Source organism: Callorhinchus milii, unplaced genomic scaffold, assembly GCF_018977255.1.
Source record: "Callorhinchus milii isolate IMCB2004 unplaced genomic scaffold, IMCB_Cmil_1.0 Scaffold4, whole genome shotgun sequence".
Taxonomy (NCBI): domain Eukaryota; kingdom Metazoa; phylum Chordata; class Chondrichthyes; order Chimaeriformes; family Callorhinchidae; genus Callorhinchus; species Callorhinchus milii.
In genome coordinates this window covers 39,598,710-39,742,888 of record NW_024704745.1, presented here as the reverse complement: position 1 = coordinate 39,742,888, position 144,179 = coordinate 39,598,710, and the positions used below count along the sequence as shown (strand labels likewise).

General features: G+C 38.3%; 2 protein-coding genes across 5 annotated transcripts; one reads left to right on the top strand and one right to left on the bottom strand.

Moving 5' to 3' along the window:
• Window positions 1-33,642: 33,642 nt before the first annotated feature.
• On the bottom strand, window positions 33,643-80,521 carry rbm26 (RNA binding motif protein 26). Of its 2 annotated transcripts, none has more exons than XM_007902568.2 (22): window positions 80,324-80,521; window positions 76,145-76,263; window positions 75,511-75,647; window positions 75,301-75,392; window positions 69,833-70,020; window positions 67,227-67,487; window positions 65,582-65,821; window positions 64,723-64,866; window positions 62,504-62,644; window positions 61,225-61,357; window positions 60,075-60,234; window positions 57,982-58,146; window positions 56,742-56,876; window positions 56,128-56,208; window positions 55,367-55,489; window positions 54,032-54,106; window positions 53,125-53,295; window positions 51,754-51,858; window positions 47,901-48,095; window positions 46,814-46,900; window positions 42,671-42,784; window positions 33,643-35,614 (listed from the first exon to the last, which is right to left on the bottom strand). In XM_007902568.2, exons 1-22 carry the CDS (start codon window positions 80,380-80,382, stop codon window positions 35,525-35,527), a joined length of 3,015 nt encoding a protein of 1,004 aa, XP_007900759.1. In that variant the 5' UTR covers window positions 80,383-80,521; the 3' UTR covers window positions 33,643-35,524. The 2 variants fall into 2 exon arrangements, with proteins under 2 accessions (XP_007900759.1, XP_007900760.1); XM_007902569.2 differs by having other exon boundaries at window positions 64,723-64,863; window positions 80,324-80,448.
• Window positions 80,522-83,115: 2,594 nt separating this feature from the next.
• ndfip2 (Nedd4 family interacting protein 2) lies at window positions 83,116-121,504 on the top strand. Of its 3 annotated transcripts, none has more exons than XM_007902565.2 (9): window positions 83,472-83,535; window positions 85,153-85,280; window positions 88,368-88,512; window positions 89,341-89,474; window positions 96,485-96,572; window positions 101,693-101,817; window positions 111,254-111,320; window positions 117,587-117,692; window positions 120,396-121,504. In XM_007902565.2, the coding sequence occupies exons 2-8, from the start codon at window positions 85,221-85,223 to the stop codon at window positions 117,688-117,690; spliced, it is 723 nt and encodes a 240-aa protein (XP_007900756.1). In that variant the 5' UTR covers window positions 83,472-83,535; window positions 85,153-85,220; the 3' UTR covers window positions 117,691-117,692; window positions 120,396-121,504. The 3 variants fall into 3 exon arrangements, with proteins under 3 accessions (XP_007900758.1, XP_007900756.1, XP_007900757.1); XM_007902566.2 differs by lacking the exon at window positions 120,396-121,504 and adding an exon at window positions 118,604-119,549; XM_007902567.2 differs by lacking the exon at window positions 85,153-85,280 and having other exon boundaries at window positions 83,116-83,535.
• The last annotated feature ends 22,675 nt before the right edge of the window (window positions 121,505-144,179 follow it).

Here is a 144,179-nt window from a genome sequence, read left to right as displayed (position 1 = left end):
GCCTTCATGTAGCAAGTACACAATATATTAATAGTATACTACGTAATGAAGGCACACATTTGAAATATTAACTTGTGTTTCTCTTTCAGATGCTGATCATCTTGCTGTAGATTTCCAAGAACTTTATGATTTTGTGTTAGATTTTCAACATTCGCAGTTATTCTACCTCAACAAAAGGAAGATCTTATCATAAACACAGAACACAATGTTTGTGTAATGTATTTGTTCCAATATCTAAATCAATTTTGAGGAGGTTCCTGCTATTTATCCATCGAGTGAGGACTCAAGCCTCAAAGAACCAACTAGTTACCATCCTGGGGATGGGGCTCAGCAGATTCTAACATGATATGCTTGGCACTAGGATGTCATTACTGAGTTAATTCTCTGTGGCGTCTTGGTAGTACAGTTCCTGATCCAGGGTATTGCTGATGACAAATCAGTCAGTCTGACTAGTCAGTAGAACTTGGAGGTGCAGATGAGTCTGAGGGCAGGCATTCTTCCCACTTGACTCTGATTAACCTACAAATGAAAGCTCTAATGGGTTGGGTGTTTCTAAATGATCAAGCAACATAAACCTCAACGGATAATGCTAAAATGTACGGTTTTAGATAGTTAAACTCTAGCAATATTCATGTGCACAATCTGGGAACCTGAGCCGAGCTCTTGCTAACTTCCACTTAAGACTTTTTTAGAATTAGGTAAGCAGCCAGCGAGGGGTATTCTATTCCAAACAGGGGTAAATTTCCATGTATAAATGGCATACATATTTGGAATATTCAGTCTGGTTTGGATACTGTTAAAGCATAACTTTGGGTTTCTGTATGTGTCTGGCCCCCAATTGATCAAAAAAAGGTGGATAGTGAATTCAGCGCTTTGCAAAGTGTGAATAACATCCACAAGGAAGACATGAACAACATTGCAATGAATCATGGGAGGATATATAATACAGAAAGTGAGATGGTAAAGAAGGACAAAAATGAAGAATGTCAGGTGGTGATATATTAAACTTGAAAAATACAAACACTCTGGGGCTGTAATTTTCCAATATTGAAAGAAGGATTTAAGTTTTTAAGATTGTTTTATTACAATATGGGGTGACAGTAAAGGCATCTTGCTGTTTGATGAACATGGTATTTGTTAGAGTACGCTGTACATTTATTATTACAGAATATTCCCAAGCAAAATTAAATTGCTGTGTATTTTATAGTTGGATGTGGCAGTCAATTTGCACACAGCAATGTCCAACAGAGCCATGCAATCACGTCAAATGACTGTCCTCTATTTAAATAGCAGTGTCCAAAAAACTATAGTGAACACTTCATATGCTATATTCTTATATTGGGCACTTTCTATCAGTTGTATGGCTTCACTCTTGTTAAAGAGTGAAATCTATATGTAGCTCACTCTCCCTCAACATGCAGAAGGAAGGAAAGTGAGACAGAGGCTGGGGATATTCGGGAAGTGGAGTCAAGTGGAAATCTAAGGCACAATAAAGAAAGAGTATGAGGGACAAACAGCTCCATTAAAAAAAATTAATCTGACTTTGGAAATTTGGGATTTTCTGCAACGATGCCAAACAAGTGGGATGCTAATCAATGCAACTGGGATACCTGAGAGATATATTGGAGACAAAGAGCAAATTAAACTATAAGGTGCTAGCTGAACGCTCTCAGTAACTGGACGGTTCCCTTTCCTGCATAAAATCTGAATTGTGTACTTCAGCCATTAATATGTGGCAATGAATGAAACATGTTCCCATTTATTTTAATAATAATTCCTTCCTTCACCTTTTTTCAAGACCTACTCCTTTGACCATTGATCACTCTTTCGGTTATCTTTCCCTCCCTAATCATTCCCCACCCACCCCACCTCCCAGCTCCCATCCACAGCTCAGGTGCTAAGCCATGATCGGTAAATTCCGATGTGAGAGGTGGTACATAAATGTAAATTGTATTGTAATTTTTTTACTTGGTTTTCTGTTGACAGTCAAGATTTCTGGGTGTGATTCTTGTAATGTGATAGTAATTTATTTTATCTATTTACCTTTTAAAAGGAAACCAGATTTTTATTTTTCATACATTTATATTTTAATTCTTTTCATTCTATTTTATAATTACATTAAGGCAATTGCAAGTTAAAAAAAGCACAATAAAGCGTCTCAAGATATGATACGAAATTCATGATGTTTCATAATTCAATATGATAATATTGAAATTTCACCCCATATTTCTTAAATAAAGTGAAATATTTACTACACTGTAAGTCTATTATATTTTTACTCAGAAAAATCTTGCTGCCTGAAGTATTTAATATAACCTGTAGATTCATTGCACTATGCTCTGAAAATTATGATTTAATTTCTTCTCCAGAATCAGGTTTTAGCACTTTCGTCACAATGTACTTCAGACAGTACAGAGCAAACGTCATGCTATGCATAGGTGTAATGGACTGCCTTCATAGAAAGGAAAAGAAATCTTAGCAGATCCATTTCCTGCTTGGGAAAAGATAGGATCGACCTGGAATAGACATGTATCATCTTCACCTCAAATAAGTTACATACAAGTCACAGGGTCGCACATCTTAATTCAATCTACATTACACGCTGAGGGTTGAAAAATGTGTTTGATGTGATAATTAGCAATGGTGATAATCATATCACATCATATATCCCATTTTCACCCTTTTGGGGCAAAACAGATACAAGAGGTAAAACGATTTCCAAACACATTTTTTAAAGAGAATGTTGCCCGTTAAACAAACACAGAAGAAATATCTGGGATTACACTGGAGCCATTTTCATGAAATATTAAAACATGACAATTTGAAGCCAGAATACTTGATTCATAAATATTTGAATTCTAACAACAACAACAAAATTACATTTGTTTAGCGCCTTTCACGTTGTGGGGGACGTCCCAAGATAGACAGAGTTTCGAACCCGAGCTGGGGGTAGGGATCAGGCAGGGGGAGGGCAGGGGGGGAAGCAGGGAGATCAAAAGCACGGTCAAAGAGAAGGGTCTTGAAATGGGTCTTGAAGGAGGCAAGGAAGGGGGTGAGGTGGAAGGACTGCGGGATGGATTTCCAGAGGGTGGGGGCAGAGTGGCAGAAAGCCCGCCCGCCAATAGTGGGGCGAGTGAGGTGGGGGTTGTGAAGCAGGTCAGAGCCCGCGGTGCGGAGGGAGCAAGCAGGATGGTAGGGGGTTAAGAGGTCACAGAGGTACGGGGGAGCAAGGCCATGGAAGGCTTTGAAGGTGAGGACCAGGATATTGAACTGTATCCTCTGGGTGATGGGAAACCAGTAGAGTCGGGCAAAGATGGGGATGATAGGGTCACAGAGCCTGGTGCGGGAGAGGACATGGGCTGCAGAGTTCTGGATGATCTGCAGCCTATGGAGGGAGGAGTTGGAGAGGTCAAGTTTGTATAGTCAAGCCTTGATGTAATAAATGTGTGTATGAAGGTTTCGGCGGCCTGTGGTGTGAGACAATGGCGGACCCGGGCGATGTTGCGGAGGTGGGGGAAGGCAGAGCGGGTCATGTTATGTTTTGATCACCTTTTGATGACCAGAACACAACAGTACCTTTATACCAGAAAACCGTCATGCTTGCAGATCGATTAGAAAATACCTTAAGAATATGAGATTCTCTGGAATGAGAAAAAAGCATTTGTACATTTATCCATTTATCTGATGGATTTTTCCTGCAAGAAGTTTTCCTATTCCTAGATTCTCTCAAACTACATCCCTTTCTATTATCCCTAAATTTGTTCAGATCCCTTCTGAATGCTGGTAAGTCTCTGTACAAGTGCACTATCCATATTTTTACTGAGGCATTCACAGTTTGCATAAACTTCAGTCATGCATGTTGTAAAAGGTGTGAAGGAAAAATCAGCACAAAAAAACTAAATATAATATTATTTGTAATTATTTTATCCTTCTCTACAATGTGCGTTATGAAATTGTAAAACTATAAAATGTTTTGATCTTGAATGTCTCAGCACTATTGTAAAATCTTTCTATGTTTAAGATGAAATTCAATATTTTTTTATTATACAAAATTGACTTGCTTTTAGAAAAATATAGTAAAATCCTGATATATACATGACTGGTTCAAGTACAATTCTGATCTAAACATAAAATGTCAAGATAAAAAATCATTTCCCATAAGGTAAATCCCTTATAGGTAAATCTGGATCCAACAACGATAATTCAATACATATTCCTGATTGAAACACAAACTACACGTCCCTGTGGTTAATATTTTGATTGCTCAGCACACTGGATATCGTCAGTCCAGCAGGTGTCAGTCATCTCTTGCACATTAATAACATTCTGCAAAATATTAGATTTTTGGATAGCAAATGATTTTAATTTAGATTCTACTGTAGTCCCAATGATTAAATATACTGAGGTGCAAACATTGCAAATTGGTCTTTTGTTTAACACACACATATATTACTTTTATAAGCAGTCTGTAGGAAACCTGATCCAAGCACTAAATTTCTTGGCAAACTAGTTATGGGTTTAACAGGATTCCAGTGTAGTTTTACACAAGGCTTGGAGGAAAACTGTGGGGACAAGCGTATCTTTGGCAGCCAAGTACCCCTGAGGCTACCTTTTGAAACACATAATTGTCTTCCTCTAATTACACAATGCAGTTATTACAAGCCCACTTTTATTGTGACCTCATTTTGCAAATGGGGCTTTAATGTTTGGGTTTGCTTGTGATTGCTACCATCAATAATAATAATAATAACCTAAATAAGGTTATATATACATGTTGTATATATACTGTACATATATAAATAACTAAAAATATTGCAGAATTTGACAGTTGAACATATAATGAGAGGGATGTTGCAACAACGTGTTAAGGCGCTATATCAAATGCAAGGATTCACCCCTGAATACCTTTTTTGCAGTCTCCATAATTCACTTCAGGAATAGAGCTGATAGAATAGTTGGGTTGAGTTGGTTTCCTGAGAGAAAATGGATGAATTTCACTAAAGTGCAAAATAAAACTGATGTTAAATTAATCATATACCTGCTGGAGTATTTCATTCTTCTTAAGACACTCAAGATCATATAAAATATTTAGGGGTGTCTTTGGAGCAGCCATGGGGCTAAGGCATGGAAAGCTTACAAAAGCTGTTTGAGTGAACAAGGTACTCTCACAGCAGCCCCTTGACTGACAGGTAGGAGGATAACATCTAAGAGGTATCAGTTGTGATGCCCTTTTAGAGATGTGTGGTGTATATCGATAGCTCCAGCAGTCACGTACTACTTTGGTCCAAATGAATAAAAAAAGGCAGATGCACATCAAAAAATTTATGCTGACCCTTTTGAGTTGACAATCGAGTTACTTGCAGAACTTCTTCCCACTCACACTTGAGGTTCCATTAGCACAGAGTGACCCTGGTGCTCCAGACTACTAACATTGTGGGCACTGGATTCAAACAATTTGTTCTAATTCTAAAAAACATTAAGCCCGCTTTCAAGATTTTTTTTCATGAGGAGTCTGATCATTGCTATTGTGCAGAAGTTACATTTTGTATAAAGCTTTGAGAAGTAATGAATTTTCCTCTTGCAACTAAGTAGAGCAACTTCGACAAGGAATAAAGCAAGTATGATTTTGTTTTCTTAAAAAATCAAAGTTAAACAACTATTGATGATAATAATAGTAATAATGCTTGCATTTGATATAGTGCTTTCACATCTTCTAGACATCTCAAACTGCTTCACAGAATATACTGTAAAGTGAATTGACTGTTTATTTGTGGGCGAATCTATTGATGAAACTATGATGAAATAGAATAGGAACAAGTGGAAATAAGGCAGAAAAATACAGATGAGATTTAAAGTAACATTTTTACAATATTTTATACTTATAATTGTTTTAAAAGCTTTTTTTATTAATAGTAGAACAATATTGCATTAATGTAGCTTCCTCTGACATCTAAGAAATGTGATTTTTCTAATAGTGGAATATTTTACCATCTATGTGTATGAATTATAATTATACAAGTGGATCGAATTAGATGGTACATAATTCCCTATAGATGTCAGAACTGTAAGAGTTAATTGCAATTAGGCGTTTAGATTATAATCTATTCCATATCAATATTAACTTATATTTATTTATTATAGAAATAATGCTGTTTTGAAAGACGACTGTGAAATTTAGAAAATGCTTGAGATTTTTCAATTTCCATTTCTTATACTTTTACCTAAATTTCCATTCTTATTCTGTTAACAAAAATTATTCACTTATCAGGTGGTCTTCTTCATCCAAACCAGCTTTGTGATCTATTCACACAATTGGAGCTATTGCTGTAATTGGATCATTCAGTGTTCAATTTATTTATCTTTTCCATTGAATCTTGGCAACTAGTAGATTCTATACTTTCTGCTGTCTTGCTGATCAGCTCCATTAAACCATCTCACCATTCTTTCTTGCCTGCCTCTTGATCTATTGCCATCAGTTTTCTAGACAAGAAGAACCCTAACTACTTTCTTTGGGATTGCCAAGTAATGTGCCAACAGCATGTCATTTTTCTCATCATGATCACTCTCATTATTTCTCTCTTTTCTGGTAGTAGTTCAAGGACTCTTTCATTAATCATTCTTCTAGTCCAACTAGTTTTCAATCTATGTCTGCAGCACCAGAACTCAAATGCTTCCAATCTTCTTAAGAATTCAAGGTCTAATTTTTACATCTGTACTATATTGTTGACCACACATAATACTGTACTTGATAATTCTGCTTCCTAAACTGGCTTGATATTATGGCTACACAGAATCTTCCAAATTTTGTTAATCACTATTAGAATTTGATTAATTTATTGCTTAAGCAATGTGATGTTATCAGATGACCAAAACAAAACAATTTTCTCTCTCTTGTCCATTTCTATATTGTTCTCTTGAAGGTCAATATTTAAGTTTTCTTGTAATTACATTGACTTTTGCTCTGGGAATTTATTTTTATCCATATTCCAAACTTGATTTTCTTTTCTTCAGGTCTCAGCAACTATAACTGTAATCATTGATGCGTGTTGGATCTGATTTTCATTGGCTTTGAACATACCTACTAAATTATATGGACTGTTTTTCTATAATAATTGCAGCATATATATTGAAGCGACGTAATACAATCTTGCCTCACTTGTGTTATGATTTTTTCTAATGTGTTTTCTCATTCTGAACTCTTACTATGTCCTTGTGGTTCCCAGTAAGAAAGCACCCTCAGCAAATCTCTTCCACCCCATCTACTAATCTTTCGTACTTCACCCTGCATCCTGGTTTGATGCAGAATGCAAAAATGAACATCTTCTGTCAAATAATTTTGTCAGTAAAAGCTTTTGTTTTGTGAAGGCTGGTAAGAGCAGCAGAAGATGAGTTTGAACAGTGATGAGTGTGAGCAATTTTAAGAATAATAATCACTTGCTTTTAAGGTAGTATAAAATAACATCGCAAAGGATAGAAGAATTCTGAGGAGTTTAGAAAAAACTGAACAACAGCAACTTGCATTTATATAACGCTCTTCACACAGGGTAGTGTCCCAGAGCTCTTGACAGTGGCGGAGTCTGACCCTGAGCCAGGGGAAGAGGGAGGGGGGAGATAACTGAAAGCATGATCAAAAAGGAAGTTCTATAAGGCAGGATTTGAAAATGGGGAGGGAGGGGGCAAGGCAGAGGGATTGAGGGAGAGAGTTCCAGAGTTTTGGGACATAGTGGCTGAAGGCACGGCCACCGATGGTGGAGAGGCTGAGGGAGGAACAGGAGGTCGAAACCAACCGAGCGGAAGCAGCATGTGCTTGAGAGGGCGCGTGGAGGAGGTGGTGGGTAGTGGAGAACAGGATTTTGGGGCTATTTTAGCCCTCAACAATGACGTGTGAGTAAAAAGCAATTTGGGCTTGAGAGAGGGAGTGGTGGTAGGTATGAGGATAATCGAGCCACAGATAGCGGTGAACCATGAGATCGGTTTTGTACCATCTGCGCTCGAGCAACCAGGTTTGGGATTTGAGGGAGCGTAGATGACTGTTGAACCAGGGGGAGCGGGTAGGCTTGGAAACACACCTAGCTTTCAGGGGGACAAGGGAATTGAAGGTTGAGGGAACTGGTTGTTTAGCAGCTTGACGGCTGTGCCTGAATCACTGAGGGTGAAAGGCCAGAGGGAGAGAAAGTCCAAGGATGAGAGGGCATTTGTGAGGGAATCAGGGAGAAGCTTTTTCCATGGGTGGGCAAAGATGATTTTGAAGGAGAGAGAGGAGGGATGGTAGAGGGTGAGGTGCTCAAAGAGGAGAAACAGCCAGAGGAATAAGGGGATAAGACCAAAGGAGGCTTGGGAGGTGGGGGCTACCCCGCTGCCATGTTGGTTGGTGTGGGGCTTATGGTGAGAAGTGTAACCAGGTGGGAAGGCTTTGATGAGAGTGACGGGTCACCAGGGGATAGCCAGGTTTCCATGAGCCCAAGAATGTCTAATTGCTCATCCAGGATATGGTCGTGGATTGTAAGAGCTTTATTTTAGAAGGAGTTTTATTTTAATTGTTCACACTCAATGCAAGTGGAGCACAGGCAGGGAGGGTTTGGGGAAGGTTGTAGGTTGTGCGGGACAACGATTATTGAGTATGAGGGGGGAGAGTTGAGAAGGATGTGGATCAGAGAAGTGGGGTTTACCTGTTGGAGGTGGGTGAAGGGGGTCTTTGCGGAGTCAGTGGGGGTTGTGGCAGTCGGGGTGCCTGCTCCAGGACAGCCATCAATGAGTCCGGTGGTGAGCCTGGCGGAGGATGCCCAGGTTGGAGCAGAGGGAGGCTGTGGGAGAGTCCAGGAGGGAGAGAAGATGGGGAGGGCGGTAGGAGAGAAGGACTGAGTGCTAGTAGTGAAGGGTGGGAAGTAAGAATGGGGGCATTTTGGGAGTGGGTGACATAAGAGTGTTTCAAGGATATTTTAAATCAGGGAGAGACTTACTAAGCGAACCAGAGAATTCAACAGGTCAAAGGTATCGTGATTTAAGCCATGGCTCCAATGGTAAATCATGAAGCACCTGCAGTAAGTGGAGACTACATGCTGAGATTTATGGGTGGCGAGCTAGGATTGTTAAATGCCTTGGGATGTCCTCCTAATGTGAAAGGTGCTATAAATGTAAATTGTACAGCACATAGAATAGAAAACATTACATAGAGATATAACTGAGGCTGTGGAATGAAATCAAGACAAGAACCTGTTCTCAGCCCAGTTTCAGTCAAAGAGATTCTGTGGCACAAAAACTGCACACAAATTGGCAATCTCAATTCAACCCTTATCTGGTTTGAGAGATGGAAAGAAATTCCAAAAGGGAGATCAATTTTCCACTATTTCTTAATGGATTTCTTGATTTGTTTAACTCTTATTTATTCTTACTCAAGCCAACCCCACTATAAAAATATATTGAGTTGGAGAAGACATCGCCTGGAGTGTTGAACATTTCCATATGTCTTAATTAAGACATTTGTTAAGAAATATCAGAAAATCAATTCCATTCTATGTGTCAGCTCAGCTTCATCAGCTCTCACAAGTGAAACATGGAATCGAGCTGAGGAATAGCACAGTGTAGATTCTCTTCTTAGCTTTGGGACAACACCACAGCAATACTAATAATTCTCTTTCAGGGGCTATAAAATTCATATTAAAAATCACCAGCTGTGTTCAAATAGGTCCCAATTTTATGGTAGAAGTGTCTGTAGAAATCCTACAAGCTACATGTAGATGCTGTGAAAAGCCGCAGATTTTGCAGAACTCAGTCAAGTCATTGCAATAAACATTTTTCAATTAGATAAGAAACAATATGTTTCTTAAATCTACATTTTTTAAAAGCAGAAATCAATAATTTTATGTATAACAACAATAACTGATTGCTTTTATACAACTCCTTCATGCCAGGAGGATGTCCCAAGGTGCTGGACAACAAGGGGGTTACACCAGAACTGTGTCAGACACCTAGCTGACCAAATAAAACCTTATTTACACAGATATGCTTTAATATATATATACAATGTTTCAATAAGATATTGGGAAGGATGAGATCAAATGAGCCATGGAGCCCCCTTCATCCAAACCTCTCATGATCTATTGGGTGATCTATGTCAAATAGAAAGTCCATGCTTCCTGTCATATCATTTCCTATCAATGTTTTTTCTAGGACAAAGGCTCTGCTCATGCCTTAGTCAACAATTTAGAGCTCTAAACATTATGAGTAAATGTATGGCCAGCTCTGGCCAGCACTAGTTACAGACCTTCATTGGCATCTAAATTATGGAGTAGTGTAGAAGTTAATGAGTGACAGTAAATATGTGTCAAAAAGTATGTTATTAAAATAAATGTAGCACACCTGAGTCACCCTTAACTGACTGCAAACAAGCAACAATACATCTTGTGGTTAAAGCGGCAATCCACAGTTATTAACTGGCAAAAAATAATTGGTGCTGTTGTTGTTCAGTAGTAAATTTATATATAAAATATATTTATTTAACTTTAAGCAACTTTTTCTTGCCAAATAATTTTGCTCCGACACCTGAATAACCATTGGTGCATTTCACAGACTGATCTGTTTTCAATGCTGGTATGGAAGTATTGCTCTACTTCTGAAGCTATATGTTGTGCCGCTAAGTGATCAGAATACATTCATTCTCTTGTTTACTTGTGTTTTGTTGGTGAATTTGGATGAAGAAGGAATATTGACCAGGGCACTGAGAGAACTCCCTGCTCCACTTCAAAATACCGTTAAACCTGTTTTCAGCAACAACTCGGGAACTGGACCAATGTGTCTTTCATTTAAAGTGCGATTCAACAACTGCAAAATGTCCACCTATATTGGAGTGTAAGCCAAACCACAGCCTTCTAATGCAGATGATAGTGCTACCATTCAGCCAAGTGTCTGACACATGCAAAAAACCATCACTGTGCTTAAAAGTATCCTCTTCCTGCGAGGAAACACTCTGCTTACCTAATTCCCGGAAGTATTAAGTGCAGGTTGGCAAAAGCCAAGACTTAAGCAATCACAGAGTGTGCAATAGGAAGCAGCTGAGTCTAACCAGTTAAAACCACGTAGTCTGGCAAGCTAGGCCCACCCTACCCATTTGCTTGCAGAGTTAACAGGATCTGAGTGTGAAGAATCCCTGCTCCCAGTGACTGGTCTGACCCTCCAAGTGCTGCTCATGAGCTAGGCTGGCTAGTCTGCCCTGGAGTAGAGTGGACCAGCCTGACTCAGAAACTAGATAACTGAGACTATTACAGAGAGTTCACTCAATTCTGACATTCTGTTGCCAAGCATGTCACCTTGGAGCCAACTCAGCTCCAAGGGGATCCTGCTTAATTCCTCCCCTCTCCCCCCCACCATCCCATGGAGGATAGTCGAAGTGCTAGCAACTGAGACAAGCTATTATTAAACATAATAATAATGCTCTCACACACAGATCATCATGAATGGCAGTCATCCGGGTCTGGTATGTGATGCAGGCAATCATAGGTGGGTGAAAATAAACAAATAGAAACAATTCAGCATTTAAGATATTACTTGACCCTGGATAGAGAGACGGTGTGGTACAATTAATTAGGTTTACTTCTTAAAATAATTGCTATCCCCAATAATAAAGACTACAATTCTTTCATGGAAAAGCAAAAATCCAGAAAATAAACCTTTTCGTTTAAGTCTTTATTTCAAGATGTCACAATTATTCCCGACTTTGGTTAGAGAGACTCTTGCAGTTTGTAAGCACTCAAGGGAAAGCTCCAGATCACACTACAAAAGAGGGAAGGTCAACCATGTAACATTATGCAGTAGCAGCCATATTTATTTTTAATTTTCAACAACATTGCCTCTAATACGGCTTCCTGTCATAAAATGGAAAATATGTTAGACAAGTCTAGTGAACGCCATTTAATTAATTTTATTTTATTTGAACGCATATTAAAACAAACACACTCTTAGCCCTAACAATGAAATATAAGGGATGTAAATCTCCCAGTGAAAATGTACTCATTATAACAAGACAGGAGTGATCTATGAGTTAACGACAGAACACTCACTACTGATGCCTACCAGCACTTCATACTTCCAATTTCTGGTAATTAAGTCATGACATCCTTGTTAGGATCTCTAATTGCAGCTCGCTAATTAAACCAACTGACATTTTGTGCTGAAATGAGGGCTGAGGGAAGTCAGAAAAGTAGGGATTTTAAGTACTAATTTTAATTAGGAGTTTCCCTGAACAGTCAGACAGCACCAGTTGAGATTCATGTAAAAAGTTGACAAAAGGTACCATGAAAGTCCTTAATAGAAAGAAGCTTGTGGCAAACAAAATGTCTCTTTTATCAGATCACACTTATTAAGAAAAAGGCACTCAAAGCGCATTGTTAATGACAGTCAGGAACAATTGTACAAAACAACTCTCCCTCTCTAGCTACAGGTTCATGTTAACTGATAAGGATGTAATATACTGAATTATTTTCTTTTATTTAAGGATAATGTTAGCTGGTGAATTATTTGATAGAGCAAACAGTTGATTGTAATGATAATACTGCATCGTCAATCGTACATGCTTTATATTTTAATTTATATTTGAAATTAAAAAGTAATGAGTGGAAAAAGACATGGAAGAGGAGACTGGATAGTATGAATCAATCAGATTTAGATGATCATCGCATCAGACTCTTAAGAAACTACAAGAATTTGGGGAATTTCTTTTTTTACCACTGAGATATGGGGGTAACATTTGTAGGATTTCTTAGTACCAATTAAAGAATACCACAAATGTTATCAAAGTGGTTTACAGCTGCTGGGTATTTTCCGATACCGCATCCGAAAAGTCATTTAGCGCATGTAAATCTCAAAAGTGTGGGTTTGACTGGTGTTTGAAGCATGAAACAAACTGTTTTTAGTATTAACAACATCTACATTCCCAACATCAGTCGAGAAATGGGAAAACAACAAAAGGGCCTAGTTTAAATTACTTTAATAATAATATTTGCATTCCACAGATGTTATTGATATCTGTAAAAAGTGATGTAAATATTTGCACAAGCAAATTAATATTGATCCAAATGCAAAATTACAAATTCAAGTCAAATAGACTAAAACATGTCATAGTACATACTGCTGTACCAACCTGCAAAGATCTGCTTATGTCAGGTATGGAAAAGTATCAATGGAAGGCTCAACCATTTTAATAGTCTGATTTATTCATAGTTAACTCCCATTGTAGATCAACATAGATTAGGACAGGTCAATGTAGAGCTAGAGAGAAAGATCATCCAAATCTGGAGTCATTTGAGAAACTGCTTAATGCTGTAATGGGAAGGTGATAAGATGGGCATTCTGGGCAGATGAGATCAAATGGGCCAAAGGAACTTCTTCACCCAAACGTGCTTTGGAGAAGGAAGTCTCAATGTACATAACCTCTTGTGATTTTTATCAGTAACTGGGGAGTGGGGTATGGAAAATAGACTGGTAGTTGACCCCTTCCTGAATTTGTTACTATATTCTTTATTCATACTAAATCAGCATTGTTGATAATTTCAGTGAATAATGGATAATCACACAATAAAATCATGGTTTCCTTAATTTTTTGCGCAGTATGTACATTTTATGCTTCCTTCTCCAAAGCACATTATCATACATCTCTCCACATTAAATTCCAACTGCTGTTCCTTGGCTCATGTATTTAATTTGTCTAGGTCACTTTGAATGCTTTCAATCTCTCCTGTACTAGTCACCTGGCTATACAGGTATAGAGTAATGCACTTTGATTTTATTCCATCATTTTTCGTATAATAATTTATAATGGCACTCATTTTAATTTCTTTATAAAGAGTTCATTTTCTTTTATTTTTTATAAAATACAACTTAAAAGCCTGTGTGATACCATATTGCCAGAAAATGCATATATTTTTCATGCTATATTTCAAACCTGCTCCAGCATAATGAAGGGATAATAGAAAGCTGCCATGATGTATCAATCTCCAATGAAATATTATAATATAAGCATGCCCTTGTATCAGAAGTCCTGGGTCATATAGTTTGGGATGTTGAGAATACATAATCTTAAAGTTGGAAAAGTAATTTCCAATATTCTTTATAAAGTCAACCTCACAATGAAAAAATTGACCTGAGATATAATTTACAACCTAATGCTTAACAGGTAGGATTTCATGACGAATAAACCTTCCTTCTGTAACTTCATGAAGAAGAAGAAATATTTCCCTTGCCTGCAGGCCTTTGTTTCTTTTTTACTCTTTTGCAAAAGAATTCCTATGAACACAGTGAAAATTGAAAGTCTAACACTTATTCAATGAGCCGGTATAATCTAGGGGTTGTTAGGGCAGTCAGGCAGAGCAAATGGATGAACAATTGTCTCAGCTACAAAGCTCGAGTTCTAGAGCTGTCTGGTATGAAATCTTATTTATTGGTACCCAGGCTTTACAGGTTTGAAAAAGTAGAGAATTTGGATCTAGGTTAGGTACTAAAATGCTCATTGTGTGACAAACTGCTTCACAATATGAAAAGACACTACTGGTGGCTCAATTCAGCTGATCTCAGCCTGAGGAAGTTGCATACAATAGTGAACAAATAGACGTGTAAATTGAGAAAAATAACAAAGCCTGGGTGGGGTCTAGGGGGAGAATGCGATGTGTGATCATACATTAGGATATCTCGACCTTCCCTCCATAGGTGCTAATTAATGGTTTCTCTTCTCCTCCCAAATCTAGCATAGTACAGGACTTGGGACCTGTATAGAAAACAGTGATGAGAATATTAACACGTTCTCTTCTATCAGTTTGCTGAGCAAAGTACAAATGGAAAAGGTTGGTTTTATTCAAAAGTTAAAGTGGCTTGTGAGCTCTCAATTAAGGCAAGGAAGTACTGCAACCAGTAAGTCAATTACATGATTTAGAAGGATTCAGTAATTGAGTTTGACAGCTGCCTAATAAAGTATATAAGCCAGAGATTGTACAATCTCTCAGCAATATATTATGTACCCTCAAGGCACATACAAAGTTATAATGGACATATTTATGCACACTGTCTTGTCAAACTTAAACAATGAAACACAAGCTTGAGTATGGGAATCTTCCAGAGCATCTACACTTCAGCAAGACATTATATGTAAAATCCAGTAATAAGACTAAAGATATTTAAGAACGTTTCAATTTATCAGATGTATTTAGTATTTAACTTCTCACAATGTTGGACTATTATATCGTTCCCTGTCTCTTTCCCTCTCTCTTTGAAGGTAAGAAATCTTACAGTGTAGCTTGCTCAATTGAGGATCAGACTTGAAATCAGAAATGTTCAAACATCTTTTGAAAAGGTCCTTCTTTGTGTCAAAGATTGAAAATATCCACCCCCTCCTTCCGCCATGGCACCTACCACTGCCCCTCCATAAACTCCTTTCCCCCGAGTACTTCCCCCACCCCTTTCAACCACCATCACAGTCAACTAGTCGCTCTCCTCAGGTTCTGTTCCTCTCCCCTTTTAAACCGCTGTCATCACTCCCCTCTTCAAAAACACACCGTTGATCCCTCCAATCTTTATAAATTACCATCCCATTTCCAACCTGCCCTTCTTTGCCAAAGCTCTGGAAGGTGTTGTTACTAACTAGCTTTGTTCTCACCTCTCTCTCCACTCCCTCCTCGAGCGCCTCCAGTCTGGTTTCCACCCATCACACAGCACAGAGATGACGCTTGTCAAGGTCACAAATGATACTGTCTCTCTGTGTGACCAGGGCACCCTCTGCCTCCTTGTCCTCCTGGACCTCTCTGCCATGGTTTAACACAGTCGACCATGCCATCCTCATCCACCACCTCTCCTCCCGTATCCACCTTAGTGGGACTGCATTCGAATCCTCCCTAACAAACCGCCTTCACTTTGTCTCTTCAAACGGCTTCTCCTCTTGTGCCTGCTGGTCACCTGTGTTTACCCCAGGGCTCCATCCTTGCCCCCTTCCTCTTCCTCATCTCCCTCTTGGCAATGTCATCTGCAGACAGGGGTAAACTTTCACATGTATGTGGATGACACACAAATCTATTTCTCTTCCTCCAGCTGCAACTCCAGGTCTGCCGATGTTCTGTTGGCTTGTCTGGCAGACATCAGGGCCAGGATAAATGTAAACTTCTTACAACTAAAAGTTCACAAGACAGAAGCCATACTCCTTGGCTCCCGTTAATGTCTTCTATCCTGCGTCTTTGACCTCCTCAACCTCCCCGGTTTATCCCTCAGACCCACAGCTGTCTTTCCTTCTCCACATCTGATCCCTAACTCCACCCTGTTGCTCGCCTCCGACCATACCTTACCCCAGACTCAGCGAAAACACTTGTCCATGCGTTCATCACCCCCCAACTGAACTTTTCAAATGCCCACTTTGCTTGTCTCCCCAACTCCACCATGCACAGAATCCAGCTGATCCAAAACTCCACCCACATACTCACCCGCACATAACTCTGTATCCCCATCACACCAGTTCTACTCAGGCTCCACTGACTCCCTATTGCCAAATTGATTGATTTCAAGATGCTCACACTCGTATTCAAATCCCTAATGTCTGGCAGCTCCCTACTTTTGCGACCTGCTTACCACCCCAACCCACTACCTACTGCCTTCACACGACTTGTTCCGACATTCTGCATGTCCCTCTTGCCCTCCGTTCCACCATTGATGGTTGCCCTTTCAGCCACTATGCCCCGAAACTCTGGAACACTCTTCCTCTATTCCCTGCCTTGCCCTTTCCTTCCCTATCTTCAGGTCATGTCTGAAAACCTACTTCTTTGACTGTGCCTATGGTCACCTCCCCCAGACTCAGCATCAGGCTCCTGCACTGTTAACTACTCTGGGACACTATAACTTGCATTTATATTGGGGTGCTATATAAATGCAAGTTGTTGTTGTTGAAAATGTGTGAGTAATCTACATCCTATTCCTTTGTGGGAATGAAAGTAGCTTTTCCCTAGCTTGAACTTGGTCTGATGAGATGTGTCTCTCAAAGTCAGGCAGGTTGGCAGTGATTCAAAACAGACTCAGTGATATTGAAATATTGAGCACCTAGATGATGTAGAAATATCAAACCTGCACCTAAAGTGATAAACCTAATTGAACTACACTCAATGGAGAGCTCAATACACAATGTAGCGAATTAGATTTTAGCTATTTACACATCAGTCCTGTAGCTTAGTGGTTAGAGCATTCGCCTCGGAAGCAAGAGGACCTGGGTTTGATTCCCAGGATAGCGAATCGTTGGACAAGTTTCCTTACTTGTCTCTGCTTAATAAGGAGTAACCCGGTTGTTAGTCGATTGGCAGATCGCTTTTCCGTGGGTAATAATTCCTTCGAATAAATAAATAATAATTTGGTCACTCAATCTACGATTGTTTGTGGGACACTGCTGTGCGCAATTGGCTGCTGCGTTTCGTCCACAAAATATGCAGTCAATTCACTTTACAATATATTCTGTGAAGTGCTTTGAAACCTCTCAAAGACGTGATAAGGTGCTATATCAAATGCAAGGATTATTATTATTTGCAATGTGGGCGGAGAATTGGGAGGTTAAGCCAAAAATAAAATATTTCTCATTGTTCCTGTTACCTTACTGCTTCTCCAAAATAGAAGATGACAATTTCAAAATGGTACATAAGGTAAGTTCATTGCTTCAACATTTTTGATGACGGCTCACGCTTTAATTTTCTGTTATGTACAGCCTTAGGCTTCTTCACTCATACAGGCTTCTCAGCAGTATGCCAATTGACAAACTGAGCTCCCCAAAGATTCAGTGTTCCAGAGCAAGCATGTCACATGATATTACAGGCAGTATTAAAGTAACCTCTATATTAAATGCTGAATAAATGTAACATTTTTCAAATATTTTGCACAAATAGAATACACAATAGAAAAATCTTACTGTTAGATTCATAACCTAACTTATCTTAATTGTGTGCAAAAATAGGAGTAATGATAGGAGCAACACAATATCCCAGCAGCAATTATGTTAAAAGCTTCCTTTATTTTAACATAACAAAAAAATCTTGATCGAAGTTTGCAGCTCAGAAGCAGCATTATGCAAGTTCTTAACTTGCCATGAATGACTCGTGCTTACTTTGATGTCATCTATTAATTACGAACAGGAAAATGTGAGCATACTTCATGCCAGCACAGAACCCTTCAATGGGTTAAAGTTGTTTCTGTTACAGCATATAAAAATCATATTAGTTGACGGTGACTCACAGTAACATGACAGTTTTCACAATATTTTGTTTAATAAAATGATTGTCCTTCTTCCACAAGTTTAGTATTATAAAGAAGCTGTGGGNAAAAAACACAAGCAACTTCTCCATCCATCAATATTAATCTCACACATTATAAATGGCTTAACCATTCATCTTGCAGACACAAATTAGCAATTCAAGAGTTTTAACAAATGAGCCTCTAAATGTAAACTTATTAGGTCATATATTTTTACTGCAAACTGCGCTGTACCCTCTACAGACCTACGCTCTTCAGTGCATGTTTTCTCGTTTCATGTTATTGATGGAAGTGAACTAATCACATTTTTAATGTTGTCTTTGGGGGAAAGTGGTTTGAGTCAATGCATGAACTAAAACGTGGAATGAATCCATCCTATTAAATGCCAAAAATGATTCTTTTTGTACAACAAGGAAATATTTATGCATTTAATTTTCGACAAATCTCTTTTACTGAATTCGGTGAAATCAAGCACCGATCTCTTTAAATGTTATGTAACCAATTGTCAACTGCAGACTGTGGTATCCCATTGCATAAGACAAAGGCTCTCATACGAATAGGAATGTTAAAATTTGGACTGGCAGGTCCAAGTATGATTGTGCTGTTCTTTCACACAATCCCAAACACACACAGAAAAAAAATATCTTTGTTGTTAAAAAAAGATTCAAATAGAGTTGTAGAAACTCACACATTTTCTTGATTTAATTAGCATTGCATGTTCAGTAATGAAATTTGAGTTGCATGATACTTAAATACATGCAGAGTTCAGTACTTTTGAATGGCACTTCAAAGTGGTCCAATAATTCCTTTATACCCTCTTGATGAAAGATTGCGGAAATATTTTGTACTGATATTACAATAGGTCAGGACGGTTAAGCAATGCAACGACTGCTTGTTTTTAATTAACGCAAGGGCCAATTTCCATAATCCATGACAAGTTCAATATAGTTAAAAAGTGTTGCTGCTATGATTAAATAATAATAGTTAGAAATTTAATTTATAGTTTATAATGTATTTTGAAAAAAGTGTTTTTATTTGAATGCTAGCAATTTAATCTCATGGTTCAAGTAAAGTACAAAATATATATCAATTATAATTCACGGTTTGTCATTTGCAGATCAATCTAGGATTATCTTTTCTCCTCCAAAACAATCCAGATACAATTTTTTTCTATGATAGGGGTAAAAGTTATGATGTGCGATATGATTGCTAATGATTTTCCATGCTGCTTCAGTTGAGGCTAATTTTAACAAATTTCCCCAAATGCATACTATCCTAAATTTTAAATCAATGGCCTTAAGGCAAGGATATGAGAGATTTAGGATCTCTGGTCTGTCATTCTGATACTTTATATAAAAATTGCAAAATCAATTTCCAATATTTGCTTAAGCAGCAGGGAATAACAAAAGGTAATAAGTATATAAGGTGTGTTAGATCTACTCTTATGATAAAAGAACACACTGCAATTCAAAATATATTATGTATTAAGTGTAAACCATGTGTAATCTTGTGTGCAAGGAATTATAGATTTGTTCAAGTGTTTCATTAGCAACCATAAAACTTTGATATTAATTACATCATTAATAAATCTTTTTCATTATTTAATAACTTGATAAGGATTGTGATTCCTCAGTACACATGGTTTACACATAGTACATAATTGATCTTGACATCCAGTTGGACTATCTACTGATCAGACTTTGTGGTTCTTCAAAAGTAGCTATAAAACTGACTCAATTTATTAAGAGCAAATCTACTCCATTTTTATAATAAACAAAAGGCAAACTACTGCAAATGCTGGAAATCTGGTATAAACACATAAGTCACTGGGAACACGCAGCAGGCCAGGTAGCATCTATGGAGAAAGGAAAATTAGTTAATGTTTCATTTTCTTGTCTCCATAGATGCTGTTTAACCTGCTACATGCTTCTAGCAACTTTTGTGTTTATACTCTATTTTTATGTTTGTTACTTCTAACTTCTAAAGCCAGTATAGAGACCAGGAACTATTTCATTAAGCAGGTTCTATAATGGAATATTTAGCAACCACTTATCAGTACTGTATCATTAATGCAACCTATATTAGCAGATCAGTGACTGTCCGAACAGAGCTCTGTTGGACATGTTCCTCCAATGGTACCAATTCACTTTTCACTGCATCTGGCAGCCAGCCTAAGAACTTCAGTTAATGGATTCCACTTATCTGGCTGTGGAGAAAATGTGGATTGTGGGTGCCACCATGGCTCAGATACCATCAACAGCTGGAATATTATCGGGGATGGGGGTAGAGGCCTGGACACTGGACTCATTTAACAACAGCATCTTGCATTTATTTAGTGCCCCTCGCACAGGGTAGCATGCCAGAGAGCTTAAGTATTCAAGTAACAGGCAGCTTGGTGAGGTAATGCTAAGTTGCTTGCTATTCAGGAGGGATAAGATTAAAACAGTCAAATAGTGGTATCCTTCTGAATTTGATTGGTGAAATTATGCTACGGTGAAACATAAGATTTTCAATCATATTTTAATAATAATAACAATCCTTGCATTTGATATAGCCCGTTATCACGTCTTTGAGATGTCTCAAAGTGCTTCACAGAATATACTGTAAAGTGAATTGATTTTGTTTACTCCTTCACTCTCTGGCACCTCCCTATCTCTCCGACCTTCTCAGTCTCCAATCCACCACCCAGCGCCTCCGCTCAACTGGCACCGGCCTCCTGCTTTCACCTCGCACCCTCCGCTCCACCATCGGAGATCATGCTTTCAGCTACTACACCCCGAAACTCTGGAACACTCTCCCTCAATTCCTCCACCTTGCCCACTCTCTCCCCTTTTTCAAGTTCTGCCTGAAAACCTTCCTCTTCGACCGTGCTTACGGCCACTTCTTCCGCCCTTGCACCCCCCGGGGTCAGGCTCCGTCACTGTTAAGCGCTTTGAGACACTACCCTGCGTGGAGAGTGCTATATAGGTACAAATTTTGTACAATACGACAATAATGGTTTCTGTCAGTGAAATGATTTGAGTGATGCAACAAGCAGCAAATCAGCTTTCTTATAGTTGCAATAGTCTGATAGTTATTAATAGCCTGGGGCTACCAGGAATCTGTCCTTTTCAATATTGGGGCTATCTGCATCCTAACAGCATTGCATTGTTCTTTTTCATACAAAAGTCTTGGGTTGCAGGGACATGACAAACAGTAACATGAGTTGCTTTTAATTATGCATTATAGGTTTGCACTTCCAAATCACAATATTGGAAATATTTCAACCACAGATTGTACAACGCTAGCTGAAATATTAAGTAAGTTAATTGGGGCAACTGATTAACAATTTCTCGACTTTAGACTCAGTGTTGTAACAAATTTCCCTTTTCAGCTGCTAAAAAGATACTGCATCTGTGTATTTTATCTTAACCCTCCTTTGAAGTCTCATTACTCCTTGATAATAAATCTCCAAAACACTGTAGTAATAATTTACAGCTAGAAATGAGTTCAGCTCTTGGTTTGGCTTTCATTTGTTTTAACTTTTTTTGCTCCCCTATTCTGCAATTAACCTCAGATGCAAAATACTGCGACAGGATTGTTTGCAATAAAGCAATTTAGCTGCAAATTGTGACTAAATAAAAGCATGAATAAGAAAACATTGACTCCTGAAACAGTGCTGGTTCATGCCCTGTATAAAAATAATAATTTAAATAGCTACCTTTAACCTGGAAGTTCCAGGAATATCCGACCTTGCAATCATAGCACAGAGGTCCCATTTACCCTGCAAGATGGGGCCCAATTAAAATATTTTTGGCAGTGGAAATGTTTTATGTCATGAGGAGAAGCTATCGCGACATTGAAGTAGCTTACAATCATTCTCATAAAGCTGCACGTCCTTTCGTTTTGATATTTTCATTATTGCTGAAGCTCAGCACTTCATATTTAGTGCAGACTCATATACTGTACAACTTTACTGGAGTAGAGTTAACACGTGCAGTATTTAACTAGGAATAAATCTAGAAACTGTTTAATGGTCACCGAGTCAGGATTGAGCTTTCAGTCTGATTCAGAACATCAAAGTGGCATCTAAAACACTCCTATCCTGCAAACAACTAAGCTACGGATTTACAGCGCATAGTGACAATTAAACTGAGGGCTACAAAGTAATGTGAACACTAATGCTACATCTGAAATATACTCAGATATTTGCACCTGTTAATTTTCTCCATACTCATGGCAGTAATTCAGCTGCATGTACACATATTAGGCTCCCCCATAGTCTTGGAGGAACAAAACAGTCCATAATCGAGTTTACTCTGCCAACTTCTGGAACTCCATCCCCAATCACTCCACCTCGCCCCCTCCTTAGCCTCCTTCAAGTCCCGCCACAAAACCCTCCTCTTCGACCATGCCATTGGTCACCCCCCTTCCCTTCCCTTTCTCTCCCCTGACTCCAGCTCAGGTCTGAAATGCTGTACACTGTCCAGTGCCTTGGGACGTCCTCTGGACGTGAAAGGCACTATACAAATGTAATCTTGTTGTGTTATTACTTCACCACGTGCACTGGAGCAGTGCGTAGCTATATACTAAAGTGTTTGGTCAGCCAGGCCAGTAGGTCTTGTGTTTGTATGTAAGCATAACATGCGAGACCAGATTTATTGGCTGTACAAAATGTGCACTCAATTTCATCCAAGATTCGATGCATCACTGAGCAATTCCAGAAATGTAACAGAGTGCATTTGTTCCTTCAAGTGTGCAGAGGCATTTCAGGTTTTGTGGTAAACTGAAGCTCTAACTGTGTCAAAAAAGAATAAACTGGTGACATAGATGAAGCAATCTCATTTAATGCACATTCCTTTGTACTGTTCAGTTTTTATAACAAGAGATTTATACAAGATTATAAGAAAGCATGGAAGAATTGAATACAGCTATCATGCCTACTCCTTTCACATATCATTCGTAGCATACTCTAGTGTGGAAACTAACACACCCTCTGAAACTTCGCAGCACAGCACAAGACAGTGAATAAAAGCAAATGATATTAATCTTGTCAATGTATTTCAACAGATTTTACAAAATACAAGGCTTTTGTACAGTTCATAATTTTGTTACTTAGATATTTAATTCAAGGGTTATTATTTAGGATTATTAACATTTATAATGAGAATTAATTGGGGGTAAAATTTGCAATGTTTCATTAAACACAAAGAAATTTCATTTTATAGTTTAATATTCACTAATTTTCAACCAGAAATTGAATTTTCAAACAAGTCAAGCTATCAAACAACCTAATCAATAGCTGAAGAGGAAATCAAAATTGGAAAAATGTAAAACTTGAATTTAATCAAAAATATTTGATCTTTAATTACATCAACATATGAATAATTTCTATATGAATTTTGTCAAACAAATCTGAATAATGCACTGCAGTTTTGATAGGTTATGTACATATTGACTGTGATTCGTATGCCTATTTGCACAACATACATTAACACAATACAACACAAAAACAATACTTAACACTTGTCTTAACACACGTCAAGTTATTTCCCAGATCCATTAAAATCTTACAAACAAAATGAAATGTAGAATGTGAGTAACATACACCTTTCACAAACGTAGACATCAAACCAGATTCTTTCTTCAGGTTTCAAAAAGACAGTTTGTCTTAAATAGGCTTATTTATGTTCAACATTCTACCTAATTAGAGGTCCTCTTGTGATTTATAAACAACTGTTTTAAATAAACTCTGATTTCGATGAAGAAGAATTGTGGTTATTAATCCTTAGTTTGACGAATAATTGATCTCATTTAAAGATTCTGAAGAGTCAAAGTATATGAATGTACATGTGCAGGTCTTTGTGAATCTTAATTGTGAATGAATCTGTCCATGGTAGGTTTAATTTAGAACCAGCACCAAGGGCTGGTAGGAAAGTGAAGTAAATAATCCCAAGGGTTGGGATGCGGGTGAAATAACTCTATTCTCTCTAAAAGCTACATGTAGGTGAAGCCAGGCTGAACCAGGCAGTTGAGTGGGGGAGGTTGTCATAATGAAGACTGAAAACAAAGCAAATCAAATTTTTCACAATTAACTTAAAAGCAAAGCTGACAGCGTTGGTGCCAAGCATTTTCACTTCTTTGCTCAAATGTGGTTATCCGTCCTTTTTTATGCAAATGTGATGTGACAGGAGATGCTGGGAGCACTCATCCAAACCTCTCATACACAACAGGGGTTGCAGTCAATGCAGCCAGAGTCACAGATTAAATGTAGGGAATGCTGATGGATAAATGACTCAAACAGTGGTGAAAAGCTTCTAAAAATGCAGCGAAGGAGCATAACAAAGCAATCAACATTATTTCTACTAAATTTGTAAAACATAAAGATATTTTGCCATTTAAGTAATACGATGCAATATGAACACAGACTGATGTATTAGTACTAGAGTTTCAAAATGCAATCACTATTGTATGTAAATTGTCTAATCCAAGTTTGAAAAAGAATAAAGGTAATGTGAGGTGTGTACCATGAAATTACCATTTGGATTCAATGCAAACTTTGTGGCTTTCAATGTTATTAAAAAATAATACTTTCAGAATTAGATGTGGGGACAAAAATTAGTTTGGAAAGCAAGTTCTTCAACTGAATGTACATACATTTGCCATCTTGGCTTGGTTCATTGCCTGAGTTAGTTTGTGGGTTTAAATCCCACTCCAGAATTTGAGCTATTTAATCTGATTGAATGAATGCTGCATGCTCCAGTTAACTCTCCTACCTACAAGATTATGGGGAACATTGGCAGCATGTGATATAACTACCACTTAACTAGCAGTGATAATTATCACTGGACAGAATTGGCGTTGCGTTTTATCTTGTAGTTATTTAGTTTGAAGCTGAACACCCCTCCACTCTATGCTTTCTTCTTCAAGTAATTGAGAACTAAATTGGCGCATTGTTGGATTATAACCTTTGGAGTTTTTTTTATTCTAGCTACTACAAAGACTTTTAGATGTAGGCCACTGTCTGGGAAAGTAGTGCAAAAAATACATGCTCTCATGGCTCCAATTCTAGATCAGCCCAGCTGATTAAATGCAGAGTCCATCTATCTTTCTGCTGTAAGGTTTTTGATGGATGTGCACGATAGGCACTATTCCTCAACGAGCAGGTAATTATCCCTTTGCCCTGGCCGACACATTTTTCTTATGCAAAAAAATAATATTAATCTCATTGATGTTTGTGGATTATTGCTGCTGTTTGCCTACATAATCACTGTACTTTAAACCATCTCATTTGGTGAAGTGCTTTCAGACCTTCAAAGGCAAGCCCAGTTTATTTATGTTAAGAACTCTGTGAATGCATCAAAAGTAAACCACCCACAATAACCAGCCAAATCAAAATGAGTGATCTGGAACTGCAACAATATGAAACCACATTTGGTTTGAATCTTGGAAGAGTTGATTTGACCTGATTCATGCCAAATTAAATAAGTCTGTTCAGATGTCAATGCCTGAAGTTTATTGACCTGTTGGGTCAAAATCAGTTGTTACAGCAAAACAATTGAACTGGATAAAAATCTGTGCTCACAGGAACAGAGAACCTTAAAAGAGAGAACATGAATTTAAAAGGGAACACATGTCTTGTTCAGAGTACTCCCCTCATTGCTTTAACAATTTTTTCCACACTTATCTGTAAATTTTATCACGCACATGGAGGCTCAAGGGTGTCAGTTTCACTGTCAGATGAGCGACTCCAACTGATAAGCTTTCCCAGAGCAGCAATATAAGAACCAACAAATTTCAACTTTCTCAAAAGCTGATACGGAGAAGTGGGAAAATGCACATCAGTTATAATCCTGGAGCAGAATCACAATGAGGATCTGGCAAACATATATCAATACTAAACCTACAACACACTACCAACTCTCATACCACATTAACCCTCCTGGAAAATTAAATAGTGGCATAGGAAATGCACATTATATCCATTTTCAAAAGGGATACAGCACTACTTACAGCTGTTAGATTTAACTCACAAATGAATAAAAATGTCAAAAGTTGATGTGAAAGACAAATTTACTTGATCTTGGGGAAAGATAATATTTCCTGCTACGAGTAATAGTGCTAATGTACTAATATGATATGCATGCTTCAAAGTGAACAGATGGCCTAAACTTAGCAAGGGCTCTGAGCAGACAATACATTTGTGAAAGGCAGGGGGGGAAAAAAAAATCAGGACACTATTAACTATACTAATGCACCTAACTTGAGTCAACAACTTGCATTTACATAGCACCCTTCATGCGGGGCAGCATCCCGGAGCATTTCTCAGCGGCGGAGTCTAACATCGAGCCAGGGGGAGGAGGGGAGGTGACTGTAAGCATGATCAAAATGGAAGGTGGTTAGGTGGTATTTGAAGGTGGGGAGGGAGGGGGCAAGATGGATGGAGGGAGAGTTCCAGAGTTTCGGGGCATAGTGGCTGAAAGACAGCCACTGATAGTGGGATGAAGGGCATGAAGGATAAGCAGGAGGCCGGCGCCAGCCAAGCGGAGGCAGCGGGTAGCAGAGTGGGGAGTAAGGATGTCAGAGAGGTAGAAGAGGTGCGAGCGAATGAAGGGATTTGAAAACGAGTGAGAGGATCTTGAAATCTATCTGTTCGGTGATTGGGAGACAGTGGAGCCTGGCAAAGTCTGGAGTGTTGGGGGTATGGAGTTTTGTGCAGGTGAGTATCCGTGTGGCAGAGTTTTGAATTAATTGGATTTTGTGTAATGTGGAGCTGGGGAGACCAGCAGAGAGAGCATTGGAACAGTCCATCTGGAAAATGATGAAGACGTGGACAAACGAGACTGCTGCAAGCTAAGCGGAAAGGGCACATTCTGGCTCCATCCCTTCAGTCAGGAAATAATGCAAAGAATACTAGAGATTTTTAAAAAATATATTTTTTTATTTTAAAAAAACAAATACACATTTTTTCATATTTGAACCAAAATCCTTGTGAACTTTTACTGACCTAAAACTGAGGATGGTTGCAAAAGAAAGCACTAAGTACTTCAACACTAACAACCCAGGTGCTGAATAAATTGATCAATTTTTTCAAAAGCCTTGAAGTTCAAAGCAGAATTTTACTTTTATTTTCCAAACTAGCTTTAGATAGCATCTCTCTAATATACAGTTGGAGAGCATGCTGTCTATTAACTTTGGTCTGTGGGCAGCTGCTTGGATAGAGAGTTTGGATACAACTTGAAAACGAATGGCGAGAGGAAGGTGAAAAAACAGTACTTTCTTAATGCTGTGCTAACATATTTTAAATCCCATCAATTATACAAAAGAAACGCTTATTATTTCTAGGAGAGTGGCCATGTCTTCTCACCAAAAGTCAAGTATTCAGAACATGGGAATAGGCGTCAGTCCTTCAGTCTGCTGAGCATGTTCACCATTTTGTTTAAATCATGGTAAAACTTTGAACGTCATTCGATAATCCACATCATTTAATAATCTAATTTCCAAGTTATCCACATCACCCTTTAAACAGGAGATATCAAATGCAAGGATTATTATTATAATCAATTATAGGACAACTTGATCCAAGCAGTTTAGTAGAAACTTAAACTTTACCTAGATTCTCCCCTTCTCGATGGGATTTCTTCACTGGTGTTCCCCTAAATCTCTTCCTATGCTGAAACGACAAGATTATCTTAACAATGGATTTCTCTAGCATCCAGCAATGATAGTTTCTAACAATGAGGATACTTCCAACAGGGTTATGCTGATCTTGACCTTTTTGTTTCCCATAAATTGGACAACTAAAACAATGAAGTTCTCAAAGTTCTCCTCCAGTGATATGCATGCAAAATGGTAAAACTCATCAGATTAGTTCAATCAGCAGCTTTGGATTAAAATCATTTACCAATCGTAGTGCAAAATGTGATTTTCAATTTGGTCATTGTCAACATTCTCAAAAGCCGCTAACTAGATTTTCACAACAGTATAATTTCAAAATCCTTTGTGAAAATAGATAATTTAGAATAATCAATTCAACGGGTTTACAATCTGCAAGAAATACAAGCAAGACACAAGTCTGTTGTTCACAAGAGGGTTAAAAATATCATGTAGTACATTTTAAGTATTTTGAAAAGATTGTTAAATAGACAGAAATCTGTTCGATAGAAATTTGGGAGCTTTTAAGTAGACATTTTCAAGGCTTAATTCCAAATTATAAAAAAACACATCAACTGTCCTAATCTAAAACCATACCAATCTAAATTAACAAGGTAACAACAGTGTATAAAGATGTAATACTGTAAACACAAACATTGTATTTGGAACATTGGTCATAACATTGAAATCATTCTTGTATTTGATAACTTGTAATGAGTAAAACTTCTGCAAGAGCCTGGCAAGTGGATTAAATACACTGCCTTTCTTTCAACGTGGGCCTAATTTTTAAATCAATCCCAGATGTGAAGCTTCTCTGAAAAGGTTGCGAGTCAAATGAGCATTTCATAGGTTTTCCCAGTAATTGTGATTAAGAAACAAAACAATTTGGCATTAACAGGCATTGATTTTAATAGTGTCCAAGGATGATTCAGTTGTGGAACATTCGTATTGTTGTAGACAATATCTGAAACATAAATAATTGAATTAATCTAAAACACAAATGTTGTTTTGGGGAGCAACCTATGCAACAAGAAAATACTGCAGAGAACATTAGAAACCCAAACTGCTGATTCAAAAATAGTCAAGACTTCTTACTAGTCAGTAGTTTTTCATCCATAAAATCTGAATAATGCACATCCCAGTCACCATTCATTCATTTTACTAAAAGTATCAATGTTAAGGGCACCTTAAAAAAGTGATATTCAGTTGCTTAAATATTCTTCTCCCTTGGTAAAATACAGTAAAATTTGCATAAGTATCTTTATAAATTGTAAAATCGCTTAAGTCGAACATGCACCTGAGTCCCATTCAGTTTCCTGTCAAAACCACTTAAGATTACTTTGCACTAGTCATATTTTACAAACAAATCATCTCCTAACTCAACGCTCCCCAAAGTTCCATTACTCCCGCACTTGCCAATTCACATTGAATCACGAGAAATGGCATCTTGACGTGTTGCTGTTTGCGCGTAAGAATTTCATTTCCCGCAAATTAATAATTTCAATGCTTGCCGGTAAGTGCACATAAGGAGATGGGTCAAGAACCATTGAATTGCAGGAAACATCATCTTGACCCACCAACACATGCACACTTACCAGTTGCAGTACGAAGTTCTGCTTACGCGCTTATCGGCTGCATTGAATTTTGCATGCAGTGTAGATTATTGATTAAATCGGACTTTCTACGATTTATAGTTTGCCTGTATCTCGGACTGCATGTATGGTCCCAACTGATATGATTTATGTAAATTTTACTGTAGTACTTTGAAAGAAGATGAAAATAAACAATGAATTATTATTCCAAGACTCATGTAAACATTTACTGCACTGCAAAGGTGACCATGATACATTCTATTAAATATAAGAGTGATTAGTATGTCCCTAGACGATTCATACTCACCTTAGTTTAGAAGCAGTATTAAGAGTAGTTGTGGAAGGGAACTGTAAAGTTAAAGCATTTTTAAAAAAACATTTTAAAATCACGGGATCACAAAAGAAGTACAGATGAGAAGGCCTTTCTGCTCATTTTATCTCAAACTAACATAAGAATTTGCTAGGCGAAAGAAGACCGAGGTCCATCTAGTTTGTCTTCCACCATCCTGGCAGTCGCTTGACATGTTGTGTCCCAAACTATACACTGTATCCTGAGATATTACTTTCTAGCAGAAATCTATCTTAATTTATTCTTGAAACAAATGACATTTTCTGCTTCCACTGTCTCCCTAGGGAGCCTATTCCATAAGTTTACTACTCTCTCACTGAAGTAGTGTTTCCGCAGATTTGTTCTGAATTTACCCACCTTCAGTCGTAGGCTGTGACCTCTGGTTCTCTCGTTCAGTACGAGATAAAACAGCTCGTCAGTCTACATTATCCATTCCCTTCAGAATCTTAAAGACCATAATCATTTCGCTCAACCTTCCCTTCTCCAGTGTGAACATGCCCAGTTTATCTAAATACTCCTTATAGTCCAGTCCCTCCATCGCCTCAATTATTTTGGTTGCCCCTCTGTATCCTCTCAATCGCTGCAATATCCTTTTTATATTGCAGTGACCAGAACTGCACACAGTATTCCAAGTGCCATCGTACCAGTGATTTGTAAAGTGGCAGGATTACCTCACTATTCTGGCTCAATATTGCCCTTTCAAGACCATAAAACGTAGGAGCAGGACATTCGGCCCCTCGAGCCTGCCCCGCCATTTAATAAGATCATGGCTGATCCTCAAACCTAATTCCATTTACCCGCCCTATCCCCATATCCCTTAATCCCTCTATCCTTCAGAAATCTATCAACCTCAGTCTTGAATATGTTCAAGGATTGAGCACCACAGCCTTCTGGGGTAGAGAATTCCACAAATTCACTACCCTCTGAGTGAAGAAATGTTTCCTCAAATCAGTTCGAAAAGGCTGACCCTTAATCTTGAGTCTATGATCCCTAGTTTTAAATTCTCCAACCAGGGGAAAGTCTCACGGATCTATCCTGGCAAGACCCTTAAGAATCTTATAGGTTTCTATAATATCACCTCTAATTCTTTTATATTCTAGAGAATATAAGCCTAGTTTACTCAACCTATCCTCATAGGTCAACCCCGTCATCCCAGGAACTAACCTCGTGAATCTATGCTGCACTCCCTCAAAGGAAAGTATGTCCTTTCTTAAATAAGGAGACCAAAACTGCACAATATTCTAGGTGCGGTCTCACCAAGGCCTTATACAACTGTAACAAGACTTCCCTACTCTTGTACTCTAACCCTTTTGCAACGAACACCAACATGGCATTAGCCTTCCTAGTTGCTTGCTGTACCTGCATACTAACTTTTTGTGACTGGTGTACAAGGACACCCAAATCCCTCTGAACACTAGCACTACCTAGTTTCTAGAAAATAATCTGCTTTTCTATTTTTACTACCAAGGTGAATAACTTCACACTTCCCCACATTATACTCCATCTGCCACCTTCTTACCCACTCACCTAATCTGTCTATTTCCCTTTGCATTCTTTGTGTCATCCTCACAGCTTATTCTCCCACCTATCTTCGTAGTGTCCCCGAAGTTATATATATTAAGTTCTATTTCCTCATCTAAATCATTGATATAGACTGTAAATAATTGAGGCCCAAGCACCGATCCTTGTGGCACTCCACTAGTCATTTCCTGCCAATCTGAGCAGGACCTGTTTATCCCTACTCTCTGTTTTCTTCCTGTTAGCTACTCTCCAATCCATGCTAATATATTGCCTTTAATTCTATGGGCTCTAATCTTATGCAACAGTCTTTTATGTGGCACCTTATTGAATACCTTCTGGAAATCCAAATACACCACATCTACTGGTTCCCCCTATCTAACCTGCTAGTTACATCCTCAAAAAACTTTGACTTGTTAAACATGATTTTTCTTTCGTAAAGCCATGTGACTCTGCCTAATCATGTTATGATTTTCTAAGTACCCCACAATGACATCCCTAATTAAGGACTCTAGAATTTTCCCTACCACTGATGTCAGACTAACTGGTTTATAGTAGCCCATTTTTTGTCTCCCACCCTTCTTAAGTATCGGCGTTAGGTTTGCGACCTTCCAATCACTGGGAACCATTCCAGAATCCAGGGAATTTAGGAAGATCAAAAACAAAGCATCCACTATCTCTGCAGCCACCTCTGTTAAAACCCTAGGCTGCAGGCCATCAGGTCCAGGGGATTTATCTGTTTTTAATCCTTTCAATTTCTCTAGTACTATTGCTTTACTGATGTTCATTTCTTTGAGTTCCTCACTAACATTAGCTTCCAGGTTCCCCTCTATTTTCGGTAAGTTTTCAGCGTCCTCTAATGTGAAGACTGAAGCAAAATAATTGTTTAATGACTCTGCCATTTCTTTATTCCCCATTATAATTTCTCCTGTCTCTGCCTGCAATGGACCCACATTCACCTTTGATAGTCTCTTCCTCTTTATGTACTTGTAAAAACTCTTACAATCTGGCTTTATGTTCCTAGCTCGTTTACCATCATATTCCATTTTTTCCCTCTTAATCAGTTTCTTGGTTTTCCTTTGCTGATCTCTAAAGCCCTCTCAGTCCTCTGTTTTACAGCTTTTTGGCAGTATTATAGGCCTCTTCTTTTACTTTTATACTTTCCCTAACTTCTCTAGTTAGCCAAGGTTGAACCACTTTTCCCGTGGTATTTTTATTTTTCAAGGGAATATGTGATCGCTGGGAATTATGTATTATATCTTTAAATGTTTGCCATTGCTGGTCTAACATCATATTTTTTAATCTAATTTCCCAGTCTATTTTAGCCAAATCTTCTCTCATACCTGCAAAGTTGATTTTATTTAGATTTAAGACCCTTGCTTCAGATTCAACTATATCACTTTCTAACTTAATATTAAATTCCATCATGTTATGGTCACTCTGCCCGAGAGGAGCCTTAACTTCCAGATTGCTGATTAGCTCTATTTCATTACACAAAACAAGATCTAGGATTGCCTGTTCCCTGGTTGGTTCCTCAACATATTGTTCCAGAAAACTATCTCTAATGCATTCTATAATCTCATCCTCTAATTTACTTTTGCCAATTTGGTTTTCCCAGTCTATATGAAGATTGAAATCACCCCTTGCTACATGCTCCTCTAATTTCCTGATTAATACCCTGCCCAATACTGTAACTGTTGTTTGGGGGTCTATAAACTACTCCCACTAGTGTTTTCTGTCCCTTGGTGTTTCCTACCTCCACCCATATTGACTCTACGTCCTGATTTTCTGATTTAAAATCCTTTCGCTTCACTGTTTTTATCTAATCTTTTATTAGCAGGGCTATCTCCCCACCTCGTTTCCAACATTGCCTATCTTTCCTATGTCGAATACCCCAGAATGTTTAGCTCCCACCCTTGGTCTTCCTGTAACCACGTCTCAGTAATAGCCACTAGATCGTACCTATTTATGTCTATTTGTGCACTTAATTTGTCTATCTCGTTACAAATTCTTTGTGCATTCAGATATAGTGCCTTTAATTTTGACTTCTATTTCCCCTACTCCTTAATGCTATATTTCCTTTGTTGAGCTTTTTGTCCATACTTAACAGTACTTTTAATGCAGCCCAGAATCTGGTTTGCTTTACTCGCTGCTGCCGGGCACTGTTGCGATAGCTTTATTTTACTATCAATCAGGATCCCCAGGTTCCTTTCATTTTCCATACAGATTATTTTCTTACCATTTAAATAATAATCCCTTGCTGGATTTTTTGTCCCCATGTGAAGTACTTTGCATTTCTTTACATTACATTTCATCTGCCATCGATCTGCCCAATTCTTAAGATTGTTCAAGTCCTCCTGTAATCTATCCTGTTAATCTCTGCAGTTTACCACCTTCATTAACTTTGTGTCATCTACACATTTAGCCATTGTGCTTGTGACTCCTAGCTCCAGGTCGTTTTTGAAGATGTTAAATAAGAGGTCCCAAAACAGACGCCTGTGGAACTCCACTGGTATCATTCTCCCAACCTGATGACATTCCCTGTACCACCACCTTCTGGGTTCTTCAGTCAGCCAATTAAGTATCCATTGCAAGATATGGTGCCCCAATTCCTGCTTTCTCTATTTTCAGTACCAGTGTTTCATGAGGAACTGTATCAAAGCCCTTACTGAAATCCAGATATACAACATCCACTGGCTTACCTTATCACACTCCTTTTCAGTGTCAAAGAAAACCAGTAAATTAGTTTCCCCTTCATAAACCCATATTGGCTATCTTTTGTCATTTTATAACTGCCTTCTAGGATTCCTTCCCTTCCATCACCCATTACAATATCAAGCACTTACCACTTCAGCTGTTAATTACCCTATGCACAAATAAATATTTCCTGATATTTAATCTGCCCTTCATTATCGTCAATAGAACCTTGGTGCTTGTTCAAATACTTTTGAATTTCTAATTCTTAGTCTAATTTCTTAGTACCATTTAGTATCATATTTATTCAAAAGATCCCATCTGAGACTGCTTGACTTTTTCTCAAGGCAAACAGCCCTACCTTATCTAGTCACTCCACAGAGCACACCCCTCTAACATTCGGAAAACAATGAATTTAAACAAAAACATTTCAAGTAGTTTCGATTTTAAAAATAACTTTTGGTATTTTGTGTCAGTTTCACAAAGTGAGGAATAAAAACATTATCATCAAACGGTTTGCTGCGAGCCTGAAGGGACTAAAGACAAATTATCAGGATTATATCTAAAAACAATCAATACAAATTCCTGTATTAAGAGGTAGAATGATACTTACTTGTACCTTTGTGCTGCAAAATAAACTTGTTTTCTTACAAGAAATATAGGGCTGGTTATAGCTCTTTCATGAGTTTTGTTGGTGTGTTGGGAATGGTCTTTTTTTTTGTTTTTACATGTAACCAATTTTTTCCTTTATATTACATAAGGTTTTCTTTTGTTTTTTATATATTAGACCATTCCATTTCTTTATTTTTTTTAACATGTCTTGAAAGTCAAAAAGAACTTTCAAGGAGCTGTTTTACAATGAATGTTTAAAATCAACTCTTACGTAAAATACGTACACAAATCGAACAGAAGAAAAATCAAGGCTAATACATAGTAAAGCCTAAAGCAAACTATGCAAAATAAGGTAGGACATAACTTTTAACAAACAAGAGCACTTTTCAGTACTTCCCAAGTTCTCTGCTTTATCACAAAGCTTAAGATGTCTCCAGGAAGTTTTGAAACATCCAATAAGTAATTCAATGTCAACCTTCATCCCATAATAACATGGAACCATTTGTAACAGTTACATTGAATTGTTCCTAGTTTGGTCACATCACAAGGACCAAATCTGTGAATTACATAGAAAGCCTTAGCATCTTTCCTTTAGGCCAAAGTTCAATAAACATTAGTATCAAGTTTCACAAAATTAATAAAAATGAATTACATACATGCCTCCTGTTGCAACTAAAGCCGTAATTTCATTTCAGTCCTTCTCTACAGGTACAGGGACATTCTGAGGCCTATCTCCATTGCTGACACACTAACCTGCACTAATACAGGTGATTAACTACAGTTTTTAGTACATCAGTTTAAAAAAATCACATTATAGATTCAGAATGCCAACAGCATAACTTTCTGTAAGTAAATGGTTGCCTCTTGATCATCTCCGCCATGAGCGCGATTCATTATCATCTTCCTCCTCATCGTCATCTTGGAGCAATAAATCATCGATCAAAGACTCCTCCTGAAACTAAAAATAGTTTTCTATCAAAATCAAGCAATGTGCATACAAATTGTTTAAGTACTCAGCATCAACTTAGATTAACATGGCCCATTTTAAAAAAAACATTGATAAAGGTAGCAACATTACAGTGCTTCAACCATGCTGGCTGGCATCTGACTTGTAAAGAGATGGTCGCTTGCACAATAGGAATACATTGTGTTGAATTTGAAAATTCAACACTTCAGCAGAACAAATTTAACTGGACAAAACCTTTGTTTAATACTCAGAACAATATAGGATTGGAATAAACTATATAGCAAGGTAATGTACAAAGCATGACTATTCCAAATATAATTCAGTGCCATGTTGGGTGACTTAATGTAGTGAAGGAACAAGCTTCGCTGGTCAAAATAAACATTTTCTCACCCCAAATTTATAGTTCTTAAAGATTGAAGTTACAGCTTAAAACGTTACCGGTGAAAATCCCAAAGTTTAAGCTTCTACCGTATCAGTGCTTTTCTCCAATCTTAAGGCAGAAGTGTTGTTTTATACTTTGAAGTATAAATCCAAAAACAATAAATTGCATTTATATAGCGCCTTAAAAAAGTATATGGCTTAAGTTTTAAATGTTATCCAATGCTATTATAATACTGCTGTCCTGAAAGATCATGCCTTTTTTTTAAATCATAGGCCATAGGTCCAACCTCCTAACGGATAGCTGACATTCCAAATGGATCCCTGTTAAGGTGACAAGCTTTTTCCAGATCCAAATTACATTGAGGTTATGGTTAGATTGATCTCAGAAGTGATGCCTTTCTGTAAAGATCATGACATGCGAAAAGTTGCCTACTGTTTGTACCGACGATACTGTGATAATTTTTTGTAAAAACTTTATTATACTCCTTTTGAAATGAAAAGCTTCTTCATACACAGTTAGGGCTACAATCATGTTTATGGAATTATCCAATTCTTTTCATCTATATATGTTTTCACTATGATTTACAAACACACAATTATGTTTGTGACCTCTTACAGATTTTACTAACTAAATGCAAGCTGGTGCAGTCTGTCTAAAGTGAAGTATGTCAAGTTGATGTCTGAAAGACAGAGTTAAAGTTATTAAGATAGAATCCCTCTCAACAGGCACATTGTACATTTGCAAATTATCAAATTACCAAATGAAGACTTAAACATAAGATCCTCCACAACTGATTCAACAAAATTTGACCACAATAGCTGATTTAGTGATAAGTGAGTTTGTATATGTACGGTGTATGTTGAAAAAGAAAAGCAATGATTCAATCAAAAAGGTATTGGAAAACAGGCCTTCTCCTAAGCCCTGTTTTACTGGCTAAATGTCATCCAGATACTCTCCCAAGAGCTACAAAAGTTTTCTGAAAATAACATTTGTAATAATCCTTGCATTTGATATAGCGCCTTATCGCGTATTCAAGGCATTTCAAAGCACATCACAGAATATACTGTAAAGTGAATTGACTGTATATTTTTGGGGCAAAATGCGGCAGCCAATTGCACACAGCTGTGTCCCACAAACAGTCGTGGATTGAGTGACCAAATTATTATTTAAAGTATTATTTTTTTAAGGGACTTTTACCCCCGGAAAAGCAATCCGCCAATCGACTAACAACTGGGTTCCTACTTACTGCTAGGTAAACAGAAGCGTGTAGAGTAAGGAAACTCGCCTAAAGTTTTGCCCTGCCTGGGAATCAAATCCAGGGCCTCATGCTTGTGAGGCGAGTGCTCTAACCACTGAGCTACAGGACTCCGCATCTCCGCATTTGCTAAGTCATTGATTTTCGATAATTTTTTTCATTTATTCCATTGTTAGTCGATTTTTGGATCGCTTTTCCGGGGGTAATAATTCTTTTTAAAAAAATTATTTCGTCACTCATTCCGGGACATTCATGTGCGCAATTGGCTGCCACAACCCGCCAACAAAATATACAGTCAATCCATTTTACAACATATTCTGTAAAGCGCTTTGAGACATCTCAACAACGTGATAAGGTGCTATATCAAATGCAAGGATTATTATTATGTTGCTTAAAAAGCTGCATAATTGTCCAATTGTTCTGAAAAAAAATGAACGGATAGGATTCCAAACAAAATACCCCTGAATGTTGCTCCACTGAATGCATACTACTATTATTAACAATCCTTCCATTTGATAAAACGCCTTTCACATCAGGACCAAGTCTCAAAGTGATTCACAAGATATGCTGTAAAGTGGCTGTATTTTATTGGCAAACACTGCAGCCAATTTACACATAGAAATGTCCCACAAACAGCTAAGATTTTATTTGGGGACGATTGTTTTGAACAGCACTATGGGATCTTTAATGTCCAACTGAACAGGCTGAATGAACCTCTTTAACGTCTTACTCGAAGGATGTTACCTCCGACAAAGCAGCACAACCTCAGCACTGCACAGGAATGTCAGCCTAGATCTTGAGTTCAAAGTCCCGGCGTCCAAGGCTGACAAACAAGTGCATCAACTGGTATACTTGGAAAGCTGGTATACCAAAGATCACAAATTTGATTGGCATATACTTCTGATCTTAGCTGGGTATAATGGGCCACTCTTGGTCGGGAATCGGAGTGGGGGGGCAGGGGAGAAGAGAACATCAGATCACGGTGCTCTTCATATTTGTCGGTCAGTTTGGCTAAGTAGCTACTCTCCATTCTGGGTCAGAAGATCATGCGTGCAAATCCCACATCCGGTCTTTGACCTGGCAGTGAATCGCTGCAAGTACAAGACTGAACATTGTCATAGATGCTATCCTTTAAACAACACTTGTGGAGTCCTGCAGCTCAGTGGTTAGAGCACTCGCCTTGTAAGTGAGACACCTGGGTTCAATTCCAGACAGAGCGAAAACTTGAACAAGTTTCCTTACTCCACACGCCTAATAATAATCCCTCCAAAAATCAAAACAATAATAAATTGTTCATTTTCAATCCACAACTGTTTGTGGGACATTGCTGTGTGCAATTGGCTGCCGCGTTTCGCCCACAAATATACAGTCAATTCACTTTACAGCATATTCTGTAACCCTAACCGCTTTGAGACGTTGAGAAGACGTGAAAGGCACTATATCAAATGCAAGGATTATTATTATTATTACCTAATACCAGTCTTGACCAGTTGTTCAGATCGATATGAAAGATCTTATGGCATAATTTTAAGAGGCATTTTGATGCATTGACATTAGATTATATATCAAAGGTAAGTATTATTGTCAACAAATAGCTTGCCAACATTCACCATCTAGGTCCAAACATGAAGAATGGTCATTTAGGCAAGATACTGGAGGGATGCCAATACTCGTGGAATTCAGGAACTGCTAGCATGTTTAAGAGGGGAGAAAATAAACAAACAGGAAGCCCAGATGTGATAATTGGAAAATAGCTTGGAGAAGTAATTGGGGCTGAGGTTCATAGCTCAACTGTGTTATAAGCAAATTCATGCATAGTGAAGCACGTTATAACAGTGTTTTGACGTGAATAGTATTGCTGTAAGATGGTGCAGTGCATCTCTAACACAAATTTTCTTATCAGTTCTCAACTTTTGATGGAACTGTCATGGGCTACATTGGATTAAATAAGGCAAATTCTAATGTATGAATTTGTAAGCCATTTTTTAAAAAAGGAAACTAACTTTTGTGCCAGAGACTAATCTAAAACAGCTATTTAAATTCTGCATTTCCTGTAACTATGAAGATAAATGCCTTATTCTAAAGGCATGTAATGTTATTAAAAAATTGACATATTCAAAATCACCCCGATTGCGGTGTCACATTTTCTTCAACTTTTGCTTGATTACTGAAGCTCAGTTCACAACCATTACCCATTTTCAAATACAATAGATAACAATGAGCAGTGCCTTGACCTTTGCAGGTTAGAGTTATATGAGCCCAGGTCAGCACCTGGACCTTTGTAAATTATACAGTTGTATGAACCCAGGTCAGTGCCTAGAGCAGTTGGCATTGCACAGCCCCACTAAAAGGCCTCAGCAATCAAGTTCAAGTATGGGACAAACTGGGGCAGTGATCAAATTGCCAGTGCTCGAGGGGAGGTCATGGCCAACAGATGATCCACTGGACCAGTACTGCTAACCAAACATCTGCTTTAAACATAGAAACAATGGTCTAGGATTAGCAGTTCACATCTAATTATTCAGTGCTCTATCGTGAACATACTGGATTTTGGCTACAATATATACAGTCAATTCTGTGAAGCGCTTTGAGACGTCTCGAAGATGTGATAATGCACTATATCAAATGCAAGGATTATTACTATCATATCATTTGATTCCTACAAACTTTTAATGTTCAACAAAACTCACTGACTGCACAATTTGCAAGCATCTCATAACATCAAACGTTGAGAGGTATCTGATAAATAATATCCACTCACTTAAGAGTTCAACATACAAATCTGTTTGTACAGATAGCATTAGAAGTACTTGATTAAAAGCTTATTGTGTGTGCGAGGCAGGTCAACTAAACTCGAGAAAAAATGGGGTATCAGATTTTGTACCTGTACTGGGCTCACCTGCACCTAGATAGAAATAAATCGATTAACTATGGTTCGAGTTATTACTGACAATTAGTTTGAAAAGGAACTATAGTAAACTCCTGATAACTCATCACTCCAAGGGAAAGAGCCTCAGTGACGAGTTTTCCTGAGTGGTGAGTTAGGCATATATGTCAATTCATATAGATGGGGACGGAATAGTGATAGCACGATGACTTAAGTGGTAGTGACAAGTTAAGATAAGGTCGAGTTATCAGGGGTTTGCTCTGCTTTAAAACTACATCAATCTAATTCAATGATATCTTCCCTCTCCGTCTAAGCAAATACTGTATGCAATTCACTGGATATATCCCACAGGCAATAATACAATAAAATTCACATAGAATCACCCATCGTATCTGTGCTGGTTCTTTGAAACTAGCTATCCAATTCAATCCCATTCCCCTGCTCCCTCCCCATAACTCTGCAAACTTGTCCTCCCCAAATAATTATCTACTTCTCTCTTAAAATTTGTTATCGAATTGGCTTCCGCCACCCTTTCAGGCAATGCATTACAGATCCAAACAACTTGCTGTGTGAAAACATTTCTCCTCACCTCCCGTTTCTTTTAACAACTATTTTAAATCAGTGTCCTTGGGTTACCGACCCATCTGCCAATGGGAATAGTTTCTCCTTATTCACCCTATCGGATCCCTTCATAATTTTGAAAACTTCTATTAAATCTCCTCTTCACCTTTGCTCCAAGGAGAATAATCCAAGGTTCTCTAGCTCTCCTGATAACTGAAGGCCCTCATTCCTGGTACCATCCTGGTAAATCTCCTTTGCACCCTCTCCAATGCCTTGACAGCCTTCCTAAACTGTGGTGCCCAGAACTGAACACATAAGTCGTATCAGTCGGGACCATAACATTTACTATGACTTACGTGAAGTCCCAGTTGCGAGCAAATTGTATAAATGGTAGAAAATCCAATTCAATCAATAATCTACAGAGCACATTTGTAATGCAATGCAACCGGTTAGTGCATATGCAGTAGTTTGTCAGTGCAGTCGGTAAGTTGGAGAAGCAATGGAAGAGAGGGGAGCGCATTACAAGTTAGGTGATTAATATGAGTAGCTTGAAGAAATCTAAGTGGTTTTGATAGGAAATTGAATGGGACTTGGGTGAATGTGCGACTTAGGCGATTATACAATTCATAAAGATAAGACTTATGCGAGTTTTACTGAATTAGCTGATTGGAGAACAATTCTTATTCACTGTCAATAGGCGATAGTATTGAATTCTGTCATGTGAATTGGTTCAGGTGCCAATCTGTGGGTTTTACTGTGAAAACAGTTATTTTGAGGAACCCTCGTCCCGACACCAGTGACCTAGCCTCTACAGAGAAAATATTAAGATTGTAAGCATTAATGCATGGTACAGGAATAGATTAGATTTAAAATCATATTCTACCATGCTGGAGATTTCAACATAATTTACATAATGTTTAAAATTTACTTTTCATTAAAATGGTACAAATGTAATTATTTCCTTTTTAGTTAAACATCTGTGTGGTGAATCAATCAAATTTAATAAGAGCAATAAACTATGTTACATTTAAGAGATACGGAAAATTAAAGAATTTTTGTATTTAAATAATCAACAATCCTTACATTTGATATGCTACTCTTTTATGTCAGAACAGCTCAAAGAGTTTCATAAGATTTACTGTAAAGTGCAGTGATTTTGTAGGCAAACATGACAATCATGGCAGCAACGCCCCATGAATGGCCATGAAGCAAATGACCAATTTTGACTAAGGATTGGTGAGGACACCTGGCAAAGCTCCCTTTTCTTTTTGAATAATTCATTGGGATTTTTCATTCCCATCTAAACCAGCAGGTGCAACCTTAATGTTTTACCAAAGCAATATGGCCAGCACCGTACTGGAGAATGAGCCTATGTATCAGAAATGAACCCACAATCTTCTGACTCAGAGGTGACAGTACTACCAACTCAGCTGGACTGACACCAAAAATATCCTATTTCCATGCACATTCCAAATGGAAAGATTCAGAGAATTGTCATCCTGGGCCTACGTGTCCTGAAAGAAGGGCTTATTTCTGCATGCACAATATTCAGTACGTTGTAAATGAGCAACATAACTTACTTATGCCCTGCTTCATGTCCCCCTGCTTCTCTACCCCACAATGTGAGGTCAGGTTCAACCTTCTGCTCCCAGTCTCTGGAATTCCATTACAGAGTCCCTTCACCTTGCCCCTTCGCTTGCCTCCTTCAAGGTCTGCTTCCCCTTGGCCCCCACCACTCCCAAATCCAAACCCCAGCTGAGGTGCAAACCCTCAAATGTCTAGTGGCTTAGGACCTCTTCCCAATGTAAAAGGCATTATATAGATGCAATTTTTTTTGTTTGTATACTTAGAATGTGTTTTCTCCTGAAAGAGAAATATGAAATTTGCAGCACAAACATCTTCAGTAAATTGTAAATTCATACATTATGAGTATAACCAGAAAGCAGGTTATAAAACATTTACCTCTTCCTCATCCAACTCAGTATCCTCGGTTTCAGCAGCTGTGGTGGTGGCTCCAGGTTTATACCATGCAAGCTGAAGATTCTGCCCCTTGAAACGATTTCCATGTAATGCAGCCTGGAAGGCATATTTAACAGCTAAGAATTACACCTACTGAAGCAACTTAAAGAAACACAAATAACTTTATTTACCATATGCATAAAATGCACAAATCAGACAACAGTAACATATAACAAATTGAAAATACTTCATTTTGCCCAAGTGTTAGAACAGTGACAGACCTGAAAAGATCACATCATTGGACAACATGAAACGGTAATTGATATACATTACCAGAACGTAAATTTATGTATACGTTTTTATATTCTTGGAATACATATAAACTGGCTGGAGAACAGTTTTCACTACTGCCAACTGATTAATATTAACAGCTAATACCTCACTGCACATCAGCATTATCAGAAGCCACATAAACAGGCACATTTTAAAAGGCCTAGTTTAAAAAAAAACGTAAATTGAAAACAAATAAACACTACTCACAAGACATGAACAGTGGTAAATGAATGCCCTTACGCTTCAGAAGTGGCAGAGCAGGATGCAATGCCCAAGGTCTAATTATTCTTCCCATATAAGAGAACATAAATTACAGAATGAAGAAAAATGGCCCTAAAGAGCAGAAAACTATCTTTTTATTTTATCATACACATCAAGGATAACTCTCCCAAAATATTCTCTCAAGAATGAAAGAGGACAACCTTAGTTATAATCAAGAACAGTACAGCTCTCCTGAACTGTGCATTCTTTGTCATTCAGACAAACATTAAAAAAAAATACAGGGCAAGTTCCTTCATATAAAAGCTTTCTCCCCTCTTCCAAAAATAGGCTTTTTTAAAAAATTCAGAAAGGATTTCTACCTGAAGGGAGATACATAAATATTTCTCTTCCTTCTTCAAGGCTCAATACGTTACATCCACATGATAGAACTCTAAAATTTGAAGCCTGGCCATCTGCCTGCATATTTCTAATCAGAAGTGATTTAATGCTTTGCTGGGGTTTGTAGTGGCCTCAAAAGATTTTCAACAAGCCAGATAGTGTATAAAATGAGCTAACATACTTGGCTGATTGCAATACAAACATGTAAATTACACATATATTTGACCCTAAGGAATCCAACATTTTAGATTCCCTATTAGGAGGAGCTGGAATCTGGATCGCCTGCTGGGTAGATTGACCAATTCTAGTTGAAGCCTGATAAGTTATTATGAAGTTACTTTTAAGATCGTTGCATTTTTTTAAAAAAAGAAATGAAATTAGTCCCTGGGAGCTAAATACAATTAATCCACCCTAAATATGTGACAATAATATTTAAGCCAAGGGAAAGAAACAGCATAAAATGCCAAGAATGTACATTGAGGTATTGACACATTTTAAAATGATGCGACCGACCTACTACTTGGGAGCATGGGGGTAAGAAAGGGAGAACAAGTTAATTATGCCCCTCCCTGGACTTATGGAACCTGTTATTGTTGTTTATACTATCAATGCAAGCACGTCCGTAGGAGTTAAGGTTCTTCTCCTTTTTGCGAGCATTTACTTTGAGGAAATAAATGGACAAGGACCTATCAGTTTTACTTAAACACCTCATCTTTCCAATGGGAGTGGGTGAAATATAATTTGTGGGTCTTCACCTCTTGAGCTCAGAATCATCAACGTAAGCCACCATGGGCAAGGATTTATTCCAACCTTAGCAGTCTGTTTTCTGCAACACTCTCAAAACAGCAACAAATTGCACAGTAATGCTCAGGTGGAAGGAGCTGATGGTATCAGAGATTGCCAATGACAGGAATCTACATGTTGCAGTGGATACAAATCTTGAAACCAGTATAAGGTATAACATTAACAGAAAATGTGAGTCAAGACTGAAAATAACAAATTTGGAACCACAAAGCCAACCATAGATTTAAACCGCTAAACAGTGTAACTGACTGGTCAAAATAGTGAAACAAAATTATGGAAGGTAGCTAGGTTTAAGGGGTGTTGTTGTTGTTGTTGAGGCATCCTTTACTGAAGATTGTGAGCTTCCTGACTGAAATGGTGTTTAAGAGAAGGGTATTTCTTTGAAATCCCAGTGTCCCATTTACGTACTAACATGGTAGATAGAAAATAACAAAAGGAAGTAGAATATAAAAAAAGATTTTCTTGGGTTCAAATTTGCCCAATTCTTCTCAGTGTCCTGATCTGGTACATCTGAGTTCATCACCCAAATGCTAGATTCTAAATTCCAGGAATTAAGACTGCTTTACTTTAGGAAGGAGTAGCTGGGTAAAAATTGTGAGTATATACATCATCTGTTCCCATGAATAATAGTTTGACAATACATATAAGCATTCATGTATGCCATCAAGAAGATTTTTTTAAAAAAAAGAAAGTTTGAAGGACAAAATACAAACTCAATTCTCGTATAGATGGATTGCAGTTTATGTAGAACTTTTTTTAAAAAAATAACAAACGAAATGCCAACAAGACACCTAAAATGCATGACTATCTTCCCAGAGCAGATAGCACTGGGGGTGAGGGGAAGCTTTGAAAGGAAAGTAGCAAATTCTCCAGGGAGCAAATCCATAACATTTAGTGACAATTTTTATTACATTCTGGAATATTTCACTTGTGACATTTTGGCAGAGGCAGAAATTCCTGCTTGTCCTATTCCTAGCAATAAGAGGTGGTTACCCACATCACTGAAAATCAACCTAAGTAATGAAATAATGGTGAGAATTTTTCTTGTACAACTACAAGACAAAGCAACAAGGTAAACACAATTAAAATTGGGTAATACCACAACAGACCACACTGAAAACAGAAAAGGTTAAATTAAAGGAACATGAACTAGAACAAATCAGTGTTAGCACATTAGCAATGTACCAGAATAACCAGCACAGTCAGAAAAGATTTATAGAACAATTTGGAACTACAGCATAATGTGAAATGTAGAAACAATTACACATTCCATGACATTTTTACATGAATTGTGTGATATTACAGTCCCCAGGTATAAATTTTGCATTTCCATATAAATTTATGATAAATTTACTGGTTTCAGCTGCATTTAAATGCAGCCATGCGTTTCTCAGGTTGTGTCTCCATCACAATTCAACTGAACTATGTTTTCCCAGAGAAAAAAAAGACTTTCATTTCTGAAACCAGCCTATTACACACTAAATATAATACAACTGAATGAAATATCAAGGAGCAACGCACTTGTTTGACAAATACATTTATCTAGCTGTTTTTTAAAAAAATCCAATTACAATCATATTCTGAAAAGACACAGGAACTCTCCACCCTCAAATATTTCACAAGCAAGAAGACCTAGAATTTATTAAATATATTTAGTCCACAAAGACACTAATAAAGCAATACAGAAGTTGAAAAAGCTCAGCGAGTACCGTAGCAATGGTGTAAGGTTCATAATAAAATCCTACAAGCTTTTGTATTTAAAATAGAAGAGCAAGTAATTCAAGGTCCACCCAGACCACAAAGGCTGTGACTGGAGCGTGGGCTTCACAGACGTTGGGCACGCATGCTCAGATGCATCGCAGAAACCTCTAGACTATTGGATAGCAGCACTGTGGTCTCCTACTCTATCCTGTCACAGGATAGGGTGCGAGGTGGGACAGGCGTCCTGTAATAGACCAGAGGCCTTTGCGATGCATCTGAGCATGTGTGCCCAACTCTGTCGAGACCCTGCACCAGTCATAAATAGGGTAGGAGGCCTCTGAGATGCAAGACCCCACCTTACAGGACTAGTTATCCAATAAATTTTACATTCTAAATATTTACAAGAATTTCTAAGAAGTGACGAGTTACATGTTAAGCGGAGTGACAAGTAACGCGCAGTCCCTCATTAATATTTTGCTTGGGAAGCATGGCTACTTAAGTGGTAGCAACAAGTTAAGCCAGGGTCTTGTTATCAGGAGTTCATTACAATTCTGTCGTGTTTTAGATTTCTCTCTGAAATTACAACACTAGTGACCTGCATTCTCTGGGAGCACATTTACAAAGGAATAATTATTTAAGATGCAGATTGATGGAGCTTTGATGAACCAACATTGACAGAGTACTCGTAGTTAGCTACTATTTACTTACAGTCTCTGCTTCTGCCCGCCTCTTGAAGGTGATGACTGCATGAAGTGTGCCATCGGGAATCTGGCAATCTTCAATTTCACCAAATTGCTTAAAAAATACAGAATAGTATCATATGTACTATGATTTAACAAAATAGTCAAGCTCACTATTAACTGAAGACTACTACTACTAACACATGAAATGCATTTGTTTATCAGATCAAATTGCTATGCACAATCTCTAATAAAACCTACACGTAGTAAACTAGTGGAGACCTTCTACAGCACTGTAGTTGGGGCCCAAATTTCCCTACCAGCATTATAGTGGGGCATGATCTCATCAGCACTTCTGCATTCAGTGCGCTTGTGTGCAGAACGGTGGTTGGCCAGTGTGTGCCGTACAGCATTATGAAGTGCCAAAACAGTTGGCTACATTTCTGTGCGAATGTACAGTGAATGCGGAAGCACTGGTAATAATCCTAGCATTTGATATAGCACCTTAGCAAGGCTTTGAGACGCCTCAACGCGCATCACAGAATATACTGTAAAGTGAATTGACTGTATATTTTAGGGTAAGTCGCCCACAAAATATGCTATCTAGCAATTCCCATACTTGTGTGGCTTCCTTTCATTATGGTGGACAATCAATGTTGGTCTGTGAACACAATACCTGAACACAGATATTCCTCAATCTTAAATTGATTTCTCTTCATGATCCCCTGAAATGAGGCAATCTCTTGTGAAAAACGATGCTCCCCTTACATGAAGCTTCTAAATCTTGTGCCCACACAATACTTCACACGTGATCTGCTTGAATATTGAGACAAAACACTTTTAAGAGAATAAATGAAATGGAAGATGGGTATGCTGCAGTTATTTCTGATCTGAGAACTAATCAACAGCTGTTCAACTCAGAGATCGCTCAATACCTATCTACCGGCTGAGTATAACTTCTCACTTGCTAGTACCATAGTATATATAGCAAAAGTCACAAATGCACTTCATTTTTTGCTATCTCTAGGTTTGTTTATATGGTGGAAGCATCTATTCCGAGAAGCTGACTTGAACAAATTACTTTCTCCAATTAAATAAAATTTACTAAAACTTACTGCAAAATGTGGCAGAATTTCATCTTGGTCACTTTCTGAAAAACCAGATATATTCAATGATTTTGGACGATGATCTACCACAGAGTGAAGAGAAACACTTCGGCCTCGTCCTCTTCCTCGCCCTCGCTGCCCACCTCGACCCCTGCAATGGACCCCTCTTCCACGTCCAGCCGAGAGGATTCCCCGCTTGGCAGCCTGAAACATTCAAACATAAGATATCAGCTGCTTTGACTAGTTTTAAACATATTTATAACACTAGCATGTGTGGTAAAATCTTGCATGGCTAACACGTAGTAGTAATAATAATCATTTGATACAGCACCTTTCACGTTAGAATTTCTCTTTTAAATAGGAAGGATAAATAAGTTACCATAACAATATATCTACCATTTAAATTTTATGCTGTACGAAATTGAATCAAGAGGCAAAGTAGAAAACTAAAAACTTGAAAAGTATAAAAATTGTCAACAATGGCACTCACCAGATTACAACAACAACAAAATTACATTTATATAGCGCCTTTCATGTCGGGAGGAAGTGTCAAAGCACTGGACAGACAGAGTTTCAAACCTGAGCTGAGGGTCGGGGTGTGGGGGGGGGGGCAAGCAGGGAGACCGAAAGCACGGTCTAAGAGGGTCTTGAGGTGGGTCTTGAAAGCGAGGGAGAGACGGAGGGACTGCAGGATGGAGTTCCAGAGGGTGGGTGCAGAATGGCGGAAGGCCTGCCCACTGATGGTGGGGCGAGCAAGGCGGGGGACGTGAAGCAGGCCAGAGCCTGCTGAGCAGAGGGAGCAAACAGCATGGTAGGGGGTTAGGAGGTCGGAGAGGTAGGGGAGAGCAAGACCATGGAGGACTTTGAAGGTGAGGACCAGGATCTTGAACTTTATTCTCTGTATGATGGGAAGCCAATGGAGTTGAGCGAAGATGGGGGTGATAGGGGCACGGAGCCTAGTGCGGGATAGGACACGGGCTACAGCGTTCTGGATGATCTGCAGCCTGTGGAGGGAGGAGTTGGGGAGGCTGACAAGCAGTGAGTTTGCATAGTCGAGCCTCGATATGATGAAAGCGTGTATGAGGGTTTCGGCGACCTGTGCTGTGAGACAATGTCGGAGCCGGGCGACGTTGCGGAGGTGGAGGAAGGCAGAGCGGGTCATGGCGCGAATGTGGGGTAGAAATGATAGTTGAGGGTCCAACAAGACTCCAAGGTTCCGGACTGGCTTAGCAAGGTGGAGTGTGCAACCATGGATGGTGATACTGTCAGCGCCTGAGGTGAGGAGGTGCTGACAGGAGCTAATCAGGAGAGCCTCGATCTTGTTGACGTACAACTGAAGAAAGTTAGCTCTCATCCAGGATTTGATGTTAGACAGACATTCTGTCAAAACAGCAGTGGTCCAAGAGTCAAGGGTGGAGGCAGAGGTAGAGTTGGGTGTCATCCGCATACATGTGGAAGTTGACCCCCTGTCTGTAGATGATGTCACCAAGGGGGAGCATATAGATGTTGAAGAGGAGGGGACCAAGGACAGAGCCCTGAGGAACGCCGCATGAGATGGTGTGGGGGCTAGAGGAGAAGCCATTTGAGGAGATGAAGTGCAGGCGGTGTGAGAGGTACAATCTGAACCAATCAAGGACAGCGCCGTGGAGATTGAGGTGAGAGGAGAGGTGGTGGATGAGGATAGAGTGGTTGACGGTCTCAAAAGCAGCAGAGAGGTCAAGGAGTTATGGGTTATTTTAAACAAAAAATAAAGTCACATGCTATGTAGTTGTGCTATGCACAACTTATGGAGCAGGAAAGCATTTCGTGAAACTCTCTTTTAAAAAGTATTGTTCTCCACCACTGGGTGGCTTAAACCAAGGCTTGCAATCACTAGAATGCTACATTACAGCTGCAAGTACACAATGAGCAAAAGCAAAAATGTTATTCCTTCGATTACAGAAGGTAGCCTATCATTTTGAAATAAATTCCCTTCTTTAGTTTCACTAATCACATTGATCAGAGTTGAGGAGCTATGACCATAAACGATGAATTTTGGTAATAATACCCTTTAATTGCAACGTCTAGAGATGGACCAAAGAGCTCACCAAGAACCTTTATGTACATTTATGTACATTTGTATGTACTTTATGTACATTTGTATGTACATACAAATGTACATCACTGTGTGGATCAGGAAAAATGTATGCAGGTGTGACTAGGCTGAACCACTCTTCAAGTTATATTAAAAAAAAGTTACTGAAAGGCATGGTTAGCAAGATGTATACTCAGCAGATTACTCACTGATTTCTGAATCCCAATTGAGATTTAGCATAAGCCAACCTGAAGATTATTCATCTATGTCCTATATCTCCCCACTAACTTATGAGTCAGTCTACCATTGGGACTGACTTGCTTGGAGTGACAGGGCACAGAAAGCCGTATCATATCTAGACTTGCGGGACTACAACAGTAAGCTCGCTCTTTCTCTTGCAAGCTGGTTTAAATGGCAGACAATGCTGCCATCTACTATTAAATACTGGTATTACAGAGAGACTGCTTTCCAGTTTCCCACTGCTTATACAATATATCCAGTTTCAATTTATGATACTACTTATGGTCTGAATGCAACATTTAATTTCATTGCATAAACAGTGAGCACAAAAGGTTTGGGACTTTAGTTATCTTAGAGAGAAAAATTGTTGGGGGCTCAGCAAAAAGATAAGCAAAATAAGTATTTTGAATGTTACTATTAAATATGACTACATATCATTTCTTAGAATTGTTGAACCCTGTTTTCCGAACTAATTGGAACCAGTGCCGTTGTAGATATGGGAACTATGAAGGTGAAAGGTCATCATGCTAAATGGCAACAGTGCTAACCAAACATTTCTTCAATCAAAAATTATACTTTCACGATGTAGGATCATACTGGCCGGCCCATTTTCTCTCTCTCTTTGAGAAGTCCTTTTCTCTGACTCTCACTTTAATCTCGTTTCTGACTCTCTTTAGCTCTGTCTCTCCCTCCCCACACTAAAGTACTCTACGCAGCATCACCCCCATTTAACCCTTTTTGGACCTGGAAAAATTATCTTGCGCTGTCATTTCAGTCATGTTGCTTGGGAAAAAATCTCACACATGGAAACCTCAAGCTCAAGTGTACAACAGCAAAATTACATTAGCATAGCGTCTTTCATGCCAGGAGGATGTCCCAAAATGCTGGACAGACAGAGTTTCGGACCTGAGCTGGGGATCGGGGTTGGGGAGGGTGGAGGGGTGGGTGAAGCAGGGAGATCGAAAGCACGGTCAAAGAGGAGGGTCTTGAGATGAGTCTTGAAGGGGGTGAGGCGGAGGGACTGCAAGATGGAGTTCCAGAGGGTGGAGGCAGAGTGGCAGAAGGTCCGCCTGCCAATAGGGGGGGAGCGAGGTAGGGGACGTGAGCGGAGGGAGGGAGCAGGTTAGGAGGGCGCAGAGGTAGTGTTGAGCAAGACCATGGAGGGCTTTCAAGGTGAGGGCCAGGATCTTGAACTGTATCCTGTGTGATGGGAAGCCAGTGGAGTTGGGCAAGGATGGGGGTGATGGGGTCGCGGAGCCTCAGGTGGGAGAGGACACGTGCTGCATTGTTCTGGATGATCTGCAGTCTGTGGAGGGAGGAGTTGGGGAGGCCGACAAGCAATGAGTTTGCATAGTCAAGCCTCGATGTAGTGAAAGCGTGTATGAGGGTTTCGGCGGCTTGTGGTCTGAGAAAGTGGCGGAGCCGGGCGATGTTGCGGCGGTGGGGGAAGGCAGAGTGGGTCATGGCACAGATGTGAAACTAAAAAAAAGTGGATATGTGCACATGCATGCTATTACAGCAGTCCTCTGTATTATAATCACATCCTACCTCTAGCTGAAGCTCATTGTATTTTTTCCTCAGTTCAGCGACATCTTCTCCAGCCTGCGTTTTCTTATGCAAGTCCAGCTCTGTATCTAGCAGTTCTTTTTGCATCTGCGAATTAAATGTAGGGATTCATTTCATCATAATAAAACCAGAATAATGATAGCCAACCTGAGGATCAAATGAAAGCAAAAAAGACAAATGGAAGATTAGTTTATACACCTCTGGTCACCAGAATACATTTTGGTGATATCTGGTTGAATTAATTTCATTTACCGTATTCAGAAGATTTATAAAAGAAGAAAGATAAGGACAGGTGTGTGAAAACAGTTTGGCCATTTTTATGCTGGTCAGTATAACAGCATTGAAGCACTCCCAAGATGCTACTCTGTGTGAAGGGCGCAACATAAATGCAAGTTGTTGTTGGAACAGCATTTACTTGTGAGAAAGGTTATTTACTAGCACGGTCTTTATGCATTGATGCAATATTGTATTGTATAGAAAATTGCTTTGTAATAACATCCTTCAAAAAATAGATTGAAGGTGTGAGGATTCAAAAGGAATATTTTGAATACTTTAAAGTCTGTGTCACCATGACATATCTATGTGACACATATACACAAGAATAGATTCTTGTGTATATAAAGTGCACAATTCCTATTCTTCTCAGTTTGTTTTGTCCAACTGTAGATCATAATTCCATCAGAAGAAAGGCCTCAATGTATAGATAATCATATTTATTTACTATATGTTAAGACCCTCACTACCCTCCTCACTATAAATTTCTGAGGTTTATCTTCAATGAACATTAATAAATAAAATAATAATCCTTGCATTTGATATAGCTCCTTATCATGTCTTCGAGATGACTCAAAGCCCTTCACATACTGTAAAATAATAATAATCCTTGCATTTGATGTAGCGCTTTTCACGTCGGGAGGACGTCCCAAAGCGCTTCACAGAACACACTGTAAAGTGAATTGACTGTATTTGTGGGCGAACGCGGCAGCCAATTGCGCACAGCAATGTCCCACAAACAGTCGTAGATTGAAAATGACCAATTTATTATTGTTTTTGGTTTTGGAGGGATTATTATTAGGCGTGTGGAGTAAGGAAACTTGCCCAAGGTTTCGCCCTGCCTGGAATTGAACTCAGGTCTCTCGCTTGCAAAGCGAGTGCTCTAACCACTGAGCTACGGGACTCCAAATCAAACCAAATGAATTGATTGCGTTTTGTCGGCAAAAAATATTGGAAACCTGGAGAAAAAAATGAAAAGGAATTAACCTTTTCTTGCTCATGTAACGTTTAAATGCAGAATCTATACAATGGTTTCTTTCCTTTTAAATTAACTGGAAAGCAACTAATTAAGTGCAATACCTGAGCTTTGGTTTTAACAGTTTTCGGAAGAGGCGATGAGCCTGTTCGGTTTGCTTTCAGCTCATCCTGAAGTTTGGTTATGCTCTTTGTCAAGGCCTGCAGTGTCTTCATGATTTCTGCTTTATCTTCAGGCTTTATGGTTTTGTTCTTCTCCAGTTTTGATATTAAGATCTGAAGGTGGATACAGAAAGTGAAGATAGGTTATATTTTTTTCAGACAAGGTGTTTGGATAATCATACATACACTTGCACTATACAGAGATCATTGAAGACTGAGACTACACTCTTTATGCAATTCATTCCTTGTTGGATCAAGTATTTCTGTACATTCTAAGCTTTAATTGCCATTCCAGAGCATTAAGTATTTTAAGGCAAATCCAATCGTTGCAGTTTTAAACTTGCACAATACCCAGAAGAAGTCAATATGATGGGTAAGTGGGATTTTATTAGTTGAAGTTTATTTTTGCATTTTTATATAGTTTAACTTTGCTTTACTGATATTCTAAGATTCTGCCAGTTTACACATTTAATCTTTTTCTTGCAATATTTATTTTTTGGCATTGTATAAAAGCTTCTATGTGTTTCATCGAAAGAAAAATAAGCTCTACAACTTCTAAATGTACAATATTATCAAAGTATTTGTTTTCAAATTTCTGCATAATGGTTATTTATAAATGACCGAGTATCAGGAATGGAAATAGAAGGAAGAAAAATAAACTAAATACAAAAGCAGCAAAGATAATGGAAGATTATTTTTTTGTGCTCTTAACAATGAAGGATCAAAACAAAATTGAATAAAACAATACAATTCATGAGAGATTTAAAAAGGATGATCAGGAGCAGTCAGAAGCCAATGCAATAATCTAAAACAGCAATCAAGGTGGGTGGGAAGGCTATAGACTACATACCTTTTGGGTTTCTATATGTTTCTCTAAAATCTCTTGCTTCTTTTTTCTCACATCTTGTTGAAGTCTGAATGCATCCTGTAAAATCATTAAAAATAGATCAGTGGCCAACAGGAATATCCAAGTAGAAAAAACAATACTCACTTTAAGGTTTCACATATAGTATAACTGGGCAAAATGAAAGACAAAGTGAAAAAATCTGCAGCGTATTCTCAAATAATCTGTCCCTTAGCTGTTTGGTGCCAAAAAAACTTTTTGCAAGGGAAAAAATTGCAGCTGCCCAAGTAATTGGTGCAGGTCTAAGACACAAGTAGGAAACAGTATTTCAATTAATGATTTTTGTAAAAAAACACAAACCAATGTCTTGTTTAAAAAAGACAACATTGTAGGAAGGACTACAAGAAGAATGGTCTTTTCCAGTAAACTGTTAAAAACAAATTTTACAAGTCACCGAATTACATATGTTTTTTTAAAAAAATTGATTGAAGTCAAATGCTTTCCTGACCCCCCACTTCCTAAGAAAACTCACAACACAAAAAGTCCAAGCAGTCCATTGGTCCAGTGGCATTTCTGGTAGGTGGGGCTTCTATTTGGGATTATTATGTAATTCTGCCACATAATAACCAGAAGAATCATGGCACCAAATCAAATAAGGAAGAAGTTTTATATCTAGCAAATGCAACTCAATGCAGTGATAATTAAAATAAATAATGTTAGAAGTTTTATATTTGTTCAATACAGACCCCCATCACATGCCTGCTTTTGCACCAGACCATTCCAGTCAGTGTACTACAGTGAACGGCCCAGGTTGCTCGCTGCAACGTATTGAGTTTGGAAGGTGCACACACTTCAGACTGTCTTTGGGCTCTGATCAAAAGCCATCTATCCAGGTACAGTAATATAACTCATATAAACAATACCTAGATCATAAAAATGTTCCTGAACAGATAGCTGCAACCTGCAGACTGTGGTTGTTCCGATCAACACACTTCACTTGAGCACCCAAAACATGAGTACAAGTCATAGGATAAACATTCTTTGTTATATAGAAAAGGTGCACTATAACTACTCTGCAAATTAAGTAAAGTACTTTGAATAACATAATTCCTTGAGACTTCATTTATGCTTTGTCAAACACCATGTTTTAACACTAAGATTTACTTCTAATTATTTTCTTTTTTTAAAATCAGCTGCTAAATCTTGTCTATCTTAATTTTCTCATGCAAACTACACCTTGACACCCATTTCCAAAAACAATGAACAGGGTTGAAACCAAACACTGAACACTGCAAATGAGATTACTTATTATATAATGTCAAGGCTGTGGGGCTAACTCACCTGTTTCTTTTTTTGTGCCTCATTGGGATCTGAAGAAACACTAGTAGCTAATGACTTTTGTGCTGCTTTTAGGGCATCAGGGTTGTAGACCGTTTTTGTAAGCCCTGTGGTCGTTGACAAAACCTGAAAGTAGGGGAATGGGAAGAAATTTGTTAGTGAAAAAGGAAATTCATATCATAAAAAAAATCACTTCTTATTGACATAATCACAAAAATAGCACCTTTTTCACTTATTGAAGCATCCCAAAGTGCTTCACAGGATATACTGTAAAGCGGTGGGACTTTGATTGATCAAATTTATTTCAGGTATTGTTGGAAAGGAAACCAAGAAAACTCCCTTTTCTTTTCGAATAGTGTCACAGGATTTTTAACATCCACCTGGACAGGCATAACATAATGGGACCTCAGTTTAACTTCTCATCCAAAGAATGGCACCTGATAATACAGCACACTCCCAGGACTGAATTGGACTTTCAACAGAGATTATATGAGTTCCAAGTCCTGATGTGGGGTTTGCCCCCCCAACCTTTTGACTCAAAGGCAAGAGTGCTACCACTGAGCCAGGTTGACTATTAGATGTTAAGTAAAACATGCTGTAATAAGAAAAAATCATTGTAGCTGAGATTATGTTGAATGTGATTTATCTACACATCAAGGCAAATTTGAATGTTAAATCAGATTGAATACTTCAAGTTATATATGCAACCATATATAAAAATATATTGTACTGGGTGAACAACAAAACCAGTTGAGCAGTTTTACCTTTTCAGTTGTAACTGGAGCAAGTTCTGTGCGTTTAGTGGGAAAGCCCAGTCGATCTTTAATCGATAGTTTATTTACATTCTGAGAGGAAAGAACAACAAGGTGCATTACCTACTGCATCGCATTCCCTTATTTAACCACCCTAAGACTTTGCCATCAATCACTAAGAGAAATCATCTGGGGTCAGTTTCCTTGGAAGCCATGAGGCTTTTCCCTTCTAATAAATAGTTTGGAGATTTATCTTATTTTCATCTCTGCACAAAACCCAATATACAACAAGCACACATATACATCAAATCAGTATGAAAGAAAAAATCAGAAAGGTGATGCTGATGAGTGGAAAAAGTTGAAGGAAAATCTTAGTGAGGGAATGGTAACCCAAACTTAAAAAGGGAGAACTTTTTAAAAGTGTAACCAGATTGGCAACACTTCCTACGGAAGTTCAAGAAACAAATTTAAAAGATTTTTTAAAAATGTTAAAAAACAGGGAAGCATCAATAGTATGTTTTATATTTTCCAACTATAAGCATTAAGATATTAAAAATATCACATTTTGCTTATTATAAATAATGATATTCAAAATATGCCTCAGAAAGGTGAATTACTGCACATACCTGAACAGTGGCTGTAACTTGAGATGGCATAGATTCCATATTGCCTGGCGGTAAAGGTCCTAGCCTGTCCTTCACAGACTGTTTGACAACTGTGAATGCAGACTGCGTAGCTGACTGCTGTGGTCCAGATAGCACCTTTAAAAGATTGACAAGTAAAAGAAAAATGTACCAAATTGTTCATACTTTTAGACTGCAAGTTAAATTTAGAACTTATGACAATGTATAACTTATTACTTAGAACAATTTTGATCTCCTCATCATCAACAATAGGAGAACACCTTCTTATTTTAGCCACCCAGCACAGGTTTGGGCATCCACAGAGAACACAGCACTTCCAATCACAATGCACAAGAGCCATCTACTTAACTCCAACAACATGCCTTACTCCCAATCTTGTAAGACAACCTTATAGTGCACCATTAGGAATTTTTTTGCAAAATAACTTTTGCACAGACATATATGGTTATGTTTCAGCTGTGCTAAAAACAGACGAAATACTGAATTAAAAGTATTCAGATACCTTAAACTTTTAAATGGAATAACTAAATTCTAGATATTTGTAAGAAACGTGATTTGTTGCATGTTTTTCTCCTCTTTGTTTCTTGTTGAATCAGGTTAAAATGTCCTCTGACAAGTAAGGGGGGGGGGGACAGGGGACAACGAAGGGACCCTGTGCCTTAGTCAGTGCCATTCTGAAGTTGCAACAGCCCAAAACAAGGAGGACCAAGATTCCATTAATGTCCGCCTCATACCAGCTGAATCCACTTCAACTCAAGAGTGGAGAAAACACCCTCCACTCAATTGGTTTATCTGAAGTGATTTTTATCAATTTCACTGATGAAGAAATATTTCTTAGGTATTAAAACTCTTTTTATACTAAACAGTCTAGCCAAGTCAAATACAGAAGAACGTTGGAGACATTTCAATGCCATAAGGTTTTATATTAATTGAAATATTTATTATTATTATTAAAGTTTCCATTACAAGTATAGATTTTTTTAAAAATATGCAGTGAATGTGGCAGCACCCTAAGAAGTCTTAGGTCACATTACACACACAGCCAATTAATTCTGAAAAAGAAATATTTCATCTGTAAAATTGTTAGAATCGCAAAATTTGTGCACAATTGATCCAGAGATAATTTGTATAGTTCATTGTCCCCATATGAAAATCAACTGTCAATATGCTGAAATTATGTGGACAGAAAGCAACATCACTTTGAATACAGTTACAGTATTACCTTTTGATTTTGGATTGTTTTCTGCTGAGAATTGCTTTCCCGATGCCAATATACCTTAATGAATCGGTTATTAAGCACAGCTTCTGTGCTTGAGATTGCCCTCTTTGCTTCATCGTGTGTGGCAAACTGAATAAGGGCACCTTCTGGATCACCTTGATAAGCAACCTTGAAAAAGAACAGATTTTGCTCTAAGCGTGTTGTTTTCATTATAAGTCCATCAGCTGCCCAAGAGACACATGTAAATGCAGGCGCTTTTCCTTTTATGAAACTCAATTCTTTTGCTTCTCAATCGATTTTTTTCATAACCATCCCCTTCGATCCACTTCCTCCAATGATTAAATAAGGGATACAAATGAGAGCTACGACAAGCTCTGTATCTTTCTTTCCCTAAACTCAGCGGTTAGAGCACTCGCCTCGCAAGCGAGAGACCTGGGTTTGATTCCCGGCAGGGAGAAATGTTGGGCAAATTTCCTTACTCCACATGCCTCTGTTTACCTAGCAGTAAGCAGGAACATGGCTGTTAGTCGATTGGCGGATTGCTTTTCAGGGGATAATAATTCCTTAAAAAAAATTGGTTACTTCAATCCACGACTGTTTGTGGGACACTGCTCTGTGGAATTGGTTGCTGTGTTTTGCCTGCAAAATATAGTCAGTTTACTTTATACAGTATATTCTGCGAAGCGCTTTGAGACATCTCGAAGACATGATAAAGACATGATAAAGTGCTATATCAAATGCAAGGATTATTGTTATTAAACAACAAGAAAGCCAGCAAAGAAGTCATTTAGAGTTAGTTCAAAGTTCCGATGTAGAACTTGTAAATTGCAAAAGCAGATTTTGGGGCCCTCACAACAAGTTAATCAGTGACTGTATTCCATCCTGCATTTTAAAATATTTACGACTTTTAAAATAGAGTTTCTCATTAATCAAACTATAAGCACCATTCGAACACAGACGGTAACACATGTACATTGCAGGAGCTACCTTCCATGAAAATTATACCATCAGTATACTGACACCTGGTGGCAGCAAGATAGATACCAGTTTACTTTCGGTAAACAGTGGCACAATTCATATCAATACTTTCAAAAATATCTCAGTGAGGAATTGGTACTGCAATGGCAAGATCTCTGCACACATTCTTAAACAATTTATGATTTGTCCAAAGGTTACATTTTATACAATATGTATGCAAACCAACCATTAGCCTTAATACAATCCTGAGTAAGAAATTGAGTTAAGTTTCATTCCTACAAAATATGCTTTTTGTTAGGAAAATATTTCACCTTGAATTCATGAAAAAGAAAAAACATCCATTGTGTGTTTTGAATGCACAATATTGATAACAATTTCATTTATTAAAGCATCTATAACATTGGTAGCTCTCAAAAACAATTCACGTAATTGCTGTCAAATGATACGATAATAATCCTAGCATTTGATATAGCCCCTTTCACGTTGGAAGGACGTCTCAAAGCACTTCATAGGATTTGCTATAAACAACGACTTGCACTTATATAGCGCTGTCCACATAGGGCAGCGTCTCAGAGTGCAAGTGCAGTGACTACATATTTGTATGCAAATATGGCAGCCAATTTGCACACAATTGTACCACAAACAACTATAAAGTGAATGGCCAATACGTTATTTTTTGATAAAAGATTCAGAAGGAGATTGGCACTGTAGATGTTTGTTTATGTTCTCTTTATTAGCAGACAAAGAGTGAATGCCCAATTTTATGTGGGGATTGTTTACCAGGATACTGGGAGAAATTCCCTTCTTTGAGTTGTGCCACCGGATCTTTAAAGTCCAGCTCAAGAGGCTTTGATACGACAAGGCACTGTATGAAATGCAATGATTGTTATTGAAACACATAAAACATTATCTAAAAATGCAAGGATGATAAAATACATGTCAGAATGTCGTTTTTCATTGTTTCCACATTGCAAATTGTGCACCACGGGAAGAAGTTTGTGCTTTACAATTTTTTATGTAATTATTTTAAAGCAATGCAGATAAAGGAAAAATATTAAGACATTTTTAAAGCAACAATGTTTTCTTGATAACCATTATTTTTAAGTTTTTATTCCCACCTGTAGATTAACAATTGTTCCAAATTTGCTAAAATGTTCGTTGAGTTTGCTGATGTTGTTCAGCTCTTGTGGAACCTTCCGAAGCTCAAGTTTGGCATTTTCATTTCCATACAGTGCTTTCTTTTGAAATCCTTGGTTATTTAGTTTGTTGAAATTTGTCCTGTTGAAATATAGGTCAGATCTGTTTATCTTGAATGCGTATACCAAAAATAATACTGTGGTGTACATTTTTATGCAAATTGAGGTGAAGGCACAGATATTCATACGGTGACTTAAAGAATCATTGCTTTCAATATTGATGAAGCAGTTTATCTATTCCTAGAAAATCCATCTCAACAAATCTATTAACCAATGTTTTTTAAAAAAATCAAATTTGGGACATCCCTTTGATGAGAAAGGCACTAAACAAATGTAATTTTGTGCTAAATTTCAGAATTTGGTTCTCCAACAGCTAAGCTATGATGGAAAATACTTTAGTGCAGCACCTCTGTAGCCTGCATAATGGTTTACAGTATACAGGACGGAAATTCTGGAGAACAGGGGGTGGGGAGCGGGAAGAAGATACCTCAACTCCTAATTTTTTTAAAAAAAGGCGAAAGGTGAACAACGTAAATATATTGTAGGATATGTACGGGACATCCCTCATGCCTTCCCAGGCTCACTGGGGGTGATCTCCCCACCTAGCAAGGACTGCACAAGTTAGTCAATACAAGGTAGGTGTGGGGAGGAGAAGCGAGTCATGAACTCTTTTGATGAACTCTCGAGTTGGAACGCTAGTTGACACTAGGTGACTTACACATAAATGGAATATCCAAGACAGCTACCGTATAAGAAGATTCAAATGGAATGGCTGCAGATAGCCATGCATGCAACACCATAAAAATATTATTCATTCGTTTCATGAATTATAGGGAGTACTACACGTGAATTAAGAAGACCAAGTATAATTGGACCCTGCAAGACCAGATGGAGAATCAATTTGTTTTCAGACTTGAAAGAGCCTGAAGTTGGCTTGATATTTTAAATCAATCCAATTAATTTGAAATTCTGAAATGTTGAAGATTACAATGTGATATGCTAAATCATCTAAAGTAACATCATTCAAAATTACAATGCGATAAAGCAAAAATAAAAACAACGGAAACCTTACTTGTCAAACCATTGTTTCTTTAGAGGGATCCCTTCAGGACAACCACCTATTGTACGTTTCCTGGATTCAGAATCCACTACTATTCTCATGTTGTTGTTTGCAATTTTTTCAGTTTTGACAGTAATATTTGCAGCTACAATGCAGAAAGAGTGAAATGCATAATGTAAGCATTTTTAAAAGCACCACATAATCTGATAAACAACAATTTGTATTTATATAATGCCCTTCGCGAGGATAGCATCTTGGAGCACTGTAAAACACATCATTAATAATCCCTCCAAAAAACAAAACAAAAACAATAATAAATTGGTCATTTTCAATCTACGACTGTTTGTGGGACATTGCTGTGCGCAATTGGCTGCCGCGTTCGCCCACAAATATACAGTCAATTCACTTTACAGTCTATTCTGTGAAGCGCTTTGGGACGTCCTCCCGACGTGAAAAGTGCTATATCAAATGCAAGGATTATTATTATTGTTTGATTTTTTGCGTTAGGATATTTTTAATACATTAAAAATTATTGAAAATAACCAATTTATAGCAGAGTTCATTTGACAAGCATGTTTGAATAGCATATTTTAAATCCAAATTGTGCAAATAACAATGAAAGCAATCCTGAAATGGCAATGGAAGTCTAACGCGATATCATTAATAAGAGACTAACGTTGCACATTTCATCTGATAATACAAAACAGTCTCCACTCCTTTGTACCAGTGGAGGATAAGACTTAAGACTAAGATTCAAATCTGACATGCGTCAGTGGATAGTGCACATTCAGAACATTTAGTAAATTAAACTGACACTCACTGTGTTGGTATCTAAAGAACAAAAAGTTCTGCACCCTAAATGTCCTAATAGCCTTAGAGAATGAAGGTATCACTAAACCATATGGACTAAGTTTCAGGTTTGAATCCTGGTCCGTGCTCAGTTAGCTGGTCAACAACTGGCCTCGACTCCTTCACATTAGGAAGGAGAAGAAAATATATCTACCAGGACCCTTGTTCACAATTGCAATCCAGTTGACAATGAAAGCTGTGCGTGTGCATGCATGTGCGGATGTCTGGATGTCATGCGAGGACAGGATCGGACTGCGAGTTTCACAGTTAAATAGCTTGCCAAAACTCACCATCTTTCTCGCATGAATAAAGGCCATTTCTGGCACCCAAAGATTAAAACTCAGCAAAGTAAAATGCCTTCAGGACAAGAGGAAAGAGAACACATTTGGTAGAGTTTTTCTCTTCCCCACACTATTTTGCAGTTCTTTATATTTTAATGTACCTCGTGGTGGTAGATCCATGTCACCAGATGTTAATCCAATCAAGTTAGGTCTTTGGCTGTGAACCCTGTGTCTGTAAACAGGTCTAGAAGTGCTGGTTATACTTGGTGCTTCAGGATTATATCCATCCGGTTCATAGCTTTCTACAAATTTAAAAAAGTACATTTCACCACACAAACTACATCGAAGTTCATCCTGTTGGATTAGTGTTTGAAACCAATAGTGGATCAAACAACAGCATAATAAATGATACAATGCTTAAAATGGGTCAATTACCTGTTGGAGGGAAAAATGGTGCTTATGAGAATACTGATAATAATAATCCTTGCATTTGATTTCCTTCTGAAGACCTTTCTTTTCGACCGCGCCTTTGGTCACCTTCCTCCCCCTCCCCCTGGCTCGGCCCCAGGATTCCTTACTGTGAAGCGCTCTGAGACGCCGTCCGGTGTGGAGGGCGCTATATAAATCCACGATGTTGTTGTTCTTGATATAGCACCTTATCGTGCCTTTGCGATGTCTCAGAGCGCTTCACAGAATATCCTGTAAAGTGAATTGGCTGAATATTTTGTGGGCAAAACGCGGCAGCCAATTGCGTACAGCATTATCCCACAAACGGTTGTGGATTGAGTAACAACTTTTTTTTAAAAAGAATTATTACCCCTGGAAAAACGATCCGTAATCGACTACAACCGTGTTCTTACTTACTCCACACACCTCTGTTTAACTAGCAGTAAGGAAATGTGCCCAACATTTTGCCCTGCCAAGAATCAAACTCAGGTCTCTCACTTGCAAGGCCAGTGGTCTAACCACTGAGCTACAGGACTCCATGTTAAAAGTAATTTCCCTTACATATGGTAACGCAAGATTAAGTCTCAACCATTGGAAAAATTTCACTCGTCATGTCTTCACGCAACCTAAAGGTAAGTTCAGATGAAATCCCCTGTGCTTCCTTCAGCTAATTTAAACATGGACACAGCTAATATAAACAAGGTTAGAGGTGTATGTAGCAACAAGAAAGATTAGAAGTTTCAAAAAAATTTGGCTACTTCAGAATGGAAAATTAAATTGAAATTACGGAGTACAGGACGTTCCGGAAAGATAGAAAAAGGCACGAGAGGTCCTTGACTTTACATATAAAATACAAGAAGAAGCACTCTGTCTAGACATTTAAAAAAGTTTCTACAACGGTCCACACAGAATACAAACTAAAAGCTTCTGGAATCCCAAAGACAAGGTTATCAAATCTACTAAAAACAAATGTTGCAGACTACACAGACAATGGAGCAATAGAGACAAACGATGCGCAAGGATTTAGAAAAAAATGCAAGGCTTAAATGCACAATATGCTTAAGTGTACAATCACTCGAGGAAAATTAAAGCGCTGAAACTTCAAGAGACCTGAAATAAATACTAGATATCAATTTCGAGGTCCGGAGAAAAATGCTTGGATATAGAGCTAAGGTACACACACATCTAAAATTATACTGAAGAGTGAACAATTCACTCAGAATACAATCCTGTCTACATGATACTGCTGGACGAAATAGGAGTAAAGAAATTCAGGCCAGTCAACTGGACATACATTTCCCACTCCCAATCACTTTGTGCATTTGAAAAGTCCTTGCAAACTAGCATTTATTACTTCAAAAACAGAAAATAGTTTCTTAAAGTGCATGGTTAGTCCAAAGGACTGTGTACATCTCTTTAAAAGGGACTTTTGGAGCACAGGCTGAATTTATTTATCCTGTCTGCATCTATACTGCAATAACCTGAGTCAATGCTTTGATTAAAGCACCTCAAGGTGTCTCGGCAGCCAGCCTCTTGCATGGATTATTTGGTGTTCCTCGTCTCTCATCTGATTCATACTATTTTGGTGACTGTTCAGTACAATTTTGGTGAATTAATCAGAAAGTATAATATGGTTTCAAAAAAAATAAAAAGGTATGAAAAAAACTATTCCATCATTTTATTAAATCATGTTAAATCTTCTAAACTGATTTCCCTGTATCCTAATACCCTGACTTTCTAAGTATCCACTAGCTTCATTTTGGAAATCTCAATTTCTTTTAAATCGAGAGTTTGTTTCAAGACATTCTACGTAAATAGTAGATGCTGGTTAATCCTACGGCACATTCAGGAAACAGGAAGATAGAAAATAATATATAGACAATGCAAACTATTAAACTAATTTTAACCTAAAAGACAAAAAGGAATGCATTACCTGCTGTATAGGGAGGAGGTTGTGCTGAAGGAGGCTGGTGATGAATCACTGATGTGACAACAGCAGGCACGGAACTTGTAATCGAACTTGGGGGTACATCCATTCCAAGGGGCTGAAGTGGTGGTAGAGGTGGCGGGGGGCCTGCTAGCAAACAGCAAAACTGTAAGAACAGTGTTTACTATATTTAAAAACTAAAACTTTACAAATAGAACCAAAAACTAAAACCCAAGTCCAACTAATTTTCAGACAAAGACTAAGGAAAACTAAAAGAAGCAAATTATTTTAAGTATTTTAAACAAGCTTGAGAGTATTAGAAATGAATGATGGCTACAAGCTAGAGTAGTCACAAAGCCTTGAGCTAGCACAATATATAGTTTTGTGATCTGTGATTAAAATGTTTGCAAATTAAACATCAATGTTAAGATATTTTGCATTAAGCATTCAGCAACTTCTAATGTCACTTGTCACATGTCACAACAACTTCTATGGATTTCGCGTTACATGATTCTGTTCAAATCAATTAGTTTATTATTCTGTTTACACAAAATGTGAAGACTAGAATTTGTAATAGCAATAAGTTACTAATCTTCAATAGATTTCCTTTTACCAATGGTATATTTTCCCCTGCGTTAGGATCAGATAATTTTAAACATTTTCTTAAATCTTGCTTGCGAGGACCATATACTACTGCTTCCAGAATATATACACGTTACAGCTTTAGACCAGTCCTCAGACCTTGAAAGCTCACAATCACATCACCAGTCAGTAGTTTAAGAGTCAATGAACCCTGAATTCAATGAACCCATGTTCAGAATTATAGTTAATACTTAAGCAGTTTTACTGAAAGGCTGTACTCTACCTGCAACGGGAGGCAGGCTGGGGGGCAGTGGTCCAGGTGGAGGCACTGGAGGCCTGAGGTTTACAGGTGGAGGAGTTAGTATGGGTGGTGGAGGAGGAAGAACAGGAGGATTCGGTCCCTCAACTACTGGAGGCTGTGAGGGGAATGGCAGTATGCCTGGAAGATTCACATCCTCTACCACAACTGGATCACTTCCATGATCAAATGGACACATATCACCTCTCATACAGAAGCCCTTTTCTGTAAAACAAAAGGCAAAGCAAAATACACCAGTTTAAACAAAGGGAACCAACATATGAGAAGAACACAAGTACAAATGCTGAGATAATATTTCAAATGTACAGTATAAATAGACATCTTAACCATAGTCCCAGAGACATTCCATTCCCCTGAATCAGATTTTTAAAGCTTTCAGTTCAAGTTCTAAGATCCTAAAAACCCTATTACAGCATTAAGGATAGTCAGATGCAAAATGTTTACTCTGAACATGAATCCTAAAGTACAAATATAAATGTTAAAACTACAGTGGAAGCCTGTTAACCAGGACACATTGGGGGCATCCATTTGGTCTGGTTTAGAGACTCTTGAGATTAACCAAAATAATATTCCTGGTCAGCAGAGGTGCTCCACCGATGCCCTATAAAAATATTTAATAGCAATTCCTCCCTTCCATTGCCGTTCCCATTAGACGGTGCTGAGGTGATTGACAGCCTGCAGCTACTTGTGACAGCCTGCAACTCCCTACCTATCCGATCTGCTTACCTGCCCCCCCACCACTCCTCCACCAACTGCTTCCACTTGGCTGGCTCTAGCCTCCTGTCTGTCCCTCATGCCCTCCGTTCCACCATTGGTGGCCGTGCCTTCAGCCACTGCTCCCCGAAACTCTGGAACTCTCTCCTTCAATCCCTACACTTTGCCCACTCCCTCCCCAACTTCAAATCCCACCTAAAAGAGCTTCATAGAATATACTGTAAAGTGAATTGACTGTATATTTTGTGGGCAAAACGCGGCAGCCATTTGCACATAGCAGTGTCCCAGAAACAGTCGTGGATTGATTAATCAAATTTTTTTTTTTAATTTGAAGGGATTATTACACCTGGAAAATGAACTGCCAATCGAGTAACAACCGGTTTACTGCAAGGTAAACAAGTGTGTGGAGTAAGGAAACTTGGCTATGGTTTCGCCCCACTCAGGAATTGATCCTGGGTTCTCTCGTTTGCGAGTCAAATGTTCTAACCAATACACTACAGGACTTCATAGGATAACTGGATATACATCTCATAACCACATACTTAAGGAAGAGAGGAGAGTCCAAGAAAACAATGGTGCCCAACATAACCCCCAGATACAGATACTATTGAGACAGGTGCCCCTCGTCTTCCAATCATCAGCTTTAAAAGCCCTAAAGAGCAAATGGAAAGCCTCTGATTAGTTAAAAGCTGGTTTTAAAGCATTTTCAATATATTACTACTGATCTGAAATTTACATTNAAAAAATCACCCATTGCAGCTTTACTGTGTACAGGGAAACAAGTGTGCTATCCCATCTGACCAGGAAGCTCAGGACAAGGTTTTAAAGAACACTCTTGTGGAACATTGTTTTTAAATGGGTAAATTATGGTGCATGGAATTTAAGTTGTGCTTACCATCATAGTCTCTACACCGCTTCTTTGGAGGAGGAGCTCTTACATAGGCATTGTGGTCCAACTGCTCTTCATGATATTCTGTCCAGTTTTCAGTAGTGGTGTTACCATGATGAGCTGGTGCTATAACTGTGATTGCACTACTCAGAGTAGGAACAGGATAATGTCCAGATGCTAAGTTTGATACAGGAGTATTAGGAGCGAAGTTGCTTTCTGATGATTCTGTTCTGTCCAGGTCAAACTTCAACTTCACTGAATCTCTCTCTAAGAACAAAAGGTATCAATTTACCATTATTATGCATAATTTTGATGAATTTTAAATTTTCAAAGCTTCATTTAGATAGAATGTCACAAGTTGTGACAATTTAAATGAAGTCCTTCTTATAGACACGCTGGATGCCTTCACAAGTTAAAGGTATAGGATCTTTAAGCAAAAATAATCCATGAAAATCTGAAAGGGCTTAAGTTAAATTGTGTTTTTTAATAATACTTTCATTTGATATAGTGCTTTTCACGTCTTTTAAATGTCTCAAAGCGCTTCACCGAATATACTGTAAAACGAATTGACTGTATATCTGTGGGCGAAACGCAGCAGCCAATTGTACACAACAATGTCCCACAAACAGTCGTGGATTGAAGTGACCAATTTATTATTGTTTTTTTTCTTGAGTGATTACTATCAGGCGTATGGTGTAAGAGAACTTGCTCAAGGTTTTGCCCTGCCAGGAATCAAACCCAGGTCTCTCGCTTGCGAGGTGAGTGCTCCAACCACTGAGCTACAGAACTCCATTTGTTAATTGTTTTAATGAAAGCAATTAACAAGATCTTTGCTTACAGTGTTTCAGGTACAAAAATTGTAAATTCCATATTTAACATATGGACTAAACAGCACTAAACAGTTTCCTAATGAAGAGCATTACAGTGGAACTCACTATAAAGAGAGGGCAATAGACTCATCTTTTGCCTATGTTAATGAGGTGACATCCCTAGAGGTTTGGGAATTTTGGCTATTATGCTTCAAATAGAAATATGAATGCAAAAGCAGCCTGAATAAATTGCCCACCAAGTAAAATTTAACTTAATGCAGAACGTAAACCAGTTGGAAATTAGGCAAAGGAGCACTCTATTGTTCCAGGCCCAGAGTACCTCATCTCAAAATAGAAGAAAAAAAGTGAAATTGTCATTGAGGGGGAAAGGGCAGTTAATGTTCAGAATGCAACAAAAATGCAACTTGTGCAACCAGTGGTGACAAGTAGGTAATTTTGGTGAATAAATGTTGAATACACGATGAATGAATAACTCAAAAGAATACTTTCCATTGCTAATTTTTTTAAAAAAAGTTACATTTGATTGCCCAGGTTGAGATTAGCTAACCCAACATGAAATGTTTTGAACCTTTAATCATTGTTTTACTCATTAGGCCTTCAGGATAGCTATACACTTTTGTTTAAATGTAAAAGCCTTCTTTAGTTTTAAATCCAAGCTGAAGAATGCTGATGGGCCAGTCTGGCTTGTCTGCCACCAGCAGTGTCCTGGAGTACTGCGGACCCACCTGGCTTGGGAACCAGACTACCGAAACTGCCACAGAGAATTGACTCGTTTCTGACATTCCGATGCCAGCCAGGTTATCACCTTAATAATAATAATAATCCTTGCATTTGATGAGGTGCTTTTCACGTCGGGAGGATGTCCCAAAGCGCTCACAGAACACACTGTAAAGTGAATTGACTGTATATTTGTGGGTGAATGCGGCAGCCAATTGCGCACAGCAATGTCCCACAAACAGTCGTAGATTGAAAATGACCAATTTATTATTGTTTTGGAGGGATTATTATTAGGCGTGTGGAGTAAGGAAACTTGCCCATCTCAGCACCAAGGGGACCTTCTCCCTTTGCGAAACATAATCACTAATTGATGAATCAAATAGCTATTTTACTAGCTCAAATGAATGTCATATAGGATCCTTAAAGACATATAACATCAATTTAGGCTAAATTCAAACTGAAGATCCCAAGTTAAGAACGTGGTTATATGCCTGACCAATTTCCCTGAAGTGACTTTTTTAAAGTTCACTGCAAACTGGGTGATTTGAAATCCAGATTGGCGCTACTGCCTTCTGAGCATCTAAGACTGATGTAGAATCACAACATCGGTATTTACACTAATCTATTTCCATTCCACCATCAACACAGAATGTCTGGATTATGTCAGTTTGGGGAGTTTATAGTTATTTAAAAAAATAAAGATAAAGGCAAGGTCTTCAGATGTTATTACAGCACATAATTCAGTCAACTTAAGTCCAAATCTGTATCAAACTGAACTAAGATCAGGGTTGACACTGCACAAATCCATTTTATAAAGCACTGTCAACAAGCAGACACTGGTCCCATCAGTATGGACTGAACTCCAACAGGATCCAGATACTGAGACCACAGTGGCAGGCCTCCTTCCCCCCTCTCAGTGATCATTTTGTTAACTGAATACTCGAGAGCAAGGTTACTGTAAATCTTAACACTGGAGTATTCAGGAATATATTTCAAAATAAAGTTGAATTGCTAATCTTTTAAAATATAAAACTGAAACTTCACCAAGATTTTATATACAACTACCTCTACTTCTACTCCTGCTTCTGTCCCTGTTTCTTTCTTTACTCCAACTGCGACTCCGACTCCTGCTGTAGCTTCGGCTTCTTCCTCTTCTTCGGTTGTATCTGTCCCTGTACGAATCTCTCCTTGGAGGATACCGGTCGTACTCCCTTTTACGAGAGCGATCATCTTTCTTTCTGTCATCACGGTTTCTAAAGTTACCAGAAACTAGCATTACTAAACAGTAATTATCTCACTCCTCTGTGATCTTAACTAATAGTGTTATAGTATTGAGGCACTGTTCCAAATTAGTTGAAAAAATGTTTCTATCCAGGACTTAAAAATGAACACATCTTCCTGAATAACAATGGAGCAGTTGTGCTTCAAAAAAGCGTTCACCATTAATATTTTACATTACATACTGAATCAACACACTTGCATTATCACATTGAACTTTCAAGCAGGATGGGAAAAAATGGTTTCTTACTCTTAATCAGTATCTCGTAACCCAACTAGAAAGCACATGCATATGGATAACAGAATCAGCCATGAAGCAATGCCTCTCTTGATCCAAAAGCTTGTCTCACTGCTTGTCCCAATGGTACCATCCCATCAATAGCATACAAGGTAAACAGGAGCTCAGTGGGAAGATTGGGAAAAACAGGCTATTCAATCATCAATAACCCTCTGGAGTACTGCAGACAGCCCTCAATCAATGATTCCGCAACTAAATTGTTATAGCTCTGCTCTTCCTTTATTAGGCATGCATCAGCAACAGTTTGGTTTCCCAGAAAAACCCTGCTTTCCTATTCTTGGGGCAGATCGTCACAGTTAATTAATTACTGAACTGTAATTGTTCAGAATTGCTGTATTAGTATACTTAGTATTTTGCGTTTTGTTTACGGAACAGTAATTCATAGTTACAGAATACAATAATTTTAAAGGTTTCTACTTTTAAGAATCAATTAAATTCTGATCAATATGCACTCTTTGCTTTCCTTCCCTTCTGAAATCAACTTAACTTTTATGGATTGATAAATACTTGCATCAATCTAGACCACGGGTTCTCAAACATTGTCATAGTGAGCATCCCTTAGCTAAGGAAAACAAAACTTATGCCTCCCATAGTTTAATGACAACACTTACAGATCCACATCCTGTCATTTGCCAGAATTTCACGAATTGTGACACAATGAGGTTGTGGCGCATTGCTGGACCTGCTCCATGTTTTAAATAAGCATCATATTTTTCTGTGATTTGTTGGAACCTCTGCTGTTTGTGAGGTACCGACCAGTATGTCTTTCTCCCTTTGTCACAAAGCTATCTATTTTTCTAACAGATTTTTATCCCATATCTTCCAAAATCTCATTTTTTTAAAATTACCGGTGAGCGCAGGAATTGTCTGGGCTGTCTGTGCTCCAGCCTCGTGAAAACGGTTCCCACATTAACCTTGAGAAAGGTCAGTGCATGTGCACTCACAGCCAGTGCCTCCCAATGAAAGCTCCCCATGTTTTAAGAGAACCTCTGGTCTTGACTAACACACCATTACAGTTATGAGGAACACTGTTGGGAGCTGCCATTGTTAGGATTGGGCATTAAACTGAGGTCTTCTCAGCCTATTCAGGTGGATATTAAAGAACCCATAATTATTTGAAACCGGAGATTCTCCTGGTACATTAACCAGCAATTATCCAAATAAATTGGTATTAGCTTCATGGCTGTTTTTGCAGAATTTTGGTGCGCACAAATGTTTTCACATTTGACTGCAAAAGTCACTCCACTTGACAAAAATTACTAAAATAATTTTTTACATTTTAATAGCCAAGCTAATACCTTCCTAAACTTTTCATCATCTCTTTACCACAAGCAAGCTGAATAATCAGGGAATTCTTCTGATTCACTAAAATCACCAATAATATGCTTATGAACAAATAAACAATCAAATATGCATATTCCTGTATTGACAGACTAAACCTCTAAAATGTTCTAGAATCTGTAGTATTACCCTATGCCTTCCTTGCCAAACAGCATAATCAGCCTTCTATCTATTCTGGATATTTCTTGGCCGATTTTCCTTCAAGGAAATATGGATGACAAGTGAACCAATTGCTTCTCTGAAACTTGACCATTAAAGGTTACATTTTAGCAAACCTATCCTGTTAGCTTCAGCTTTGAATTGTGGAATTGTAAATTGGACACATGCTAATAGATAAGTCATAGGATACAAAGTAAAATCTCTGGACATCCAAAGTACTGGTCCACAAAATTCTCAGCGCCCTTTGTAAGCCACTACAACTTATTGTAAGAAAAGTGTTCAAGTGCTAAGAGTACAGTTATTACGATCATATTAATCCTAAATCTTACAAACATAGCACATTACTTTTTTTTTTACTTCTGCATGATCTGTGTTCACTTCTCTATTTTACTTTTTTCTATCTAATATTACCGATTCTATAGCTTTCAATTTTTGGGTTTAGTTGATTCTTGAAAAGGGCAAGACAGAATTTTAAAAAATCCTTGGCATTTGATATTTCATCTTGACGCTTCTTAAAAACGTTTCAAAGCACTGCACAGGATTTTAACCATGGAGCACAGTGGTTATGTATTTTGTAGGCAACCATGGCAGGCAAGTTACACCCAGCAATAACCCACAAACAATGACCAATTTTATCCGAACAATATAGAACCATAATAACACCTCAGTCGGAGGTCTAAAAAATCCCAACCAGCCTTGCAATGGGGCACAATCACCTGTCAGCACTTCTGTAACATAACCCTTTACCTGATCAATGAGGTCACTGCACGTTTGAAGAAACCTACCAAGCTCTACCGACCAGCATAATTTGAAGCTCAATGAAACAATTGGAGTCAGCTGGATTTCTGCATGCATTTTGGACTTTTTGGCGAGTACTACTGTATCAGGATTGATCCCCAAACATTTATGCTATAATAATATTCCTTACATTGGATATAGCACCTTATCACATCAGAAGGACTTCTCAAACCACTTCACAGGATTTACTGTGAAATGGAGTGACTACTTATTTGTAGGCAATGTCCCACATACAGCCACGTAACGAGGATACTGGGAAAAACTTATTTCTCTTTTCGAATAGTGCAACGGGATCCTTAACATCCAGTTCAAAATTCCCTCCACGGCCTTGCTCCCTCCTACCTCTCCAACCGGCTAACCCCTTTCAATCTGTCCCCTCCCTCCACTTAGCAGACTCCGGCCTGCTCCACGTCCTCTGCCTGGCTCACCCCACCATCGGCGGTCGGGCTTTCAGCCTCTCTGCCCCGGAACTCCATCCCATATTCCATTTGCCTTGCTCCCTCCCTTGCCTCGTTCAAGCCGCTCCTCAAGATCCTCCTCTTTGACCGTGCCTTCGGCCCCCTCTCTGATCCCAATCTCTCCCCCAACCCCACTTGGGTCCTAATCCCCGACTGTTCAGTGCCTTCGGATGTCCACTCGACGTGAAAGGCGCTTTACAAATGTAACTTTGTATTGTATCTGAATAAGCAGACAGGACCTTGTTTTGACGTCTCATCTAAAGGATGGCACCTCCGACATTGCAACACCCACCCAGCACTGTGTTGGAGTGTCAGCTTAAACCAGGATGGTACAAACTTTTAGCTGCTGAGGGCCGAATGCCCTATTTAAGAAACACCCTCAGGCCGCATAAGCAATATCTGTGTTCCTGTTCCAGAAACATAACATTTACGGATTGTGGAGGGACCGGGTGGGCCAGATGAAACGGAGGGGGGTGGAGGGCCGGGATGTAACTGGCCCACGGGCTGCCAGTTAGCCCACCTTAGCTTAAAGTATGTGAGTTCCACGTCCCAAAGTGGGTTTTGTGTATTAACATTTAATACACAGAACAAGTTCAAACCTAGCTCAAGACACATCTCTGACTGTATAATTCATTCATCTTACCCCATCCCCCAGCCAGCCCTTTAAGACATCCTCTCAACGTGGAAGATTGCTATATGAAGGTAAACTCTATTATATTGGCAGGCAACCCCGGCAACTAATTTATGTACGGCAATGGCCTACTGACAGACGTGAAGTGAATAACAAATTCATTTATCTGGGGTTGGTGACCACGATTCCAGGAGGAATTCCCTTTTCTTTTCCCAATAGTGACATGGGATGTTTAACGTCCACCTGAACAGGCAGAACGGACCTCAGTTCAATTTGAAAGAAGGGGAGTCATAAGATCAATTACTAAACAAAGTTAAATTAAAAGAAGTAGTGTTTTGCACTGCCAAGGTAATGTTTGGAATAGGGGCAGTGAAATGTTCTCCAGGGTTTGCAAGTGGCTGAGGAATTTTATCATTTCAAAATGCCTAGAGAAATTGTTTCCACCTGCCTGGTTGGCAAGTTCACCTCTACTCCCATTACTTATGAACAAATGCTACAAGTTCTATGTTGACTTATAAACCGTGCTAACTACCAACTTTAGTATCACGAAGAACAAACAGTGTTCTGATGTTTTATTGTTTAACTGAGTAAAGATGTAAGAATCGTACGATCCATGTGATGTGAATGATATAGGCAGGAATATGAAGTTGAGTTAAATATAGCAAGCCCGTGGTTCTATCAATGGGAGCAGTTAAATGTTTAGTTTTGTGTAGCATAACATGAGTCTGGATCCTATTTCGCAGCTTCTGATGACCATCAGCAGATTGGGAATAAAACCAACAACAAATACTGACAATATGTGTTGGGGGTGTAGCATGTAGCTTTTCATTTTGTAAATATCAAGATCTCTGGACACATTCTCATGTATGGGAGATGGATTCCTCGTAGGTCTGAATATTTAGAGGTTAGAGTGCAATTAAAAGTTCCCTTTTCCATCCTACCAGATAATTTAGTTAGGTTTGAGCTGAAAGGCCACCTAAACAGATATCTTTCACAAGTCGAAAAGCGGTCTATGATTCTCAAAATCGTTTCCTCAGTTTTCTTTCAACTTGTACACACTGCCAAAGTTTTTTGTCACAGTAACAGGATTATGTTTAACGGGAAAATAGAGTACATACCAGCTATCCACTTTTTGATGTGGAGCGAAATAAACATTCACATGCTTGTACCAATCAATTTTTAAAGCGATAAGCTTGGAAACAGAGAATCCCTGCCGTACATTTCCAACAGTTACATTGCCAGCAATCCAAACAATTTTTTTCCCATCAAGATTACGGTGGTGCAGTCATCTCATAGGATTTCTTGTCATGTAGAAAGTAAATTATAAAAGTCTTTGGGTAAAATAAACGCAAAGGAAAAAGGAGACTATTGGTTTGTGTATCTGTTTTTGAAAGCAAGTGATGAAGATAATGACAACATAATATCGAGTTAGATGACACTTTTTTAAAAAAATCAGCAGGATGATAAACTAGGTCAATAACAGAAATTACAAACCACATGGCTGCAAAATGCTTTAAGAGATTTACAAACGTCTATTATTACAGATTAAATTGAGAAACTGAACATTTACCGATTATCTCGATACCGGGATCCTGACTGTTGTGGGCTGTGATTCAGCCTTCTTGAAAACTTTTTATCCCGTTCATCATCATCTTTACTTCCCTGTTTTTGAAATTACAAAAAAATGCAGGAGTAAAAAAGATCAATATCAGAATTTTTTTTTAAATTAAATCATTTCAGAACTTCAAAACCATTTTAAAACATCTGCCCTTAAACATACCTCTTCTTTTTTGTCCTCTCTTTCTTGTCGCTGTGGAAGCTCAAGTTTTATATTCACAGATGACAATTGTTCAAGTTGAGGTAGGTAACTCTTTGTATTAATAGCTTCAAAAAGCTTTTCTACAAAAGTATGGGTGTCTGTAAATAGAAACAGTATTATTGCAATAGAATACACCCATAACAATATTTTATCACAATTAACAATAACAATTGGCTTCTTTAAACAAAATCATTAGGTAGATTTGGAGCTTACTCTCAAACATTTTTCATTAAACAATTAAAAACTCAACATAGGCTACTCTTAAACCCTGTATGTTCTCAAGCTACTGAACTACCTGCAACATGACCAGTCTCGTCAAGGATCTGGAACGTGGCATTGCCACTGAATCTATGTGATCACTTCTCACCATTCAAATTATGAGCCCCTCCAGTTAGTGTCATAGACAGGTCCAAAGCCTAAGACTGTCCAAATCAAAACCAACAATTAAATTTTGTCTGACCAATCCTTCCCAACAATTTGACTTAAATAGTTAGAGGCAAGATTTGTTGTACATTCTTGGTTAGCTTTAGTTACAGCGTACAGATGTAGCACTCGTAACAGCTCCAATCCTAATTATCCAATAAAATTACCCTACCTTTTTGAAGAAAGACATCCAATTGGTCAACACACAATGCTTTCAATTCCTTCTCAGTTTTATCTTTCTTAACCAAAGCAACAACATATTTAGCAAGGGCAGATGGGTCAGCATCACATCTGTAAAGGTAACAGAAACATATGGAAATCAGATTTAAATGTTTTAAGAGTGAAATTATATTCAACATAAATCACAATGAATTGAACATTAAGATTATAAGTTAACTTCCATTAGAAGTAATTCTAAGGGAAAGCACATAGAGACTGGACAGTCTTCCACCTGGACAACTTGTAAATCAAACAGTGTTAAACATTAACAAATATCATAAAAGAAATTACAAGTCAAAAAGTCTGAATGTTTCAAATTTCAAACTTTAAAATTAAACCTACTACCATAGGAGCAGCACACAAAGCTGCATGTTTAATGTTAAAGGAATTCAAAAAAAAACCTAAGCTACATTTAAACAGTTCTAAAACAAAAATCTGTAACTTTACACCACATATAGGCTTTTACAATTTCTCTCTAGGTGAAATTTCTCTCTAGGCTTAGCAGGTAAAAGCATACACATGAAAAGATTAGAGTCAAATCATAACCTGTGTTGAGTACAACACAAGAATACTCCCTTCATAGAAGAGCAGTTATGTGGAACAGTTTCCCCAACAGATGCAATTGAGGCTGCATAAATCGATTTATTCAAAACAACAACGTGCATTTATATAGCGTCCCTCACAAGGTAGCATCTCAGAGCGCTTGATATTACCACAAACTTGTATGTGTATCAATTTGAGAATGGCATTAAGAGGATAGAGAAAAATGAATAAATTATCTACAGGACACGATGAGCAGCTTTTGAAAACATTCCTGTGAGTAGGACAAAAGTTAGTTCTATACGTTGTGGTATGCATATTAAAAGATCTGCAAAGATCTAATAAGCTGGTGGAACAAGATCAATGAGTTGAATGACCTCGATATTTCTATAGATAAATGAACTTTGTGGGAACTTCCTCTGAATTAATCTAGTTTTGGAGCAGAGTTCCTATACTGATTGTAAATTCAGTTACCATTCCTTTTTGAAATTGCTGAATTTGATGTAATCATGGTTAAAGCATTAACTCAGGAACCAGAAAGCATAACAATGCGTGAAGATCCTCGACTGTCCCGTGCCTTGCCACATCCTCCTGCCGTGAAAGGAGCAATACAACTACAGTACAATAATAATAATAATCCTTGCATTTGATATAGCGCTTTTCACGTCGGGAAGACGTCCCAAAGCGCTTCATAGAACACACTGTAAAGTGAATTTACTGTATATTTGTGGGCGAACGCAGCAGCCAATTGCGCACAGCAATGTCCCACAAACAGTCGTAGATTGAAAATGACCAATTTTTTTTTATTATTGTTTTTTGGTTTTTTTGGAGGGATTATTATTATCTTGTTGATACTCGTCAACAAGGTGATGTCTCACCACTGTAATCATAGACAGACTGCAGACATGGTTGGGAAGAGAGACTGCAGACATGTGTGGTTGAATGGCCTGCTCCTAGTTTTCTAGCAGATATTTTAGTTCCGTTGCCAATTTATACTAACAGGTATCCAGAACCTTCACCTGAAACAGTTTTTATAACTAATGCCAATTTAGAATTAGGTAATTAAGAGTTATTGAGTTATTTAGAGCAGCAAACAAGCACAGAATAGCTTCCAGCACTAAATCTTAGTTTCCTTTTTAGGATATTCCTCCTTACACATTATCGACATTTAGTGCACTGTTCTTCCCTATCATCATGTAATAATAATATTCCATGCGTTTGGTATAGCGCCTTTCACATCAGGAGTATGTCCCAAAGTGTTTCACAGGATATATTCTAAAATGCAATGACTGTGCATTGCATTTTGTGTGTGAATGCTTGGTACAGCTTTCATTTCACTTGCTTGCACAAATTACTTGCTTAGGCAAGTTAAAATTTAAATATTTTTAATTATTTTCTATATAGCATTAAATGTGTTTTATATGGTGAGTTATTATTGACCCACATCCAACATTTTCATTACTATGATGTGATGTTTCCCTGGGAATACTGACATGTATTTACATTCATTGCCCCACTGCTAAAATTTTATCTTGAAGGAAATTGTTGGCTAGATACTGGAAGAATCTTTTTGAATAGGGTTCTTTAACTTCCATCTAGACAGGCAGATGGACCTTGGTTTGACAAAGAATGAAATATGAATAGGAATCCTACCTCAATCACTGTTAGTATAAAAGGTCAAATATTTAGAATGACATCAATTGAAGATAGTTATCAAACTGGGAAATTTAGAGGAATTTGTTTCACACTGGGTGCAGTGATCGAAGCAGGATTCATATTCATATCCCATCATACCAATCAAAAAAGTTTCTCCCAGTTCCCGAGCAAACAATCTCCCCAAATAAAATTGATCACTCATTTTATGGTTGTTTCTCAGACATGGCTGTACTCATATTAGCTGCCATGCACACCCACAAAATACACCCAGTCACACCATTCTAAAATATATCCTGTGAAGCACTTTGAGACCTTACAATGACATAATCCACTATATCAAATGAAAGGATTATAATATTAACTTTCAATAGGGAACTAGATAGAAATCTCAAAAGGAATTATTTTCAGGGGTATGGGGACAAAGCAGGTAAATGAGACAGAATAATCTTGCATTTGATATTGCACCTTTCGCATCAGGAGGACGACTCAATGATCTTCACAAGATAGATTATAAAGTGCAGGGATTGCATATTTTGTTGATGAACGCAGCAATCAATTTGTGTATATCAATGTCCCACAAACATCCATGAAATTAATGTCTTTTTTTGTTTTGGAGGATTGATGGCCAGAACACCAGGAGCAATTATTTTTTCTTTTCAAATAGTGCCATGGGATTTTTTTTACTTGCACCTGAACAGAAAGAAGGGACCTTGGTTTAACATCTCATCCAAAGGATGGCACCTGACAATGCAGCATATCCACAGCACTGCAATGGAATGAAAATAAACATAATTTGTAATTTATACAGTGCCTTTGTGTGGGGTTGCATGCAAGAGAATTTAAAGCGCTCAGCCTAGACTATGAGTTAAAAGTCCCGATGTGGATCTTGAACCCCCAACCTTGACTCAGAGGCAAGAGTACTATCAACTGAGCCATGCTGGTACCCAAATGGAATGGATTGTGTTTGTATTTATTTAAATGGATGTGTTAATAGTAGTAATAGTTATTGATCTTTGAACAAGTATTACTCTTTTAAAAGGAAGACAAAAGATCTTAGAACCTTTAAAAGGTTCTGACGAAAGGTCAGAGACCTGAAATGTTAACTCATTTTTCTCTCTCCATGGATGCTACCTGACCTGCTGCGTGTTCCCAGTGACTTCTGTATTTATACCATATTACTCTTTTAAAACTGCACTAATTGAAACACTAAAAGAGTAAGTAGATGTCTCCATAGATCCATCAACATTGATGGTTTATTGAAATCTACTTTTATTTTATGGCGAGCATATGCACAAGATAAACGGTTTACATCAATATATAATGTACAAACAGTTAAAATAACTGCTATAATTCCAACAACTCATATATACACCAGATTATGATTCAATTTAATTTCTGTGTTACAAAACTAAATTAATTCGAACCTTAATCCTGAGATACACACAATGTGTTTTGGACCATGCGTTCGAGCATCAAACCAGGCAACTGACTTATCTCTTGTTGCAGTTTTGGAACAAAAAAAACGGAGGGTAACACTCCATATATTCAAAATGCAAACTCTTTTGCCCACCCCCCCACTTCCAAAAAAAAACAAGTTTCGATTATACAATTAAAATACTAAACTTGCTCCGTCTCCACTGCTCGAGCATATGGAACTCACACACAACCGCGTTTCTGTTCACTGAGACGCGAGCTTTTGGAAAAAAAATAGAAACCATGTGTTTATATATAGTAACATTTGCGTATGGCTGCAGTGCATTGAGGTGGAAACACTTAGCGGTGGGGGTGGTAGTGGAGTGTTAGAATCAGATTACACGCGTGTCTTGAGTGCGTGTTCAAGCACACACACCGGCTGCTGTGCCCTGGACACCTCCCTCTCCTGTCCCCGGTGCGCTGCCGGAGAAGCGACTGTAAACAGCCCATGGCCGCTACTCACATGGGCTCCAGGGTCTTGCTGAGCCACGACTTGAGCGCCTCCAGGTTTTCGATCATCATCGTGAGAGCAGCGCCGAGCCCGGGACCGGCCCAGCCCAGCCCAGCCCGCTCCCGGCAGTGGACAGGCAGCGGCGGGGAAGGGGGGTGTGGAGGGAAGGAGCGGACAGAGAGCGAGGCAGAGCCCGGGGCCGAGCTGGGGTTTAGTCAGGAGCGGTCTCAGCCGACAAGAAACTGTGAGGGCCCCCAAAGCCGGCGACGGTGGCTCGAAGCGCGGCAGCCCCCCTCCTCGCCGCGGGGAATTTATTAAAACGTGTTAAAATAATTAAAAGGGCCGGCGACGTGGGACAGGACGGCTGCCGAGCCGGGACTCGAGAGGAGCCGCTCTCCTCCACCTTCGTCTCTTCACCTCACAAAATGGCCGTCGCCAACTCGCGGGCCGCCTCCAAACCTCGCGATGTCTGTCCCGTCGGCCTGGGCTCTCACCCCGCGGGAGGAGGTCACGTTCAGCAATAATCCTTCAATTAGATGCAGCGCCTCATCACGTCCTTGAGATGTCTCAAAACGCTTCACTGAATGTATTGCAAAGTGGATTGGCTGTATATTTTTGTGGGCGATACGCGGCAGCCATTGCGCACAGCAGTGTGGATTGAGTCACCGAATTATTGTTTTTTTGAAGAGATTATTACAATAAAATTTTATTTGTGCAGCGCCTTTTACGTCGGGAGGACATCCCAAGGCGCTGGACGATCAGTGTTTTGGACCCAAGTTGGGGGGGTCAACAAGACCGAGGCCCTCCTGATTGGCTCCCATCAGCACCTCCACACCTCAGGCGCTGACAGCATCACCGTCCATGGTTGCACACTCCATCTTACTAAGCCAGTCCAGAACCTTGGTGTCTTGTTTGACCCTCAATTATCCTTTATACCCCACATCCATGCCATGAGCCGCTTTGCCTTTCCCACCTCCCCAACATCGCCCGGCTCTGCCACTGTCTCACAACGCAGGCCGCCGAAACCCTCATACACACATTCATAACTTCCAGGCTTGACTATGGAAACTCCCTGCTTGTCGGCCTCCCCTACTCTTCCCTCCATAGGCCGCAAATCGTCCAGAACTCTGCAGTCCGTGACCCTTCCACCCCCATCCTCGCCCGCCTCCACTGGCTTCCAGTCACACAAAGGATAGTTGAAGATTCTGGTCCTCACATTCAAAGCCCTCCGTGGCTTTAATCCCCCTACCTCTGCGACCTCCTAACCCCCTTCCAACCTACCCACTTCCTCCGCTAGGCAGACTCTGGCCTGCTTCACGTCCCCTGCCTTGCCTGCCCCACCTTTAGCAGGCAGGCCTTCAGCTACTCTGCCCCAAACCTCTGGAATTCCCTCCCGCAGTCCCTCCACCTCACCCCCATTGCCTCTTTCAAGACCCATCTCAAGACCTTCCTCTTTGACTGTAACTTTGATCACCCTCCTTCCCCCCCACCCTCCCCGATTCTGACCCCCAGCACGGGTCTCAAAACACTGACTGTCTAGCTCCTTGGGACGTCCTCGCGACGTGAAAGGCACTTTACTAATATAATTTTATTGTTCTTGTCTACTGTAGATTATTGCAGAAAATCTCCTTGGATCCACTTGATCCCCAGGGAGACACTGGTTACCTCCCACCTCCCTCCTTGCAAGCAGCTTTCACTTTAGCTTATGCAATAATGCAGTCTATTGTTTCTGTTGGGACAAATTGGTCAAAGGATAAATCCCCAATCAGTCAAACAAATCAGCATACTTCGTAGAAACATTGCTGAGCTGGCCACAAATTATGAACATAGCTATCACCAGCAAGCCCCATTTGTGAGTGATCATTGCTTCATCACATGAACAGCAGACACTTCATACAACCAGGTAGGGGGTGGTGGGGAGGCAGAAAATATTCAACCTAGAAATACTATCACTACACATTGCAGTAAATCTTGTGAAACACTTTGAGTTATTCCAATGATGTGATATGGTACTATATCAAATACAAGATTATTATATTATAATTCAGAATCTTTAAGTTTCTAAATGCAGCAACAACAACAAAATTACATTTATAGCACACCTTTCACGTCAGCAAGTTACTGATTGCCATCAGTGTGGGTACTTCATTTTAAGAGAGTCGATGTGCTCTACCTGACTGCTGTAGGCAATCTGGACCAATAACAATAACAATTTTTGTCAGAATCACTAACACTCTCGGCTCTGAGTCAGAAGGTTGTAAGTCCAAGCTCCAAGTTGGGACTTGAATTCAAATAGTCTAAGATGACCTCCAATACAGTGCTGGGAGGGGTTTGTGTGTTTACAGGTGCAGTCCTTCCGAAGAGATAATGTCAGTTGAGCGTGAAAGATCCCCATGGCACTATTCGAAAAGAGAAGGGAGTTTCCCTGGTGTCCTGACCAACAATCACTCAAATAAAATTGGTCACTCCCTCACTCAACGGTGGGTCGTGGGACATCGCGGGGCGCAAACTGGCCGCATTTTCTCAAATGCAAGGCTATTATTATTACTATTGTCAAAGAGTTTAGCCCGCTTTGAGTTGTCATTTTGTCCAGGTTGGACATTTGTCTGGGAAACGAAGAAAGGGGCAATGAAATCTCTCAGGGCTGACAGGGGGGGGCAAAGTTACCAGTGCACCCCTCCTGTTGCTCTGCTCGCCTCAGCACATTTTATTTTGTTCCACGGCTCCTCAGGAAAACACATGACGTCAGCGGACGCGGCACGCGCACGCGCAGAGAGAGAGAGAGAGAGAGAGAGAGGGGGGGGGGGGGGGGGGGGCGCGCGCGGGAGTGAAACTCCCCGAGGAGGCGGAGGCGACGCGCAGACTCGGAGCCGGTGAGGTCACAGAAGGCTGCGGCACTGCCTGTATGTGAGCGGAGGCGACAGGGCGACTCCCGGGAGCCAAGCGGGGAGAGCAGAGCAGAGCGCGAGCGGCCCGCGTGTCGGGGACGTTAGGGTTTGATTTTTTGAACCGGACAAAGGCGGATTCCAGGGACAAAGGGCAGTTGGGAGGGAGGGGGTTGAGGGAGGGGGCGCGAGAGAGCGCGCGAGAGAGAGAGAGAGCGCGCGAGAGAGAGAGAGAGCGCGCGTGCGCGCTGCTGGGTAACGGACGGACGGCCGAGAGCGACAGCCATGGAGCATCATCATCTGCAGCATCAGCAACAGGCCTGCAGCCGCTACCAAGTGGTGAGTGAGTGAGCGGCCATCGCTCTCTCCCTCCTCCTTTGCCCCCCCCCCCGCCCCCTCCCTTTCGGTCTGGTCTGTTCGGTTCCCTTTGACAGTTCAGCAACGCTTTATTATTTAGCTGTTACCCGTGTGTGTGTGTGTGTGTGTGCGCGGGTACATACATCACTTGCTTTCCTCCGCTTCCTCTACATCGGGTGGGAGAGTCGGGCCAGGACAGGCCCGAGGCCGGGACTCGGTCCGCAAATCGCCGCCGATTGTTTATATGTTTTTTTTGGGGGGGTGGGGGGGAACGAGACAAAACATCTGTCCGTTTACATAAAAAAAAAGATTTTTTTTGTTTTTCTGGTTTTACACAAATGGCGATTTTTTTTTGGAATATATATGTATATATATATAGAGAGAGAGAGAGAGAGCAAAAATATGGTGTCGAGAAGGTGATTGATTGACAGGAAAGAGCGTGCGACAGGGTTTTTTTTCCTTCAGCCCTCCTGTTTCTGTGTCACCCTATGGCGTGAGGGTGGTTGCTCGCAGGCTGCTTGTATGTGTGGGTGTGTGGGAGAAGGTTATTATTATTATGATGTTGTTATTCCGAAAATGTTTGCCATGCGACAGGGGGGAGGGGTGACGCAGCTGGACTAGGTTTCAAGAGGAATGACAGGTGCAGTCAGGAGCTGAGTGACTGACTGGTTTTGCTGCACTGACAGATCACATCTCTGCTCTCTCTCTCTCTCTCTCTCAACTTGCCTCTCTCTCTCTCTCTGTTTCTTGCTGTGGCGCTTACCCTGCAAAACATGGCAACTCGGAAGCACACGAGTGGGGGGGGGCGGGGGGGTCACTGCGCTTCACAGAAACTTTGAGACGTTCTGGGTGTTTTGTTTTTGCCCATAAAATACACAGTCAAAATCCACTAACAGTTTATCCTGTAAATCGCTTTGAGACATCTTGACGCGTGATAAGCCTCTATAGCAAATGCAAGGATTATGTTTTATTGCAGTAACGATCCTTGCATTTGATATAGCATGTTTCACATCAGGAGGCCTCACAGGATTTACTGTGAAGTGAACTGTAACTGTATTTTTTAGGGGAATGTAACAGCCATGAAGCAAAGGGCCATTTCTAACTGGAGTATTATTGGCCAGGACACGGAGAAAATGTTCTTTTCAACCACTGTCATGGGATCTTTAACATCCACTTGAACAGGTCGATATGGAGCAGGGCTTCTTCTCACTCAGCCTCTGTTAGCGTAGTAAACCAAAGCCCTACTGGGTTGAGTGTTCTTTGCTGTGGACTCTGGCATGCTACCCTGCGTGAGGGCACTATATAAATGCTAGTTGTTGCTGGAAGAGCAACAGGAAGATTGCCAAAGAGTACTCTCAATGGCAACCTACAAGATTTTAGCTGATTAAACTCCAGCAGTACCCAACAAACACTTTCAGCCACCCAAACTGTAACTCTTGCCAAACTATTAATACTCCCCAGAATGGGTAAGTCTGGTGCATCTTTCTAGCGAGTGTGCATTCGGTTAACATTTTCTGTTACCTCATTTTGATTAAGTATTAAGTACCTGTTCCGATTTTACTTTTTTTAAAAAATAATTTCAAATATGTGCATTTTTAGGAAGTTCTGATATTTTCAGTTGAAGATAATAGGACAGTGAATGCAGGAGTTAGTTGAGTCATTCCAGAATGAATGCAATAAGTTCTTTTTCGCTAGCAAGCAGAAGAAGGGTATTGCCTTCAAACCAGGTGAGATATTGAAGAAAATCTGTGATGTACTATTTGTTGATTTAGAATGTCAGATAGAAACAGTTCTCTAATATCCTACTTCTATATTAGTTATGCAGTAGTTTATGGATTGTAAATTATGTACCGTATTTAGGAAAAAAACAGCCTGTTCAAATTTTTTCATTGAAACATGTTCACAAATTTTGTTCTGCTTGATTCATAATATATCAACAGATTCCCCTTATATATGTAAACAGATGGCATAGTCTGTGGTAGGACATGGCCTGGGATTCCCTGCTTTATGCTTTTGCCAAATCAGCTGTGCCATCAGGGGAGAGATTAAATATAGGTTAGCTGTTTTCTTGCAGGAAGGGAAAGTTCAGCGGATTAAATACCTTACATTCTCATAGTAGTTGATTAAAGTGTTAGGTGGGCCACGAACAAATTATCCACCCATCATCTGGGCCAACTAGTGCAATAGATTACTGGAGGCAATCATATAAAGTGGAGAAAATTAAATGTCTTTTTTGTGTATGTATATGTGTGTTGGGGGAGAAATACTCTTCTGTTTTGAAAGTGCATAGCGTACCAGAGTTCTAAATGTCAGACTATATAGCCATATTTAAATATCTAAGTCCATATTTAAAAAAATTCTGGCTTGCACATTCAATTCTTTCCTAAGTTAAAAGTAATAAAATGATCCCTCCAGCTGAAAGTTTTAGACAAAAATCTTTTCAACCTTCAAAATGTGATTTGTTATCTATTATTCAATCCCCTAGAGAGAAAGTGGCACTTGAGTTCAAAACAGTTATTCTATCATGAACTGATTTAATACCTCCATTTTGATTATAACTTTGTCTGATTTTTATTTTCCCATTAAAGTCAATGGAGATGATTGATATTGTATACATCAGACCCTTTTGGCAAGAAGATTTCGATCGGTGATATCCTAGGCTGACCTTATACACTTTTTTAAAAAAAAGTTTTATCAAAGATTTGAGCAAATCACAGCACAAATGTATGAGCCAAACTCATTCTTCCGCAACAATTATTAGGTGGATTAAAATATCATGCTAATCTTATTTTGGATAGCATAGAAAAAGTTACCATTTAAAATAAAACAATGATTAGTAATTAAATGTTTTCTTTAAACCACTTTACAGTATTCACACACAATATTATTGTTCTGAAATGTTAGAGTATATTTTAAAATGGAGTAGAGCAATTTTCTTCTCAGATGTTCAGCAGATGAATCCAATGAGAGTCGCAGGTTTAGTCCTTGAATTTACGAGCTAGCTGATCTTAACTATGGCAGCAATTGGAGTGTTTCTGTAGTACTCTAACCCTGAGATGAAAGCCAGCCAAGTTTCCTGTTTTTGATTATGTCCCTTTTTTTAAACTAAAGTGCATACATAAAGTCGGATGAGGATGGAACTGAATTGAAAAGCAATGCTTTCCTATGTTTGAAGAGCCTAATCAAGAATCGTGCCCTGTGTAATTGACATCTTTGGAACTATACTGCAGTTGCAATGCCTAGAGGAGAAAATTAGTGGAGGAAAATATCATGTGCTATGAAAAGTTATGATCCAATATAGTTATTGCCTTGGTGTGATGTTTCATGTGTATTTGTGATTCTAGAACTGAATTAGATTTGCAGTACATTTTTACTTTTTCCAACGAAAGGTAATTTGGACATTTTAATTTCAATTAAATATTAAATGTTACTGCAGCAGTTGGATGTTACATTCTTAACAAAATAGAGGAGGCTATTGGGAGATATTTTAGTTAGCATATCTTAATGCAATAGATCTAAAAATACCACAGTCATTATTATTGAGTTTGCGAGAAGTGCAATTTAAAGGTCAGTGCTTCATTTGCTCTTTTGATTAGTCATTTTGCTTGGCATTTCTTTATGCTGATGCTTGTAGTGTCATAGCTTCTTTTCTAAAACAGCAACCAGTTCAGTGGTATTGCTGATGGATATGCTTCAACTCAAGATCAGTATCTGGAGATTTTTAGTTTATTTTGGGGGATTTGGAGACTTGGGTTCATGTGTTTTGCTTATGTAAAACAGATTGGAAGCATTTATTTCTTTCAGTTGTGAAGTTTTAAATATTTCATCGCTTACAAATTGCAATATAATGTTCCATGGTTTGCAAAGGATCTTAGAGGTTGTGTTAAGAAGAAAATAGTTAAAGCTAAGGGAAGTGGTGAAAATAAGATTGGAAAGAATTATGAAAAGATAACCAAAACAAATTAGAATAACAAAAAGGAGCATGAAATAGAACTATGGAAGGAATGAAAAATAATAATAAAAATATTTCCTAAATTATAAATTTCCCTTAATACCTAAAAGAGTTTTAAAATAAAGTGGAGACAATACAAGCAGGTAGAGAGAGATACATGACCCACAAATAGAGGGTGCACACGTGTTGGAACCCATACTCATATTTCGCTTTGGTTTTCATAGTGACATTGATATACCTCGGGTGCAGGGAATAGTGGAGTTCAGTGAGGATGAAGCACTGTTTGTTTAAAAACATAAAAAGGAATATTTATAATTTAGAAATTGAGGTGGTTGAAACCAAATCAATTAACATATCTTGACAATTGCCACCCAAGAGTATTAAAGAAAGTTCTGTGAAAAGTGGGAATACATTGGTGTAAACTTTCAGAAGCCCTCTCGAATCACAGGTAATGTCAGTGAATTGGAAAGTGGCCAAAATTATAGATTTATTCAAAACCAGAAGTAGAGATGATCCTTCTAATTATTTGTGGGTAGTTGGCATAGGTTGTGATGATTAACAATTGTATCCTTTGGATGGTGTGTGGTGGGTGTGCGCATGCAGGGAAGGAAGCTAAGAAGAAAAAGATTTAAATGTTCATATGGATGTCAAAAAGCTGTTTGATAAAATTCCCCTTGGTTGATTTCTTGCTAAAATGGAGAACATGGCAATATTGTACTCTCTTAAAAAGGGAAATTCCAGTATTGGATCCTTAGCTGTTGTCTCCCACATTTGTATTGCAAATCTTGATTTGGAGAACTCAAGTTTTGATATTTTTATTAACTGAATTTTCTTTGCCATATTCATTTTTTCTTTATTTTAGTTGCACAATGAGGATGATCCTCCACAATCCTCTACCACATTGGAGCAAAATCTTCCCTCCGAGTCTTCCCAGCCACCACCACCTGAAATTGATGCACCACCACCACCTTATTGCAGTCTTACAGGAGCAGCTGCAGGAGCCACAGGTAAGATTATGGAAAGGTATTTTAATACATTGTTGATAATGTTTCTTTGCTGCATCACCTTTCCTTTTTTCATAGTGTCCAATTTAATTGCTCACAGGCTGGTTAAGGTTTCGACAGAAGGCCTACTCTGGGGCTGAGATTGCAATGGAGTTGGAGGGAAATTGTCATGGGTGTTAGCATTACCCATTCCATGAGGAAGATAGAATTTTGCCAATATAGTGGTGTTAACTGGGTAGAATTTGAAGGGAAGCAAATAACTCATTGACTGAAACGTTCCCTGCAGCTGTACCTTTAAATACAACACAATGAAGATCATTTATTTTATAATAAAACAATCAAGATCAACAATTTAAAAAAGCTTAGTATTTATTATTTCACTAGCTCATGAGCTTAGTTGGAACTGGGCATTATACATTCTTTTTACAATTTTCTATTGTTAATATGGATATCAGCTATATCATTAGATAGCTTGCATTGCTGAAAATGCAACAAAATTACATTTGTATAGCATCTTTCAAATCGGGAGGACATCCCAAGGCATTGGACAGTCAGTGTTTGGACCCAAGCTGGGGGTTGGAATTGGGGAGGGTGAAGGGCAGGCGGTGAAGGAAGGTGATCAAAGGCACAGTCGAAGAGGAGGGTCTTGATACAGGTTGAGGCAAGGGAGGGGTTGAGGTGGAGGGACTGCAGGGTGGAGTTCCAGAGGGTGGGCGCAGAGTGGCTGAAGGGCTGCCTTCCAATGGTGGGGCAGGCGAGGGATGCAAAGCACGAGTGGAGGGAGAGCGGAGGTCTGCTTATTTTTTATTTTGTTCATTTTCTCCTCAATAGGAATAGACTTCCAGAGTGACCTTATGCCTGTGCCACCCCCGTACAGTGTAGCCACTTCTCTACCAACATACGATGAAGCCGAAAAAGCTAAAGCTGCAGCAGTAGCAGCTGGGATCGCAGATGCTACACAAAGAGTAAGACATTATTTATTTTTCTGGATGGAGACTATCAAGGTGGTAACCAGCATTTTTTTTTGAAATCCTGAGAGACGATTAGAAAATATAGCTCTGTATTCTGAAGAACAAGACTTTCACAAATTGCATACACTTTAAGAAAATGATAATCTATAACAGGTATCTATTCTTTAGTCTCTACGGTTCCTACAGTTGAATGTCAACAAGACCGAGGCTTTCTGGCTTGGCTCCCGTTAGCTCCTGGGCGTTGACAGCATCACTATAAATGGATTACTCTCCACCTCACCAAGCCACTTCGAAACCTTGGTGTCTTGTTCAATCCTCAACTGTCTTAAATCCCACATCTGTGCCACCACCCTTTCTGCCTTCACCCACATTACCCGCCTTCCTCCACATTGCCCCACTTCACTACTCTTTCTTCCTCCCCTGCATATTTTCGAGGCTGTAGAGCTCTAACTTACAGTATTTTGTTCTCCTTATTTCATTTTCTGAATACTAGAAATCAGTCTTGTCACTGTTCTGTGTGCAAATGATTGGCCTTTGAAATATTTTATTAAAAAAACTTTTTTAACCATTATTAAGCAAGTATACAGCATTGTATTAAATTCAATGGATGGATATTGGATTTTTTAGTTATTTTCAAAAAGTGAATGATAGTTAACAAATCGTATTGATTTCATGGTTTATATTTGGTGTCCCTTTATCAGTGTTATCCTGTATTTTGTGTTTTTTTCTGCTTAACACCCTGCTACTCATGGACAGCTTAGGGAACCTAGAAGCCTGTTTGATGAAATTCTACTCCGTACACCTGAGGTACAATTATCCCTTGCATCTCTGTGGCGTGTTTCCTTTGTATTGTATGTTAAAAAAATATTGTTAATGCCTCCACCTTCTTAGTGTGTGAAGTTTGTATGTTGATGTGTATCATTTATAATTCATTTTGAACTTTAATGGTGTAAATGCTTGGTTTTAGCTGCAGGACAAACTGAATTTCATCTAAGTCAATTGATGTATATTTAAGTGAATATCTCTAGAAAGGTATTAACTCATTATTAAGCACTGTGCTCAAGCGCAAATTCACTTAATTCTCCTGAGGACCTGCGGTTACTGAAAGTGCAGTCCCCTTTGGTGTTCAGTGCTTCCTATGCCTCAGAAGTGGCGTTAGCGTTTTTTTTTGCCGAGCCATTTACAATGTGTTGTCTTGTTTTACTCCATAGCACTGCATGATAATGAAGTCATCATGTATAACTTGTGTGTTCAGTTAAAGATCACCAATGTTTGAATTTAAATGGATTTTGCATTTTAAAATAAATCAAATTATAAAAATGTTGTATGAAAATGGAAAGCTTTATAGTAAGCCTGGTGGGCTTGATTGTATTGCAAACCAATCAAATTCATCATTGATGATTGGTGCATTTACTCTACGGTAAAGTGAGAGACCTGGGTTCGATTCCCAGCAGGGTGAAACCTTGGGCAAGTTTCCTTACTCCACACTCCTGATAATAATCCCTCAAAAAAAATAAATTAGTCATTTCAATCCACGACTGTTTGTGGGACACTGCTGTGCGCAATTGGCTGCCGCATTTCGCCTACAAATATACAGTCAATTCACTTTACAGTCTATTCTGTGAAGCACTATGAAATGTCTAGAAGACGTGAAAAGCACTATATCAAATGCCAGGATTATTATTATTACAGTATTTTCAATCTGCCATTTATTGAATAGAAACTGTAAAAAGGGGAGTACCAACATGGATACCATGAATTAAATTTGAATTTTAAATGTAAATGGACTACAAAACTGCAAGGTGGCAGAAGGTGGTGTTAAGTATTATATTTTGTTTGGATATATTAATTAGTAAAGCAATATGTTCTATGTGCCACCTGGATGAACAGATTTACATCTAAGATTTCTAATTTTTTATTAAACAAAATTACTGTGGTAAAAGTGCGACTGCATTTTGAGATTCCTATGCACACATAGGTGTGAAATTTGCAGTTCAATTGTGCAGTTCCAACAGCCTTAATGACTTTGGTCCACTATTTCAGAGCAGACTGCAGTTTTGAACTTGCAACCTCCTGAACTGTATGGGAAGATGTTTCTACCCACAAGCATCATGGGAGCTCAAAAGGTGCTAAAAGGCCCCTAAATATCCTATTACATGTTCATTGCATATACAAAATTTTACATATGAAATTAGACTAAGAATTTTGAACTAAAGCAAATAATTATTAGAAAATGTGAGATCTAATTAAACACATAATGAATTAATGATTGAAAGGCTCCCTTTGGTGAAGTAAACCAATTTATGTGTAGATATTGCTCATATTAAAAACTAAAAGGATAAAATCTGAAAATCTAAGGATTTTACTGTCAAACTCGTAAGGTGGAGTCCTGTAGCTCAGTGGTTAGAGCACTCGCTTTGCAAGCGAGAGACCTGAGTTCAATTCCAGGCAGAGGGCGAAACCTTGGGCAAGTTTCCTTACACCACACAGAGCCCTAATAATAATCCCTCCAAAAACAATAATAAATTGGTCATTTTCAATCTACGACTGTTTGTGGGACATTGCTGTGCGCAATTGGCTGCCGCGTTTGCCCACAAATATACAGTCAATTCACTTTACAGTGTGTTCTGTGAAGCGCTTTGGGATGTCCTCCCGACGTGAAAAGCGCTATATCAAATGCAAGGATTATTATTATTATTATTAAGAGCAACCACCTCTACTCAGTAACCCTGTGTGGTCAACAACCATCCTAGAACAATCCTGACTGATTTTTTTCCATAATAAACCACCTCTATTCAGCAACCGTCTTTAATGCAACCGGTGGCCACATGTTTCAGTGTCCACTTCAACGTGAATTTAAGTGTACTTACCGGTAATCCATTACCAATTTCTGCTGGCCCGCGGGTAGACCCCGCTAGACTCCTAGCGCGTTTACCAGAGCAGCTATGGGCGTCCTGTAGACTGCTCATTGCTGAGCAGTCCACATGATGCCCATGGCTTCCTGCCTTACTGGTTAGGTGGCATTGGTAATTGCACGAGGAGTCTAGAAGGAGTCTACAAACGGGCCTGCGGAATTAAAAAAAATGTTTAAATCTGACCTGGACATAGAAATCTTACTCAGAGGCCACCCTTACAGAAATGCCAGTTTGGTCCAGTCCCCTGAGTGGTTGCTAAAAACAGGCTTGACTGTACATGTAAAATGTAAAACGTGTTCAGAATTGAATTACCACAAGAGTACCCATTTGAATAGGTATTTGAATACATTTTATAAGGGGTTTTAGTCATAATTATCTGATGTGTAATGGGAGCTTTGTACCACCTCTTTGAAACTGAACAGATTACTTAAATCCCTTTCCAGATAATTTTGTTGTCGATGGGGGGTGGGGGCTAGAAACTAATTTCTAACATAATTCGCAAGATCGGTTTAGATGAAGAAGGCCTTTCAGCCCATCGAATCTCAACCTGAATTACCATCTTATCATTGCATCAAGCTGCTTTTTAAATGAGTCTAGTCTCCTGATCTCTACCAACTTCCTTTATTCATTTATTAGGTTATCTTCAGACAAGTAATCTGCTCATTTTGCTTCTTATGAAATTGCAGGTTCACTAAATGCTAGATTTTTGTTGCAACTTTTCCCCAATTTGAGCAATTTCCTATATGTTACACTGTAAGCAAAAGGTTTGTGTTATTGCACATAAAAGACAAAAGAACAGTTGATTCTTCTTGATGCATAAGTGGAATTTTATTTATTTTTCCAGTGTTGCTTTCACTAATGCGATGAGATGTTTTTATTGTGGGTCAGCTGGTATGTAATGCAGTAAAACGTGCGTGTCTTATCTTTATAAATTGTATAAACGCCTAAGTCACACATTCACAACGTCCCATTCAGTTTTCTATCAAAAACACTTAGATTTCAGAATTGCAGGAACGGTCGTCTTCATCTGTCGATGCATGCGCAGAAGAAGTTAATTTCCTGCGATTCAAACGGTTGCCCGTAAGTGCACATATGGTGATGGGTCAAGACACATTGAATTGTGGGAAGTGTAGTCTTAACCTGGAACTGCGTACTTACTGGCTGGTAAAGATGTTAATCCACTTGCAGCTTGGTCATGTATGGGTTTTGTAGCCTTTTATACTCAGAAGATAAAAATGGAATTCCACATTGTCCAATGACTTATTTCTTTTACTACGGTCATAACATAGTCGTTTGTTTGAAGAATGTTCACTGCATACATTTTATAGTTTTGTTCCTCTTTTATTAAAACATATATTTTTCAGACAAAAACCACGTGCTGCTGATCCCGCTCTTAATCTTAATTTTTTAAAATTGAAATGACCAACTTTTCAATTGTAATAGCTATTTAGTATTTAGGTAGATAGTTAATCTTAATGCAGTAATGCATGAATACTTTAGAAAATCTTGTTTTGTTGTTTGTATTGTGTGCTCCGCATTTGTCCTTCATTAGTAAATAATGAAATAACATTTGATACAGTATATAGATTCAGGTGGAATTCGTTTGTGTGCATGGACTGTATTTATGTTGTCACTTAAATCCAGTAGCAAGTAATATTCAAGTACCCTATTTTGTTTGCAAAACTACATACATGGAAAATTCACAGAATTAGTTTTGCTAAACATTCCTATATTGTTCTTTTGTTGGTTCCTAAACTGCCTAAAATATTGTGATAGTTTGAGTATTTTGAGCATTTGTTGAAAAAAAACTAACATTTCATTCTGTAGTATCTAAACTATTCCTGGAACTCAAAGCACTCACCTTTATTTAAAGCTGCAACTTTAGTCTGTGTAGTTTAGTGTACCATTCAATTGTTTATCTTCCAGAGTACGAGAAAAGCAATGTTTGCTTTTTAAAAAAATATGTATTTTCAGTGCACTGAATAAATAAAATGAATAAAAAGCATTCAAATAAATTAATTTATTTCCCTATATGGTGAATTTCTGATCTTGGCCAGGTTATCAGGAGGCTTTATTTGAGGTTAAGGGCCTTGTCTCGTGTCCAATCAGAATGTGTTATTTGATGTCTGCGTGTTCAGGTGAATGTTGAAGATAGTTTGGTCCAATTTTTTTAAAAAAGGGCATTTCTCTCTTTCAGATTAATTGCTTATTTGCCTTGTGGTGGATTGTGGGATTTTGTTTCAGAAAATAGCTGCTGAGTTTGTATGCAAATATCGCAGCTATCTAGCAACGTGCAAGATGATAATTACTTGTAAAGCACTTTGAGATTGATCAACATGTTTAGGTGTTATAAAAATGCAAGGGTCACTAATTCTTTAATCCACCATAAGAAATTGGAAGTACATCTGTTTTTTTCCCAGACAAGTTAAACTCCACCTAATTGTGAATATAACAAGGTTTACAGTAATAATCTAGTTTGCTGCAAATAACGTTTTTGGGCATATCACAAAATAATTTGGAAAAAGTTACATTTAAGGTCAAAAGGACACAATGCAGTTATTTCTGTATGTAGGACTCAGTGCTGATGTGTAAGCATTTAGTAATAAGTTGATAAATGTGGTAATATCCACAACTTATAAGAAACCAAGAAATTCCTAAACATCTGTATTCATTAAGACCTGCTTGTTATGTTCATACATTTTAAAATTGCTGTAAATGTTTTGTAGACTCTAGAAATATGATAAACAAAATTAACTGCATTATTCACAGCAACTGAAATTTATAAGCCTATTAAATACAATAACATTATAGAAATATAAATTGGATGTGAGACTGCAACAACATTTTGGTTGCAATACTGAAAGAAACAAGAGACCTTTTTGATCTGTCGCTTGAAGTAAACATTAATATGAAAAAATGATTTGATAAAACAGGCTTACATGGTTTGACCTTCAGATATATCTACAGTATTACATTTTTCATAATATTTGTGGCCGTTTTTGATTTATTGCTGCTGTTATTAACCTGTCCACTCACTCCGTTCAGCAGATTCCAGATCCCCGGCCCGCCCCACCATCAGCGTTTGAGCCTTCAGACTTTTGGCCCCCACCCTTTGGAATTCCATTCCACAGTTCCTTCCCCTTGCTCCCTCCCTTGCCTCCCTCAAGACCCTCCTCTTCAACTGCGCCGTTGGCCACCCTCCCTGCCCTCTACTCTCCCTGATCCCAAACCCCCTGCTCAGGTTCAAATCCCTCAACTGTCCAGTGTCTTGGGATGCCCTCCCGACATGAAAGGAGCTCTACAAATGTAATTTTGTATTGTATTACTGGCCATTTGGTTCCAAATTCAAACACATGTTTATATAAAAATATGTGTTATTTGACATTGATTTTATTTGTCTATTGGTATAAATCTATGGCCGTGTTTGTATAATTTTGCATTATTGTAAACCATCATTCTTACAAGGATAAGATCAAATGGGCCTAATCTCTCATGACATCCACTGATGTGGCCCATGTAAAGTAGTGGTTAGAGCACTGTTGTCTATAGAAGAGTGAAGAGTATCCCTATGTGCATCCACTGTTATCTGACCATGGGTACTAAAATCTGATTATCAACAAAACTCTTCAGGGATTGGACTTGTCAGTAGATAGACAAGTTTATGTTTGTATTATGTATGTATATTTTTGTTTGTTGTACTGATTCATGTCAATATTTTGGAGTGACGCAATGGGACTTTAATGTCAGATTACTGCTTTCTGTGACGGTACAGGGAGAGTGTTTTAAATTGTTCAGTCGTCTTGTAAATTTGGTTCTACTATTGTAGTGTAACATTGTTTCTCGATGTCATAAATGCAAAAGAATGGTGGGAGGGAATAATGTTGCAGTGAAAGGAAAGTAATAAAAAAAATTGTGGGGGTAAGCATGTAACTGTAATGAATCAAAGACTAGTTGGGTTCAGTCATAGACTGAATTACTTCACAAGTCATGATAGCAGCTTTTATCCAGCTAGGACAATTAATTTTTACGTTTGTGACCCACAGTGTGTACATTCTTATATAAAAAAATATTTTACCCCCACTTATGCAGGAAGAAGAATTTCCACCAAGGGATGACTTCAATGATGCTGACCAATTGAGAGTTGGCAATGATGGCATCTTTATGCTGGCATTTTTCAGTAAGTCTACATTTTTGTTTTATTTACAGTAACTCCTTATGATTTTACCCTGATTGAACATGTCACGACCACTTAAGTCATCACGCTGTCAGTATTCCAGTTGTTTTTATGTATACATAGGCCTCGCTCACCACTCCTGATATCTTTTCACTGAGCCCTTTTCCCTTAGATCATTGAGTTATCAGGGTTTATATAGTGAGAGAAAAATAATTTTAATGTTTTATTTTTTGCTGTAAAACACTCATTTAAGCATGCCAATTAATTAATATATTGTTGCTTAACTTTTTAATCAATGGTCACAACTACAAACAATGTTTTAGTACAGGTGACCAAAAAGTCATGATAACTACTCTATTATCTATATAAAAAAATATAATTTCTTAAGACTTATTAGCCATTGTAATGGTATCATGACTTTTTGTTCACCCTGCAGAAGGCAGTAGTATTACCGATTCAGATAGGTATGGGAAATAGGACTATTGATTCTATTAAAACTATGGGTTGAACTGAACAGTGAGAGGAAACAAAACTGCACTTCAGCTATAGGAGCATGGCACAACAGGCAGACCATCTGCTGAAGACCACAGGTAAATTGTCTCAAGTAACCCTGGGCTGTACTGTACAATTTTTAAGATTGAAATTTTTATTAGCTTTGACATAATTTTTTACATTTATATTCCAGTTTTCAATAGGATAGCATAGTTGCAAGTTTCTTTATATATCATCCTCTCAGAGTGTCAAGCTCCACTGTTAAGGCTCAGAAGCTACCTAATGTGAAGAGCACTCTATAAATGCAAGTTGTTTTTGTTGATATTGTTGGTTTGTAAGATGCCTGGTAGCAGTTGGCAGCTCACATAACGGTGCCATACCATGGAGGAGCAAGACATGGTTTTAAACTTTCATTTTCCATTCATTCAATTCTTTATTGCAAATTTTCCAAAGGTACTGAGCTGTGTTCAATGAGAAGTATAGAAACTGATGGACTGGACCAATTAAATGCATCATCTAGTGGTAGATGAAAGTAAAATTGGAAAAGGAAACATGAAATATTTACCCAATATAGCAATATTCATTAGAACATTACAGATCTAAAGGATGTTGAGAGCAGCAAATTATAAAACAACAAATTACATTTGTATAATGCCTTTCACATTGGGAGGATGTCCCAAAGCCGGGACAGTCAAGGGTGTAACCCAAGCTGGGATTTGGGATCAGGAGGGGTGGAAGGGAGGAGGATGACCGCAGGCACGGTCAAAGAGGAAGGTCTTGAGACAGGCTTTGAAGCAGGCAAGGGAGGGGGTGGGGTGAAGGGACTAGAATGGGACCAAAGGGTAGGTGTAGAAAGTCTGAAGGTCCGACCGCCAATGGTCGGGCGGGTGACATGGAGCAGTCACTGCCAAGTGAAGGGAGTGGACAGGCTGATATTCAGTTAATGTTCAAGTAGAGGAAAATGAAGATCCTTTGACTGTAACAGCAAAGAACAAACATAATGAGTAAGCTCCTTAAGGTTGAGAAACTGGAGGTTACAAATGTTATGGTAGAAATTTTAAATGACTGTTTCTGGTTCAAAAGATCTATTTAATGTTTCAAGGTCAGTAACAAAGTGGCGAGATATGCATTTCAGTTTTTGGATGAAAGATTTGTCCATTACATTCTAGTGTATTGGAACATGTAGAATAGCACGACCACCAAAGCTAATGCTTTTAAAGTGCTTAAAAATGCAAATTTAGGGGCTTCACAAAGATTCTGTCAGACTGGAAAGATATAATTCTAGTCTGAATGAATTAAAGTAGGATCTTTAGTGTTTTACAATTTTAGAGCTCAAGTTTAGTGATCAAACAAGCCTGGTAAATGGCATTCAACTAGGGTTTGAGCATGTATTGTTGGTTTACAATTCAATAAATATCTGTCTTAATTCTGCAATTGTAAATGCATCTTGCCCACAAAATACACAGATAATCCACTTTACGATATATTTTGTGAAGCGCTTTGAGACATCTCAACAACGTAATGGGGCGCTATATCAAATGCAAGGATTATTATGTTATTTGAAAAGTCATGCTATCAGCTGTGTCTCCTTTATGTTCCATCTTGCATCATCAAACTGTTAGCTCTGCAGTCTTCTACACATTAGCTCAGAACAGTAGATACAACTTTGAAAAATTACACACAGTTGGAGTTGTTAAATCTTTATTGGGAGTAATTTTACAGTTCAGGAGGATCTCTCAAAGACAAAGCTTTTCTTCCAATAACATTAGTGAGAAATACAGAAAGGAAATATTAACACTTGTAAACAATTTATATATTTCAAAATCTCTTGATAAATGGAGCCTTTTATTGAAGCTGTGTATTTAAAAATAAATAATATCCCATTTATATTGTATTTCAAAGTTCACTAAATGTGAACCAGTGTTTTATCATGCTGTAAATTCTAATTTCTTAAGACTAGTGACTTTTTCATTAATAGTAGCCATGTTTATTTACATCTCTCCATTGCATATAACAACCCTGTACTTCCACCATCTTTAACTAACTTTCTATCCATGTTGCTACCTTTTCATAAATACCATGCATCGTATTTTTTTTAAACTATAATAATAATAATCCTTGCATTTCATATAGTGCTTTTCACATCTTCTAGATGTCTCAAAGTGCTTCACAGAATAGACTGTAAAGTGAATTGACTGTATATTTGTGGGAGAAATGCAGCAGCCAATTGTGAACAGCAGGGTCCCACAAACAGTTGTGGATTGAAATGACCAATTCATTATTTTTTACAAGTCTCTTATGCTGCACCTTATCAAAAACCTTCTGAAAATCCATATATAATATATCACCCATAAGCATTACCTTCATCTATTTTCTTAGTTATTTAATCAATTAGACTTGCCTTTAACAAATGCTTGCTGACTCTTTAATCATGGGCTATTTGTGCCATCCTGTGGAAGTTTAAGGAATTGTTGTGCACTTTCTTAAATGCACCACCCACTGGTGAGTACAGCAATTACTATCAGATCTTGGTTTTATATTTTTCTGCTGTACTCGAAACCTGAAGTGCTGAGTACACCAGCCATTTTCTGTTTTAACAATAATGCAGAATGTTATAGACATCATTTGTTTTTATTTCCTGATGATAATACACACTGGTGACAAAATAACGTGCATAAAAAGTACAAAACTAAATTACATTTGTAAAGCACCTTTCACGTCGGGAGGACATCCCAAGGCGCTGAACAATCTGGGATTAGGACCCGAGAGGATGGGGAGAGAATCAGGAAAGTTGGAGGGTAGGAGGGTGGCCGAAGGCGCGGTCGAAGCGGAGGGTCTTGAGGCATGCCTTGAGGGAGCGAAGCAAAGGGAATGTAGGATGGAGATCCAAAGGGTGGCAGCAAAGGCCTGACCGCTGATGGTAGGCGAGCCGGGCAGGGATCATGGAGCATGCCGGAACCTGTTGAATGGAGGGAGCAGATAGGTTGATAAGGGGTTAGCAGTTCGGAGAGGTAGGTGGGGGCAAGGCCATGGAGGGCTTTGAAGGTGAGAATGGGTTTTGAACTTGATCCTCTGAGGGATGAGGAGCCAGTGGAACCGGGCGAGGACGGGTGTGATGGGGTCACGGACCCTAGTGCAGGAGAGGACATGAGCTGCAGAGTTCTGGATAATATGCAGTTTGTGGAGGGAAGAGGAAGAATTGGGAAACTGATAAGCTGGGCATAGTCAATCCTGGATGTAATGAATATAATGTAATGAAAATATCATAAAAAGGGAAGGAAAATATAGTGAAGTGTTTTCCATTCAAGGCACTTCTTTCCCATTAGAAAACAGCAGGACTGAAAATTATTTTCTTCAATTAAATTGCCTTGTGCTTCACATATTGTATCCATCTCCTCAACTAAGTTGCTTAAATGGTGTCACTGACAGGGAGTTAAAACCTTAACACTGGAGCCATTGTTTAATGGGTGAAGTCATATTTGATATTTTAAATATGAGGGTTCAGAGAAGAATGATAAGAATGACTCCAGAAAATGGGCTCTTAAAAGAGTGATTTATTATTCAATAAGGACTTTGAACAAGTCTTTTGGCTTGATGGGGGCAGTTGCTGTGTGATTGATAATTTGGTCACTCAATCCATGACTTTCTTGTGGGACACTTCGCTCACAAAATATACAGTCCATTCACTTTACAGTACATTCTGTGAAGCAGTTTGAGATGTCTCAAAGACGTGATGAGGCACTATATCAAATGCAAGGATTATTATTGGAGTCTTTAAATCCTAAGAACTAGGAGAACTCGAGTGAGCATTGGAAAAATCTTTGACATAACTGAAAAATGGATTTCTATCTTTGAGGTAACTTAAAAATGGTTTCAGCAGCAATGGGCTTATGGGCTGAACAGTAGAAATGGATATATTCTTGAGGTTTGCCTCCTTATTTGATTGTACAGGAAAAAATTCTGCAGAACTGATCTCAGGATAGTAAGTAAATTAAATGCAGTCAGTGAATACAAGTATTATGTACATGAGATGGGTTGATATGCCAATTACCTTTTCTAAATTAATGCTCTCTTAGTTTTCATCTAGATTTAATCTTGCAGGCTGCAGCCTTACAATTAGTTTTTCTTTAACAGCACTATGGTTTTCTCAAAATCCAGTTTGGCACTTTTTGTATTAGAGGTTGTAGACTTTTTCCTCACAATTCTTTTATTATTGCCTTGCATATTGGACCTTGGACTAACATTGCAGCCAAGATTAAATGTTCTATTTCATTTCTGATCTAAGCTGTAACAAATGGCTACTGTGTAAGCCCTTTGCATGATGGAAAAAAAATTGATTGGAGGGATCTTGCAAGATACTTGTTCATCTCTTAGGTAGCCAAATTGAGCATTGGTGGTGGATGGAAGTATACTACCCTACCACACTATTGATATGAGATGTTAGTCCTTCATATAACAAGAGAAAGAGAGTTTGACACATATGCACATCACAGGAGCTAAAATACCCTCACTGGTTATTCTTTGCAAATAAATTATCAATAAGAAATACATTTCCTAATACTGTTGAGTTCTGAGTAGAATATTTGTTCTAAGGTGTTGAATTTTAAAATTCATTTCATTTCTTTTCTCAGTGGCATTCCTCTTTAACTGGATTGGCTTTTGTTTGTCCTTCTGCCTCACCAATACCATAGCAGGTCGCTATGGTGCAATTTGTGGGTTTGGATTATCGTTGATAAAATGGATCCTGATCGTACGGGTAAGTAATTTTTTTTAGGTGCTTTTTGACAGGTGTATTGATTGTTTCCTGGGGTGGGAGGAAGGGGAATGATGAAGATCAATGCTAATGTGTACATTTGGTGAGAAGGGAGGGGGTGGGGGGAAATGCTGATACCTAGGGTGCTACTAGATATGAAAGACATTCTGTGTTGCCTGATTCATTCATGCTGGAAACTTCATGCTGTGTTCAAACCTCATGTGAAACCTGTTAATGCTATGTGTATGCTAAAGAGTCATGAGAACTTGAATCTGGAAGTATGAATCCAGGCTGTTGCTGAACACTTAATATATAAGCAGAACTTGTATATACCCAAATTTGTGTCTGTCTTATTGGAGTTTCTCTGTAATAATGGGTGTAAATAGTGCTGCTCACACTCTAAACTTAACAATACCTGGAGTAAGCCTTTTGAAGTTGTTTGGAAAATTAATTGAAATAGATTAATGTTAGATATGGTAAAATGCATTATCAGTTGGTGAACTAATATGTTGTGACACAGAGGTTTATAGTTAAAATTTTCAATATTTTGTCAGCTCAGCCAGGCAGTGGTATAGAATGCAGATTAAAAACAATGTAAGCAAGGAAATCTGTTCAGTTCCCCTTGTGGGTGGTACAAGTAGAGTTAGCTGGTCAGGAACTATTATGTCATGAGAGAAAAATGTTTTAAAGATTTGGGAATAAAAATAAGAGTTGGGGGAATTGCTTTTATTCCACTTGAAAACCATAATTCAGCTTAAGTCATTTGCTGTGAATGGAGGTTGAAAGTTAGGAAATGGTTCTCCATTACAAATCGGCTTTTTGACTGAATGAAGCAGATTAGTAAACTGCAGCAATGGCAGTAGCAGAAAACTGAGGATAGGTGGCACCAATTTCAGAAGGTCGTGGAGTCCTGTAGCTCAGTGGTTAGAGCACTCGCTTTGCAAGTGAGAGACCTGAGTTCAATTCCAGGCAGAGGGCGAAATCTTGGGCAAGTTTCCTTACTCCACACAGAGCCTAATAATAATCCCTTCAAAAACCAAAAAAAAATAATTAAATTGGTCATTTTCAATCTATGACTGTTTGTGGGACATTGCTGTGCACAATTGGCTGCCGCGTTCGCCCACAAATATACATACAATTCACTTTACAGTGTGTTCTGTGAAGCGCTTTGGGACGTCCTCCCGACGTGAAAAGCGCTATATCAAATGCAAGGATTATTATTATTATTATTATTCACTGGTGGCAGTGGCAGGACCTTAGCAATGGATGGCAGTATTGTGGAAGGTACAGAGAGACCTTCTCAAAAAAAACTAGAAGACGGAGACTCTTGTAAGATGGTGTTAATTTTCTAAGTATCTAAGTAAACGACTGTGGGAACTGCTTCAATAAGTTGCTCATTTTCAGTAATGTAGAGGTCAATGGCAAATGAAATTATACAAGGTGAAGTGAAAATTAAAGAACACTCTTCAGAAAACATTGATGAAATAGTCTCTGGGGAGTTATATCATTTGGTTACAATGTAGTAATGAACATGTCTAAACTGTAACATGGAACATGTCTTAACTGGATTAAGTCCTAGAAATTGGTAGCAGTGAGTAATTTAACAGAAGTGAAGATCCTTGTCAATTCAGAGATTTAGNAAAAAAGCAGGGAGGAAAGGATGTGAAAGAGACAAGTTGTTTGGAAAAAACAGATTTGAATTTCAATAGTGTACATGTAAACCATCAGGAGAACTGAGTAGAGAATTCCCCATAGTTCAGTGGCACAGCTGAAGGAGGACTGTTTGGCTGAAACTGGAAGAAGAGAAAGGAATTACAAGTAGGTGCAAGAGAGTTTGTGGTGGAGAATATTAAAATTTGAGGCTGCATATGATTAATTAATCTGGGCTGCATTTAAAACATTTACAAATAGAAGTTTATGAAGCCAGATCAAACTATGTGATTAGATGAATCTTTATTTAAAGTTTGTTGTGAAATGAATAATTGTGGCACAAATATCTTTCATGGTATTTTAAAAGTTACATTAGACACAGTGCAACATTTTGGCCCCAAACAAAAGTTCTTTGTTTATGTGAGCATGGTGTCGACTGAGGAAATGTGAGCCAAATTCCAGCTCATAATTTCTGCTTTAGTTCCTCCAACACATCCCTGATAAGGTAACTGCAGTACAGAGGAACGTTTCTTGATTTTGATTTATCAGCGTTGCTAAAGGAAAACTTGTTCCTTTCTCTGCTGCTTACAGGTGCAATTTAAAAGTGATTTAATAAACTGAACTAAACAAGATTACCAGTCACTCTGACTTTATGTGAATTGGGCAAGGTAGAAAGAATGTCTGTGGATGGTGTAAGTAATTTGGATTCTGGGAAAATTAATGATGAGCTTGGAGCTTAATTCACCTAGTCCTGGACCGCTGTTAGGAACCAAAATAGTCAGAATGCTGGCACGAAGTGGAACCTCCAAGTTCAGCACTAAGGATTTTCTTCTTTGCCTTTCCTCTAACAGTGTAGTTATAATATGCTTATTAATGAAATTGATATCTTGGTCAGTTTTGTAAGGATATCAATCTTTACAATGCAGCTTACATTTTAAAGATCAAGGTCTGGTGCATTTTAGTTCAAGTTTCTGCAGTGCAGTTTAAAGGGGATCAGAAAAGAACGTTCAACATTTAGGGAAGCAAATCTAACTAAATGTGTTCATAAAATGTGTATTTAATATTTATCTACATTCTAATATAAATAGAATGCATAACACCAGCAGTTTTTAGATAAACTACTTGTGACTCGATGTCTATTTGTAGTTTTGTTGCATTAGTAAATCATCAAAGTTGAATGTTATTTTTCATGTCTTGAATATTCTTGAATTCGTGCTAGAGCTTTGTTCTGAAATTGGGTTGATTGTGCTAGGCCTATTGCACCAAAGCAGAAGAGCCAATGGATTATAAGGTTCTTTTTATTTTTTGCCAAAATATTAATGGAATTTTGCAAACAAAAGATGATTTGTTCTGAGCACATCAATTGGGGTTAAACTTCAGCGTCTCCCAGTAGGAGAGAAGGAAAATCAGAGTGGATAATTATGCTTCTGCAGTCCTGGAATCTCTTGGCAGGGTATAGGAAAGAAATGTTGGCCTGGTCACAGAATGGTTCTTTCGAGTTCTAGGTTTCAGGAGCTATTACACAATCTGTCCAGTCGGTTCATAGCACAGTGTCCCCTACTGGCTGGGAGACACCCCTCTCCAAATGGTTATGGATTGGAGCCTTTTGCCCAAGCTCTCTCTTTCAGGCTCCAGGAAGGAGGCCACAGCCCAGGAGGAGTCCCAGGCCGCATGACTGGTCAGAGGGTTGTGAAATGCAGAGCCTGACATTGGTGATTGGTGGGAGGGGGGAGGGGGAAGTAGGATGGCAAGTGGATGTAGGAGTAGTTTCAAATCCAGGTACCTTTGGAACTGTTAACAATCATAGAATCGAACAGCACAAAAAGAGGCCATTCGGCCCATCGAGTCTATGCCGGCTCTTTGAGAAGAGCAATATAATGTCAGTCCCACTCCCCAGCCCTTTCCCCATAACTCTGCAGACCCGTCATCCTCAAATACCTGTCCACCGCGTTTTTAAAAGTTGTTATCAAATCGGCCTCGACCACCCTTTCAGGCAATGCGTTCCAGATTCAAACAACTCGCTCCGTGAAAACATTTCTTCTCACCTCCCCTCTGCTTCTTTTAGAGACTATTTTAAGTCTGTGACCTCAAGTCACCAACATACCCACCAGTGGAAATAGTTTTCCCTTTCTAACCTATCAAATCCCCTCATGATTTTGAAGACCTCTATTAGGTCTCCTTGTAACCTTCTCTGCTCCAATGAGAATAATCCCGGCCTCTCTAGCCTTTCCTCATAATCAAGGTCCCTCGTTCCTGGTACCATCCTCGTAAATCTCCTCTGCACCCTTTCCAATGCCTTAACATCCTTCCTATAGTGTGGTGCCCAGAACTGGGCGCAGTATTCTAACTGAGGCCTAACCAGTGTTTTATATAGGTTAATCATAACCTCCTGACTCTTGTACTATATGCCCCTATTTATAAAGCCTGGTATCCCATATGCCCTTTATACAGCTTTATCTACCTGTCCTGCCACCTTCAAGGATTCATTTACCTGCACCCCCAGGTCTCTCTGTTCTTTCACCCCCCTTAAGATTGTATTACCAGCCTATATTGCCTCTCCTCATTCTTTCTACCAAAATGCACATCTCACATTTCTTCACATTGAAACTCATCTGCCATGTGTCTGCCCATTTTACCATTCTGTCCATGTCTTCCTGCAGTTGGCTACTATTCTTCTCACTGTTTACTACCCTACCCAACTTTGTGTCTTCTGCAAACTTGGAAATGGTACTTGCTATACCCATGTCCAGATCATTTATGTATATTAAGAAGAGCAGTGATCCTAATACCGATCCCTGGGGACACCACTGTTCACTTCCCTCCAGTCAGAAAAGCAGCAGTTCACCACAACTCTCTGCTTTCTGTCTCCCAGCCAGTTCTGGATTCATGCTGCCACTCTCCCTTTTATATCATGGGCTTCTATCTTTCTTACAAGTCTTTCATGTGGCACTTTGTCAAATGCCTTTTGAAAGTCCATATAAACTACATTAACTGCACTATCTTTATCCACCCTCTCCGTTACCTCAAAAAATTCTGTTAGATTTGTTAGACAAGATTTGCCTTAACAAATCCGTGCTGGCTGTCCCTAATTAACTTGTATTCTTTTAAGTGAAGATTTATTCTGTCCTGGATTATAGTCTCCAGGAGTTTTCCCCACTACTGATGTTAGGCTGACTGGCCTGTAGTTCCCAGGTTTGTCCTTCTGCCCCTTTTTGTACAGGGGAGTCACATTGGCCACTCTCCAGGCCTCTGGCACCACTCATGTGTCCAACGAAGATTGAAAAATTGTAGCCAAAGCCTCCGCTATTTGTATCCGTGCCTCCCATAATACCCTTGGCTGCATCCTGTCCGGATCGGGCTACTTATCTACCTTCAGCCCAGTCGACCTTTTCAGTACTTCCTCTCTGTTTATACTTATCCTATCCATTTCCTCTACCCTCTCCTCCGATACTGTGGCATTTGGTGCATCCACATTTGTGAAGACAGATGCAAAGTACTCATTCAGTACATCAGCCATGCCCTCTGCCTCTACAATAAGATTTCCGTCTTGGTCCTTAATTGGCCCCACCTTACCTTTGACTAACCTTTTTTTCTTGATAGACTGCAGTGTGTCTGTTCGGGTTGGTAAGGTTTTCTTTTGTACTTGTAAACTGTGATTTATGAGCTAAGTGCGTGTTTGTATTCTGCCAAACTTGAATGGTCCACTACCCAGGTGGTCCTTATGGCCTATCTCTGCTTTGAGAGGTACCTTTATCCATTAGGCTGTCCTTGAATGGTTTAGCTCTTACCTTTCCCACCGTCTTCACTTCGTCTCAACGAATGGCTTCTCCTCCACCCCCCGTACTGTCTCATGTGGTGTCCCTCAGGGCTCTGTCCTCGGTCCCCTCCTCTTCACCCTCTATATGCTCCCCCTTGGTGACATCATCCGCAAACATGGGGTTAACTTCCACATGTATGCGGATGACACCCAACTCTACCTTTCCTCCTCTACTCTCAACTCCACGACCACCGATGTCCTGACAGCTGCCTGTCCGACATCGAGTCCTGGACGAGAGACAACTTTCTTCAGCTCAACGTGCGAAAAACCGAGGCCCTCCTGATTGGCTCACGTCAGCGCCTCCGCACCTCAGGCGCTGACACCATCAGCATCCAAGGCTGCACTCTCCACCTCTCAAAGCCAGTCAGGAACCTCGGCGTTTTGTTCGACCCTGAGCTGTCCTTTCTCCCTCACATCCGCACCACAACTGGCACCGCCTTCCATCACCTCCGGAATATCGCCAGATTACGGCACTACCTCACCCCTCACGCTGCTGAAACCCTGGTTCACGCCTTTGTCACCTCAAGGCTGGACTATGGGAACTCTCTCCTCGCCGGCCTTCCCGACACCTCCCTCCACAAGCTGCAGGTCATTCAGAACTCTGCAGCTCGTGTACTGTCCCGCACCAGGCTTCGGGACCACATCACTCCCACCCTCGCTCACCTCCACTGGCTCCCCATCCCCCAGAGGATTGATTTCAAGATCCTCATCCTCACCTACAAGGCCATTCACGGCCTTGCTCCCCCCTACCTCTCCAACCTACTATCCCCTACCTACCTGCCCGTACCCTCCGTTCCTCTGGCTCCGGTCTGCTCCACGTCCCCCGCCCCAACTGCCCTACTATCGGTGGTCGGGCCTTCAGCCTCTCAGCCCCCAGGCTCTGGAACTCCATCCCCCAGTGCCTTCACCTTGCTTCCTCCCTTTCCTCCTTCAAGGCCGGTCTCAAAACCTTTCTCTTTGACCGTGCCTTCAGCTCCCCTCTCGACTCTCTTCCTCCTCCTCGCTCCCTCCCTTCCCTCCCCTCACCCTGACCATTTCCCCCTCCTCTCTCCCTCCCTTCCCTCCCCTCACCCTGACCATTTCCCCCCTCCTCGCTCCCTCCCTTCCCTCCCCTCACCCTGACCATTTCCCCCCTGCTCGGGTCATGACCCAACTGTGCAGCGCCTTGGGACGTCCTCCTGACGTGAAAGGCGCTCTATAAATGGAATCTTGTTGTTGTTGTATCAGCAGATTATGTGTTTACCTCATTTGGCATTAAGTTTGATTTATTGTTTTGTTTTCCCATGTTTTCTGCTGGAAAACTTACTAATAATAATAATAATCCTTGCATTTGATATAGTGCTTTTTCACGTCTTCTAGACGTCTCAAAGTGCTTCACAGAATAGACTGTAAAGTGAACTGACTGTATATTTGTGGGTGAAATGTGGCAGCCAATTTTTTGGCCTATTGGAATTTTGACTGCCTTATCACTTAATTAAAGTAGTTCCTTGAAGGCTTAGTTGATCAATGTCCTGTTCAGTATGAATCTGAGTCTTACAGAATGCAAAGACCCATGACTTAATTCCCTGGTTTGTGTTATTGATCTTGCTCAGGGGTAGCGTTGCTACAGTCTAGTGATCCCTGCTGGATAAGGACAAGATCAGGGTTGGCCCTATGTTACTTTGATTAAATAACATTTTGACATTAGTATCTAGTCTTATGGTTGTAGAATGGCATGAAAGTTAGGTACTGTTGGGTGAAGTTCCACATTTGTGGGATAAAAGAGAGGAAAAATTGGTGCTCTGTTCAGATTAATTGAAAAAGTGCTAGTTGTTAGGGATATGCAGTTGAAATTGTCAGCTTTTTTTAAATTTGGTTTCCTGGGTAATGTGAAAAATCATTTTGCTGAGTAATAGAACCTAGCAACTAATATGCTATACCAGCTCTACTTTAATGCAAAGGCAATAGACTGATCCCAACATCCTGATAATATAACTCAGGAAAACACTCAATTCTATATCATTTACTTTCTCAGACAATGCATTCCACAACCTTGAGTCAGATAGGTCTTCAGGAACAATTTGTGCTGTAGACTTTTGTGTCCAAAAGGAAATGGTTCTGAAGTGTAGTTATGTATTGACTATTCTGGCTTGTTTTCCTATACGGGGCAAAATATAGCCTCTTGTGAAAATCGTTATTTTCTTTTTGCTTGACCTTAGAATGCTTTGCTTTGTTGAAAGATAGCAAATGTAGTTCTTGCTTCTGCAGTGTTTTGATCTTGAAACTTATTGCAATTTTTGGGGAGAAGAATTAAAGGATCTTAAAAGAAAGGACTTAATTGATTTTGGACAAAATATCCTGTAACCTATTAGAGCGTTTCTAAAACCCAGAAGTTATTTACTTATTATTATTATTTCAATATTTGAAATAAAGGAATATAATTTGCATGCAGTATTAAAAAAGCAATTTCTGTAACAAAATAGGATTGGCTGATTGTAAATACTACTAGAATTAAATGCAACAGTGATACCTTGTTAGTTGCATGTTGCTTCATTTAAAATGATTTTGATTGGAGAAAAGGCAATATATTTGAAGGACCATCAGTAGAAAACTTAATAAATGTGTTACAAAATTTTACAAGGTATTTTGGCATATGCTGAAAAGCAACCACTCTTGGGTGTCTGATTCACTTTTTTGAAAAAAAATCAGTGATTCAAGTTGTCTGTTCGTATAAGGGACAGGTACACCTGCTTAAAAATACACAGCTGCTTTTTGAGATTTGTCACATCATGCAGAATAAAAACTAGCATAGCCATTAACAGGAATAGCCAAAATTCTGCTTTCACGTTCATTTAGCCATTTTGAGCTCTTTGCTGGGAACTGAATGTGAGAGTGTCTAAATAATAATAATCCTTGCATTTGATATAGCGCTTTTCACATCTTCTAGATGCCTCAAAGTGCTTTACAGAATATACTGTAACGTGAATTGACCATATATTTGTGGGCGAAACACGGCAGCCAATTGCGCACAGCAGTGTCCCACAAACAGTTGTGGATTGAGAATGACCAATTTATTATTGTTTTGTCTAGTTTAAAAAGTAAAAGACTTTAATGAATATAAGACCTTTATGGAATGGGTCTCCGTGGCAGTGATAAGCAGTGGGGATGCTTTTGATTAATACCTCTTCTTTCAGGAGTTCATTGTAACATCCCACTCTGATACGATTAAACTAATATGGTTGTGGTGTTAATATCTAGAACAGTGGGTTGCTGTATTCTTATGTCAGAATTGTGTTGGAGGCTGGATAATAAGTAATGTTCTATCAATGGGTACAAAAAGGTAATGCCTATTCATCACCAAAATATAATTAGTATATAAAGAAAATATCAAAATGTTACTCGATCAGTTTTCATTATTTTTCATGTTTATTAAAATATATATTTTTAAATCAAAATAAATATAATTTATTCTAATTTTGTATATTTTATCCCGAAAAGTTAAAGGTAAACTTGAATTTTGTCTCCACTTTAATAGGAAGTAAAATATCAAACGTAAAGCTTTTCAGAAAATGAGTTTCTAGTGCATTCATCTTAGGTGCAATGAACTGATAAAATAAGTATACTGTCCTTCATAAATTCCTTCATTAAATAATGTTATGTTTGTCCAAATGGAATCTCCTTTTGCTTTTCTCTGAACATAGTATAATTGTTTCCTTTTAACTGTATACGTGTGTTTGTTTATCAAGTATGTATGTCAAAGATGTTCTTAATTAAAATGTTACAATAATTTCAGTTTGGTAATTGAGTAAACACTGAAACATTGCTATTGATTATTTTTTCTGACAGTTTCACGATTTTTTTAAAAAAAAGTGGTCAGTCAAAATTGGACTCCTATCTGTTAGACAAGAGGTGCTACATGTATTGTAAAAGGGGAAAAAAAAGTATTTTTATACATGTACAAGATTATTTTGTAACCATATATTTCTTTTTCAGTTTTCTGACTACTTCACTGGCTATTTCAATGGTCAATATTGGCTGTGGTGGATATTCCTCGTTCTTGGTGAGCTTATTTCTTTCAAGCCTCCTTAATGCTCATAATTGATGCTTCCTGAAGGAATGTGTTTAATTGTATATTGCATGCTGTGTATTTTAAGTGTTAACATTATTTTCTTTTAACTATATTTTATAGTTTAACTATAAATTATAGTTTTAATCATTGAGTACATTTCCAAAATTAAGTTCCACCTGAGTCCTGAACACAAAAGTCAATGATAATCAGGATGAAAATTTAGGTATTATGTGATAATTGTCCCTTGTTATGATAATCCCATTTTCCAAATCAAATTGTGATCAAAGATAGCCTTTGCCACAGCATAAGAACCTATCTAAAGTGTCTATTTGGTGGCAGTGCAGGGTGATATTTGTTTGTTGTTTCACAGAATATCATCTTACATTTTTCTTTTGAATGGGAAGCCACTCTGCCCCCACCCTCTGGAACTCAATCCTTCCGCCTCGCCCCTTCCCTTGCCCCCTCCAAGACCCAACTCAAGACCCTCCTCTTTGGCTGTGCCTTCAGTCGCGCTCCTTTTTCCCCCCACCACCCTCCCTGATGCCAACCCCCACCTTGGGTCAGAAACACTGATTGTCTAGCTCGTTTGGGCATCCTCCCGACGTGAAAAGCCCTCTACAAATGTAATTTTGTTGTTGAACGAAGTTGGTATCCCACAAAGCAACATTCCAGTACTGGGCTTTTCGTCTGGCAATTCTGACAGCTTCAGGCCCTACCACTGTGCTGATCTCTGGGGGCACCTGATATCTATCGACTGTCCTCAACCATAGTTTTCAGCAATGTGATTTTTATTTTATATACCTCACAATTTTCACCCTTGACATTCTGAATCTGGAATGTTAATTTTCTGTAAGGGTGGGATCTTTGATAGCTAAACTTTTAGTACGATGGCTAGAGATATTTATTTCACATGCTTTACACACCACTGGGATGGGCTCGAGCCAAATCACTTCTTGAGGGATTTGTTGCCAATCACACCTAACTTTTTACATTTGTTGATATTGAATGATGCTACTTGCCTCACTCATGCAACAAAGAGTGATCAGGCATGTTGGACCACCATCTTAGAATATTTTTGTTGTCAAATTTGCTATTCTAGGAACTTTCAGCATACTCCAGTATTTGGTAGAATATCAACCTTCCCTCCAAAGGTTTCATACACTACGGCAATTCCATGTGATTTGATACTCAGATTGAATAATTGAAATACTTTCTAGTTTCCTGCCATAGTTTGTGTCCCAGTTGCATCTTTTACCCAGAAATGGTGATACCATATTTCTAACTGCCTCCTCAGAAATGTCATTTCGCATGCGTAGATCAGCAAAAAGCATTGGCTTATTACACCAACAAAAAATATTATGTTCTGAGTATTTGGTGTAGTGAGTAGCGGTGTGATTTGTCTTTGTCACCTCTCTAGCTGATAAACTAACAGCATTGTTGAGGGTCATTTATCCCATTGAACTGCTGTTTCATTGCGTTAGGGGGAAAATTCAATTGAAACATTTTCACAAAACATTAGAATCTATTATATGTAATGTGTAAATCATATGTATGATGTGAATGAATGTGCACAACATGTAAATGCATGTGTACAGAGGGAATTGAAGCTATTCTTAATTATGTAATTCACCAAAGGTGAAAGTATTGGTTAGTAATATAATAAATGTGGGCAAACCCAAATGGAATTATTTGTCAGATCATGTTAACTTGTACTTGTACTGAACTTTTCACATAGAGTAAAAAGGAATTTGAGGCCCCAAAATCTCCTGGCCTCAGCTTAAAATGCTGAGGCACTACAAATTTTAGAAATTCTTAAATTTAGCCATAGTTTTATGTAGTTCTTTTATATTTAAAAAAAACCCTGGAAAACTGGCTCAAAATTATTCCTGAATTTAAGAAATTTTTAAAAATCTGCAATTTTAGGCATCTGAATCAACAACAACTTTCATTTATATCGCCCCTTCACTCAGGGTAACGTCCCAGAGCGCTTAATGGTGTAATGCAAATGGTGACTCCTCCACGGACCAGAAATTTATCATATCAGTTCGACGCTATATGTTTCGAGTTCCAGGGCCAATGGAAATTCAAGTTAGATTTCTTAAAGAATTCCATTCAAAATCAATCTCTATATTCATTGTGATTTAAAATTGAAATAGTATTCTTGGTTTATCTTTCAAGGTGAACTCTAAACTGAATGATTCTGTTTTGATATACTAAAATATGTAGAATAATACAATGCATTGTTCATTTTAAACAGATTCAAAGTGATGGAAGTTTTATATTGCCTTTGATAGTTGCAATCAATTATATTCAGGCGTGGGGAGTCTTTATGGTCACTGATCATAGTCCATCAGTTCCATTACCTTCTGCCAACTGCCTGTGTTCCCCTGTTCCCCAGCTGTTCAGTGCAAATGTAACAAACTTCAGTGTTTTCAGTGTATCATTTAGTTTTTAGTGCATTTCTTACTGGGTCTTCCAGAATGGAATTTAGAATGTGGAGTTGGGGGGACGGGAGGAGGACTGACTTACTCCTGAAGACGTCCGAGAATTTTAAAATTCATGAAAAATAGACCGATTTAATGTTTCAGTATTATATTTAACAGATGGTATATTGCTGAAACTTTTTATTCAAGTTGACTTGTTTACCTTTTTGTTTCATCTACAATAGGGAATTTATTTTTATTGGTTCAGAAATGTGGAAGCCATGTTAATTTTCTGAATGCACATGAACAATGTCTCCTGGACTGAAATCCATACAACTATCTATGCAACTTTCTTTATCTTGAGCAGTTAATATTATCTTGCTTTTAGCGATTTGAGTTTAAAAAGTGCATAATTGATGGCGTTTAGGCCCAGAATATTTGTCTTCCGATCAAGTTCTAATTACAGTCATTGATTTACATTCAAATTTATTGATATTGTGTAAAATTATCAATCTTGGTTAGACCAATGGAACCTGGATCTCTGAAAACTGGTGGACTTTGGAAGTTGGGTTAGCGATTGTAAAGAGAAAAAAAAGATGAAAGGATTATCTCTGGCCTTCTAAGGTGTGCTTATTGGTCAGCGTGCTGTTGGAAAATGTTTGCATGTATGGAACACCAAAATAACTTTTTGAAAAGATCATTGCAATCAATTCCTACATAACAAGCAGGTCAAAGGTTCCCTGGGAGCAATGAAAGAAGAATACAGGAGTGAAACCGGTATCATTTGCTCTACCTGAGACTGCATTTATACTGCAATTTTCCTGATGAATCATTGCCAGAATCACAGCATTTCATTGCCAGACATGCAGTCTAAATAAAACATAAGAGCTCTAAAGGAATTAACCTTTTTGCTGTTCTCTGAACTCTCTCCAACACTTCAGTGACCTTTTGATTTTGATAAATGCTGAAAATCTTAGTTGCACACTGAAACCTTGTTGCTTATTACCTCTAAATTCACACAGAGAATAGTTTTCACCTTTATCAAGTGTTTTAAGTATCAGAAGTGAGTAACACTATAATCAAATATAAGACTGAATTGTAAAGAATTTACAATATATTCTGTGAAGCGCTTTAAGATGTCTCAGCAGTGTGATCAGATGCTATATCAAATGCAAGCGTTATTATTATAATCGGTACTGACCTTTGTTCCATAAATACCTTTGCATTTGGAGTGGAAAGAGGTTCCACTTGTGTATCAATAAACTAATACTAATCCTTGCATTTAATATGGCCCCTTTCGTGTCAATGGGATCTCTCAAAATGCTTCACAGAATGTGTAGTCGCTGTATTTTGTGGGTGGACGTGGCAGCCAATTTGCGTACAGCAATGTCCCACAAACAGCCATGCTCTAATGGAACTCAGATTCCATGGAGGGGAGAGAGGCTCCCTCAATCACGTGCAGTGCCTCCCTCCTCTCACAAACGTGTTACCAGATGAGCCTGCATACACCGAAGGGAGAGACAGAGAAAGAGTAACATATTTGCAGTTGGCGTCAGAACAGATAACCATTTGAGGTTTTGCAGTGCTTATTGGATAAGTGCTGATTTAATTTTTTTTGCATCAGGTTTTAATCAGAAGCCCTAGTTATAATACTCCAGTGACAACAGCTTGTGTATTATGCATGACTAGCCCTTGCCTCACAGACTGCAAAACTGTTTTGTCACAAAATAAAGTTAAAAGTACCAACTAGAACACCTCAAGGGGCTTTCTCTTTAAAGTACTTGTTGAAGAATTATATTCCATTTCAATTTTGAATTGATGATAACAATCCTTGCATTTGATACAGCGCCTTATTGAGACGTCTCACACATACAAATGAAACATATTAATGTTATGGACTTTTAATTTTCTATTCTTTAAAGGCTTTGATTCCTTTTTAAATGAGCCATGAATAATTCTATTTTCATTGTTTTTGTAGGTGAATTGAGTTTCATTTTCTTACTGGTATATAGATTTCAAATTTTCAGTTGGTCTTTCTGAATATTTTCACAGATAGGTTTATCATTAGAGGCAAGTTTCAGAAAACAATTTTGTAGTTCTAGTTAAACTACCTTATAGCTTGTCTGCAGACAGCAGTTTTTTCTTGGATATTTAATCAGTCTGTTTTTATCTAGACCGCTACTAATGTTTATCCTTTCAAAAGGTGGAATTTTTTTTATAGCTGGGAATATGTTTAGCATTCTCTCCTTTATTCTTTAAAACTAGCCTTCCATGTACTGCCATGGCATCTTTGTAGAGATTGTATGTGCACGCTACACTGCTCAGCTGTCTGGTTCAGAGGTTCTCTGCAGCCCACTGATCAGACCATTTTGATATGTCAGTTCCAAGGTAATCCTTCATGCAGATGCTCTGATGAATCAGGCTTGGTTTAAACATAAGTTTTCAGAGCCATAAACCAAGGGCTTTCTGGTTCATTTCCCACATTTGTTGTCATTATAATATTGGCTATTCTGAACAGAAACCGTTCACCATAACTTTGAAAGTTGTTGGTACCAGTGAGATTTATTGACATCTGCGCACAATAGAGAAACCGGTATCTTCACTAAATGGGACTGCCCTAACTATGGATTTGCAAGCATTGTTTAATAGAAGTAAATTTGTAAATACTATAACTTTTGTAGTGACACTATATAGAGTACATTTCCTATGGAGGTATGTTTGTAAAATTCTAGCGAAACAACTAATTAACCGAGGAACAGCTACATATTCACATAGGGAACAGGAGTGCATATTTAATGAGTCCAGTCTTAGAAATCTACAGTTTAATCTTAAAATCTTTATTTGAGGGAGCCTACGAATTTGGATTATTTTATTCATAATTCCATACTGGATGAGCTAGTGGTGCATAATGTCAATAATAAATTAAAACTGCATGACTGTATAATTTAGGTGATTGAAATGCCTCAAATTTCAACTTATTTTTATCTTAACATAGATCACATAATTAAACCTTTTTCTTGTTTAAATGCTGCTACTTTGTGTCACCTTCCTGTATCTTCAAGTTATGATTGTTATATTACTGATCTTTCATCTTGGAGAAACATTTTGGGTTAGTTCTTTTGGTGTGCTGATTTTGTTAATTAAGTAAGTGCTGGTGAGAAAGCTACATTTGTTTGACAATCTTTGAGAAAGATGGTTGTCTTGTGGAGAGTGCAAATATAAAGGGAATATTATTCCTTACGCAAACACACCTGTGCCTTAACTTTGAAAGGCCGCATGAGACTTCTGGGTTAATTGAACCTTAGGAATGTTGTGGAATTTGTATTTAGTGTTGTATAGATCTTATTCCTTTAAGATCCACATAATGTGAGACTTGTGTCAGGGGATGCATTGCTTAAAGAAGAAAATTCTCTGAGGGAAGATCTTACAAATTCAGTTGATATTTTTAAAAAAGCAATCAAGTACATAAAGAATTGGAATATTCGTGAATAGATTTAAAGGACCTAAATGTGTGCTTTTGGTTTCCTCCTGATTTTAACAAACAAGTGAACGCGTGGTAAACAGACATATGTACACCATTAAAGAAGAAGGAACTCTATTTCAGTTAGTTGTTTGTATAGGTTTTGAATTCTATTTGACCTGTGGTTTCAGTATTTTTGTTTGTTTCAAATTTGCCTTTATTATAACTTTTTTTTAAGAAATCTGAAATGAATTAAATCTGCAAATAGCCCTTTTTTATTGTGGTTTCATGGTTATGTTTATGTGAACATTCCTGTATATTGTCTCAAAGATATGTGGTGTTCATGCTAATTTTTTCAAAACAAACTGTTTTAGGGCTTCTGCTGTTCTTCAGAGGTTTCATCAACTATCTGAAGGTCAGAAATATGTCTGAGAATATGGCAGCGGCACACAGGACCAGACTGCTCTTCTTGTACTAAAGGTAATGAAGTGCTTTATTAGGGAGGAGGGTGGCAGTCTAACACTGGCAATGTCAGTCTCCTTAATGTGGCATTTTTCCATTTCTTGCTTCTTTATTATGACAATAATTGTCTGTGCTTCAGGCTTATATTTGCACTACAGATTTTCTGCTTATCAATATAACAGTGAATGCTGATCTATACAAATTTTAAATCTGCTTGCTTCCTGTTTTATTTCATAAAGGATAAAGAGTCATTCAGCCTATCAGACTTGTTGTGTTTTTTAAATGAACTACACTTATTTGTTAGATAATGTTGGATTTGCTCTCCTTGGAAAAGAGTAAAATTTGGGATGACCTAGTTATCAACCACCTTCATAACTTTTGAAAAAAATGTAATTTGATATTGACTTAATTGTTTGCTCGTTTGGATGATGCAGTTTTTAAGAGTAGTGAAGCAATTCAGAAGGAACGCCTCCCGCAAACATAATTCCAGTTTATCAGAGGAAATTATAATAATCCTTGCATTTGATATAGCGCCTTATAATGTCTTCGAGATGTCTCAAAGTGCTTCACAGAATGTACTGTAAAGTATAGTGAGTATCTTGTGGGCGATATTGTGAATTGATGTGACAGTCAATTGAGCACAGCAGTGTCCCACAAACAGTCATGGATTGAGTGACCAAATTTCTTTTTAAGGGATTATTACCCCAGGAAAGCGATCTGCCAATTGACAAGTCTTTGTTAGTCTTTGTGAATGTAGTCGAGATGCAACGAGATTCATTTCTGGAAATGCAAGGGATTGTTAGATATGTTTGAAAACACAAAAGTTCGGTACCAGGTACTGACCTTTTGTTACTAAAATGTTTTGACTGTCTTTAACCCCAGTATATTATTTATTTGTTTATTTATTTCATTTGTTTATTTAAATGTAGCTTGCATCCTTCAACTTCTTGAGTCAAGAAACTTATCAGTATTTCTGAATTTACTGAGTTCTGCATTCACTGTGTATTCTGTATTTCTAAGTATGTTATGGTTGCTCTTTAAGTTTAGTAGAATTTGTATTGAACTTCTTGATATGGAAATTCATTTTTAAAATGGTCAGTTGTGTGTTAAGTACATTGCAACAATAAGTTTCTGGAAAGAACGTCTGCAGCACCACTTATAAAACCTCACTACTTTTAACATAGCCTCAAACCTCCCCACTTTACAGCCACTCAAAATACATCAGCCTCCCATAGGTTAAACCTAATTTTATTTATCTCAAGGCAAGAAAGGAGAGTTTAAACCCAACACACTCGTGCTTATTTTAAAACAAAATCCAACAAACCCACTGAAGAACCAAGAGCACCTTTTAACTTTTTTTTAAAAAATGAATGCTCATGAAGGACTATGATAAGCATTCACTGAAACACAGCTGCAACACAATTTTGAATCCATCAGCTTTCCAAAAGATCCCACTGGAGCGATTTCCTATTGGTATAATTTACACATGAATGACAGGAGTCAGAAACATTTTAATTCTGTAAACTAGGGAGTTTCAATTCTCCCTACTAATTAAGTGGCAAGTAAACTTCGCTCAGTTTGTTAGGAACTAACCATTTGAGATCTTGTGAACTTGAGCCTGTGCCCTATTATTACACTACACAGCGAGATGCAAGTTTTCAATTGAGAAATACATTTACAACCACACTTTCAAATTACACACTAGTATTGTTTACATTCAAGTTTGTTTAATGGTCCAGCAGGATGTATGAATTATGGGCCTTTTGAGTCAGGATAACTGCATTTAAGATGATGCAGGTGAAATTCTCTTTGCATTGTTAAGTAACGTTACTTTAAAATAAATGTGTCAAAAGCATGAAATAAAATTAAAAACACAATCTTCCTGAAGTAACACTTTTTTGCCTGCTTATTTTCTTCCTGTTGGACACATTTTGTTCATTATGTGCACTAATGACCTAGTTAGCTACTCATTACAAGACCGTTCACTTTCACTCTGATTGATTACTTTAATGTTCCAAATGGCCAATGTGAGCTGACTCCCAGGAAAATTACAGCTTCTCCTATGTTTGCTAATTGGGTCGATTTACTGTTCAATTTTCTTCCGTAATGGTAATGTTCCTTTTCCGCCTTCCCTGTCCCCTGCCCATGTTTTATGAGGAATGCTTGTTTCTGGCAACTTTAATATAGTGGAGAGTGTATGCCCACACTTAATGGGCTCAGTCCCATCGTTGATTTGAAAACTGCACATATCGGGTTATCATGTTGAATATAATATACAGTACTAACTGTATCTTACCCAGAAATTGTACTATCACTAATTTCAAACAGTACAGCTCTTGCCACACTCCTATTCCCTTTTGGGGGTGCTTTACTGCAGTTTTCTAACTACTTAAAAGTTTTTTGATTAATAGGTAGTGTTTGTTGGCTGGAGAAGAGAAAATATTGGAGCTCCTGGTCCCAGTCATCTGTTTCAGGTTGAAATAAGTATATGTAGAAACTAGATCAAGACAAGATACCACAAAGTATGATTGTCCACAGGCGAAGTACTGGAGGCAATTTGATGGCACATAGATGAAGTTCCAGAAGTATTGTATGGCCCATATTGTGTGGAACGGTTTTTCAATTTGCATTTTCACTTTTGTGGAAAGGGTAGAATATTGGAGGAAACATTTAGAAAATAAAACATATTGTAAATGTCATAATTTTGATTTGTTCTTCTAGGCTGTGGCTAATGAACAACTCGAACATTCCTTCCTAATGTGAATATTGTGCTTCTGGCTGCCAAGTTAATTTGGATGTGAAACTACTGAAGAATTGCATAATTACAAGGTGTTAACACAAAATCCATAAAAATAATGAGCTTCAAGATGCATTACTAAACAGTTGATTTTCTGAATTCCTACATGTTTGGAACTTCTCTTTAAAATTTAAAGGAAGAGGTGAATATTCACTCAGAGATCCCTAAATAGGAAAATCTCTATAAATTACTATTGAAGAAATGCATCCATTTACCCATAATCATCGACAGAAATATTTCTCTTAAAATTCAAAACTGGATATCAAGAATGCTTTACCACCTTGCTATGATCAGTTGATTAACAATGGTAATTAATATGTTTGATCTATCTCTTGATTTATTTATGTAAAAAATGTAAAGGCAGATTGTCTTCCTAAAGTGATATCTGAAGAACAAAATTCAGTTTACTGGAATTGGATCCATATTATATCTTGATATGTCTTCTAAAACAATTCAGTACAAAAGATACTTGTACTTTTTCTTTGGTTTTAAGCTTATGAAAGCGCTTTACTGGTTTATCCAAAATATGCACTTTTTACAGTGTATCGCATGAAATGAAACCGCAGTTAACACAACCATTGCTACTTTTTGGGTCAAATGTATCAAATTGCTTAATAAAAGTAACTGGAATTTGGTTGTGGTATCTGTAGGTTGTAAATGTTTATAATTGCTCTACACCTATTATTAAAAAATACTTTTGGCTGTTTTTCTTTCTTGATTTTAAAATCAATAATCTTTTCCCTTGAATGAGGAGCTTAAAAAGGATTGTTTGATTCAGTTTGCTTTTTTAAAGAATTTTATTTTTTTGATGCTTGTTGAACAGAAACATTAGAGTTAATAAAGCAAAGTTGATGTGTGCTAATGATCAATGTCAACAGATTTCTGCCTTTGCTAAACATGCAAAACCAAAATCATTCACTGGCACATTTTTGAAGATAAATAAATACTGATTCAGTAATTCAGTTTTACTTTGTTTTGTGACAGACTAGAATTTGCTTGTTTCTGAATTGAAATAAAATACATTTGGAAAACATTTTGCAGGGAATCTGTTTTGTATTTATTGTAGCAAATAAACCATGCGCTAATTTTTTTGGCAAATGTAAAAACTATAACCAAACTTATTAAACCTGTTAAAATTACCCAATCTTTCCCACCACAAAGTGAACACGATAAGCAAGAAAAATAATATTTTACCCCACTCTCATAGAGTGGCTCATCACCCCAATGCCCGACAATTCAGTCTCCCTTATGAATTCCAGAGGAGTGTTTTCTGTTTGGTCAGAAACGGACTGGAGAGCTCTAGTCAGTGAAAAGAAAAAATTGATAAAATATCAAAGCCAAAAACTCAACTAACTTTATGATAACTATATTATAATCTCAAAAGAAAATGGAGATTTCATTCAATATTGTTCTTAAGGAACCTGATTTTTTTTATTTTTAAAGTAAAATTTAAAGATAGATACAATGGGGATCAGTCCCGATGGTGATGTGAAGATGTAAATAAAGCTCCATTCTAATAGTTCCTTTGTGCCATATTTAGAGCTAGTGATACTCTGCCAAGATTACACTTCTTTGCCAAATTTCTGATAAATAAATTTAGAATTCCTAAGGAGTTTGGTGTATTTCAATAAGTGCAGTAGCAGCTACTACTATCCCAAAATGTACAACATAACTAGGATTTGGCTTAATTATAACCACCAATTGCTACATTTAACTTGTAATCACTAAAACATTTGCTGACTATCATTTATTTTCACCTGCTCACACAGCACGTTGACTTATTTAAATAATACTCCCCCAGATTAGTATGTGTAGAAGTTGAAATAAAACGCTACAAACTGGATTTGATATTTTTAAAACTATTGATTCAGTTATAGTGCTTTGTTTAAGGTAATAGTATCCAACATACATATCAGAATGATAACTACACTGTTTATCTACGAAACACACTTGACAATAATTTCTGTAAAGTGCTTTGAGATATTTTAACATGTAAGGTGCCATAAAAGCAAGTTGTTTTTTTTTCCAGGCAATAAGTAATTTAAATACACAAAAATGTATATGGATTAATTTTCTAATAGAAGTGTCTGGTATATATTGCCATGCTTTCAGATATAATTACTATTACAATGACTATTTTTACTTATGTAGCACACATTATGTGTAGGAGAGGGGCTTGCTTGGCCTACTTTGACAGCACTGCTCACCCCCTACTCACCAAGCTTTCAATCTTTCCTTCTGTGGCACTCCTTTCAAAACCACAGTTATTATCCACCTCTCCAAAGAAACCTCACAACCCTCTAGCTAATTAGCCATGTAGCGACCTTAATGTTTTATCCAAAGGATGGCATCTCTGACAATGCAACCCATCACCAGAATTGGCCAGTATTCCTATGAATACCATCATTGTTATACTTGTCTGTCACCATTCTATCACACTGACTTAACAACGCATTCAGTTTTAATTTGAACCACAGTGGATACTGGTGGACTGTGGTTGAATTTACCATTTTATATTTATCCCAGTGTAAAGTATGTATTGCTTATGGCAGGTAGACTTATTGTGACCAACACAAAATGAATTGTCACATTACATGAAGCAGATTTTATACATAACAGGAAAGGGATGAAGTACTAAAGAACTGAGAATATTAATTTAGTCCTATGCTTGGGTATTTCCTTAAAAAGACTAGATAGATTGATCATTCAGATTAACTCTAATTCAGGTAAATTACATTTTGTGTTTATAATATGCAGGATAGGGTTAATCCAGCTACTTCTTATCTAATTGTAAACAGTTCTGTTGGCTATGGTGTGGTAGCCTGAAATCTCATCAGTTGGAACAAGGGAATTGGGCATTATTTTCAAAGACTCCCAATCTCTTCCAGATGTGCTAAATGCTGCGTTCCTTCAATGCTATTTCCTGTTAGCTTGGGTTGGAGCAGCTGCTGCCATGGTGTGGGGACACCTAGCCAACTTTTTTTCTGTTCCTTAAAGCATGGAAAAACTTGCAGTGTCAGAGTGATTTATTGTTTTTGGTTCCCAGAACTTCTTGATCATCTGGGATCCTAGTCTGACTTTAGAGCATTAGTTTTGTGTGCAACTGCACGCCAGAGTTCAGTTATTCATTCATCATGTGTGTGCTGTTGGATAACTTGGCAATTAATGGTCAGCTTTAACATATATAATAAATATATAAATAACTGCATCTGGATTTGTTTTTACTATTAATGTACGCATAAAAAGTGGACGATAAACAAATATTTTAAACTAAATTTTAGGTTGGAAGATGTCCAAATTTCCAAAACATTCCAGTGACTGCTGGACATCCTCATTAGATAGTGCTCTTATCTGATACATCTGACTGTAATCTTTGAAAGCTCATGTGCAGTTTAACAACAAGTCCCAGTATATATCTATTATGTCATTTTTGATGATTTCCACATTTGATTTTAATGCTAAAAAAATTTGATGGGCTCAAGGTTATAAAGCTCATAGTAAATATTTTTTGAACTGCACCCTATCTAATATTGCACTTAGTTTGAAAGCACATTTATAAGCTTTTACAAAACTTTTGACTTTACATTGTAACCAAGAGTAGTATTTCTCACTTTTTGATTGGAAAACTTATATTTTATTGGATGCTGAGGTGGATTAGGGGAGCTATCATTCTTGTGACCAGTTTAAGTGTGTAACTCACCTTACCGCATTAATTTTTGCTCAATATGAAGTTTGATTTAGAAAAAAATTGACAAATCATATAATTAATATCACCTGAATTTGTTCTAGTGCTTTATCAGATTAAATCATGTTAAAACTCTTCACGCAGTGAAGTGTAGTGACAGCTTTGATGTAGGCAATCACGGTAGCTAATCTGCAAAAGCTAACTTCCTAAAAATGACAACTCAGTTGTATGTATTACATGTTGTTCGTAATTTATAAAACTTGCTTCAGTAGTTAAAAACTTTTTTGTACTAAAAGTAACTCTAAATTTGCATATAACAAAAACATTTAATAATTAGACTGTGAAATAAAAATGAATTTGTGCTACAGTATCTCAATATTGAATAGCTTGTGAGTGTTATACAGTACTATTGTATTGTACAGAATCTAATATTTATAACTGAAACACCAGAATTATTAACTACTGCTTGGAACTGCAATGTCAGTACAGCAAACTGCAGTATATTACAGCATGTATTTCTAGTTTGGCATCTAGCAAGTTATGGATTAAGCATATATACAAGATGTGTAACTCATTGCTGAATTAAGTTGTGCTTAGACTATTGACACTTCTGCACAAAGCTCACTGAGAAGTATTATCACAACCGACTAGTATGTCAGAACAGAACTAAAATACAATAATGATTTTAAATTGTTTCATATGTGAAGTATTAGTTCCCTACTAAATAGTTGCTATGAGATGTTACTCCAATATGCAAATATGTTATATTAAGACAATTTAATATTATATAAGATAATGGAATTATCTTTATCTTTTACTTTCTAATGTGATTGTATTTTTTTCCTAATAAAGAACAAAATGACAGCACATACTGCATTTGCTCACTTGGGCCTGCCAACAGTAAATGGTTTGACTCGAGTTTTCAGAACAACAACAACTTGCATTTATATAGCGCCCTTCACACGGAGTAGCATCCCAGAGCTGTTGTACACCACATACTGGTCTATGCTCAGAAACCAGAAGTCTTTAAGGCTTTTGTGTCACATAGTAAACTTGAGTAATTAATGTTGGAATGTGTTAAATAGGAAGGCAGTGAGTTAAGGGTTAAATGCTTCAGGAAGATGTAGTTACATAATGTTCCAACCAAATGAAGGCCACATTTTCCACATGGCTCAGTGATATCCTGAAGGTACATTTTTTTTTACATACTCCTAAATTCAGGCTGATATCCATGCCCACCCAGAAGGCTCAATGAAAGCTTTTCCTCTCCACAACAGCTTTTTTTATAAAGTATTTCCTGGATTCTGCAGTATAAACTTTTAATGAGTGACCCATTTACATAACTCCCTTGCCTGTTGGCAAATACTTGTTGATTTGAAACTTTTAATAGGTACTGACTCTAACCATGCTTCCCTCTCTGTACCTATAATGTGTCAACGCTTGAGACTGGAGTGAAACAGAAAATGCACAATGTAAACTAAACAGCATTGCAGGGAGAAACACTGCTGACAATAACTGTCCACAGCATTCGATCTGAAGCTTTCAATGCAAGCATTGCCTTCATTTCAATTTTGCGTGCTGCCACTTGAAGCCTGGACGTTTTGAGCCTTAAGTAAACTCTAATTGTTAAATGCTTGAGTACAGACATACAGAAGTATTCACGAGTATCGTCAGTACTTTAAAGCCCAACTACCTGGTTGTGTTTTTTTTCATCTAAGTTACTGTTATAGCATTTGGCCAATGGTTCTTTTCTTAAAATCTCCTGACTGCAGGCAGAATCTCCAAAACCAAACATGTTTGTTATTAAAAGACTTTTGTTTCCTGAAGCCAGGTCAAGGACTATGACCCTGGCAGTATAGAGCTAATTTATTTTTCAATAGTTTCCTGAAGTGTTTTTCCCCCCCACCCCCTTTTCCATTTTCCCCACATATTTGCTGAGTGATGTAATCATCAAATATTTGTTCTTTCATTTTAAAACATATAACAAAAGAAAAAGATGTGCAGGACTTCCTGAGATTGCCCTGTGTAATGTTCTTGCAGTTATCTATTCAGTATATTACCCAATGTAATATAGGATTACAGTAAGTAATGCAAATCTGTACGTTCACTTCCTAAAAGTAAAACTTCCTGCTCTTGTAGACTAATGTGTGTTGATTAAAATGCTCGTAAAGCTCATTTACTTTGTGCATATTTGTGTTTGTCAGGAGGGGTGAGTGAAAGAATCTAACTTCAGTAATTTGGGGCAATATTTCCCACCTATCCTTTGAACACTCAATATCCGCTATATACGTCTCACTGGAAGCAGAAGCAAAATAATAACTAATAAAAATCAGCTGTGATTTGTCCAAATAATGAGGTCTAAAAGTAAATGCATTTAGTGAGTTTGGGTGTGGGCAGAGCTTGGCTTGACTCAATGGTCAAATTGTCTTCTGACACGGTTTAGGGTCACAAATTAAGAACAATCACTTGATGTGAGGGTGGTTACGAACCATAACTCATAAATTAATCCTTGCATTTGATGTAATGCCTGATCATATCAAAAATTATCAAAGCACTTCACAGATTGTTCTATAAATTTAGTGACTGGGTATTTGCTGAAGATATTGAGAGTCCATATGAATTGATAACTATAGTGTATTTCCAAATGCTTACAAGTTTCTGTGAAAACTTGGCTGTATAATTTTCTTCGCTGCACCCATACTCTTCCTGATTATAGTCAAATCTGAGAAAATAGTTCTTCCTGTCATGCACATATTATATTCATACTGTTAATAAAATATTTTGGTTGATGTGTGTCACTCTTGAGCAACCAACTCACCTTGGTGCATGCATTAATTGATAGCATTCACTTTGTCCAGTGATTTATACAAGATCAATAGATCCTCAAAGAACTCAGAATTCTATAAATATCTAATGACTTGCTTCATGGATGAGCACCTAGACAAGACGTAGGTGTTCATACAAACAGACAATCTCATTGTTGAAACCTAAATGAGTAGGAGATAACCTGGGTACTGTCTATGATCTGTACTTTAAAAATATTGCATTGATGTCTTAATATCCAGACCAGAAGTTTTTTTTCTGGAGTTTACTAATTTAGCCAATTCATTAGCATGTGTTAGCTGGCAACCTGAACATGTGCTAATTCCAACCATAGAAAAAGGTAACGCCCCAGATTGTCTGTGACTTGGCTATGCATCAGTAAATATTTTTGCTGCGAGACATTAGTCATTTCTCTATTTCTGTTCAGTTATCACAAAAGTATTCTTTTGCAATGGTAGAGTATTTTAATTTACTCTGTTACCTAATTTCTGCAATATTAAAAATCTTCATGGCGGAAATTAAATGCAAGGCATGACTCTCAAAGGCTCAACATTCTTACATCCCATAGAGTGAAATATCTTTCCTTTAGAAACCAGAGATTACTGACCCTGGCCTAAAGGACCACTGATATGGAAGAGGTTCGTAAGATGGTGCACCATTTTCTTGTTCTCCAGTAGACAACGGTACATCTTGCACACTTTTACACAAAATATTTTAATAATTTATCACAAGTGGAAATGGTTTAACATTTAGAGAGTGATATCTCTAAAGGCTAATAAATTGTTAAGATATGAGAGGCCTTTTAGTTTGAACATCTCATTCTTTAAATTTACACACAAGCAGAGTCTCACTTGGCAGATTTTAAGGAACAAAACAAAATGGTCATTTGTTGCCAGTTGGTAGAGTTCTGCATATGTGCTTCATTGTGTGTGCACAATACTCTTCAGTCCTTGGCCAATGTATTTTCAGAATAGGAAATCCAAATGACAATTCACTTCCAGATGCTTAAACTGGACACAGAATATTCATGTTTCACCAGCAGACTTATCCTATCTACACACAAACAAAATGATTTCCAAATCATCTTTACAATAAACTTAGCTTCTTTGAAAAATGTTGCAGTAAAACTTTCCTAAATTTAGATGTTACCTAAATGTAAACTGAGAAAGCCTGCTTACATCGATATTTGACAAGTAAAACTCAGTTGGTGCAACTATAGAGCTATGGGATGAGACTGCAACAGAACACAATTGATAACTTCAGTAAGTCTTCCTGACCTGAAATGCTGGATCTCCACAGAGTACAACTGATCTTAACAAGGATTTTCTCCAGGTAGATAATGTTATTAAGTGAGATTTAATGGGGAAAGAGTGCAGTAATTTGCATTAAAAGCATTCCCCATATAGTCATATTACAGTAAACTCCTAATAACTCGTCACTCCAAAGGAAACGGCTCAGCGACTAGTTATCTGGATTGGCTAGTCAGGCATAGATAATAATAATAATAATCCTTGTATTTGATATTGTGCCTTAACACATCTTCAAGACATCTCAAAGCGCTTCACAGAATATACTGTAAAGTGAATTGACTATATTTTGTGGGTGAAATGCGGCAGCCAATTGCGCACTGCAGTGTCCTTCTAGGCCACAAGGGGGTGTGCACACTCAGATGGCAGAGGCTTCTGGTCTATTGGAGGGTCCATAAAGTGTATAACCTAATAAATATATATCAATATATTATAATAATATTATCTTCTATCTATACTAATAGAACGACAATATCTGTCTGCGCTTCAAGAAGGATCTCAATGACTGATTGACATAGAGACACGATTTATACCCCATCGGAAAGGTCTTGCATGCGGGAGTGAAATGGGCATATTGATTTTCGGGTATCTTCTATCGTTCATGAGTTATTTTCAGTTTTGCGTTTTTTGCTGCAGTTACACCTGGTGGCCGCCGAGTCAGAGTGGCGCTGTGACGTCATGCGTCACAGAGCATGCACATAGCCAAGCAGCGGTGGGAAAAAAGTAAAGAAGACAGACGAAACTAAGCCGCGGCAACAACAACAAAATTACATTTTTAAAATGCCGAGTCCTCCCACTGAGTCCTCCCAAAATTAGTCCTCCCAGATGAGTATAGATAAAGATGAAATGTTTGTGTGTCTGCCTGCGTGCCATATTGCAACGTTCCATATTGGATCCTTTGGTTGCAAGCAAAGCTTCAACGAGTACAGCTAGAATATAGATAAAGTGTATATATGGTGGATACCTGTTTTATGAATTCTATTATTTCTTCAAACTACTAATTTGCAACAATTTTTTTTTATTTGGTAAAGTGTACAAAAAACACTTTGCAAGGGAAACTCAATATATTCCAGTAACTGAGTGGACATAAATGAGTCAATGACAGAATGTTTTTTCAGTTAGCAAAATTGGATGACGCAGAAGGTGCTGCTGGGTTTTTGCCCTAGGAAATGAATACTATATAATAGTTGATGCCTTCTTAAACTGTTAACATATTACTGTTTGCATTTCTTGAATCTTCACTAGCAAGAGACTGTCCGCTTACTAAATGTTGTTGATTTAGTTGTATGTATGGTGTCTGTTTGCTCTAAAAACAAGTACCGTGGAGTCCTGTAGCTCAGTGGTTAGAGCACTCGCTTTGCAAGTGAGAGACCTGAGTTCAATTCCAGGCAGGGCGAAACCTTGGGCAAGTTTCCTTACTCCACACGCCTAATAATAATCCCTCCAAAACAAAAACAATAATAAATTGGTCATTTTCAATCTACGACTATTTGTGGGACATTGCTGTGCGCAATTGGCTGCCGCGTTCGCCCACAAATATACAGTCAATTCCCTTTACAGTGTGTTCTGTGAAGCGCTTTGGGACGTCCTCCCTACGTGAAAAGCGCTATATCAAATGCAAGGATTATTATTATTACCTTATGAATTTTATTGTTGCTGACATCATTGTGTATAGATATTGTGCTATTATATGACAAACTTGACCTGAAATTGTGTCTTTTTACTTGAGAAGAGTGTTAGTGATTATAGAGGTTACAGGATGCCTGCTGAGATGGGTAATTGCTCCACAGGTCACAATGGCTTGTGTGCTGCTGGGAAAATATTCTTTGTGGTGGGAAGCAGACCAGGGATGAATAATAGAGATGTGGAAATAAGTGAATAAACTGGAACTTCTCCTTCATTACCAATGGGAGATGATCGACGGAGAAGAGTCAATAATAGGTCAATGTTCCGTGATCTGTGCTCTATGCTTTCTCATTTCACCCACAAATATACAGTCAATTCATTTTACAGTCTGTTCTGTGAAGCGCTTTGAGACGTCTAGAAGACGTGAAAAGCGCTATATCAAATGCAAGGGTTATTATTATTATTATTAAGCTCTTATAAAAGTACTTGTCACTCATGTTTGCTTGTATTTTATTAAGTGAATTTTGTTGAGTTTTGGTTGGACCACTGGAAGGATATGAACTGCCTTGATTAAACCTGCTTGAATTGTGTGACATCTCTGTCAGTTACAGGAGAGCAGTGACAGTGGTTTGTTTTGCATAGGAGTTTAACCACAAAGCTCTGTGCTTTCTCAGACAAAACCATCAGTGGGGGAAAAAATATATATTTAAAAATAACAAATTCTCTAAGTATACATGTCTGCACCAATTAATATGATTATCACTCAAATGAACACGTTGCTGAAAATATAATAATAATAATCCTTACATTGGTATAGTACCTTTCCCATTCGGAGGACATCCCGAAGACCTTCACATGATATACTGTAAAGTGTAGTGACTGTATTTTGTGAATAATGTAAAGGTGCAACTACAACAGGGATTGTTGAGTAGCAATCAAGAGCAGCAACCACTGATAATTTTCTAATTTAGCCCAGGTCACTGAGATTGTTTCTTGATCTGGGGCTCTGTGTCTCTTGTAGTACCCTTGAATCAGGAAGTGGAAGACCAATTTTATTTGTGGATTGTTTGCCAAGACACCGTAAGAAACTCCTTTCTCTTTTCAAATGGTGGCATGGGGTCTTTAAAGTTCACCTGAAATAGGTAGATGGTGCCTCAGTTTAACGTCTCATTTAAAAGACAGTACCTTGAACAATGCAACACATCCCTAGCACTGCATTAGAGTATCAGTCTGGACCAGGGGTTCTCAAATTGTGTCATCCTGAGTCTCCCAAACCAAAGAAAAAAATAATTGCGCTGCCATATAGATTACTAAGACAACACAAAGAACAGAAAATCCTATCCTTTGTAAAAATGCAAGTACTTAAGTAGAAGGGCCTTTGATCATTATAGTTATAATAAGAGTATGAGTTAGAAGTATTAATTTATTTCATAAAGCACGATTCAAATTACCTCATGGTTCTGTTCAAAAGGTGTACAGATCTCAGCAGCAAAAATAAAACTGCACAAATATTTTAGGAAATCATATCACCAAACAATTATAGATTATGTCAGTTCATCATTTGTGGCGGGAAGTGCTCATGAGGAGTTTGGTGCCAGATGTGAGTATTGTAAACGTACGGAGCACAAAAATAGTGTAAACATATATGAAAAGACAAGAAACAACATATATCCAATATTTCCTGTTCATGCTTAAATATGAACTCAATTCTGCTTTTAAAACTATAGTAAGCCTCAATAATTCAGAAGCTAAGAAGGTAAATTCCTTTATATAACCATGCGTTTTTTTTAAATTTGCTTTACAAAATGTATGTTGCANTTTTTTTTCTCTGGTGACTTTAAGTTTACACTTTTTTTGACACCAATGTGTTTAATTTATATGGAATTAAAATTTGGTTTAAATGTACTGAAATGAATTTGTGCTAGATCGAGCCTGAGAGAATAATAATAAAAATAATAATGATAATCTTTGCATTTGATATAGGGCCTTATCCAGATGTTGAGACTTCTCAAAGCGCTTCACAGAATATACTCTAAAGTGAATTGACTGTATATTTTGTGGACGAAACACGGCAGCCAATCGTGCACAGGCATGCACCAAATTATTATTATTTATTTATTGAAGGGAATATGACCCCGGTTGTTAGATGATTAGCCAATCGACTAACAACTGGGTCCCTACTTGCTGCTAGGTAGACAGGTGTGTGGAGTAAGGAAACTTCCCTACAGTTTTGATTATTAATTGTTATTAATAATTAGTAATTAATGCGAATGAATAGTACACACACTGAGGTCTGCGGTCACGTTGGCTATGATGTTGTTTGCAGTGTGTGAAGGTTTCAAGCCCTGGTGCTTAGGGCAACTTGCTTATATAATGTCACTGGAAAACAAACTCTTGGTGTCTTGATGATTTGACATTAGAACGCTATTCAAGGAATCCAAAACAACTAACAAAAAAATGCAATTAATGCTTTACATTGAATTTTAAATAAATCACTTTTCTCTATCACATTCTATAGAAATTCATAGAATGTGATAGCGAAACACAATATGTGAGGAAAACCACAAGAACCTGGAGTTGTGGTAGCATTTGAATGGAATTAAAATACACTGCTTAGTGTCTGCAAACAGCATCACCAGAGAGCATCAATTTACATACAAACTGCTTCACAATCAAAGTAAAACCACATGCTGAAATGATATCATGCGGAGAGGGAAAGACGCATGATTCCTGCAAACGACTTTTACAAACCTGAAAATGCCACTCCAGCTTCTGAAGTCTCATTTGTTAAATACTAACTTCTCTTATTCACCATTCAATCTAAGATGCAGTTCCAAAGGCAATAGCCCTTTGGTACATACCTAACCGGAATGCATCAATTCTTCATTGATAAACTTCACAATAGATAGAAATTCCAGTTGAGTCTAGGTTTACTCTATTAACTTAGCATTTCAGTGAGTCATGAACCTATAAATTAAAGACTACTCTTTTCATTTACTCTTATAATTTCCTCTTTTAATTTACGGAGGAGTCAATTTTAATTTAATTTACTCTTCAGTAAAGTCTTTGATTTTGAAGCCAATTTTCTGTAAGTTCTTTTAAGATTTCCAGCAAATGGGTTTTAAGTTAAAACTGAATTCAATGATTTGCCAAAGTTGCATGAATAGAGTAAATCAAGACCCAAGTGGAATTTCCTTCCACAAGTGACTTGGAACCACATCCAAGACAACAACTGCAATATCACTTTCAACCAACCTAATCCTGTCCTCATTCAATGTCACATATTCATTTTCCAATAATGAACAGGAGCAGAAACCCTAACTGATCTTTAACTCACTGTAGCCTAGGATGCTGAGAGCAAACAAAGGACCTCACCTACAGCATATTCTGTGAAGTGCTTTGAGACGTCTAGAAGATGTGAAAAGCACTATATCAAATGCAAGGATTATTATTATTATTACCACCCTGCATGAGATCAACCAAGGCAATTCAAATGAGAGATCTTTAGTGAAGGTGCTGAAAAATGCAAGTTGTTGTCGTTTGTATGACTCAAGAAGATAGACAGGATGTTTGTCAACCTGGCTTATTTGGTAGCACTTTCCCTTATGAATGCTCTTTGGCTCCCATCAACATCTTCTCTCCTACGGGTTTGAACTCCTCAACCTTCCAGGCTCTCCCTCAAATTCTCCAAACCCGTGCACAACTTAGGTGTCAGGTTCGATCCCCAGCTTTCCTTTCTACCACACATCCATTCCCTGACCAGGAGCATTTTTTCCACCACCACCACATAGTCTCTGTCTATACCTCACAACTGACACAGCTGAAACCCTCGTCCACGCCTTCCTGGCTGGACTATTCTAATGCCCATCTCACTGGTCTCCCCAGCTCCACCTTACACAAAATCCAATGAATTCAAAACACCGCCACCCGGATACTCACCCGCACGAAACTCTGTACCCCCATCATATCAGTTCTTGTCAAGTTTCACTGGCTCCCAATCACTGAACAGATCAATTTCAAAATCCTCTCACTCATTTTCAAATCACTTCATGCCCTCGTACCTCCTTACCTATTCAACCTGCTTACCCCCCCACTCCAACACCTGCTGTCTCGCTTCAGCTGGCTCCAGCCTCCTGTTTGTCCCTTGTACCGTCCGTTACACCATCGGTGGCCATGCCGTCAACCATTACACCCGAAACTCTGGAACTCTCTCCCTCAATCCCTCCACCTTATCCCCTCCCTCCCCACCTTCAAATCCCACCTAAAGACCTTCTTTTTGATCGTCACCTCCCCCTCCCTCTTCCCCTGTTCAGAGTCAGACAGGGAATGTATTGCATTGTTGGCGATGCCATTCTTCAGATGAGATGTTTAAATCAAGGTCTTGTTTGCCTGTTCAGGTGGATGTTGTGGATTCTATGGCACTACTTGGAATGAGAAGGAAGTTTCTTCCAGTGTCCTAGTCAACAATCCCGCAAACAAAATTGGACACTCACTCCATGGATATTTGTCGACATTACTGTGCATGATTGGGCTACCACATTCGCCTATAAATACACAGTCAATCCACTTTACAATGGAGTAATTTGGGATGTCCTCCTGACCTGACTTTATACTTAATGCAAGGATTATTATTATTATTGTTTTTTCCTCACTGAAGCATGCAGAACTCTGAATGTGACAAATTGAATGTTTGTTCACTCATTCAGTGCCAGCCCTGCTATTCTGTTTAAATATGCACTAGAAGAGAGATTAGATATATAGTCTTTCCTCTCTTTTCATAAATGTTTACACTATTCTGTGTTCATGATATTTACAACCTGTTTATGGAATATTCACATCCTGCTATGATGAAAATATAAAACATGTCTGTGGTGAGTTTTCACTCTAATTTCTATGATCCAAACATATTGTGTGGATGATGCATTACCAGGATGTCATTTTATAACAGTGAAAGAAAAAAAATTAAACAAATGTTAAGACAGTTGGACTAAGCACATTAAACACTTCCTTTAAAACAATATTATGGAGTTTACCAGACCCGGGGCCTCTTTAGCAGCTTTGATCATTTCATCTGTAGATTTCCACCTCCTACATTGCCTCCATCTTCCTTTACTCCAAACTTTTGTTAACACTGCAAATTTTATTAAATAATATCTCAGCTGAACCTATTTATATTACATTTCGCTGTCCTTCCTCCAGACCACAGTGGAAACGTCTATGCTTTCTGGATTTTAATGGTATTGTGGAAATTACTTTTAAAATCTAATTCCTGACTACATTTTTAGCTGACAGAAGTTATTGGCCAGCATTGATTTCCAAACTATAAAAGTTATCTGAAGCTTAATGTTTTCAACAGATCATTGTTCAGACTGCAAGTCCTGCAATGGTTTGGAATTCTTGTCTATTTAGGTAGAATTTTATAATTTTACTCCATCACTGAGATAAAATTGGTCATTCACCTCATGGTTGTTTGTGGGAGTTGGCTGTCCCAGTCGCCTGCAAGATACAGTTTCTACAATTGCAGAATAAACAATGTGAAGTGTTTCATTGACTTGATAAAGAGCTATATCAAATGCAAGCATTATTATTAAACAGTTCTTCCATATATTTTCTATATAAGAAAGTCTACTTACACAACAGTTGGTTAAAACATAACACAGTAAAACTCACATAAGTGTTATCTCTGAATAGTATAATCACCTAAGTCGTTCATGCGCCTGAATCCCATTCAGTTTCCTGTCAAAACTACTTTGATTTTTTTGCACTAGTTGTATTTTTATAAATTGGATAAATGGCTAAATCATAACCATTTCTTGGTCCCAAATATATTCTAAACCATATGCAAATCATCTAACTCGTAACTCTGCTACCACACTTAATGGCTGCATGGAATCCCAGGAAATAAAGTCTTGACCCGTCACCTCATATGCATGCGCAGTATAGATTATTGATTAAGATGTTTATGTATTAGTTACGCAAGTTTTATATTAAATCATTTTAAATGTTATGGTCCCGACTGATACGACTTATGCAAATGTTACTGTATCGTTGGAAACCCCCTCACGGTTTGGTTTATTAAACCAATGTCTGAAGTGAAATTGAGTCATACAGACCTGAAGATTCCTGGTTTGATTTATAGTTAATTCTAAGCTAGATGATCTTTGTTGGGGTAGCAGTGCAAGGTAGCAAGGGAGAGGGGTGAGGAGGGTGAACAATTAAAATGTGATTCACTCCTCTGGGATAGGGAGGAGAGAAAAATCAGTCTACTTCCTAGCATTAAGTGCTTTATAGTGACAGCTGTTCTCATTATGTCCAGGCAAGACTAAGCCAACACTCTGCTCCATGGACTTCAAAACCTTTCCCTCCACAAGCTGCACACCATGCAGAACTCTGCAGCTAGTGTGCTCTATTGCACTGTGCCTATCGTCCCCTTCCACATCTGGTTTCCAGTGGCTCCCAGCAGCGGACTGAGTTCAAGATCCTCTTCCTCACTTTTAAATCCCTCCAGGGCTCCATGGGGGAAAATGGAGGAGTTGACTGGAACTAACTGAAACTCTACTGAACAATATACTTCTTGATTTTTAAGCAGTGTGTTGCATCCAGGGCAAATTGTTTATTCGCCAAAAAAATATTGATAACTGGTCAAAGGGAATTTGCCTTGTCTACTTCTCCCCTATTTTAGAAAACAGCAATTGACTCTCAGCCTAAAGCAGGATCTTAGCAGTACACTGTAATAACCTCTACTAGAATTGAAGTGAAACTTGGGGTGTAACCTATTTGTAAGTATGATTTATTGACTTTGAGGGCTGGAATTTCTCTTGCTAATGTTCCAGGAGTCATAACAAGTACTGCAGTCTTATTGGCAAGTAACAATACAGTGGTTTGCAATAACAGCAACTTCCATTTATATATAGTAAAACTCAAATAAGTCATATAAGTCAGGACCAAGGTGATTAGGAGGTGATTAATATGAGTAATGCAAAGAAATCGAAGTGGTTTGATAGGAAACTGAATGATGTACATCATACTAAACGTTATGGTTAAATGCAAGTTGTTGTAGTACCTGAAGTCCAAGTTGTAGGCAAACTGCATAAGCCTTAGAAAATCTGATTCAATCAGTAATCTATCCTGCGAATGCATAATTCAATGCAGCCGGTAAGTGCACGTTCAGTAGTTCATCACTGCAGTTGGAACGTGCACATATGGTGATGGCTCAAGACTGCATTCTCTACAATTCAATGCGTCTTCACGCATCACCGCAGGTGCACTTACTGGCAAGGTTTGAAACCACATTGAATCACGAAAGTTCTTCTGGGCATGCGTCAATGGATCAAGACTACGATGCAGATCAATGATGGATCGAACAATATTCAATGAAGCTGACCAGTATGTGGGCATATGTCAACAGGTCAAGACGTCATTTTGCTTGATTCAAGGCAGCCAGTAAGTGTGGGAGTAATGGCTGGTAGCGAAGTGGCTTTACGTGTTAGGATGCGATTAATATGAGTAGCGCAAAGAAATCAAAGTGGTTTGATAGGAAACTGAATGGGACTCGGGTGATGGAGGCGAGTATACGATTTAGGTGATTTATAAATATAAGATTTATGCAAGTTTTATTGTAGTACCTTTGATGTGGGCAGCATCTCGGAGCGCTTAACAATGGCAGAGCTTGACGTCAACCTGGGGAGGTGAGTATAGGCGCAGTCGAAGAGGAAGATCTGCAGATGCCGTCTGAAGATGGGCAAGGAGGAGGCATCATTTGTGATAATCATCACAAGTAAAGTTTTGTAAATTTCAAAGTCAACCTTCAACTGCTTTGAAATACTTCTGCTTTTTTCACATGAATTTCTCAGGACAGTTCTATCTTTCATTCTAAATGTTAAAAAGATGTAGGGCTGATATGCTGCCAATAGATGACAGTTTGCAATGTACATTTAGAGGCATCTAGTGAAGTAGACGGTTATTACAGTGCAGCTTTGTGCTTTCACCAGTCAGAATATGTTTAGATGTCAAGTGGCCACAATTTAAGGGTGAGCCTCGACAGTGAGCATCAACAAGATATTTAACCACACAGAGAGTTGAAGCCAAGCCTGATCCTACCCTTAACAACAATAATAAAATAATAATTATAATAATAATTCTTGCATTTGATATAGCAGCTTTCACATTGGGAGAACATATCAAAATGTTTCACAGAATATACTATAAAGTGCAGTCAGTATTTTGTGGGCGATGTACATATGAACTCCAACAAGGCTTGTTGAATTGCAATCAAGAGCAGCAAACTACTGAAGATTTTCTCACTTAGTCCAGAGTACTGAGATTATTTCTCGATGTGATCTACATTCACTGTTATTTGATGGCATTTGGATAACATTGCTGGCTTTAGAATGATTAATTGGGTTCACTTGATCGTATACCTCAGATTAGAGAATGTTTGGTGGACCACGAGAACATCTGTTACAATTGGACCGGGGAAAAGTAGTTTTCACTTGCAAAGTATCTTGTGTGAATACACTTCAATGAAATATATAAAAGGGCACAAATTAACACTTTATTTTCCTCAACATCAAGAAATTATACTTCTCAAGGAGAATGATGGGTGTGACTGGTTTTCAGTAGTAACTTGTTCAGTGAGTTTAATTCAGGATCAAGATCTTAGAAATAATCATTCCTTGTATAAAAAAATGGAGTGCATACCACTGCAATTCTATCATGATAACAACAACAACAACTTAGATTTATATAGCGCCCTCCACACCGGGTGGCCACTTGATATCTAAACATATCCATGACCCGTGTACCCTTTATTTAAAATCATGGATATATACACTAATTTTTTCCCAGTAGCAATAAGTTACTTCACCAGATTTATTACAAATAAACATTTATACATAAGGGAGTTTTTACTATCCAAACTTAATCCAGGCTTTGACATTTATTATTACTTTGAGTTATTCCTTCCAGTAGAAAGCATCATCTCTATAAATGTTACACATACTATTGTTAGATGAAGCAGAGTATTAGCAACTCCAAACTGAACCATAATCACACAGTTTTTCTCTGAACTTACCTCAACAACTTGAGTGGAACTTTGCCAGATTTCTAAACTGTAAAATGAAGTGATATTATTAATAATATATAATCCTTACATTCAATATAACTCCTTACTATGTAGTCAAGATATCTCAATCTGGAATTTTATTTTCATCAGCTAGGTATCTGACACATGTGGAAACCCATCACCATGCTTAAGAATATCCAAACCAAACAGAGTTCCATGCATCCCACATACTGAAATTCCAGAGATGATTATTGAAGTGGAATGTGCACTTTCTCTCTGGAGGGACGCACCCGGCTTACCTAATTCTGCTGATTAGGCAGACTGTCTGTGCTGTCCTCAGCAGTGCCCTGGAGTATTGCGGATCCACTTGGATCAGGAACTGGAGCCAGTTCAGCTCCAAGGAGACCCCACTTACCCCCCCCAAGGAGGATAATCATTCACAGGGTATTCTGTAAAGTGGTATGACTGCATGGTTGAACAGGGCAGCCAATTTATGCACGACAATGTCCCACAAACAGCCATGGAGAGTGACTAATTTTATTTCAAGGGATTGTTGGCAAGGAGAATGAGAGAAACTCCCTTCTCTTTTCAAATAATGCCATGGGATCTTTAATGTCCACCTGGACAGGCAGACGGGACCTTGGTTTAACATCTCATCTGAAGGACATCCCCTCCCGCAATACAGCACATCCTCAGTACTGCATTGGAGCGTTAGAGGATTATTATTGTTATTACCAAGTGAGGCAGAATGACGTAATGTTTTAATCGCCGTCCATAAGCTAAATATACTAAACATATGGAGGCTATGCAGCTATTAGATATAGTACAATATGTGATTTTATTAATGACCTGTTACTAGATTAAATACTCAATATTTCAAGTGTATATACTGAATATGCTGGAGTCTATGTAATCCATGGAATACAAGTGTTCTAATGTACAGTATTTTGTTGTTTACTGCACTATTTATATCTTTTAATATTGTGTGACACTTTGGTTACTCAGCACATTGGAGAACTATCACAGTCCCATTCTAGTGGGAGTGAGGTTTAATCTCTCATCCTGCTGCTTAACCAACCTTAACCACACTCCTGCTAGAATGTGCCAGGCACATCTGTGCATATCAGAAGCAGATTCATGTTTGTTCTCCTCCTCGAGCAGTTGGCTAATGAACACTACAGGGAAAGGGAACCCCCAGAGCAAACTATCTGCCCATTTTGCACCTCACCTACAGATGGTGTGTCATCTGGGGAAATGGGGTAATGCGACATTTACCCCGTAAAACAAAAAATATGTCATCCATGACCAGTGGTGGACTGGCTCCCTGAAAGGGCTCGGGATGGTCAGATAAAATGGGGGCACCGATTGTGGGAGTGCCAAAAAGTACAAAACATCCACTCGTTTAAATACTTTGTCAGCCTTAAATGGAACTTCTGAACTAGGCATCCGGAGCTGTTCAGTGGGGCACTCAGGAATCATTCATGGGGCCACTCAGGAAATTTCATGATTTGCCATATACCCAGTCTCGCCCTGTCTGTGACGTATCAATTTTATGTCATATTTCCATAGAGCAGGTATCATAGCATGAGGAATATTAGTGACTTTTTTTTTAAAAATCTTCAGAACCACTAATAATATCAGCATGAAACTTGCATAATATGTTTTATACATGTCTCCATAGTAACTGACTTCATAAGTGTATTGGTTTTTCAAATCTTGGACCTGGGATTTTCTATGGATGTCAAGCTGCCCTTGTTCAGTGTCAAGCTCTGCATTTCATTAAATGGTAGAGTAGGTTGATGAATGAATAAGACTGTATTTGTATTGCTGCCAGTGTGCTTAAAATCACTTCCTGTTTTCTATTGCCTTGACAAGGTTAAGCTGCACTGATGGTACACAGTTGAGTAAAACCTCTATTTCTTTATGTGTTTGTTTTTTAAATAGGTCCCTGGCAATAGCCATGACATGAACTCGGAGGACTTGATTACTTTGGACTATGTCTTTCAGAGAGCATGTCCTTCAGGATGAATGAGACATTAAACCGAAATCCTGTCTTGTCTATTCATGTGGATGTTAAGAATCCCATCCCAAGATCTTCAAAAGGAGATCTTTTCAGTGTCTTGATCGACAATCCTCCAGATAAAATTGGTCATTCACTTCATGTCTGTTTGTAGGACATTGCTATGTGCAATATAGACTGCCATGTTACCTACAAAATACACACCATCAGAGATGACATATCATTTTGTCTCAATGACATGAAAGGACTCCATATCAAATGCAAGGATTATTACTTTTTTATTAGTAGTATTACGTCCAATAAATACCCATGAAGCAAATGATCATTATTAACTGGGGGATTGTTGGCCTGGCACTGGGAGAAACTCCTTTCTGTTTTCAAGTAGTGTCATGGGATCTTTATTGTCCATGTTAACAGGCAACTGGGACCTAAGTGTAACATCTCATCTGAAGGACGTTACCTTTCAAAATTCAGCAGTTCCCCAGAACTGCACTGGAGCATCAGCATAGACAGTGAATTTAGAACAATTCTAAAGAAATCTAAACCTATGTGACAACTGAATGAATAACTGACCTACATTTAAAAAAATGAAAGCTCAAGTTGTTTAGTTTTAGACTACTCGTGACTATTTCAGGACATGTTTCAGGTTTAGTAAAGAAAATTGCTTCGGATTGCTTACTGTGAAGTGAGTGAGGTCTGTCAGCCTTTGGGTCCACAATAGGCCTATGCCCACAGTACAATGTTGCTCAAAATCCATCAATCTCAGTTTGGTGAGGTCTAAGGTTAATACTTATTGTGTGACTTTCATTGTGAGTTTCAAGCCCCTGCAGTCAAGGTCTTTGTCTGGAATCTGACTCCAGAACCTTATAGTATCAGGTATTTCCAGTCTAGATCACTTTATCTCCTTTAAAGATCCATGTAAACTTCATTACATTCAAATTCAGATTCTATGTTACCAATAAGTTTAATATGTTTCCAGTCCCTCTGGTCTCGATGTTACTAATACTCTCATCTGTTCTTGCCAACCTGACCTACAAGTGTTTAGTGTTATTTTTGGAGTTAGAAGAAACCAGAAAAGCATCATAAACCAGATCATTAATAATTTTAAACGTTTGATATTGTGACAAGTTAAATTTGCCTACTCGGATCATTCATAAAACTATTACTTAATTAAAAATTTTAAAAACATCAAAAACACTCAGGACAAAACAGACATTGCGAAAATAATCTTTTTACGGCAGCAACAAACATTTCATAGAAAGCTGGAAGTGGAAATAAATCAATCCAGCTGTTGGAGTGTTCTTGCTATGTTAACCACGGAACAATATTTTTGCAAAGAATGTGAGAGGGACATCTGATATGAGCATTGCTGTACAGGCTATATAGCAAAGTCTCTGTGTTCAGCTCTCGCCAAAAAGAAATACTAGTACAATTACACACTAAAGTAGGTCAGGGCAGAATTGGAGGTCATTCCATTGAGGTAGACAAGCTATCCAGGCGCTGCCTCACCATTGTGGCCACTGGCTTCCAGCCAATGATTGATACTTGAATATGCTAGCCACATGTGTGATGATCTTTGCCAGGTCTAAGCATGTGCATCTCATCTTAGGGGAAAAAGCATTCTTTACTGTGGTAAAGCAAGAGAATTATTGGATTGTCGTGAGAAGGTGAGCCAGGTAATGTGATATATCACTCCCACAAGTAATGTAATAATATATTTTTTAATTATGTGGAATTTACCAGTATTTAATGATAAAATGTGTTTCATCTGGAATATTATAGCTTCAAAATAAAGATGGATAATTAAAGGGTACTAGATAGTTATTGATGACAAACGTGTGTTGATCCCTGAAATTAGCAGTCTTTTCACTAGGAGATTATAATGGGAAACTGCATGCAGTATTCTAGGTGTGGCCTCACAAAAGCATGAAATGGCTTGAGTATAACGTCTGGGGATGTGAATTCAACTGAACTGAGCAGATGTATTACTCTTTTGCAATTGATTGGCACTGCAATGAACAATGAAAAAAACCTGGTGAGTAACACAGCTTAGCATGAAATGTGTGAAAGCAACACCTCAATTTTAATGCCTCAACAGAAGAATGGATTGTGACATAGAATATTGCAAAACACTCATGATAGATTACAACAACAACAACTTACATTTATGTAGCGCCCTTCACACAGGGTAACGTTCCACATTGCTTCAGTGGTAGAGTCTGACAATGAGACGACGGAGAGGGAGGGGGAGGTGACTGTAAGCATGATCAAAAAGGAAGGTCTTTAGGCAGGATTTGAAGGTGGGGAGGGAGGGGGCAAAGGGGAAAGATTGAGGGAGAGAGTTCCAGAGTTTCGGGGCGAAGTAGCTGAAGGTATGGCCACCAATGGTATAATGAAGGGCACAAGGGAAAAACAGGAGGCCGAAGCCAGCTGAGCAGATGTAGAGGGTAGTGGAGTGGGGTGGGGGGTAAGCAGGTCGAATAGATAGGGAGGTGCTAGGGCATGAAGGGATTTGAAAATGAGTAAGAAGATCTTGAAATCGATCCATTCAGTGATTGGGAGCCAGTGGAGCCTGGGGAGGGCTGGTGTGATGAGGATACAGAGTTTTGTGTGTATGAGTATCCGGGCGGTGGAGCTTTGAATTAATTGGATTTTGTGTATGGTGGAGCTGGGGAGACCAGCGAGGTGGGCGTAGAATAGTCCAGGTGCGAAGTGACGAAGGCGTAGATGAGGGTTTCAGCTGCATCAGTTGTGAGGTACGGATGGAGCCTTGCAATGTGGTGTAGGTAGAAAAAAGCAGTCCTGGTCAGGAATCGGATGTAGGATAGAAAGGAAATCCTGGGATTCAACCTGACGTCTATGTTGCACACTGGTTTGGAAAGTCTGAGGGAGGGCCCAGGGAGGTTGAGGAGTTCAAACAATCTGACAGGACATCAGCGGACTGGGTGTTGCAGCTGGAGGAGAAGAAGTGGTTTTGGGTGTCATCTGCATCCATGTGGAAGTTGACATCATGTCTGCGGATAACATTGGCGAGAGGGAGCAAATGTAGTCTGCAATATTCTTTTGAATGATGGCATTTTGTGTAATTCACTTTTTTTTTCCATGAGAATTAACGGTGGAGCTAAATATTGACGGCTAGATGGATAATACTAAAGTTTTTCTGGTGGTATATCCAGTGACAAA

Bases quoted from the DNA above. Each gene is read 5' to 3' on its own strand.
- rbm26 (XM_007902568.2), bottom strand. From the start codon at position 80,382: ATGATGATCGAAAACCTGGAGGCGCTCAAGTCGTGGCTCAGCAAGACC. The intron at 60,235-61,224 runs GTAAGGTTTCCG...ATATTTCAACAG, and splicing joins AAGAAACAATGGTTTGACAA to GACAAATTTCAACAAACTAA. The intron at 54,107-55,366 runs GTGAGTTAGCCC...ATGATTTTACAG, and splicing joins AGGCACAAAAAAAGAAACAG to GATGCATTCAGACTTCAACA.
- ndfip2 (XM_007902565.2), top strand. From the start codon at position 85,221: ATGAATGCAATAAGTTCTTTTTCGCTAGCAAGCAGAAGAAGGGTATTG. The intron at 85,281-88,367 runs GTGAGATATTGA...TCTTTATTTTAG, and splicing joins GGGTATTGCCTTCAAACCAG to TTGCACAATGAGGATGATCC. The intron at 89,475-96,484 runs GTAAGACATTAT...CCACTTATGCAG, and splicing joins TCGCAGATGCTACACAAAGA to GAAGAAGAATTTCCACCAAG.